This window comes from Nicotiana sylvestris, chromosome 12 (genome assembly GCF_000393655.2).
Source record: "Nicotiana sylvestris chromosome 12, ASM39365v2, whole genome shotgun sequence".
In the NCBI taxonomy this organism is placed as follows: Eukaryota; Viridiplantae; Streptophyta; class Magnoliopsida; order Solanales; family Solanaceae; genus Nicotiana; species Nicotiana sylvestris.
The window spans coordinates 160341246-160485424 of record NC_091068.1 but is presented as its reverse complement, the minus strand read 5'-3'; the positions used below and the strand labels follow the sequence as shown (position 1 = coordinate 160485424).

Here is a 144179-nt window from a genome sequence, read left to right as displayed (position 1 = left end):
TAGCAAATCATGACAGTAACAATATCATAATTTTTAATACATGGATAAGTATGTATAAAGACATAATTGCCCTTTCAAAACCTTTAATACATCAATCCAAATAGTCGATACCCAGCAAAACTAATCCTAGTATTACTAATACACCTTATTCAGTACTATTCTTATACATTCTACCAAACGACCCCTTATAGTCTATAAGCAATGTATATACATTATATGGTAGTATATGTAGTGTATACACATATGTTATACACTGTTATAATCATAAAACTATTATAATTGTTATACAGTATATATATATTTATTACACACGATTAAAATGTAAAGGGTAGTTTGGTCAGATGCATTAGATAAAATAATGCATGTATTAGCTTTGTGTACTACTAATACTTTATTTGCTACACTTTTTGAACCTATACATTAATTATGCAAGCATTAGTTATACACCATATTTGGTATTATCCTATGCATAACTAATGCATACGAAATCATGGTATTAACAATGCAATGGATTTTAATGCATGCATTAGCTTAGTTATACACAAAATTATCTTTTAAAAATTATGCTTGATTAAAATATACTACTATATTTATGCAAGTTTGAAATAATCCAAAAAAGTGGGGAAAAAATTATATCCCTAGTAAATTAATAAATATGTCAGCATAACTAATGCCAGTATAACTAATACCAGCATTACTAATACACCATATTCAACATTATTCTTGTACACTCTACCAAATGGCCCCTAAGCATCGTCAAGTCATTATACTATACTGAACCCTTCACTGATATTGCTGGGTGTATGTGAACAAAGTCCCACATGGAAAGTAGAAAGAAAAATGATTCTACTTATAAGGAGTTGAATACTCTTAATAGTGTGATGCCTTTTGGGGAAAACCGTGCGGGCTTAGCCTAAAGCGGACAATATCATACCATGTTAAGAGTGTTTTTGGACCGTTTTAGCCTTACAACTGGTATCAGAGTCAATGGTTTGGCAGAACTATGGAGATGGCGGAGTGTGGCGTGCGGGCCCAGCTTACTACCTTTGCCTGTCTACGGAGTTTACCATCTTTACTCGTAGCTTTGAAGACGCATACACAACCTTTAGGCTTCGGTGACCACAAATACTCAATATCATGCTTATTTCAAAGAGCATAACTTACAAATACCATTAGAACGTAAGACGAAGAAGAAGAAGAAGTCCGGAATTGTTTTTGGATAAAACGATACAGGCATAGTCCACAATCTTCTTTTTGTTTACTGAATAGTATATGTTTGATTTGGGATAAAAAGAAGAAGATAAAATGGAGTAATAAGAAAAGGTGATGTTCATCACTTTTGAAAGAAAAAAAAAAGAATAAAAATCGACTTGATTAGATATAACTTCATGTTCGCTTTTTACGCTTATGATAAAAATATTTTACTTCTCTGTTTTCTGTTTTAATGTATAGAAAAAAAAATGTAAATAACGTATAATCCGCCTTAAATGATATATGTGGGTGTACGAACTGTGCAAAACATAGTTGTACAACTACTATATATAAATGTGAAAGGGTGTACGAACTCTGCAAAACATAGTTGTACAAAAAGTAATATAGATTGTACTGTAAACGTGGACTACTCTTGTTAAGGTTAGAATCACGTGTATTATTTTTGAACACGTGTACTTTCAAATGTTGCTCTTTTTTCCGGGTCTCCTTCTTTCCCTTTCATTCTCAAGTGCTAGGTTGCTCAAATTTTCATCTCTATGGCTACTTCCTCTCTAGCTCTCTTCCATTTTTTTGCTTCTCAAATACCATGCATTTCTTTCAATTTCCTTTATTTCCTCGCATTTTAGCACCCAATGCTGAATGATTCTGTTGTATTTGCCATTTTGGAGGTTTGTTTTAGTGGTTCAACTCTTGCATAGTGTTTGCCATCTAAAATACTATTTTTTGGAGCAATTGTGTTCTTAGATCTTGACAATGATATCCATCTAGCAGGGTCTACAAAGAGATTGTAGATTTAAGATAAATTAGCTAAGGTAATATTTTTTTTATTTTTCTTTGTTTAATGCGCTGAGTTTATGGCTAATCTGTTACTTTTCTATTTTTCCGGTAGTTGTTCTTGGATTTTCTATATGCATGTTATAATTGTATTGATTACACATGGACGTTTGGGATTTATGTTTATATAATCTCTAACTTTTTGTGGATTACCTTACCGTTCTCTGTTTAAATCCGCTTGTAATATTAGTGATGCCCATAAAGTGTTTGATAATATCTCCACTAGAAAAAAGCTTATCTATTTCTAAATTTGCTTTATAATTTTTTTATTGGGACTGTTTGACACGGTGAAAATATTCCAATATTATCTTTATGTTTATAGGTAATGAAGAAAATATTTATATTTCTTTTTGTTATCTTTGTTCAATATTTTGATGAGTTTGTTAACAGTTAGTAGTTCATATGGATTAGTGCTTTCATGTGCTGGAATCAAGCTTTTGGGTTTATAGTTTAAAGATCGCGATTTTGAAATTTAGGTTCAAGCGTATGGTTTGCCTTTATGTGTTAGAGCTGATGATTTTTTTACCGCTAAAGATAATTTGCTATCTTTTTCTTTATATGCAATATATATTTCTCTGATATATTCACTATATGAAGTGCAACACTCAATTGTCAGCGGCATAATTAGTAAATATATTACGTATTTATTATACTTAAATTAGTAAATATATTATGTGTTATATATTATACTGAAGGATGTTTCGTGCCATGGCTTAAAACACTACTCTTTCTTGTGTTGTTTAGTTCTATTATTATGTATTGATCTATTAGTGCATACCCAGACCCCACTTGTGGGATTATACTGGGTCGTTGTTGTTGATCTATTAGTGCATACCCAGACCCCACTTGTGGGATTATACTGGGTCATTGTTGTTGATCTATTAGTGCATATCGCAAGATTAAAATCATTGTTCATCAAATTGGAACTAAAGAGAAGAAAAAGACCAAACTTTTTGTTTAATTGCAAGAAAAAGCCATTTAGATGTCGTTATGTTTTTAAATGGGAAGCTGGTTAAAGAAACCAACAGATGGAATACTTTCCACAACTTACAATGAAAGTTCTCATGAAAAAATTGGGAATTGAATGGATCAAAATGGATATCATGATACAATAGCAGCTTTCTCAATACTTTTTGTCTTTCTATTCATGTAAAAAGTTCGTAATATCGCAAAAGAGTTTCTTTCTCAGACTATTTATAGTTCAGCTTTATATCCTAAAGGTCTATCATCTGACTGCTTTGCTTCTAAAGTTGTATTCATCTTTATATCTTACGATTTTGTTTTTCCTTTATCTTCGTCTTTGCCGAACTTTTGTTGTCATTTCCAGTTTTTTCTTTTATACGGGTTTAGTAGGATTGTTATCATTTAAATTTCTCCACACATAATGAGAAACATATGTTTTGATCACAGGCTTTTTCTTGCATTTTCAGGTTACTGCTAGGCACTATATGCCTGAGACACACCGCCTGCTATTTGATGTTAACTATTCTACTCATTCTGGGGGATATTATTCGGTCAACCCAAAGCAAGGTAGCAATATTCTAATTCTCCAAAATTATATGGTGATTCATCAACTATATTATTTTGTTATGATGTCACTGATGTCGAGTTTATGGATATTGATTTGGATAATCTTGGATTCTATTTGATGCCAACTGATTATACATATGTAACAAAAGCTCTGAATATGGACAGTTTAAATACAAGGCTAGCCATAGGGATGTACAGTTGAGCCCCTATGCTGGTGCCTTGAACTATGTACAGTAATTTTTTTTCAAATTCGACCAAAATTTATAACACACTCATGCGAAGAATATTTCACAAAATTTGATTGAAGCAGGCTTTGGTTTAAGGTACATAAGCACATAGAAGAGAGAATAAACTATTTCGCCCTCATCACAATGCACATTGGTTCTGAGAAAATATGCACGTCATGGCCTTCGATTGATAAATTTGTCATCATTGTTGGAGTTGTTAACCAAATGCTCTAGGTGATAAGAGATCAAAATGGATATCATGATACAATTGCAGCTTTCTCAATACTTTTTGTCTTTCTATTCATGTAAAAAGTTCATAATATCGCAAAAGAGTTTCTTTCTCAGACTATTTAAAGTTCAGCTTTATATCCTAAAGGTCTATCATCTGACTGTTTTGCTTCTGAAGCTGTATTCATCTTTATATCTTACGATTTTGTTTTTCCTTTATCTTCGTCTTTGCCGAACTTTTGTTGTCATTTCCAGTTTTTTCTTTTATATGGGTTTAGTAGGATTGTTATCATTTAAATTTCTCCACACAGAATGAGAAACATATGTTTTGATCACAGGCTTTTTCTTGCATTTGCAGGTTACTGCTAGGCACTATATGCCTGAGACACACCGTCTGCTATTTGATGTTAACTATTCTACTCATTCTGGGGGATATTACTCGGTCAACCCAAAGCAAGGTAGCAATATTCTAATTCTCCAAAATTATATGGTGATTCATCAACTATATTATTTTGTTATGATGTCACTGATGTCGAGTTTATGGATATTGATTTGGATAATCTTGGATTCTATTTGATGCCAACTGATTATGCATATGTAACAAAAGCTCTGAATATGGACAGTTTGAATACAAGGCTAGCCATAGGGATGTACAGTTGAGTCCCTATACTGGTGCCTTGAACTATGTACAGTAATTTTTTTTCTCAAATTTGACCAAAATTTATAACACACATGCGAATAATATTTCACAAAATTTGATTGAAGCAGGGTTTGGTTTAAGGTACATAAGCACATAGAAGAGAGAATAAACTATTTCGCCCTCATCAGAATGCACATTGGTTCTGAGAAAATATGCATGCCATGGCCTTCGATTGATAAATTTGTCATCATTGTTGGAGTTGTTAACCAAATGCTCTAGGTGATAAACCTTGCATAATTATTTTTCTGTAAACTTATGACACATCTTACCTAGATCTTGCAATTATTATCTCATATGGTGTTCATTCTTCGGTTTGAATAAGCTCTAAGATATTAGGCATGGGGCAAGTAAGTCATATCTGTATGTGATGTAAACTAGATAAATGAATTATTAATAGTGAATGACTTGATTTACGAATGACTTGAATGGCAAAATGTTGAACTAGAATAGTATATGCATGGCACTCTTTTCTTAACTTTATTTTTGAGATATTTGATGTCCCCATGTGTTATATGCCTGAAACGACTAAATAATATTTTACTATTTTTCTTTTGACGGATGTTCTACAACGTACTTATATATATCAGTCATGAATTGGATACATTATTTACTTCTATTAGATAGTAGCGGTTAACAATATTTATGGGGTTGGCTCTATTATACTTTCGTTGTTTTTCTTTATTATCTTTGTTTAGTGCGGTGAAATATGGTCATTGGTAATAGTCGATGTGACTTAGACTCTAAAACACAGTTGGCGCTTTATACTGGTTCTAAAGAAACATATATCTGAGGTTAGCTCTTTCTACTCTTTTTTCTTTTTCAAAGTATAGAGGCCAAGTTCGCATATCCTACGCTTTGTAAGAAAGAAGGTTGTCCTTTCTTAGATATCAACCGATATAGCAACTATGACGCTAAAGTTTTCTATATAAGCTAGATAAAATTGTCATATTTTTGGATTAATAATGTAGGTTAACAAAGAGGAATGCGAAGGAGAAAGGATTTTCAGATTTGCTGTATCTTGATTCAGTCATTAAGTGATATATGGAAAAGGTCTCTCTTTAGTATATTCCTTACCAAGGGAAGTGTACTTTCAACTCTTACAGCCAGAAGAGGAACTATCGCTAGCACTCCATGCGTAACAGTCTTTGAAGCCTTATCGGTAATTATCTTTTTTTTAGAGATTTCCTTTTAAAGTGGAAGAAGATTCATGCTTCAAATGCGCGCTTTTTCATTGAACATATAAGATATTCGTGAGGTTTAAGCACACAGAGATAGTGATTGTAATTTTTGTTGACAATTTCAGTTTCTATCAGTTTGTTGTAGCAGCTATTGTGAATTTATAATGCTGCAATAAATAGAAGAAATATATGAGAACATATTATTTAACGTTTCTACAGGTACTTTATTCTGTTAGACATGCATATCTTAGGTACTTTTGAGGATTAATTTAATTTTGCGACACTCAGAATGCTTGTATATAAAAACAAATTATGTTACTTTAGCTACGTGAAATTTTATTTTAGTGTGTGTGTATATACACATAATTTTTGTGATCATTATAATTGTTTGGGCTCAGAAGCATTCTGTTTACATCTCTCATGTTTGGCCCGTGCATTGCACGGGCAGACCCTTCTAGTATATATATATACCAACCAATTTATTTATTTTTCTTTATTCTTTGTAAAACATAACGTATTATTTCCCCTCCCCTCTTATATTAATTGGTAAAAATAACTTAAATGTCTATACTATATGATTTTCATACGAATGCCGCTCATAAACTTCATTTAGCTTCCTAAATTTGAACTACTAGCTATATTTTATAGTGAATAAACAACTATACAAATTTTAGCAAACATTTAAAAGAAATTATTTGTTACAAATGGTTGCACTAAACAAAGTTTTTATAACTTTAAGATGCGCATTATATACAAATTGAGGTGAGTTAATTTTGCTATATATTATTTTTCCACTATCATGAATTCTTGAAACGGACTTTGCAGTGTTTTCTTTCTTGCTTTTGAAAATTGTATTTCTAGTGCAACGATTGATTCACGATATAATATTTATAAGAAGTATAAAAATAACCAAAATTCAATATATATTGTATTAGATTTTCACGATATTATGAATATATATATTAAGTACGCATTATTAATATACTATAACAAGAAACTCAGTGGGATTCCATAAGTGGGGTCTAAGGAGAGTAATGTGTACGCAGACCTTACCCCTACCCTAGGGAGGTAGATAGACTATTTCCGAAAGACCCTCGGCAAGAGATTAGAAACAAGCAAATATCAACAACAAGGCTAGAAAAATGATACCAACAATGTATGGATCGAATGTAACAAAGCAACAACAATAGCAACAAGCAGTAACAACGACAAGGTACTAGAAAACTGAAGCTGAAGATAGTACAAAAACAACCTAATACTACCAATCTAAGAACAACGATAAGGTACTAGCAGACTAGACCTAATAAATCTGGAACGGATCAGAAAAACGCACTACGATCTATTACCCTTCTGATCTAATCCTCGAACTCCATACCCTCCTATCAAAGGTCATGTCATCGGCAAGCTGAAGTCGGGCCATGCCCTGCCTGATCACATTTCCCCAATACTTCTTAGGCCGCCCTCAACCTCTTATCGTACCCGCTAGAGCCAACTGTTCATATCTCCTCACTGGGGCATCTATGCTTCTCCTTCTCACATGCCCGAACAATCTAAGTCTCGCTTCTCGCATCTTATCCTCCATGGGGGCCACGCCCACCTACTCCGGAATATCCTCATTCCTAATCTTATCCAACCTAGTGTGCCGACACATCCGTCGCAACATTCTCATTTCAGCTACATTCATCTTCTGGATATGGGAGTTCTTGACTTGCAATCATTCGGCCATACAATATAGTCGGTCTAACTACCACCTTGTAGAACTGATGTCACGACTCAAAATTTCCACCCTCGGGAACGTGACGGCGGCTAACATTTCGCCTACTATGCAAGCCAACATTAAAATAATCTTTAATCATTTTGAACAAATCAAACTTATCTGACGTCACAAGTGCACGAGCTACTAGAATAATACACATAAAGATCTGAATGAAAGTAAAGCGTTCTGGAAAAAAATACATAGCTAAGGTGAAGTAGAATGAGACTTCAGGGTTGCGAACCCCGGGCAGCTATACCTCAAGTCTCTGTACAATAGTCAACCCAAGCAATCTATCGACCGTCGCTGGGACCGGCTCCAAAGTCTGCACAAGAAGTGTAGAATGTAGTAAGAATACAACCGACCCCATGTACTCCGTAAGTGTCGAGCCTAACCTCGACAAAGTAGTAACGAGACTATGACAGAATACCTACGTAAACAACCTATGCAAGTAAATACATATACAAAGCAGTAACAAACACAATGATTAACAATGTAAAAATTGGGAGGGAACATGCGACTGGGAAAAGATATGATAATTACGGCAGTAGAGATATCACGTAACAACCAATTAAATCATCAACAATGAAGACATGTACAACAACAACAACATACCCAGTATTATCCCATATCGTGAAGTTTGGGGAGGGTAGTATGTACGTAGACCTTACCCTTACCTTGTGAGAACAAAATGAAGACAAGTAGCTGATAGAACAAAAATGTCACAGCACCACCCTTCGTGTTTTACTCTCATCCTTACCATGAAATGATGTAATAAGTAACATGAAATGACACGGTATCACCCTTCGTGCTTTAACTCTCTTCCTTGCCACAATATAATGAATAAATGATGTAAATGGTACAGCATCACCCTTCGTGCTTTAACTCTCCTCCTCACTATATAAATCAATTAATGATAATATGTAAATGGTACGACATCACCTTTCGTGTTTTAACTCTCCTCCTCACTATATAAATCAATAAATGTTAATATAAAAATGGCACGACATCACCCTTCGTGCTTTTACACTCTTTCTTACCGTGGATCAAGGATAATATAAATTCGAAAAAATAATTTAAATATGGGGATTAATATTTATCGTTCAATATAATACTAGGGTACAAATCTCAACTTCCAAATTATTCAACAATTATTAAATGAGAAATAAATACTGAAAGAATGAATAAATAAATAATAACCTAACTTAGGCATAGATATCCTAATTAAATAGGAAATAAATCACAAAGAAATAAGTTCCACTCGAATACTTTAACTCAACTATAACACATAAGTACGCGTCAACTCATATATACGTTGTACCCATACATTTAATCACGAAGCAAATAGACAAATAAGTCCTATTCCCTCAAGTCAAGGTTAACCACGACACTTACCTTGCTTCACAACTCAAGCAATCACTCGACCACATCCTTTCCTTTCTAACAAGCCTTCGAACCAACCAAATCTAGAAATTTATTGGCCAACAATTCAAATTAAACTTTAGAAACTCTTCACAATTCGAAAAAGGTTCAATTTAAATCATTTTCGAAAAAGCTAACCGAAAGTCAACGCTGGCCCACACCTCGGAGCCCTACAAAAATTTACGAAATTCAAACATCTGTTCCGATATAAGTCCAACCATATAAAAATTATCGAATTCCATTACCGAATCACCCTTCAAATCCTCATTTTTTCGTTTTTGGAAAATTTTACAAAAATCTCATTTTTTTCCCCCATTCAATTCCCTAATTAATGATGTAAATAAGAATGAAATAAATAAATATAACTAATTTTGGATAAAGAATACTTAACCGAATAAAACTCGTGAAGAATCCCTCTGAAATCGCCCAAAACTCGAGCTCCAAACTCAAAAATGAACAAAATGCCAAACCCTCGAACTTAAGGATTCTGCCCGAGTCCTTTCGCATTTATGCAAATTTAATTTGCACTTGCAGTCTCGTTTTTGCGAGAAAATTCTCGCATCTGCGAAGCAAGCTTGCCAGGTAGAGGTCCGCACCTGCGGAAGATGAGTCGCATTTGTGACTGCGCAGAAGTGCCAAACGGAGCCGCAGAAGCGAGCCTTCCACATGTGCGATCATTGTTCCGCAGAAGCGGCATCTCACTTGCATTCAAAGCTTTGCAGAAGCAAAGTTTCCTGCCTGGCCTCAATGTCACAGAAGCGACAAGCTTCAGTTGCGAAACACCAGAACCAGACCTGTCCAACGCATGAAATTTATTCGAAGCTTGTCTGAAACTCACCCGAGCACTCGGGACCTCGTCCGAATATAACAATAAGTCCCATAACATAACACAGACCTACTCGAGGTCACAAATCACACAAAATAATGTCGAAACTACAAATCACACCTCGATTCGATCTTAATGGATTTATGAAATTTTCAATTCTATAACTCGTGCCGAAACATATCAAATCAATCTGGAATGTCCCAGATAACATAACGGAGCTATTCCAACCCTCGGAATCGAAATCCGAAGACAATATCAACAAGGTCAAATTACGATCAAACTTTGGAATCTTAAACCTATAAATTTCTAGTTTTTCAACAATTGGCAATAATTCAAGCTAGGACTTCCGAATTTAATTCTGGGCGTACGCCCAAGTCCTAAATCACGATACGGACCCACCGGGACCATCAGAACACTGATCCAGATCTGTTTGCTCAAAATGTTGACCAAATTCAACTCAAATGAGTTTTAAAACATGATTTCATATTTTTATCAAATTTTCACATAAAACCTCCCGAATTAAAACACGGACTGCGCACACAAATTGAGGAAGGATGAATGGAGCTATTCGACGTCTCAAAACACAAAAATAAAGTTTAAAATTAAAGATGACCTATCGGGTCATCATATTCTTCACCACTAAAACAAACATTCATCCTCGAACGGAAATAGAAAAGTACTTGGACTGGTGAAAAGGTGTGAATATCTATTCCGTATGTCCGACTCGGACTACCACGCGGCTTCCTCAATTGGCTGACCCTTCCACTACACTCGAACTGAAGGATAACTCTTAGACCTCAACTGTGTGACCTGCAGGGTTGGAATAACTACCGACTCCTCTTCATAAGTCAAATCCTTGTCCAATTGGACTGAGCTGAAATCTAACACATAGTATGGATCATCGTGATTCTTCTGGAGTATAGATACATGGAACACCAGATAGACTGCAAATAAAATAGGTGACAATGCAAGCTTGTAGGCCACCTCACCCATTTTCTCAAGAATTTCAAATGGTCTAATATACCTAGGGCTCAACTTGCCCTTCTTTCCAAACCTCATCACACCCTTTATAGGTGAAACCCAGAACAATACTCTTTCTCCAACCACGCAACATCACAAACTTTATGGTCGGCATAACTCTTCTGCCTAGACTGAGCAGTACGAAGTCGATCCTGAATAATTTTGACCTTATCCAAGGCATCATGTACCAAATCTGTACCCAACAATCGAACCTTTCCCGATTCCCGTATAATGCTTTATAGGGAGCTATCTGAATTCTTGTCTAGTAGCTGTTGTTATAGGCAAACTCCGCAAGCGGCAAGAATTAATCCCAGGAACCTCCAAAGTCCATAACACAAGCGCGAAACATATCCTCTAATATCCGAATAGTGCGTTTGGACTGTCCGTTCGCTTAGGGATGAAATTCTGTGCTCAATTCAACATGTATACCCAACCCATGTTGTATGGCCCTTCAGAAGTGCGGGGTGAACTGCATACCTCGATCAGAAATGATAGACATGGGCACACCATGAATACGGACGATCTCGTGGATGTAGATCTCAGCTAACCGCTCTGAAGAATAGGTAATTGCCACGAGAATGAAATGTGCCAACTTGGTCAACCTATCTAAAATGACCCATGCTGCGTCGAACTTCCTCTGAGTCCGTGGAAGTCCAACAACAAAGTCTATAGTAATATACTCCCACTTCCACTCAGGGATCTCTAACTTCTGAAGCAAACCACCAGGTCTCTAATGCTCGTAGTTAACTTGCTGACAATCTAGACACCAAGCTACATATGCAACTATATCCTTCTTCATTCTCCGCCACCAATAATGCCGCCACAAGTCCTGATATATCTTCGCTGCAGCCGGATGAATAGAATATCGGGAACTATGGGCCTCCTCAAGGATCAACTCACAAAGTCCATTCACATTGGGTACAAAAATACGACCCTGCATCCTCAAAACCCCATCGTCTCCCACAGTAACCTCCTCGGCACCACCGTGTCCTTAAGGACAAGCAAATGAGGATCATCATACTGATGCTCCCTGATACTCTCATACAAGGAAGACCGAGCAACTGTGCAAGCCAAACCACAACTGGGCTCTGAAACATCTAATCTCATAAAGAGCCTAAATATCTGCTGCAAGTGGCCTCTCACCAACTGGAATATACGCAAGGCTGCCCATACTCACATCGTTTCTACTCACGGCATCGGCCACCACATTGGTCTTCCCGGGGTGATATAAATGGTGATATCATAGTCTTTCAATGGTTCCAACCACCTCCTCTACCTCAAATTGAGATCCTTTTGTTTGAATAGATACTGCAGACTCCAATGATCCGTGAACACTTCACATGACACGCCGTAAAGATAGTGCCTCCAAATCTTCAGTGCGTGAACAATGGTTGCCAACTCTAAGTCATGAACATGGTAATTCTTCTCATGAATCTTCAATTTTCGCGACGCTTATGAAATCACCCTGTCATCCTTCATCAATACCGCACCGAGCCCAATATGAGATGAATCATAATACACCGTGTAAGATCCTGAACTTGTGGGTAACACCAACACTGGAGTCGTAGTCAAAGCAATCTTGAGCTTCTAAAATTTCAACTTGCACTCGTCCGACCATCTAAATAGGGCACCCTTCTGGGTCAATCTGGTCAATAGGGTTGCTATGAATGAAAACTCCTCCATGAACCAGCGATAATAACTCGCCATACTCAGGAAACTCTGAATCTTTGTAGCTGAAGTAGGTCTAAGCCAGTTCTGAACCACCTCAATCTTCTTAGGATCTATCTTTATGCCCTCTGCCAATACAACATTTCCTAAAAATGTGACCGAGTCTAACTAAAACTCACACTTTGAAAACTTCTCATATAACTGGTTATCTCTCAGGGTATGGAGTACAATCCGGAGATGTTGCTCATGTTCCCCTCGACTGCAAGAGTAGATCAAGATATCATCAATGAATACAATCACGAAAGAATCCAATAAGGGCTTGAACACCCGATTCATCAAATCCATAAATGTTGCTGGGGCATTTGTCAACCCAGATGACATCACTAGGAACTCATAATGCCCATACAGAGTCTGAAAAGCTATCTTAGGGACATCAAATGCCCTAATCTTTAACTGATGGTAGCCAGACCTCAAATAAATCTTTGAAAACACCTTGGCACACTGAAGCTGATCCAATAAGTCATCAATCATCGGCAACAGATACTTGTTCTTGATAGTGACCTTGTTCAACTACTGATAGTCTATACACATCCTCATCGATCCATATTTCTTCTTCACGAACAACACAGGCGCACCCCAAGGTGAGACACTAGGTCTAATAAATCCCTAATCTATCAAATATTGCAACTGCTCCTTCAATTCCTTCAACTCCGCCGGGGGCCATACGGTATGGTAGAATAGAAAGGGGCCGAGTACGGAGCCAAATCAATACATAAGTCAATATCTTTGTAGGGTGGCATCCCCGACAGGTCTGCAAGAAATACCTCTAGAAACTCACGAACAACCAGTCCTGAATCTGTAGAAGGAACCTCCGTACTAGAATTGCGAATATAAGCCAAATAAGCTAGACAACCCTTCTCGACCATACGTCGAGCCCTCACATAAGAGATAACCCTACTGGTAGGATTGCTAGGAGTCCCTTTCCACTCTAATCGAAGCAACCCGGGCATGGCTAAGGTCACCGTCTTGGCATGACAATCCAATATAACATGATAAGGTGATAGCCAATCCATACCCAAGATAATATCAAAATCTACCATATCAAGAACTAGAAGATCTACGCAAATATTGAGACTCCCAATAGTAACTGTCACACCTCCTTTTTGCGCGCCCGCCCCCGAAGGATAAAAAATGCGCGAGGGAGTTTTTCCAATTTAAGTGACAATATTCGAAATGGGATTATTTATTTAATTCAGAGTCGCCACTTGGGAAAGGTTTGGCTTTTGGTGTCCCAAGTCACCGGTTTATCTTGAATCCCAAATCGAGGAAATTTTCGACTTTTCCAAATGAAGTCTGCGAACCAGAAATTCTAAGTAAGGAATTCTGTTGACCCGAGGGAAGGTGTTAGGCACCCTCGAATCCCGTGGTTCTAGCACGGTCGCTTAAATTGTTATAATGGCTAAATATCTGATTTAAATACATGTTATGACTTACGTGCTTTTATTAAGTTTAAACCGCTTTTATTATTATCATTTATTTTTATAGAATTGCAACGTCGTGAAAATGCATCTCGAACCACGTCACAATCAATGCACCCGTGGTCGTCGACACATTTTGACTCCGTTGAGATTTGGATTTGGGTCACATCAATGTGCACCCGTGTTTAAGAAGGTTAAATTATTAAAGGTACGCCTAAAGCAACTAGCGTATTGTTATTTTAGGAAGAGGCCGTGAAGGTTCATTAAACGGCCAAATCCAAAGTCTAGTCAATGGTTGTGTATTTTATTGAGGGCCCCGGCGGTTTGTGATTTATTTGGCGAGGCTCGTCTCATTTTTATTTTAAAGGATAAACCTATAGTGACTATATTTTCTATTAAGTTCGTCTCTAAAATAAAAGAAAATCTCTTAATTATTTACATGCTGAAAACGTAACTTATTAGTTATTAGTTTACGGCTAATGCGATTGGAAAATTGCGATCGAGTTTGTACAAAGAAAAACTGCTTTCATTTTTATATTCTATTATTTACTAATGCTGGAACATGAGAGGGATACACAATAATATCAAAGCCGATTAGCTATTCTTCAAGTAATTTAAACTAGCATTATTAGATGAAGAAATCATACATATGCAGCCTCATTACTCATTAATTAGTCGACTACATTTTTATACAAAGAGAGGAAAATTAATATTCAAACACAGATCCAAACAAAAGAATTCAACAGGAACAGGAGCCTGATTAATATTTCATTTTTCGCTTCAAGCCAAGAGTGTACAAATGTGTACCTGGAAACAGCAGTACAAGAACAAAAGAAGTAGGAGTCAGCAACAGTAATAACGCGGCAACAGCAGGTTCAGCAACACCGCAAAACCAGTAACAACCAGTAGAATAACCCAGTAACAGATTGAAAACTCAGCAGTGCAAAAGTACAATCGCAGTCAAAGCAGAAGAGAGAAAAGATACGAGATGCAGTAGTTTCTGACTTTTGAATAACACTCGAAGAAAAGCAAACAGAATTGTTCGAGTGAAAGTTCAAATTGTCTTTCTCTTTTACTATCACAAACTCTCTCAAGTATAAAAGTGTGTCAACTCTCAAGTGTAAAAAGAATCTGTCAACTCTCTCTTAAAAATCCTCTCAATAATATTCAACTCTTTTTCTCTCCCCCAAAAAATCCCTCTTAAAACTATCTAGTCCCCCCTCAATGTCAAGAAATGACTCTATATTTATAGCAAGACTTTGCCTTGAATTTCTAAACCCAAATTATTCCCCCAATGGCATGCTTTGTCCCACTATCAAATGTCTTCTTTATTTTAAAACTTTGTCCCCCATGCCTACATTAAATAAATGTCACATTACCAACCCATTACAATATGTCCCCCATGCCTACATTAAACAAGTGCAAGATTCCTCCCCATTATGTTTTGTCTTGTCCCCCATTATATTAAACAAGTACATCAAAAACCCCACCCCATTATATTTGTCCCCCATGCTTAACATAAAGAATCAAAATAATGTTCAATTACCAAACTACCCCTCCGACCTTATTGCAATTACAAATCTACCCCCGAATGCACTGCAATTTACCAAATTACCCCTCTGCTCTAAACAATCAATTAAATCATAACTTGACCAAAATATAGTCAAGATGACCAATTTCTCAACAAATCTTCAACAACAATTATATGAACACCATGAACAACACAACTCAAAATTAATGGAATGAATTAACCATATCGGGAACCAATCCTGGTTAATTTAGACCATGAATGTATGAGCAAGAACACAACAATACAAACAACAAAAATACTAGATTAACAAATCAAAGACAAACATAAACTCACATTAAATCACTGGATTTAATCATGAACTTCAAACAAAGATGAACATGAATTAAATCTATTTTTAGCAACAAACATGACGGATTCTAACGATTCAAACAACATTAATATTTTCTGGAAAATACATAACACATGAAACAAATTGAAGAAATAATTAATTAAATTTCAATTTGAATCTAACAAACATTAAACTAACAAATATTCACTTCAACAATAATACGAACATGAAATAAACATGAAAAACAAGTAATTAATCTTTCATTTGGAATCTGAAAAATTAATTTAACAAACAACACATGAACATGAACTAAAAATTAAATATCTAAACATAGACATGAACAAAACAAAAATTTGCCGATTTCAGATTCGAAAAATACGGACAAAATAAAACTCAAAAACTACTAACCGGATCGACACGAATATGCATGGACTGTTTTGATGAACCTCGACCAAAGCTCGACCAAACGTCGATGAACACGAACCTAAGAAACAAACGAAACCATATCGAGGCACTATCGGCAGTTGGGGGGGTTCGTTTGGTTACGTGTAAGAGCTGGGGTGCGGGCAGCAGTGATGGGCTTGACTGGTTCATCAATGGAGGGAAGGCAGTACCAACAGTAACGACGGTGAAGCTGCGGCGACATGGACGATGAGGACGAAGGAAGCTGAAGCAGCAGCGTGGAACGGAGGAGCTGGAGGATGAAGCACCAGCTGAAGAAGATGAAACAGTAGCTCGGAGGAAGATGAAGTGAGGTAGAACAGGAGCAGCCGGAGGTCGACGATGGGGAGCAGCCATGGCGGACAGCAGTAGCTCGGAGGTGACGCGTTCTTATTCGTTTTCTGGGTTTTTGCCGGAGAAGAAAGTGACGCAGCAGCAGCATCAACAGCTGCTACTCGACAGGGGGGTCCGATGGTTCGAGCATTGGGGGTGCAAGGGGTCGTCTGGGCAGTGGCGTTTGGTGGTTGTTTGGTCGTCGACTGGACAGTGACGACGAGGGGGAAGCTGGTGGTTGACGGGGACTGTTTGGTCGAAGGTGTTTGGACGTGAGAGAGGTGATGGGTAGTGGACGACGACGGGGAGGCAATCGACGCAGCAACAACGGTCGACGCAACAATGGCGGAGAAGAAGAAGAAGGTGAGGTCAAGGAAGAAGAAGGTGGAACGGGAAGCAGAGGAAGTAGTGACAATGGCGGATTACGGAGGGTACGCGAAGAAGATGATGGTGAGGCAGCCATGGGAGGTCTTCATTTGGGTGATGGAGAAGAAGACAACCAAGGGGGGGGAGGCGGATCATTTCCTTAGTTTTTTAGGGTTTTGTCTTGTTCTTTTTGTTTTGTTTTTGTGTTTAGACCAAAAAAATGAAGAAAGGGGTTGGGTATTGGATTAATGGGGCGGACCGGGTCGACCCGTGTGAAGTGGACTGGGTCGTGGACAATTGTTTGGGCCTGGGGTTGAAAATTGAAGAAGTGGCCCAATCCGATTTTTATTTGTATTTTTGTTATCTTTTCTTCTTTTATTTTCTAAAACTAAATTATAAAAATACTTAAATTATTATTAAGAACTAAATTAAGTTATAAAATCGCAAATTAACTCCCAATAACAATTAACGCACAATTAAGTAATAATTAAGCATAAAATTGTTCATTTGGACATTAAATGCTAAAAATGCAAAAGATGCCTATTTTTGTAATTTTAATTTTTGTAAAACTAATTTAATTACTAACAATTGTAGAATTAAATCCTACATGCAAAATGCGACATATTTTTATATTTTTTATTAATTTAACAAATAAGCAAACACAGACAAATACAAAAAATATCACAAAAATACTCAAAATTGCACACCAAGGAAAATCATTTTATTTTGAATTTTTGGGAGTAATTCTCATATAGGGCAAAAATCACGTGCTTACAGCTGCCCCTCTTTGCCCGAAGACACGAAGGGTTTTCGCGTAAAGATAAAGTGAGCGATTTTTGCCTATCCGAGTACTCCGTGTGAAGCATTTTTTTTTAAAAAGATTTAACCGAACCTCTGCTTCAAAGGTTTCCTACATATCCCTGGCTAAAGGGGAATCAGGTTAATGTAGTTCGGGAAGTTTTGATAGCTGGGACTACCATGGGATTGCAATGCTTGTTGTTACTGCTGTTACTGTTGTCACCGCTGCTTTACTGACCGCCTTATTACAACCAAAGAAAAATTGAAACTGAACTAAACACTTATATGCATGTCAACTGCTAGTTACAAGATTCCTATCTATGATTCTTTTGCGACTTGATCTTGGGTCTTAGCTGATTCTGCTTGTAGACTCCGATCTGAATCTTGATGCTTGCAAGTTGTAGGCGCCTATTTATTTCTGTGATACTGAATAGGACGGGGTTGGTAGAACTCGGGACCTTGATCAAATCTTGGAGCGATCCGCCTTCCATTTTCTCCGGTGTCTCGGGACATCTTTTTTCTTTTTCTTCTTAGATTCTGAGTTGAGACTCATCTTGTGGGTCGTTTCGATCCGTGTGGCTCGAGGTTAGACCTGCGGGAAAAACAAATGAACGAAATTTTCTGCCCCAGTTTAACTAGGAAAATTTCGTGAATTATTCGCCAGGAAGTTCATAAAATTGATGAAAGAGGATATGCATGCTCAGTTCAGGGTTGCAGCCCTAATATCGACTAGCTGGGGAAAGGTTCAGTTTAGGGTTTAAAACCCTAATGCTGACCAAAGGAAAAATTCAGTTTAGGGTTTAAAACCTTAATGCTGACTAAAGGAAAAATTCAGTTTAGGGTTTAAAACCCTAATGTTGATTAAAGGAAAATGTTCAGTCTAGGGTTTAAAACCCTAATGCTGACTGAAAGGAAAAGTTCAGTTTAGGGTTTAAATCCCTAATGCTGACTGGAAGGAAAAGCTCAGTTTAGGGTTTAAAACCCTAATGCTGGCTGAATGGAAAAAGTTCAGTTTAGGGTTTAAAAACCCTAAGGCTGATTAAAGGAAAAAGTTCAGTTTAGGGTTTAAAACCCTAATGCTGACTAAATGGAAAAAATTCAGTTTAGGGTTTAAAACCCTAAGGCTGATTAAAGGAAAAAGTTCAGTTCAGGGTTTAAAACCCTAATGCTGACTAAAGAAAAGAATTCAGTTTATGGTTTAAAACTCTAATGCTAACATGCATGGAAAAAGTTCAGTTTAGGGTTTAAAACCCTAAGGCTGATTAAAGGAAAAAGTTCAGTTCAGGGTTTAAAACCCTAATGCTGATTGCATGGAAAAGCTCAGTTTAGGGTTTAAAACCCTAATGCTGGCTGAATGGAAAAAAGTTCAGTTTAGGGTTTAAAACCCTAATGCTGACTAAAGGAAAATTCAGTTTAGGGTTTAAAACCCTAATGCTGATTGCATGGAAAAGCTCAGTTTTAGGGTTTAAAACCCTAATGCTGGCTGAATGGAAAAAAGTTCAGTTTAGGGTTTAAAACCCTAATGTTGACTAAAGGAAAAATTCAGTTTAGGGTTTAAAACCCTAATGCTGATTGCATGGAAAAGCTCAGTTTAGGGTTTAAAACCCTAATGCTGGCTGAATGGAAAAAAAGTTCAGTTTAGGGTTTAAAACCCTAATGCTGACTAAAGGAAAAATTCAATTTAGGGTTTAAAACCCTAATGCTGATTGCATGGAAAAGCTCAGTTTAGGGTTTAAAACCCTAATGCTGGCTGAATGGAAAAAAGTTCAGTTTAGGGTTTAAAACCCTAATGCTGACTAAAGGAAAAATTCAGTTTAGGGTTTAAAACCCTAATGCTGATTGCATGGAAAAGCTCAGTTTAGGGTTTAAAACCCTAATGCTGGCTGAATGGAAAAAATTTCAGTTTAGGGTTTAAAACCCTAATGCTGACTAAAGGAAAAATTCAGTTTAGGGTTTAAAACCCTAATGCTGATTGCATGGAAAAGCTCAGTTTAGGGTTTAAAACCCTAATGCTGGCTGAATGGAAAAAAGTTCAGTTTAGGGTTTAAAACCCTAATGCTGACTAAAGGAAAAATTCAATTTAGGGTTTAAAACCCTAATGCTGATTGCATGGAAAAGCTCAGTTTAGGGTTTAAAACCCTAATGCTGGCTGAATGGAAAAAAGTTCAGTTTAGGGTTTAAAACCCTAATGCTGACTAAAGGAAAAATTCAGTTTAGGGTTTAAAACCCTAATGCTGATTGCATGGAAAAGATCAGTTTAGGGTTTAAAACCCTAATACTGGCTGAATGAAAAAAAGTTCAGTTTAGGGTTTAAAACCCTAATGCTGACTAAAGGAAAAATTCAGTTTAGGGTTTAAAACCCTAATGCTGATTGCATGGAAAAGCTCAGTTTAGGGTTTAAAACCCTAATGCTGGTTGAATGGAAAAAAGTTCAGTTTAGGGTTTAAAACCCTAATGTTGACTAAAGGAAAAATTCAGTTTAGGGTTTAAAACCCTAATGCTGATTGCATGGAAAAGCTCAGTTTAGGGTTTAAAACCCTAATGCTGGCTGAATGGAAAAAAGTTCAGTTTAGGGTTTAAAACCCTAATGCTGACTAAAGGAAAAATTCAGTTTAGGGTTTAAAACCCTAATGCTGATTGCATGGAAAAGCTCAGTTTAGGGTTTAAAACCCTAATGCTGGCTGAATGGGAAAAAAGTTCAGTTTAGGGTTTAAAACCCTAATGCTGACTAAAGGAAAAATTCAGTTTAGGGTTTAAAACCCTAATGCTGATTGCATGGAAAAGCTCAGTTTAGGGTTTAAAACCCTAATGCTGGCTGAATGGGAAAAAAATTCAGTTTAGGGTTTAAAACCCTAATGCTGACTAAAGGAAAAATTCAGTTTAGGGTTTAAAACCCTAATGCTGATTGCATGGAAAAGCTCAGTTTAGGGTTTAAAACCCTAATGCTGGCTGAATGGAAAAAAGTTCAGTTTAGGGTTTAAAACCCTAATGCTGACTGAATGGAAAAAAATTCAGTTTAGGGTTTAAAACCCTAATGCTGATTGCATGGAAAAGCTCAGTTTAGGGTTTAAAACCCTAATGCTGGCTGAATGGAAAAAAGTTCAGTTTAGGGTTTAAAACCCTAATGCTGACTAAAGGAAAAATTCAGTTTAGGGGTTTAAAACCCTAATGCTGATTGCATGGAAAAGCTCAGTTTAGGGTTTAAAACCCTAATGCTGGCTGAATGGAAAAAAATTCAGTTTAGGGTTTAAAACCCTAATGCTGACTAAAGGAAAAATTCAGTTTAGGGTTTTAAACCCTAATGCTGATTGCATGGAAAAGCTCAGTTTAGGGTTTAAAACCCTAATGCTGGCTGAATGGAAAAAAGTTCAGTTTAGGGTTTAAAACCCTAATGCTGACTAAAGGAAAAATTCAGTTTAGGGTTTAAAACCCTAATGCTGATTGCATGGAAAAGCTCAGTTTAGGGTTTAAAACCCTAATGCTGGTTGAATGGAAAAAAGTTCAGTTTAGGGTTTAAAACCCTAATACTGACTAAAGGAAAAATTCAGTTTAGGGTTTAAAACCCTAATGCTGATTGCATGGAAAAGCTCAGTTTAGGGTTTAAAACCCTAATGCTGGCTGAATGGAAAAAAGTTCAGTTTAGGGTTTAAAACCCTAATGCTGACTAAAGGAAAAATTCAGTTTAGGGTTTAAAACCCTAATGCTGATTGCATGGAAAAGCTCAGTTTAGGGTTTAAAACCCTAATGCTGGCTGAATGGAAAAAAGTTCAGTTTAGGGTTTAAAACCCTAATGCTGACTAAAGGAAAAATTCAATTTAGGGTTTAAAACCCTAATGCTGATTGCATGGAAAAGCTCAGTTTAGGGTTTAAAACCCTAATGCTGGCTGAATAGAAAAAAGTTCAGTTTAGGATTTAAAACCCTAATGCTGACTAAAGGAAAAATTCAGTTTAGGGTTTAAAACCCTAATGCTGATTGCATGGAAAAGCTCAGTTTAGGGTTTTAAAACCCTAATGCTTGCTGAATGGGAAAAAAGTTCAGTTTAGGGTTTAAAACCCTAATGCTGACTAAAGGAAAATTCAGTTTAGGGTTTAAAACCCTAATGCTGATTGCATGGAAAAGCTCAGTTTAGGGTTTAAAACCCTAATGCTGGCTGGCTGGGGACAAAGTTCGAGAATACTAAGCGACCTCTTTTTTTGTTTGAATTTTCTTGTTTTAGTAGAAGATAAAAGGGGGTTTCGTGGAAACTTACCTTTCGAGTGAATTCATCATTGCCAAAGTATTTCTTGTACCCGTGTACCTTCCTCTTTGGGCGACACCTGCTTCTTGCACGGTTGTCTTGGATTATACCTGTTTCAACTTTTCAGACAAAGAACAATTGTTAGTTCGGAAATGACGGTCGGTTCGGTGACCTTGATTGTTCCCAGTTGCTTTGTTGCGTCTCTATTTCTGTTGCGAAGTCCCGCCATTGATTTGATTCGAATGGCGAAACCCTTTAGACTGCTCAGGCTTGTATTTCCAGATTCTGTGATGACTTGGTTCGTAAGGCTCTCCTTTTTTTTCTCTTTTTTTTTCTTTTTTTTTGTCCCGTTTTGCTTGGAGGTTCTCAACGGGGATTTTATTGGAGGTATTCTGTGGGGATTTGTACAAAAGGAAACTCTGTGGGGGAATATTTACAAAGTGGATTCTTTGTGTGGATTTTTGTACAATGGGGAATGCTGGGGATTTATTTCAAAGCGGGCTTTCTAGGATTTGTTGGGGTAAGCTTGTTGGGGAATTTTTACAAAGGGACTCGCTGGAGATGTGCTGGGGAAATTCCAACGGGGATTTATATATATATATATATATATATATATTTATATATATTGGGGAGACTCTGTGGGGGATTGTACAAGAGGAGACTCTGTGGGTATTTGTACAGAACGGACTTGCTGGGGATTTGTTGGGGCAAGTTTGCTGGGGAATTTTTACAAGGGGAGGCTTTGTGGGGATTTCTCTTTCTTTTCTTTTTTTTAACTTCGTGGAGGCGATTAACCATGTGAAACCCAAACCTTTCAACTTCAATTGCCTTTATAGGCTGCCATGACCAGTCGAGGTCGTCTTGATGCCCCCTGCTGAGGCTGGGTGCCCTTTGCACATTAGCGTGTATCCAACGAAAGCCCTGTAAATCAGTCTTGCCATCCTTTCTTTGTCTTGGTTTTGGAACAGTGTTAGACCAAAAGGGATTCAAAGAGAAACAAATAATTGAATGGAGAATGAGTTTAAAACTAGAAGTGTCCCTTTCGGGGAAAGGAGAGAAGGACTTATCCGGAGTACATGCGGACTTCAATGAACATGGCATGCCTTTTGGACTGGATGCCTGATCTGTGTAAACCGTCTGACTCCCAAAAATTTATCACAACTTTGCCTTGAATACCGAGAAACCTTGCTAGGACTCTGTTGATGACGGTGGTTGTGAAGATCTCATTTTCGGTCATGGGCGCCCTTTGAGGGTTTTCACGAGCTGGCATTTTCATTTCGTTTCTTACCATCTCCTTATAGTGCCCGGGTGGGTGTTCACTAAACAAGACTTCTCATTTTGATTTTCTCTGCTTGGCGTCGCCTTACGGTGCCCGTGTGGGTTTTCACCAGCAAGACTCTCTCATTTTATTTCCTCTTTTTGTTGTATCAGACCCAAATAAATCCATCCTCCCATTTTGAACCGCTTTGCCGATTGATCAGAAGGACTTGAACAAGGTTTGGGGTAAAAGGAATTTGGATTGAACTACAACTTTAGAACCTTTTGGGCGGGATCATTGCCGAACCATTATAACTTCTGCCCCAGTTTCACTTTTGGGGGATTCTTGTATTTTTGTTTTGGTGTGACTGAACCCCAAGGAGAGGTTGCCTACGTATCCTTTCGGAATCAAGTCAAACGTAGTTCAGGCCACTTTTGTTTTAGGATTTTTTTTTGTATATATATTTTCTTATTTTTCCAATTCTTTCTTCTTCTTTTTTCATTTTTCTTTTTCATTTTATTTTCAATAATATTTTCAGGTTCCAAAGAGGGTAATCAAAGAAGAGTAACCAGCTCAAATGGGTTTTGCAAAGGGTTGATAGTGTTTGGGTAGCGAGATTGAAAGCCTTCGTCATCTCAAACGGACAAGATTTTATTATATAAAGGATCCAACATAGTACCTTTTGACTGCATTTGCATTGACAGTTATTTCAAGGACATTTCCTTCGATGTGTCCAGAGTACAACACACTCTTTTTGGCAGTACTCTTGTTGTAATGTATGGACCTTTCCAATTTCGGGAGTCAATTTTCCTTGAGTTGTTCCAACTCTTTGTCTTGTTTCCTTAAGTTATTCTTCATTGCGACCCAATTCTTGATTCATTATTTCGAGGTCTGACAGAGTTTTAAGATCCGGGCATGAAGTCCGCAAGCATGTCATATTATTGAAATCTGCATTTAACAGAAACTAAAAAGAGAATGAGAAAATTGACAAGATTTAAGAAAAGAGACATTCCGGGAAATGAAATATCAATTTCATTTGATTTTCTTTTTTTTGTTTGTTTTTTTTTTAATTTTTGAAGATAGAAGGGTTTACATCGGAAAGTAAGACAATAAAGTAAAACATCTGGATCACACCCTGAGATAATCCAGATGCAGAAAGGATAGCAAGACAGGCTACCGAGACTCCCGTCTGATGGGGAACTTTCAGGCTTGACAATCATTTTTTGGCTTTTCTTCTGTCTCGGCAATGGCTGCAATAGCCTTCAGTGCCGGATCAAATTCCTCAGCTTCACAGATCATTCTGTCTATTGGCCCATTTGTAAGAGTAGGCAGGGGAATGTTCATCATATTAGGAACCTTTTCGTCCCGGTGAACGATTCTTTCAGCTTCAATTAGGTTCCATATTAGGTGAACGATTCTTTGTACCACGGTACTTTGTCATTCAACACTGCTCAACAGAGGTGAACGATTCTTTGTACCGTGCCCCACTGCTCACCGAGTCCAATGACCAACAGTCCTTTGTACCGTGCCCCACTGCTTCAGAGTGGCATTCACATCTAGTATCAGCTCGATGCGGGGAGGGGTGACTCGGTGTTTGGCCGATTTGGGGCCACTGGCTGCAGCAGACTTCGCCTGACTAGCTTTTGGAACAAGCCTGAGTATGATTCACCAGCAGAGGTGAACTGATTCCTTTTGAAAAGACTCTCTTGGGTGAGGATTGTACTGAGGAACATTTGATTGGGGACTATATGGAGCTTGGTAAGGATGGGCGTTTCTGGGAGGTGGAGCTCAGTTTTGTGTATAATGTTGTGGCCGCGTGCAGGGCTTCATGTTCAATACCGCATACCAACAAAACCAATCACCTGAACATAACCTGGCTAATTTACTCACACACACAACCTTGTTAGTTTTGAAGCATTTAACATATAGGAAATCGCAAGATGGGATGCAATGCACCTAAACAGTTAAACGCGTTTACCATGTGTTTGAACGGGTTGCATGTTTCATCCCGACCCTAAACTTGCCCTCTTCACTATGTACCTCTTTTCTTTTATTCTTGCCTCTCTTAGTCACTCTTGATCTTTTTTTTACCGCTCTTTTATTTTTTGCACTCTTTTTTTCTTTTTTTCCCCCTTTTTTTTTCTATTTTCTTTTTCACTCGATTTTCTTTTCCCTTTTCTTTCAGTTTGTTTTTCTTTTCTCAATTTATTTTATAGCTATGATCGAATCCGATGAAGATTGCCTACGTATCATGACCCCGCATGAATCAGATCTTGCGTAGTTCGGGCCGAATGAAAGATAAAAGCAATGAAACATTTTTTTTCTTGGTAATAAAGAATTGGGTTTCAACAGTCACAACATGCAACCAAACGGTTATTTTTTGCAAACGTGGCCCCTTCCAAATTTCACATTAATTTTGAGGCCGGGGAGGATCATTTTACAAACTTGTCCGTTCTTTTACGAAAATAACCTTTCGACAACTGAAAGATACTCTAAGGCTACTTTGGCAAGAACGGTTTAAGACTCGACCGAAGCTGGCTCGGCTTATTATGACAAAATTCAAACGGTATTCACCCGACCGCTGACTCTTTGTTTTTTTTTTGTTTGTTGTTTTTTTTTCAAATTACAGTAAAAACCTGGTGTTGCAAACACGGCCCTTCAGCGCCTCGGGGCGAAGGTTTTTAAGGCTGTGTGGGTCAACTGGATAAAAAATACTAAACAAGACCCAAAGGTGGCTGTTTATGCAAAGTCAGCCTTCCGGCGTCCCTTTCGGGAACATTCGGCTATTTATGACAAAACAGCATCACCTGACTTATTTATGACTCTTTTTATCGTTTTTTTTTCAAATTAGAAAACTCAATATTGCCAACACGACCTTTCAACGCCTCGGTGACGAAGATTTTAAGGTTGTGTGGGTCAACTGGACCAAACCTTAAAAAATGACCCAAAGGTGGCTGTTTATGCAAAGTCAGCCTTCCGGCGTCCCTTTCGGGAACATTCGGCTATTTATGACAAAACAGCATCACCTGACTTATTTATGACTCTTTTTATCGTTTTTCAAATTAGAAAACTCAATATTGCCAACACGGCCTTTCAACGCCTCGGTGACGAAGATTTTAAGGCTGTGTGAGTCAACTGGACCAAACCTTAAAAAATGACCCAAAGGTGGCTGTTTATGCAAAGTCAGCCTTCCGGCGTCCCTTTCGGGAACATTCGGCTATTTATGACAAAACAACATCACCTGACTTATTTATGACAGATTTAAAATTTGACATATATTTTTGGCTATTTTTAGCAAAAGGGAAGGTTGGACACCACCCAACTTATTTATGGCAAAATTTAAAATTTGACACGTTTTTATTTATTTATTGATTTTTGGCTATTTTAGCAAAAGGTGGGGTTGGACCCGATGAGGGTTGCCTACGTATCTCACATCCGGTGAGAATCAAACCCGCGTAGTTCGGGAATCGAAAATGGAGTAACTAGACTAACCCTTTTTTTTGGAATTTTTGAAAGAAATGCTTTAAAAGAAGAAAGAAAATTTTGTTTATTTTGATTTTTGTTTTATTTTTTAAAGAAAGACTTCTAAAAATTTATTTGCTTTTGACTTGAACTTTGGAAATGTTTTTTTTTAATTATTATTTTTTAAACAAAAAGAAAATGTGTTTGGTTGTTTTTTTTTTGTTTGTTTTACCTTTTCTACGGAAGAAAGAATGTATATGATGTTGCCTCTTAAATTTTGAAAGAGGGACTTTTAAGAAAATGATGTGGAATTCTGAGTTTTATTTATTTACAAAAGCACTTCTAAAGAAAAATCCTAATATTTTGGAATTCAATTTTTCAAATATTCTTTTTTTGGACATTTTACAAAAAAAGAGACTAAAAAGCAAAGAGTATTTTTTTTGTATTTTTGTTGCTGCTTTTTAATTCTTATTTCATTTTTTCATATGAAAGACTTCAGAAAGAAGGAGACTATTTATTTTTATTATTTTTTTATTTTATTTTTATTTGAGTTTAAAGAAAACTTCTATATTATTTTTTTTTTTGTATTTTCTAAAGAAACATTTTTTTTTGGATTTTTTAAAAATTGGGGCCGGAAACCGATGAGGTTTGCCTACGTATCTCACATCCGGTGAGAATCAGACCCGCGTAGTTCGGTCAAATTAACCGAATTATTTTAGAACAAAATTCTTTCCTTTTCAACAAACAACTTTCCAAAAATAAAAGACTATTTTTCTATCTTTTTGTTTTTCTTTTTCTTAGTAAAGCAAATTACTGAAAACAAAACATTTTCCCTTTTATTATCGTAAAATTTCGGCAGAGTTTTGACAGTAATTGGGCATTGCTATTTTTCAAAGTAGAAAATTAGCCCTATACACTGTTATTTTTTTTGTTTATTTTTCAAATACTCCAAAGTCAGGCAGCATGCATGTCCGAGACAAATAAATGCACGAAAACAAATAGGATGCAACAGGATGGTCTTTTCATTTCAGGTTGCTAATCCTAGACGGACCCAACCCCTGTGTTGAGTCCCCTAAGTCAAATGCAACATGATGCAAATAAGCGTTCCTACTAGGGATCCGACATGAAGTCAAGTTATTCTAGGTTCGTAACCTGGGTATTTGTTCTAGACTGTGTACCCGAGCGGACAACTCGAGTCGAGGAGGGGGCTACGTACCGGGGACCCGCGAGATCGTCCGGCTTTGTAACTTGTCCGACCTCTTTCTTATTTCAGGTATTGACACTAACAGAATAGGGAGTCTCGACCAGCGAGCTTCTCCCCGGAGGTAAGAAGAGAAGGGTTTCGGCACAGTTTATATACAGTTCAGATAATATCAAAGCGGTAAAAGACAACATTTAGCACGTTATGCAAAAACATGTAATAAAGATCAGATAATAAAGCCAAATATAACAATTATTCTAAGCTCGAATTCTAACCCAGAACCAGTGGTTCTGGGTTTAAATTCCCCAGCAGAGTCGCCAGAGCTGTCACACCTCCTTTTTGCGCGCCCGCCCCGAAGGGTTAAATGCGCGAGGGAGTTTTTCCAATTTAAGTGACAATATTCGAAATGGGATTATTTATTTAATTCAGAGTCGCCACTTGGGAAAGGTTTGGCTTTTGGTGTCCCAAGTCACCGGTTTATCTTGAATCCCAAATCGAGGAAATTTTCGACTTTTCCAAATGAAGTCTGCGAACCAGAAATTCTAAGTAAGGAATTCTGTTGACCCGAGGGAAGGTGTTAGGCACCCTCGAATCCCGTGGTTCTAGCACGATCGCTTAAATTGTTATAATGGCTAAATATCTGATTTAAATACATGTTATGACTTACGTGCTTTTATTAAGTTTAAACCGCTTTTATTATTATCATTTATTTTTATAGAATTGCAACGTCGTGAAAATGCATCTCGAACCACGTCACAATCAATGCACCCGTGGTTCGTCGACACATTTTGACTCCGTTGAGATTTGGATTTGGGTCACATCAATGTGCACCCGTGTTTAAGAAGGTTAAATTATTAAAGGTACGCCTAAAGCAACTAGCGTATTGTTATTTTAGGAAGAGGCCGTGAAGGTTCATTAAACGGCCAAATCCAAAGTCTAGTCAATGGTTGTGTATTTTATTGAGGGCCCCGGCGGTTTGTGATTTATTTGGCGAGGCTCGTCTCATTTTTATTTTAAAGGATAAACCTATAGTGACTATATTTTCTATTAAGTTCGTCTCTAAAATAAAAGAAAATCTCTTAATTATTTACATGCTGAAAACGTAACTTATTAGTTATTAGTTTACGGCTAATGCGATTGGAAAATTGCGATCGAGTTTGTACAAAGAAAAACTGCTTTCATTTTTATATTCTATTATTTACTAATGCTGGAACATGAGAGGGATACACAATAATATCAAAGCCGATTAGCTATTCTTCAAGTAATTTAAACTAGCATTATTAGATGAAGAAATCATACATATGCAGCCTCATTACTCATTAATTAGTCGACTACATTTTTATACAAAGAGGGGAAAATTAATATTCAAACACAAATCCAAACAAAAGAATTCAACAGGAACAGGAGCCTGATTAATATTTCATTTTTCGCTTCAAGCCAAGAGTGTACAAATGTGTACCTGGAAACAGCAGTACAAGAACAAAAGAAGTAGGAGTCAGCAACAGTAATAACGCGGCAACAGCAGGTTCAGCAACACCGCAAAACCAGTAACAACCAGTAGAATAACCCAGTAACAGATTGAAAACTCAGCAGTGCAAAAGTACAATCGCAGTCAAAGCAGAAGAGAGAAAAGATACGAGATGCAGTAGTTTCTGACTTTTGAATAACACTCGAAGAAAAGCAAACAGAATTGTTCGAGTGAAAGTTCAAATTGTCTTTCTCTTTTACTATCACAAACTCTCTCAAGTATAAAAGTGTGTCAACTCTCAAGTGTAAAAAGAATCTGTCAACTCTCTCTTAAAAATCCTCTCAATAATATTCAACTCTTTTTCTCTCCCCCAAAAAATCCCTCTTAAAACTATCTAGTCCCCCCTCAATGTCAAGAAATGACTCTATATTTATAGCAAGACTTTGCCTTGAATTTCTAAACCCAAATTATTCCCCCAATGACATGCTTTGTCCCACTATCAAATGTCTTCTTTATTTTAAAACTTTGTCCCCCATGCCTACATTAAATAAATGTCACATTACCAACCCATTACAATATGTCCCCCATGCCTACATTAAACAAGTGCAAGATTCCTCCCCATTATGTTTTGTCTTGTCCCCCATTATATTAAACAAGTACATCAAAAACCCCACCCCATTATATTTGTCCCCCATGCTTAACATAAAGAATCAAAATAATGTTCAATTACCAAACTACCCCTCCGACCTTATTGCAATTACAAATCTACCCCCGAATGCACTGCAATTTACCAAATTACCCCTCTGCTCTAAACAATCAATTAAATCATAACTTGACCAAAATATAGTCAAGATGACCAATTTCTCAACAAATCTTCAACAACAATTATATGAACACCATGAACAACACAACTCAAAATTAATGGAATGAATTAACCATATCGGGAACCAATCCTGGTTAATTTAGACCATGAATGTATGAGCAAGAACACAACAATACAAACAACAAAAATACTAGATTAACAAATCAAAGACAAACATAAACTCACATTAAATCACTGGATTTAATCATGAACTTCAAACAAAGATGAACATGAATTAAATCTATTTTTAGCAACAAACATGACGGATTCTAACGATTCAAACAACATTAATATTTTCTGGAAAATACATAACACATGAAACAAATTGAAGAAATAATTAATTAAATTTCAATTTGAATCTAACAAACATTAAACTAACAAATATTCACTTCAACAATAATACGAACATGAAATAAACATGAAAAACAAGTAATTAATCTTTCATTTGGAATCTGAAAAATTAATTTAACAAACAACACATGAACATGAACTAAAAATTAAATATCTAAACATAGACATGAACAAAACAAAAATTTGCCGATTTCAGATTCGAAAAATACGGACAAAATAAAACTCAAAAACTACTAACCGGATCGACACGAATATGCATGGACTGTTTTGATGAACCTCGACCAAAGCTCGACCAAAGCTCGACCAAACGTCGACGAACACAAACCTAAGAAACAAACGAAACCATATTGAGGCACTATCGGCAGTTGGGGGGGTTCGTTTGGTTACGTGAAAGAGCTGGGGTGCGGGCAGCAGTGATGGGCTTGACTGGTTCATCAATGGAGGGAAGGCAGTAGCAACAGTAACGACGGTGAAGCTGCGGCGACATGGACGATGAGGACAAAGGAAGCTGAAGCAGCAGCGCGGAACGGAGGAGCTGGAGGATGAAGCACCAGCTGAAGAAGATGAAACAGTAGCTCGGAGGAAGATGAAGTGAGGCAGAATAGGAGCAGCCGGAGGTCGACGATGGGGAGCAGCCATGGCGGACAGCAGTAGCTCGGAGGTGACGCGTTCTTATTCGTTTTCTGGGTTTTTGCCGGAGAAGAAAGTGACGCAGCAGCAGCATCAACAGCTGCTACTCGACAGGGGGGTCCGATGGTTCGAGCATTGGGGGTGCGAGGGGTCGTCTGGGCAGTGGCGTTTGGTGGTTGTTTGGTCGTCGACTGGACAGTGACGACGAGGGGGAAGCTGGTGGTTGACGGGGACTGTTTGGTCGAAGGTGTTTGGACATGAGGGAGGTGATGGGTGGTGGACAACGACGGGGAGGCAGTCGACGCAGCAACAACGGTCGACGCAACAATGGCGGAGAAGAAGAAGAAGGTGAGGTCAAGGAAGAAGAAGGTGGAACGGGAAGCAGAGGAAGTAGTGACAATGGCGGATTGCGGAGGGTACGCGAAGAAGATGATGGTGAGGCAGCCATGGGAGGTCTTCATTTGGGTGATGGAGAAGAAGACAACCAAGGGGGGGAGGCGGATCATTTCCTTAGTTTTTTAGGGTTTTGTCTTGTTCTTTTTGTTTTGTTTTTGTGTTTAGACCAAAAAAATGAAGAAAGGGGTTGGGTATTGGATTAATGGGGCGGACCGGGTCGACCCGTGTGAAGTGGACTGGGTCGTGGACAATTGTTTGGGCCTGGGGTTGAAAATTGAAGAAGTGGCCCAATCCGATTTTTATTTGTATTTTTGTTATCTTTTCTTCTTTTATTTTCTAAAACTAAATTATAAAAATACTTAAATTATTATTAAGAACTAAATTAAGTTATAAAATCGCAAATTAACTCCCAATAACAATTAACGCACAATTAAGTAATAATTAAGCATAAAATTGTTCATTTGGACATTAAATGCTAAAAATGCAAAAGATGCCTATTTTTGTAATTTTAATTTTTGTAAAACTAATTTAATTACTAACAATTGTAGAATTAAATCCTACATGCAAAATGCGACATATTTTTATATTTTTTATTAATTTAACAAATAAGCAAACACAGACAAATACAAAAAATATCACAAAAATACTCAAAATTGCACACCAAGGAAAATCATTTTATTTTGAATTTTTGGGAGTAATTCTCATATAGGGCAAAAATCACGTGCTTACAGTAACCACACACGAATGATAGACACGATCTATAATAATAGAATCTCCTACCGGTGTGGACACGTACACATGAGCACCCAAAGAATCATAAGACATAACCAAATGCAAAGCAAAATAGGATGACACGTAGGAATAAGTAGATCACGAATCAAATAGAACTGAAACATCTCTATGGCAAACTGGAACAATACCTATAATCACAGGGTTAGATGAATCAGCCTCAGGCCTAGATAGGAAAGCATAAAATCGGGGTTGGGCCCTACTACTCTGAACTATATCTCGGGGACGACCTCTAACTGGCTGGCCTCCACCTCTAACGGTCTGACTTCTACCTCTAATGTCCTAACCCCCACCTCTGGCTGCCTGAACCCTACCCCTAACTGGCTAGCCGGGTGGTGAAACAACTGGTGTCGGGATCATAACACGATAACTCCGCTGATGTATGCTACCCTGTGACCTGTGGCAAAATCTAGCAATGTACCTCGGGTCCCCACAAGTATAAAAAGCACTCGGCTATTATGACTGCTCACCCAAGGACTGGCCTTGTCGATTTGGGTAACCACCCTAATAACTCTATATCGGAGGTGCACTAATAGGATCTGGTGGTGTATTGTAGGATAGCTGGTCAAGATGAGACACAATAGGACCACGACTCTCTGAAGCACTATGAGATGCCTGAAACGGTCTGGGAGGGTGGACTCTACCAACAGTATCCCTGCATCTAGACGAGGCACTACTGAACCCACCAAAATGATGAGGCTTCTTATCAGACACCTGCCCCCTCTCCTAAGCAAGAACCATCTCTATCCGTCTAGCAATATCTACAGCCGTCTAGAAAGAAATATCACTTCCGATCTCCTTAGCCATCTGAAGCCTGATAGTATAAAACTATAAATGAGTCCATCTATAAATCTCCTCACTCTCTCATTCTTAGTAGGAAGCAAGATAGTAGCATGGCGAGCTAAGTCCACAAACCAAGTCTCGTACTGGGTTGCAGTCATACCATTCTACTGAATTCCCTCAAACTGCCTGCAGTACTCCTCTCTCAGGTTGACAGGGATGAATTTCTCTAGAAATAGCTGTGAGAACTGATCCCAGGTAAGTGCAGGCGATCCGGCTAGTCTAGCCAACATATAATCTCTCCACCATCTTCGGGAAAAACCAGTCATTTGAAATGCTGTAAAATCAACCCCATTGGTCTCAACTATACCCATTTTGCGCAACACCTCATGGAACGGTCCAAAAATCTGATGGGTCCTCAAAAAATACACCACTAAAATGAACAGGAAAGAGCTTGGAAAACTTATCCAACCTCAACATAGCCTCAGAAGACAAAGGGGGCCTATCACCGACCTATGCCGCAACAACCGGCTGGACTACCCCAGCTAGCAGGTTGCTGGAGTCTGATACTGGGGAGCCATCTGCTCCGTAGTGGGAGTAGTGGGAGTCTGTGCTCCTCCCCCAGCCCGAGAGACAGTTGGTGCCACCGAAAATACACCGGTCCTGGCCATACTTTTCATAAAGCCCACCAAACGGACTAGAGCATTCAACAACACTGGAGTGGCTATGAACCACTCCGGGACCTGAGCTGGTCCAATGGGTACAATCCAAACTGGAACCTCCTCCTCAAGATCTACCTGAGGCTCCACTGTGTGTACTATTGCTCGAGGTCTAGTCTGAGCTCTGCCTCTGGCGTGACCTCGGCCTCGGCCTCTACCCCTAGTCATAGCTGTCACAAGGGGCTCTAGCTCCTGTCCGGCGGTAGATATAGTGCACGTTCTCACCATCTGCGAGAGGACAAGAATAAAAGAGTTCAATCATCAATGATAGAATGAAAATCGCACAACAAAGTAACAAAGAAGTGATATTTTTCCTAAACTCCTAGCCACTGGAAGATAAGTACCAACGTCTCCGTACCGGTCCTTCATACCCTACTAAGCTTGCTTGTGACTCATGAGACCTACGCAACCTAGTGCTCGGATACCACCTTGTCATGACCCGAAATTCCCACCATCGGGATCGTAACAATGCGTAACATTTTACTTACTAGGAAAGCCAACGTTAAAATAATCTTAAATCATTTTTGAACAAATAAAACTTATCTGATGTCAATTTATGAAAATAGTTGTGACAAGACTGAATTAAGTGCGGAAAGTCATAATAACTGAATAACTAAATACAACCTCGAATATGGTGTCACAAGTGCACGAGCTACTAGAATAATACACACAAAGGTCTGAATGAAAATAAAGCTATCGGAAAGAAAATACACAGCTAAGATAAAGTAGAAGGGGACTTCAGGGATGCGAACGTCAGACAGCTATACCTCAATTTTCCATCCAGTGGTCAACCCAAGCAATCTATTGACCATCGTTGGGACCGACTCCAAAATCTGCACAAGAAGTGCAGAGTGTAGTATGAGTACAACCGACCCTATGTACTCCGTAAGTGTCGAGACTAACCTCGATAAAGTAGTAACGAGGTTGTAAGCACGTGATTTTTGCTCTATGAGAACCACTCCCAAAAATTCAAGATAAAATAATTTTCCTTTGTGTGCAATTTTTGAGGATTTGCATGGCATTTTTAGATAATTATTCGCATTTTTGTCTGTCAATGTTTATTCTATTTTAATTAATGAAAAATACAAAAATATGTGTTGCCTGTGCATTTAGGACTTAATGTTACAATTAGGAATTAATTAAATAATTTTGGCTTTGCGAGAACGAAAATCACAAAAATGATGTACTGCGCATTTTTAGCATTTGATGTCCGATTGTGCGATTTTGTTTTCCCATTTGTTAGTCAATTATGTGTGATAATTAATTAGCATTTTTATAAGTTAATTTGATTTATAAATCAATGTAGGATTTTGGTTTTTAATTTGGAAAATTAGTTTAAGAAGAAAAGGAAACAAATAAAACAAGAAAAAGAAAAAATCGGATTGGGCCTAGACCCACCCCGTTTTGCCCATTCAAACAGGCCCAAACGACCCCGGTCTAGTCCATCTCAAAGACACCCCAAACGGCATCGTTTTGGGGAAGCCCTGATCAGGGTCGTTGATCTCACTTGATCAACGGTCCAGATCACTCTGCCCTCACCCGTAACCCATACCCGACCCGTGGCCCCGGATCGACCCCGACCCCAACAATAAATCAAACGACATCGTATTTGATTAGTTCCTTGAACCTAGTCGTTGATCTTAATTGATCTAACGGCCGGGATTAAATCCCTCACGTCGTATATATTCCTAAATCCTACCCCGCCCCCTAAACCAAAACCCCCTACCTCTTCGTCTCTGAGCTTCAGAGACCAAACAGATCCCCCGCCTCTTGCCACCGTGCACCGCCCATCTGAAATCGCCAAACGGCGGTTCCGGTGGTCCAAACGACCCCATCTTTTCACCACTGATTCCCCACGCCCTCCTCTTTCCAAATCTACCCTTCATTGTCCTCGAATCATCACCGTCTGCTTCGAATATCAGATTGAAGAATCAGTCTAAAACCCTAGTTCGTCCAATGACCCCCAAATTAACACCCCTAAAACATCTAACCACCCCAATCCAAATCCAGTACCCGTTTGCTTCGAATCATCCTCAAACTTCTCGAATCTTTATTTGAAGATTCGAGCAAAACCTGGACCTACCCCAATCCTCCCTGAACTCACACCCTGGAACCCCCTGGCCTCCCTCATGCCCAAAACACACTTGGTTCCGTTCGAATCTTGCTAGAACCATCCGAACCCCAAATCGAACCCCAAAGAACCCTAGAAAACCAAAGGTTGAGGTTTGTCCGAAGAAAAGGAATTTGGGTGTCCAGTGGACCTTAGTCGAAGTGTTCTCAGTTGAGAACACTCGATTAAGGTTCGTTCGACCTCAAAAAAGGTCCGAGTCAGAGTCCAAGTCAGGATCATCTAGTCTCCGAGTTCCTGAGGTATTTTCTTTTTCCTGTTGGTTCCATTTTGTATGTGTTTATATCTGTTTATTTGTTTAGTTTAGTTTTATTGACTTTCCATTTCTTTTGTCGATTGATTATGTCCGTCTTCAATGACCCTTTATTTGGTCGAACTTTTTCTGGTCATGGTTAATGAATGTGATAAAACTATATAATCGATTTGAATGAGTGTCGTCGATTAGTTAAGTTTTTATGAATCCATGTTTCTATCAATACGATTTGAATCACCTGTGTGCCTGTTCGATTCTTATTTGCTATTGATTGTATGTGTTGAGATTCGTGTAGTCGATTGAATAAGTGTCATCGATTAGTTTTACATGCTTCAATTCTGATTAAATAACTTGATAATAATGTGATTCGTACTGCTTCAATTCTGATTGAATCATTGTTTGAATTTGATTGTGAATTGGTTATAGCTGTAGTATTTTAGTGATCAGTTAAAAAATCAGTTATTAGGTTAGTAACTTAGAAAACAGATCGACAAAGTTTAGGGCATGGCAGTAATACGCAGGGGTTAAGGGGGTATTTTGGGGTTTAAAAGGCTTGAAATGTTTAGTGTTAGTGGTCTGACAGTAGGGTACTTAGCTGACCATTAAACTAACATTTGTCTAGTAGTAGTGGCTTGGGAAACATAATAGCATGGGGGGATCGATTGAATATTATAAGTTGCCCATGCCTTTGGACACAAGACACTTGATAATGGGCTGTTAGGGAATATCATGGGTAGAAATACTTTCCTAAGTGCTCCTTAGAATTGAAAAATGGGCTGAGGTTTTGGGTTTAAATAGAGAGATTAGTAGAGACATTAGGGGGACTTTTTGAACAGGCAGGAAGGGTTTAGAGTCAAAAAGATATAGAAAAAGTCAAAAAAGATAGACAGACAGACAGAGAGAAAAACAGACATTGAGAGACAAATAAGGGAGAGGGCTGGAGAGGCACACACTTCCTGACCTTGACAAAGGTTGAGAAAACCTACTGTTGCATTAGTGCTCCTGAAGTCAAATTAGAATTCCAGTTGATGAGTTGCATGTTTCTAGCTTGATTTCTGATTGTGAGAGTCTCAGAGGTTCCCTGGTTGGTTCTCTAGTGATTTTGGGTTTATTCAGGCTAGTTTTGAGTCAGTTCTGGTGATTCTGTTGGGTTTTAAACACTTCTGGATCTCTGGTTTATCGCTTGGGTCTGCTGCATATGTCACTAGCTGTTGGTACCAGCTGTTTGGCATTCACAGTGTTTGTTTGTTGTTCTGTTGTGTTGTATTGCTACTGTTGTTGATCCTCTTCTTTCTCTTCTTGTATTGTCAATACCAGGTACATATTTCGAGCCTATGTCAAATGTAGCTCCATATGTTGGAAACATGAAATGAAACTGAAATTGAATATCTATCGTGGTTCTATTTTGATAATTTTGTTATGTTAGGTAGTTCCCTGTATAGAGATTGAAATTCCTATTGTAATAAAATAGGGGATGTCCTGAATGGTGAATCTAGGATTGTTACTTTAAGGATTGTTAAACTAGTTAGAGAAGTGTGTTGAATCCAGAGTTAGCAGTTTATTTTGGTCTAGCTATTGTTACCAATGTAGTGCACTTTGGATCTGTATGAGGGATAGTTTTGCAATTGGACATTGAGTTAATAATCAACAGACGCCAGGGCAACAAGCAGGTTTAATAGTCTTCAGTAATCCATTTCTAAATTCATGATTCCTTAAGTATTGAGTGTTGGTTTAATATTGTTAGTTTGAGCTAGTAATTACTGTTGCTTAAATCCAACCATGCTTCCCGTAAGATTTTCCCTTTATAGTGATAATTAGGAACTCATTAATAGATAAGCAAGTAAGGTAATCTTCATGATCATCGAGTGCATGTTGAATAACTTGTAGCATCTCAGAGTATGTGTGTTTAACTCAAGTTAAAACGGGGTCTGCTTTAACAATTAAAGGCTTAACAGTCCACTAAGCGGACAGTTGGGGCTTCAGTGTCCTTCTCCGACTGCCCAGATTTCATACCCGTAGCAATTTGTCGAGGCGGGTTGGCCATTTCGTTCCTGGGCTGACCCTGAGGCCCCAAAACCGTGGAGAGTTTGACTTAGTTGGAAGTCATAGGTGCAAAAGCAATAGCTCCTAAATAATGCTAATTAATTAGGGACTTTTCTTGTTACTAGAGACAAAAATATGATAGAAAAATGTAGTCACTTTAGGATCGTCCTGTTAAAAATAAATGAGATGAGCCTCGCCGAATAAAATGCACGGACTGCGGGGCCCTCACAAAATGTATGTATTAGATACTTAGAACTCAGGATCGGCCGCTTAGCGAACTTCATGGCCTTTTCCCAAAATGACCACGCGTTAGTCTCTTTAGGCGCGGACTTTAGATAACATTACCTTCCTAAACCCGGGTGCACATTTATGTGACCCAAATCCAAGACTCGACGAAGTCGAAATGTGTCGCTAATCACGGGTACATTGATTGTGACGTGGTTCGAGATGCATTTCCACGACGTTGAAAATTCCTTTTTAAAAAAAAACAACGAATGAGATGAGCCTCGACAAACAAAACACATAAGTTGTGGGGCCCTCTATAAGAGTTTGTAAAATTCCTTAGACTTCGGGATGGGCCGTTTAGCAAAAGTTCACGGCCTTCCCTAGAATGATAATACGATCGTCGCTTTAGGCGCGCCTTTAATAATTTACTTTCTTAAACTCGGGTGCATATTTATGTGACCCGAATCAAAATCTCAACGGAATCGAAATGTGTCGATAACCACGGGTACATTGATGTGATGTGGTTTGAGATACGTTTTCACAACGTTGCAATTCTCTGTTAAAATAACGATGATAATAATAAAAGCGATTAAAAATTAAAATTTGCACATAGGTTCATAATTGTATAAAAATCAGATAATCAAGCCGAATATGACAGTTGAGCGACCGTGCTAGAACCACAGAACTCGGGAATGCCTAACACCTTCTCCCGGGTTAACAGAATTCCTTACTCGGATTTCTGGTGCGCGGACTGTTGACAGAGTCAATATTTTCCTCGATTCGGGATTCAACTGGTGACTTGGGACACCATAAATCTCCCAAGTGGCGACTCTTATCCTTTAATAATAAATCTCATTTCGATTGTCCTTTAATTGGAAAAACTCCATCTGCGCCCATTTGCGGTGGCGCAGGTGAAAAGGAGGTGTGACAGCTCTGGCGACTCTGCTGGGGAAACCCAGAATCTCTGGTTCAGGGTTCAGAATTCGAGCTTAGATAAATTGTTATATTTGGCTTTATCTGATTTTGTTACATGTTTGGGCCTAATGTGCTAAATGCTGCTTTTACGGCTTTGATATTATATGAACTGTGTATCAACTGTACCGAAACCCTTCTCTTCTTACCTCCGGGGATGAGCTTATTGGTCGAGACTCCCTATTCTGTTAAGTGTCAATACCTGAAATAAGAAAGAGGCCGGACAAGTTACTAAGCCGGATGGCCTTTCGGTTCCTAGTACGTAGCCCCCTCCTCGACTCGAGTTGTCCACTCGGGTACACAATCTAGAACAAATACCCAGGTTATTAACCTAGAATAACTCAGCTTCATGTCGGATCCCTAGTAGGAACGTTTGTTTGCATCACGTGCATTTGACTTTGGAGGCTCAACACAGGGGTTGGGTCTGTCTAGGACAGGTGTACCAAAAAATGAAAATGACCATCCTGATGCATCTTACTTGCTTCTACTTGTGCATTTATTTGCTTCGGACTTGCATGCTGACCGACTTTTTGAGGAAAGCGAAATAGCAGTATGAGGGTTACGGAGAGTTAATCGCCTGTTTTTAAAAAAACCAATGTCCAAATAGTGTTGAAAATCTGCCGAATTTTTTTGAGAAAGTGAAAAAAGAGAGAGAAAATATATATAGTTTTATTTGCCAATGAAAAGAGTCTGGTTTTCAAAAAAAGAGTTTGTTTTATCGACCCTAACTACTCCGGTTTGATTCTCACAGGGTGCGAGATACGTAGGCAACCCTCATCGGGTCCAACCTCCCCTTTTACAAAAATAGACAAACATGTCAAATTTTAATTGTCAACATAAATAAGTCGGGTGATGCCATTTTTGGCAAGAATAGCCGAATGTTCCCGAAAGGGACGCCGGAAGGCTGACTTTGCATAAACGGCCATTTTTAGTCATTTTTGGATTTTTGGACCGGTTGACTCACCCAGCTTTAAAATCTTCGTTCCCGAAGTGCTGAAAAGCTGTGTACGGAGCCGGATCTTCCTTTTAATCTGTGAAAAATTAAAAATAGTCAATTTGTTGAGTCAAATAAATTTTATTTCTTAATCACCTTAAAAAATGTGCAGGATGAGCACGATGCAAAATGAACCTTTTTCGATAATGACTAAAATCCCTTTCAAGTTGCGGCTATGGTGGGATGACTTAGGTGGTGAAGGGCAAGATGAGGTCAAGAAATATCTAAAAGGTTTTACAGGTTTATTGGAAATCCAGCCTCGGGGGGATATCATAAGAGCTTTGGTCACCTGCTGGGACCCGACACACAATGTCTTCCACTTCTCCGATTTCGAACTCACTCCGACTTTGGAGGAAATAGCTGCATACATCGAAAATGCTGAAGTTCTGTTGAGGCAAAAATACCTGGTTGCTCCAAGAGTTGTCATTGTGCATCGGTTTTTAGATTCGTTAAAGATACCCAGGACGGTCCATAACCCAGATTTGGCCGCAGGTTTTTGTAATCTGCGCTTCATATACAACAGATACGGTCATGTCGGAGGATTCAACAATCCAGGTAACAAGTTATACAGCAAAAGTAACCATCAGAAATGGGACGAGCATAGACGAGCGACTTTTATGATAACCTTTTTGGGACTTTTGGTATTTCCAAGAAAAGATGGAAACATTGATCTGAAAATAGCCGGGGTTGTCAGTACCTTGCTCACTCAAGATAAAAGCACTCTTGAGCCTATGATAGTATCTGATATCTTCCGAGCTCTCACAGCCTGCAAAGCCAGAGGGAACTTTTTCGAGGGGTGTAACTTGTTGCTACAAATATGGATGACTGAGCATCCCTGCCACCGTTCCCAGCTCTTGAGTTATGGTTCCTCAAAGAAAACTTGCATAGAAGAGTTCTACACAAGAATCAAGGGGGTCAGTCTACCCGAGGGAGTTGCGGCGTGGACATCATTCTTTAGGACTCTCACCGCCAGCCAAATACAGTGGACACTAGGATGGTTGCCTGTGGATGAAATCATATATATGCCAGCCACTGGACCCCATTTCCTTTTGATGGGACTCCGGAGTATTCAGCCCTATGCCCCGTATCGAGTCTTGAGACAGTTGGGGAGATGCCAAATAGTTCCGAGAGATAAAGATCTTAGTGGCCAAGTAGTCGAGATCGGGCCCAACGGACAATTTCCTGAAGCAGCAGTCCGACAAATTTTGAGCGAGTGTCAATACTTAACATCCAATACATGTGTACGCGATCGGTCTAAGGGTGAAGTTTCGCCGGGATACCTTGCTTAGTTTAGGAAAGAAATCGAGTTTGGGAGACCGGCCAAAAGGCCCCATCTCCAGGAGTTCGTCCAGGCATCGCAAAAACAGTGGGATTGGTTGGCTGAAGAAGAGAGTTACAGGGCAGAAATAGGCAAGCTGAGGCAACAGATTAGAGACCTGAAATTTGAAAATAGTTTGCAAGTTGATGCCGACCGGGGAGAAAAGAGCAAATTGGCCCAAGAAAACGAGGCGCTGAAAGCCCAAATCCGACAAATGAGGAGAGATGCTGACAAACAACAAAGGAGTCATTCGGATGAGCGATTAATAAAAGGGTTAAAAAAGGAAATCGGTGAGCACCGGGATGATTTGAAGAAATCTGAGGATACCATAGCACAACTCCAGGCACAATGGGCAAAGAGAACGAAAGAGCGCACACAGCAGGAAAGGAAAGATCGTGAAAAGACCATTGTCAGTCTAAAAAGGAAGGTGACCACCCTAGAGAGCGAGACAGCTAAACAAGCCAAGACTTTTGAAACCGAGAGTAAACACTGCTATAATCTGATGGCCTCGATGGAAGATGAAATACAGCAGTTACGGAAACAACATCTGCATGATTCTCGGGTTTTGAAGGCCAGAGGGGATTAGATAGAACGCCTACTCCTTGGGAAAGACCGAACCAGGAACAAGATTCTGACTATTGCTCGTGTTATTACCAGGAAATGTCGGGAGTGTGAAAACATAACCCGTACTAACTTCTTCTCGGCGGTGATGATATTTGTAAAGCACATCATGTATGAATTGGAACAGCTGGAAAGGAACCTTACACCCAAACCCACGGCGAGGCCGAATGACGCCCCGCGGGCACCCAAATTTAAAATCTTAATGTGTTCATAGTTTGAATCTGCATTTTCTTTATCTTAGAGTCTGTTGTCTGTTAGAGTCTGTCTTTATTTCGCATCAGAGTATGTCAGTAGTTATTGAGTTCGCACTTGGTTTGGTTTCGAGTCTGTTATGTTCTTTTCCAAGAAGCGTCTGGTTTGCAATAGAATGTTTATTAATGAAAAATCGAAAATTTCCAAAAATTATCTTTTTGCTTTTCGCACTTACAGGGAAGAACTATGCCTGGTCTGATTTATGCGGGGACATGATATGTAGGCAATCCACATAAGATTCGACCACCACTAAAAAGAAGAAGATAAAAGACAAAGTGAGTAAAAGAAAGGAAAAGAGGGAAATAAAAAGAGAGATAAAGAAAGTTTCAGAAACACTTAAACGAGGCACAAATAAAGTAAGCCGGAATGACGCATGTGGTCTAAGCAAAGACATATTAGAAATGGTTAAACTGCCTAGGAGCATTGCATCCCCCAACGTGAAATTGCAATATGTGTTAAACTCTAACGCTAACAAGTTTGTTGTCTTTCCAGAGATTTCGAACCAGTTAGTTTGTTAGAACGTTCTGGCAGATTACCATTACCAAACAAGATCCAAAGGGCCTGTACTAAAAAGCATGACTAGTTCAGACCAAAGTGTCGAGGATGAAAGGATGGAGAATCAAATGCCGAAGGAGGAAATGGATAAGATGAGATGGGAGATGAAAGAAATGCAGCTGACCTTAGCTAGGGTACAAAAGGTGCCTAACCCTCCCGTTATTCCCACTCTCCCACCAGGACACACGCCGGAATACCCTCCCCCTGGCCCTTCAACAAGCTTCCCCAGTCACCAATACTATCAGGGAAGAAATGCCTATAATCCCCAAGCTTCACAACCCAATCAGAACCCTCCTCCACCAAATGTTCCTGTTTTCATGGCACCCCCACCAGTCACGCTGCAAAGATCATCCAGCGAGCCATTGTTTCAGGTTCACGATAACCAATATTACCCCCTAAACCAACCTTCAAAGCACCCGAGCCTCATACTTATAATACTCACTTCGAGATACCGGTAGAGACTGAAAAGCCGGCTAAAAGCCCAGAGCAAGACGAAGTGCTTCGAAAGTTTAAAAGCCTGGAGCAGTCCTTCAGGAATATCCATGGGTTAGGCAACCAAGTCAGTGTGGCCTACAAAGATCTGTGCCCATTCCCAGACATTCAATTGCCGGCAGGGTTCAAGATCCCAAAGTTTGATCTATACAAGGGGCACGGTGATCCAATGGCACATCTGCGAGGGTTTTGCAGTAAGATGAGAGGGGTCGGCGGAAAAGACGAGCTGCTGATAGCTTACTTTGGTCAGAGTCTGAGCGGTTCTGCATTGGAATGGTACACAAGACAGGATCCGAGCAGGTGGTACACCTGGGACGATTTAGCACAAGCATTTGCAGGGCACTTTCAGTACAACCTTGAGATCGTCCCTGACCGTCTCACATTGCTGAAACTTGAGAAGAAGCCTGGGGAAAGCTTCTGAGAATTTGGGTTCCGCTGGAGAGAGCAGGCAGCAAGAGTTGATCCTACGATGAGAGAGGGAGAAATGGTGGACTACTTTCTACAAACTTTAGAGCCAACTTACTTTGGTCACTTGGTGACGTCAGTTGGCAAATCTTTCAACGAAGTAGTAAAAATGGGCGGTATGATTGAAGAGGGACTTAAGTCCAACAAAATCTTGAGCTATTCGGCGATTAAAGCAACCACTCAGGCCATCCAGAATGACATGGGAGGTGCGCTTGGAAAGAAGAAAAGGGAAGATGTCACAACAGTCAAGGCAGGTACTTGGTCCAGATCCAGAGGTCCCCCCCCTCACTACCAACCTAGACCCCATCACTCAAATTACCCACACATTCCATACGGCCCTCCACAGCCCTACTACCCACCACAAGAGCCACATTTCTCTGTCCATCATGCCCAAACTTACACCCAGCCTCCGGCTCGCCCGTAATGGCGTGCGCTGGCTCCCCAAAATACATATCCACCTCCACAAAATACATATCCACCTCCACAAAACACATATCCACCACCAAGGGCCTACAGGAATCCTTCGGGACCAGGTTTCCGTGGGAATCAGACTTTCAGGAATGAAAGGGTGCAGAGGCACAGAACATTCACTCCGCTGGGAGAAACCTATACTACTTTGTTCCACAAATTGAGGCAGTTAGGCCTATTGAGTCCTGCGGAGCCCAAATTGCCAAATCCCCTTCCCAAAAATCTGGACCACTCGGTAAGCTGTGAATATTGTTTGGGGGCTCCCGGGCATGATACTGAGAAGTGTTGGAAGTTGAAGACTGTCGTACAAGATCTTATTGACACAAATAGGATCAAGGTCCAGGATCCAGAGGCACCTAACATCAATCAGAACCCGTTGTCGGCACACCATGAAGCCCACATGATCGAACTAGTGCACGAAGGAGGGAAGCTCAAGAAGCCCTCACAAACGGTAATGATGATCCGTGCCAATCCGAAAGAAAAGTCAGTCAGTGGAGAGGCGGTAGTACAGTCAGAGAGGGAAGAAGGCAAGCCAGTGGTGATGATGGGGAATAGTTCGTCTGATGTTGCCAAGAATCCAGAGCCGGTCAAAGTAACGGTGCAAGGGATATCAAGCAAGCTAGTAGCTAGAAAGGGGGCATACATAGGACCAGTTGTTATCAGGCCAGTAATGCAGTTGTCGATAATCAGCGAGAAAGCTGTGCTATGGAGCTACAGTCAAGTAATGGTAATGCATAAGGGGAAGGAGATTGTGGAAGAAATATGTGAGGCACAGGGGTTAACTCGTTTGGGAAGGTATTTTGCACCCGCAGAGTTAAGAAGGGCCAATCCAGTAGCGACAAAGAATCCAGTTACCGAGGAAGAGGCGGAAGAATTTTTAAAGAAAATGAAGGCGCAAGATTACTCCATTATGGAGCAGTTGAGGAAGACCCCGGCACAGATCTCATTGTTATCATTGTTGATCCATTCAGACGAGCACCGCCAGGTATTGATGAAAATTCTGAATGAAGCCCATGTTCCGGATAAGATCTCTGTGAACCATCTGGAGAAAATAGCAAACAAGATTTTCGAGGTCAACAGGGTCACTTTTTCAGACGACGAGTTGCCCGTAGAGGGTACAGAACATAATAGAGTGCTTTATTTGATCGTGAAGTGCGAAGACTCGGTAGTCACTCAAGTACTGATTGATAATGGGTCCAGTGCCAATATCTGTCCTTTGGCCACATTGAACAAACTGAAGGTCGATGGTGATAGGATTCACAAGAATAGCATCTATGTTTGAGGGTTTGACGGTGGTGGTACAGACACGGTGGGTGATATCATACTGGGATTGACTATTGGTCCAGTCAAGTTCACCATGGAGTTTCAAGTGTTAGACGTGGCAGTGTCATATAATCTTCTATTGGGGCGACCCTGGATCCATGCCGCCAAAGCAGTACCTTCTACACTACATCAGATGGTCAAATTCGAGTGGGATAGGCAAGAGATCGTAGTACATAGGGAAGACAATGCAAGCGCCGTAAGTAATGCCATCGTACCCTTCATAGAGACTGATGATGATAAGGGGCCGTGGGTGTACCAAATTTTCGATACGGTTTCAGTGGACAAAGTTCCCGAAGGTGAAAGCATCCCACTTCCCAAAATAGCGGCTGCAACTGTCATGGTAGCTTCGGAGATGTTGAATAACGGGTTTGTGTCAGGCAAAGGTTTAGGGGCTGATCTTCAGGGTATTGTTCAGCCGATTTCTTTGCCCAAAAATCTGGATACCTTTGGGTTAGGGTTCAAGCCTACAGCGGCAGATGTGAGATGGGCCCGCAAGTTGAAGAAAAGAGTCTGGGTCCTTCCCAAGCCAATCCCGCGCCTATCCAGATCATTTGTCAGAGCAGGTATCAGAAAGTTGTCGGTCCCGAAAGTTCTCGGACCACTGATTGGGCCAGATGGAGATTTGAATGAGGGCTTTGAAAGGCTGTTCGCCGATGTCAACATGATAGAAGCTGGAGAAGGGTCCAGTAGGTTAGATGTACAGTTTGTGGGGCCTAGGGCAAATATCAACAATTGGATGGCTACTCCCCTTCCTACCCGAAGGGAGTCTTGGTAGTGGGCTCTGATTTTTCTTTCTTATCCTTTTGGATTATTCCAGGGTTGTAATCCAGTTTTGTTTTGTATTCGATAAAGTGTGAAACTTTGTTATCCCGTATTTTAATAAAGTGAAAGCTTTTGTTCTTCTTATTTTGTTTTAACTTTGATTTCTTCTTTTCTCTTTCTGAACAGTTCTCTTTATATTGGTTCTAATGACATGGCATGCACAACGGATCGTCAACCCAGTCTAAGAAATCAATCTGATTCCAGACTAATTGTACAAGACGTCGATTATGATGATGAATCCGAATACGAAGAGGATGAAGCCTTCGAAGAGATAAACAGAGAGTTAAGCCAGTTTGAGGAGAAATCCAAACCCAACTTAAATGACACATAAGCCATCAATTTAGGGGATGCAGATGATATCAGGGAAACTAAAATAAGCATCCACATTGCACCGAATATCAGGGAAGAACTAATCAAAGCACTTATTGAGTTCAAAGACGTTTTTGCATGGTCGTATGATGACATGCCAGGGTTAAACATGGATTTAGTGGTTCACAAATTGCCCATTAACCCGGCATTCCCTCCCGTCAAGCAGAAATTGAGAAAGTTCAAAACAGACATGAGTGTGAAGATTAAAGAGGAAGTAACCAAGCAGCTGCAAGCAAATGTTATTCGGGTCACTCGATATCCTGATTGGTTGGCTAATGTGGTGCTAGTGCCGAAGAAAGATGGGAAGATCAGGGTGTGTGTCGATTACCGCAATTTGAACAGGGCAAGCCCCAAGGACAACTTTCCATTACCCAACATCCATATCTTGATCGATAATTGTGCCGGACGTGAGATCAAGTCTTTTGTGGATTGCTATGCTGGGTATCATCAGATTCTGATGGATGAAGAAGATGCGGAAAAGACGGCCTTCATTACGCCGTGGGGGACTTATTGCTACAGGGTAATGCCATTTGGTTTGAAGAATGTTGGGGCAACGTACATGAGAGCAATGACTACTGTGTTTCATGACATGATACACAAAGAGATTGAGGTATACGTGGACGATGTGATCATAAAATCCAAGCATCAGGGAGACCACGTAGCAGACCTAAGGAAGTTTTTCCAGAGACTTCGAAGGTACGATATTAAGCTCAACCCGACCAAATGTGTGTTTGGTGTTCCGTATAGAAAGCTATTGGGATTCATTGTCAGTCGGCGAGGTATTAAGTTGGACCCGTCAAAGATCAAATCCATCCAAGATTTGCCACCGCCGAAGAACAAGACAAAAGTAATGAGTCTGTTGGGAAGGTTGAATTATATCAGTAGGTTTATTGCTCAACTCACAGCAACTTGTGAACCCATTTTTCAACTACTGAAGAAAGATGTTGCAGTAGAATGGACGGCAGAATGTCAGGAAGCATTTGACCAAATCAAAGGATATTTATCAAATCCACCTGTGTTGGTTCCACCTGAGCCGGGAAGACCGTTAATTCTTTATCTAACGGTCCTGGAGAATTTGTTTGGCTGCGTACTGGGGCAGCACGACATTACGGGAAGGAAGGAGCAAGCCATCTATTATCTCAGCAAGAAGTTTACAGGCTATGAGGTTAAGTACACTCAACTCGAGAAGATATGTTGCGCCCTAACTTGGGTGGCCCAGAAATTGAAGCATTATCTGTCATCATATACTACTTATCTCATTTCATGCTTGGATCTACTGAAGTATATTTTTCAGAAGCTTATGCCCACAGGGAGATTGGCGAAATGGCAGATATTACTCACAGAATTCGACATCGTCTATGTGATGAGGACGGCCATGAAGGCCCAAGCGTTGGTTGATCACTTGGCTGAGAATCCTGTTGATGAAGAATACGAGCCATTGAGGATGTATTTTCCTGATGAAGAAGTGATGCATATAGATGAGTTGGAATTACCTGAGGAACCAGGTTGGAAGCTCTTATTTGATGGAGCCGCAAATGCGAAAGGAGTTGGAATAGGAGCGATACTTATTTCTCGAATGGGACATCATTATCCTGTTACGGCTCAGCTGTGTTTCTATTGTACCAACAACATGGCTGAATATGAGGCATGCATTTTGGGCTTACAGTTAGCTGCAAACATGGATGTCCAGGACGTCTTGGTCTTGGGAGACTCGGACCTCCTGGTGCATCAGACTCAGGGTGAATGGGAAAGCGGGACTTGAAACTCATACCATATCGACAATGCTTGCTTGATCTGAGTAAACGATTTCGATCAGTGGAGTTCAGACACATCCCAAGAGCTCATAATGAGATTGTCGATGCTTTGTCCACCTTAGCATCAATGTTGCACCACCCAGACAAAATTCATGTTGACCCGTTGCATATCCAGGTTCGTGATCAACATGCTTATTGCAACATGATAGAGGAAGAAATGGATGGCGAGCCATGGTTTTATGATGTCAAGAAATACCTCAGGATGGGGGTATACCCGGAGCAGGCCACCGGAGATCAAAAGAGATCCATTCGGCGACTGACAAATGGGTTCTTCCTCAGTGGAGGAGTGTTGTACAAAAGAACACCAGATTTGGGATTGCTGAGATGTATAGATGCTAGTCAAGCCACGACAGTTATGATAGAGGTACATGCTGAAGTTTGTGGGCCACATATGAGCGGATATGTATTGGCAAAGAAGATTTTTCGAGTAGGGTACTATTGGCTCACTATGGAGCGTGATTGTATCAGTTTCGTGCGGAAGTGCCATCAGTGTCAGATACACAGAGATTTGATTTATTCTCCGTAAACAGAATTGCATACAATGTCAGCACCATGGCCGTCTGTTGCATGGGGCATGGACGTCATTGGACCGATTGAGCCGACAGCTACCAACAGTTATAGGTTCATTCTGGTGACCAACGATTATTTTACTAAGTGGGTTGAAGCTAAAACTTTCAAGTCGGTGACCAAGAAGGCAGTGGTAGATTTTGTTCATTCCCATATCATCTGTAGATTTGGGATCCCCAAAGTGATCATCACGAACAATGGCGCTAATCTTAACAGCAGTTTGATGAAAGAAGTATGTCAACAATTCAAGATTACACACTGTAATTCCACCCCGTATCATCCCAAGGCGAATGGCGCGGTTAAGGCAGCCAACAAGAACATAAAGAAGATATTGAGGAAGATGGTAGAAGGGTCCAGGCAATGGCACGAAAAGTTGACATTTGCATTGTTGGGATATCGCACTACTGTCCGCATTTCAGTAGGTGCAACTCCTTATTTGTTGGTATACAGAACTGAAGCAGTGGTACCGGCAGAAGCTGAAATTCCGTCTCTCCGGATTGTCGCCGAAGCTGGGATTGATGATGATGAATGGGTCAAAGCCCGATTGGAGCAGTTGAGCTTGATTGATGAAAAAAAATTGGTAGCAGTATGTCATGGCCAGTTGTATGAAAAGAGGATGGCAAGAGCATATAATAAGAAGGTACGTCCCAAGAAGTTTGAAGTGGGTCAGCAAGTGCTGAAACGCATCCTCCCACATCAGGCCAAAACAAAAGGCAAGTTCACCTCGAATTGGCAAGGGTCATTCATTGTAACTAGAGTGCTATCCAATGGCGCTTTATGTTTAACAGATATCGAAGGGAAATGCGTCGACATGGCTATCAATTCGGATGCAGTCAAGAGATATTATGTATGATTTCTTTTGATTGTAATTGTTGTTTGTTTGTACTTGGCATTTATCGGAGAATGAAATGACGAAGGCAATTCTTTCTTCTATCCAAACACTTTAACCTTTGCTTCCCCCTTTGAGCCTTATTTATTCTTTCATACCCCTCTTTTGGAATCAGTAATGAAAATGAAAGAAAAATAGAAGAGAAAAATAATGATAATAAAGAAAAAAGAAAGTCACAAGAAAAATAAAGGAATTGGGAATTACGTTTGACCTGATTCCTCAAAAGGGATACGTAGGCGTCTCACGACTCGGTCATAGTGTAACAAAAAAAATCCCCAAGCAAGAAAAACTGGGGCAGAAGTTGTGTTTATAATTTTGGGAAGGAAAGTTGATTCCAAGAGTTGTAATGTTTTACCCATCAAAATTATTTTGAACTTTTTATCCTTTTTCTTTTAGCCATACACAAAACCCCATATTGATGTCCAAAAAAGACCTCCCGATCAGTATCCGAGAAGTGCCAAGTCATGCAAATGGAAGTCGGGAATAACACTCTGATCCCCAGCAGAGAAGAGGACCATAAGCTGGAAATGAATTGGTAGCCGAAAGAATCCCCAGCAGAGAGAGTCATATCAGTAACACTCCGATCCCTAACTGAAAAAAATAAAATAAAATGAGAGAGTCTTATCGGTGAAAACCTCCACAGGCACCATAAGGCGACGTAAGTTGAGAGAAATAAAATGAGAGAGTCTTATCGGTGAAAACTTTCACAAGCACCATAAGACGACGAGAGTTGAGAGAAATGAGAGAGTCTTATTAGTGAAAACTCCTCGAAGGGCACTATGAGGCAACAAGACCAGATTGGCGGAAAAGATCCGCATTTGGCAAAGAGTTGAGTGCCTGTTTATCCCCAGCAAGATGAAGTCGTCCGAAAGATTGATGGATACAAATAGACTGGGTTGATTAATCCGGAATGCATGACATGATCGTTGAGATCAGTTACATCATTCAGATAAGTTCTTTTCTTTCTTTTTTCCCCGGCATTTGTTCAGAAAGACTTCTTCTTTTTCTATCTTTTGAAATCATCATTTTTTCATTTTTGGTCTAAAGACTTTATCTCCCCAGCAATTTGTTTTTGAAAAGGATTTTCAGAGCTTATTACCAGTTGCCAAGATGGTGCAAAAGCACAATGTGGATAGGACGGACCAAAGATAATGCAATGGAACGAGAAAGACGTTTGTTGCAAGACCAAATGATGGATTGGTCTAGGATTCCAGGGGAAGTTAGAGAAAAACAAAAAGAAACAGTGGAAAAGTTGTGGATCAAACTCCAAGAGGATCCCCAGCAGATTTGCGAGATGCAGGAACAACTCCGATAGATTATCGACCAAGTTCCGCGATGGTCGGACAACACAGAGCGGGGAAGGAAGAGAAAAGAAAAACCATCCTCGACAGGAATATCATCCCTAGCAAATAATATCATCTTCAGCAAGTTTTGTAATAAAACGCAAAGCAGGGAAAGGAAAAAGGGGAAAAAAACCATCCCCAGCAGGAGTGGCACGACCACTCACCACATTTTAAACTAACAAATTTTTCTTTGATTTGAAGCAGGGAAAAGAAATGTTATTGACATCGGGAAGACATGGCCACAAAGAAGATTATCAAACTGGGGCAGAAAATTTTCTCTCATTGCAAATATTTTCTTGAAATCAGATACCCACTTGGGGAAGATGGAAGATAACACAAGTTTTGAAGGAAGTGGAATCCCCAGCAGTTTACGGGAAAAGGCAATACAAGTTTTAAAGAAAGCAATCTTGGAAGAAGCAAGATAACCCAAGTTTTAAGGGTAGTGGTCTTTGAATCAGTATCATCCCCACCAATGTTAAAAGGAGGAAAGTAACTAGTCTTAAAGAAGGAAGATAATTCCCCAGCAGTGTTATCTCCGGCAGGTTTCAGAGAAGTGAAAGCACCAGCTTTAAAGGAAGTAGTCTTTGAAGAAGGAAAATAACATATTTGTGAATAAAATATCGGTGTTATCCCCAACAGTTTTCAGAGGAATAAAACACAAGTTTTGAGGGAAGCAGTTCTAAAAGAGGATGATTCAAGTTAGAAGGAAAATGGTCCGGGAGACAGGAAGGAACAACATCAATAAAACGCATTGTTTAAGAAGAAGTTGAAGTCAGGAACCCGCCTGGAGAATGGAGGTATTACATTTTACGAAATAGTTGAAGTCAGAAGCCCGCCTGAAGAACGGAGGTGTTACATTTTAAAGTTTATAGAAGTCAGGAGCCCGCCTGAGAAATGGAGGTGTTATGTCTTTAAGAAATTGTTGAAATCAGGAGCCCGCCTGAAAAATAGAGGAGTTATATTTTTAAGAAGCTGTCGAAGTCAGGAGCCCGCCTGAAAAATAGAGGTACTATATTTTTTAAGAAGCTGTTGAAGTCAGGAACCCGCCTGGAGAATGGAGGTATTACATTTTACGAAATAGTTGAAGTCAGGAGCCCGCCTGAAGAACAGAGGTGTTACATTTTAAAGTTTATAGAAGTCAGGAGCCCGCCTGAAAAATGGAGGTGTTATGTCTTTAAGAAATTGTTTAAATCAGGAGCCCGCCTGAAAAATAGAGGAGTTATATTTTTAAGAAGCTGTTGAAGTCAGGAGCCCGCCTGGAGAACGGAGGTTGTTACAATTTCAAGATGAAGTCAGGAGCCCGCCTGGAGAATGGAGGCTGATTTACTTTCAAAGTTGTTGTTGGAGTCAGGAGCCCGCCTGGAGAATGAAAGCTGAATTATTTTTAAATTGTAGATGAAGTCAGGAGCCCGCCTGAAAAATAGAGGAGTTATATTTTTAAGAAATTGTTGAAATCAGTAGCCCGCCTGAAAAATAGAGGTACTATATTTTTAAGAAGCTGTTGAAGTCAGGAGCCCGCCTGGAGAATAGAGGTGTTATATTTAAGAAGTAATTGTTGTTGAAGTCAGTAAAGCAGAGGAATACAAAAAAAATCCCCAGCGGAAAACAACAAAAATCCCGAGCAGAGGAAGACAGTTCAAGATTCGAAGGAAAAATAATGCGAAGCTCACAAGAAGGAAATAAACAGTTCGAGATCGGCAATCAAGGGTGAATACAAGTCAAATCAGAAGTAAAGAAATACCATAGGAAACACAAGGCAACAAGGCAGCAACAGTCACATGACCAAGTTTGAGAATAAATCTTTTTAATTCATGGATCATAGCTTACTATAACTTCTTTATCTTTCATCAAAGTGTAATAAGGAGGTCAGTAAGCGGTAACATCAGCAGCAACAGCAGTAACAACAAAATAACAGCTCCATGGTAGTCTCAGCTACCGAAACTTCCCGAACTATATTAACCTGATTCCCTTCTAGCCAGGGATATGTAGGAAACCTTTGAGCAAAGGTTCGGTTAAATCTTTTCAAAAATACTTCACACGGAGTATTCTAACGGGCAAAAATCGCTCGTATCCGCTCACTTTATCTTTGCACGAAAACTCTTTGTGTTTTCGGACAAAGAGGGGCAGCCGTGAGCACGTGATTTTTGCTCTATGAGAACCACTCCCAAAAATTCAAGATAAAATAATTTTCCTTTGTGTGCAATTTTTGAGGATTTGCGTAGCATTTTTAGATAATTATTCGCATTTTTGTCTGTCAATGTTTATTCTATTTTAATTAATGAAAAATACAAAAATATGTGTTGCCTGTGCATTTAGGACTTAATGTTACAATTAGGAATTAATTAAAACAATTTTGGCTTTGCGAGAACAAAAATCACAAAAATGATGTACTGCGCATTTTTAGCATTTGATGTTCGATTGTGCGATTTTGTTTTCCCATTTGTTAGTCAATTATGTGTGATAATTAATTAGCATTTTTATAAGTTAATTTGATTTATAAATCAATGTAGGATTTTGGTTTTTAATTTGGAAAATTAGTTTAAGAAGAAAAAGAAACAAATAAAACAAGAAAAAATCGGATTGGGCCTAGACCCACCCCGTTTTGCCCGTTCAAACAGGCCCAAACGACCCCGGTCCAGTCCATCTCAAAGACACCCTAAACGGCATCGTTTTGGGGAAGCCCTAATCAGGGCCGTTGATCTCACTTGATCAACGGTCCAGATCACTCCGCCCTCACCCGTAACCCCATACCCGACCCGTGGCCCCGGATCGACCCCGACCCCAACACTAAACCAAACGACACCATATTTGATTAGTTCCTTGAACCTAGCCATTGAACTTAATTGATCTAACGGCCGGGATTAAATCTCTCACATCGTATATATTCCTAAATCCTACCCCGCCCCCTAAACCAAACCCCCCCTACCTCTTCGTCTCTGAGCTTCAGAGACCAAACAGATCCCCCGCCTCTTGGCACCATGCACCGTCCACCGGAAATCGCCTCACGGCGGTTTCGGTGGTCCAAACGACCCCATCTTTTCACCACTGATTCCTCACGCCCTCCTCTTTCCAAATCTACCCTCCATTGTCCTCGAATCATCATCGTCTACTTCGAATATCAGATCGAAGAATCAGTCTAAAACCCTAGTTCATCCAATGACCCCCAAATTAACACCCCTAGAACATCTAACCACCCTCAATCCAAATCCAGTACCCGTTTGCTTCGAATCATCCTCAAACTTCTCGAATCTTCATTTGAAGATTCGTGCAAAACCTGGACCTACCCCAATCTGCCCTGAACTCACACCCTGGCACCCCCTGGCCTCCCTCATGCCCAAAACACACTTGGTTCCGTTCGAATCTTGCTAGAACCATCCGAACCCCAAATCGAACCCCCAAGAACCCTAGAAAACAAAAGGTTGAGATTTGTCCGAAGAAAAGGAATTTGGGTGTCCAATGGACCTTAGTCGAAGTGTTCTCAGTTGAGAACACTCGATTAAGGTCCGTTCGACCTCAAAAAAGGTCCGAGTCAGAGTCCAAGTCAGGATCGTCTAGTCTCCGAGTTCCTGAGGTATTTTCTTTTTCCTGTTGGTTCCATTTTGTATGTGTTTAAATCTGTTTATTTGTTTATTTTAGTTTTATTGACTTTCCATTTCTTTTGTCGATTGATTGTGTCCGTCTTCAATGACCCTTTATTTGGTCGAATATTTTCTGGTCATGGTTAATGAATGTGGTAAAACTATATAATCGATTTGAATGAGTGTCGTTGATTAGTTAAGTTTTTATGAATCCCTGTTTCTATCAATACGATTCGAATCACCTGTGTGCTTGTTCGATTCTTATTTGTTATTGATTGTATGTGTTGAGATTCGTGTAGTCGATTGAATAAGTGTCGTCGATTAGTTTTACATGCTTTAATTCTGATTAAATAACCTGATAATAATGTGATTCGTACTACTTCAATTCTGATTGAATCATTGTTTGATTTTGATTGTGAATTGGTTATAGCTGTAGTATTTTAGTGATCAGTTAAAAATTCAGTTATTAGGTTAGTAACTTAGAAAACAGATCGACGAAGTTTAGGGCATGGCAGTAATACACAGGGGTTAAGGGGGTATTTTGGGGTTTAAACGGCTTGAAATGTTTAGTGTTAGTGGTCTGACAGTAGGGTACTTAGCTGACCATTAAACTAACACTTTGTCTAGTAGTAGTGGTTTGGAAACATAATAGCATGGGGGGATTGATTGAATATTATAAGTTGTCCATGCCTTTGGACACAAGACACTTGATAATGGGCTGTCAGGGAATATCATGGGCAGAAATACTTTCCTAAGTGCTCCTTAGAATTGAAAAATGGGCTGAGGTTTTGGGTTTAAATAGAGAGATTAGTAGAGACATTAGGGGGACTTTTTGAACGGGCAGGAAGGGTTTAGAGTCAAAAAGATATAGAAAAAGTCAAAAAAGATAGACAGACGGACAGAGAGAAAAACAGACATTGAGAGACAAATAAGGGAGAGGGCTGGAGAGACACACACTTCCTAACCTTGACAAAGGTTGAGAAAACCTACTGTTGCATTAGTGCTCCTGAAGTCAAATTAGAATTCTAGTTGATGAGTTGCATGTTTCTAGCTTGATTTCTGATTGTGAGAGTCTCAGAGGTTCCCTGGTTGGTTCTCTAGTGATTTTGGGTTTATTCAGACTGGTTTTGAGTCAGTTCTGGTGATTCTGTTGGGTTTTAAACACTTCTGGATCTCTGGTTTATCGCTTGGGTGTGCTGCATATGTCACTAGCTGTTGGTACCAGCTGTTTGGTATTCGCAGTGTTTGTTTGTTGTTCTGCTGTGTTGTATTGCTACTGCTGTTGATCCTCTTCTTATATTGTCAATACCAGGTACATATTTCGAGCCTATGTCGAATGTAGCTCCATCTGTTGGAAACATGAAATGGAACTGAAATTGAATATCTATCGTGGTTCTATTTTGATAATTTTGTTATGTTAGGTAGTTCCCTGTATAGAGATTGAAATGCCTATTGTAATAAAATAGGGGCTGTCATGAATGGTGAATCTAGGATTGTTAGTTTAAGGATTATTAAACTAGTTAGAAAAGTGTGTTGAATCCGGAGTTAGCAGTTTATTTTGGTCTAGCTATTGTTACCAATGTAGTGCAATTTGGATCTGTATGACAGATAGTTTTGCAATTGGACATTGGGTTAATAATCAACAGATGTCAGGGCAACAAACAGGTTTAATAGTCTTCAGTAATCCATTTCTAAATTCATGATTCCTTAAGTATTGAGTGTTGGTTTAATATTGTTAGTTTGAGCTAGTAATTACTGTTGCTTAAATCCAATCATGCTTCCCGTCGAATTTTCCCTTTATAGTGATAATTAGGAACTCATTAATAGATAAGCAAGTAAGGTAATCTTCATGATCATCGAGTGCATGTTGAATAACTTGTAGCATCTCAGAGTATGTGTGTTTAACTCAAGTTAAAACGGGGTCTGATTTAACAATTAAAGGCTTAACAGTCCACTAAGCGGACAGTTGGGGCTTCAGTGTCCTTCTCCGACTGCCCAGATTTCATACCCGTAGCAATTTGTCGAGGCGGGTTGGCCATTTCGTTCCTGGGCTGACCTTGAGGCACCAAAACCGCGGAGAGTTTGACTTAGTTGGAAGTCATAGGTGCAAAAGCAATAGCTCCTAAATAATGCTAATTAATTAGGGACTTTTCTTGTTACTAGAGACAAAAATATGATAGAAAAATGTAGTCACTTTAGGATCATCCTATTAAAAATAAACGAGATGAGCCTCGCCGAATAAAACGCACGGACTGTGAGGCCCTCACAAAATGTATGTATTAATTACTTAGAACTCGGGATCGGCCGCTTAGCGAACTTCATGGCCTTTTCCCAAAATGACCACGCGTTAGTCTCTTTAGGCGCGGACTTTAGATAACATTACCTTCCTAAACCCGGGTGCACATTTATGTGACCCAAATAAAAGTCTCGACGAAGTCGAAATGTGTCGCTAATCATGGGTACATTGATTGTGACGTGGTTAGAGATGCATTTCCATGACGTTGCAAATTCCCTTTAAAAAAAACAATGAATGAGACGAGCCTCGACAAACAAAACACATAAGCTGTGAGGCCCTCTATAAGAGTTTGTAAAATTCCTTAGACTTCGGGATGGGCCGTTTAGCAAAAGTTCACGGCCTTCCCCATAATGATAATACGATCGTCGCTTTAGGCGCGCCTTTAATAATTTACTTTCTTAAACTTGGGTGCACATTTATGTGACCTGAATCCAAATCTCAACGGAGTCGAAATGTGTCGATAACTACGGGTACATTGATGTGACGTGGTTCGAGATACGTTTTCACAACGTTGCAATTCTCTGTTAAAATAACGGTGATAATAATAAAAGCGGTTAAAAGTTAAAATTTGCACATAGGTTCATAATTGTATAAAAATCAGATAATCAAGCCGAATATGGCAGTTGAGCGACCGTGCTAGAACCACGGAACTCGGGAATGCCTAACACCTTCTATCAGGTTAACAGAATTCCTTACTCGGATTTCTGGTGCGCGGACTGTTGAATAGAGTCAATATTTTCCTCGATTCGGGATTCAACCGGTGACGTGGGACACCATAAATCTCCCAAGTGGAGACTCTGATCCTTTAATAATAAATCCTGTTTCAATTGTTCTTTAATTGGAAAAACTCCTTCTGCGCCCCTTTGCGGTGGCGCGAGCGAAAAGGAGGTGTGACAGAGACAATCTGTGCAAGTATATACATGTATGAAGCAGTAACAAAAACAGTGATTAACAATGTACAAATTGGGAGGGAACATGGAACAGGGAAAAGATACGATAATTACGGCAGGAGAACTATCACGTAACAACAATTAAACCATCAACAATGAAGACAGATACAACAACAACAACAATAACATACCCAGTATTATCTCACACCATGAGATTTGGGGAGGGTAATGTGTACGCAGACCTTACCTCTACCTTGTGAGAACAATATGAATAAAGATAGCTGATAGAATACAAATGGCATGGCACCACACTTCATGCTTTTACTCTCATCTCTACCATGAAATGATGTAATAAGTAACATGAAATAGCACGGTAGTAGCCTTCGTTCTTTAAATCTCTTCCTTGCCACAATATAATGAATAAATGATGTAAATGGCACGGCATCACCCTTCGTGCTTTAACTCTCCTCCTCACTATATAAATCAATAAATCTTAATATAACAATGGCACGACATCACCCTTCGTACTTTTACACTCTTCCTTACCATGGATCAAGGACAATATAAATTCGAAAAAATAATTTAAATGCGGAGATTTATATTTATCGTTCAATATAATACCATGGTACAAATCTTAACTTCCAAATTATTCAACAATTATTAAATGAGAAATAATAATAGAAAGAATGATCAAATAAATAATAACCTAACTTAGGCATAGATATCCTAATTAAATAGGAAATAAATCACAAAGAAACAAGTTCCACTCGAATACTTTAACTCAACTACAACGCATAAGTACTTGTCACCTCACATATACGTTATACCCATATATTTAATCACGTAGCAAATAGACACACAAGTACTATTCTCTCAAGTTAAGGTTAACCACGACACTTATTTTGCTTCGCAACTCAAGCAATCACTCGACCACGGCCTTTACTTTCTAACAAGCCTAAGAACCAACCAAATCAAAAAATTTATTAGCCAACAATTCAAATTAAACTTTAAAAACTCTTCACAATTCGAAAGAGGTTCAATTTAAATTATTTTCGAAAAAGTCAACTGAAAGTCAATGCGGGGACCGCACCATGAAGCCCAACAAAAATTTACGAAATCTAAACACTCGTTCTGATACGAGTCTAACAATACAAAAATTATCGAATTTCGATACCGAATCGCCCTTCAAATCCTCATTTTTCTTTTGAAACATTTCGCAAAAATCTCATTTTCTTCCATTTAATTCACTAATTAATGATGTAAATAAGTATGAAATCAAGATATATAACTAATTTTGGATAAAGGATACTTACCCAACTAAAAATCATGAAGAATCCCTCTGAAATCGCCCAAAACTCGAGCTCCAAACTAAAAAATGAACAAAAATTCCAACCCCTCGAATTTAATTCTGCCCACGTCCTTTCGCATTTGCGGAAATTTATTTCGCACTTGCGGTCTCACTTTTGCGAAGCAAGCTTTCCAGGCAGAGGTCCTCACCTGCGGAAGATGAGTCGCATTTGCGACTGCGCAGAAGCACCAAATAGAGCCGCAGAGGCGAGCCTTCCGCATTTGCAATCGTTGGGCCGCAGAAGCGACACCGCACGTGCGTTCAAAGCTTCGCAGAAGCAAAGTTTCCTCCATGGACTCAACGTCATAGAAGCGATAAGTTTCGCATAGAAGCAAGGTGGAACCTGCGCTCCAAAATGTCGCAAGTGCGAAACACCAGAACCAGACCTGTTCAAGGCATGAAGTTTATCTGAAGCTTGCCCGAAACTCACTCAAGCCACTCGGGACATCGTCTGAATATACCAATAATTCCCATAACGTAACAAAGACCTACTCAAGGTCTCAAATCACACCCAACAACGTCGAAACTACAAATCGTACCTCGATTCGAACTTAATGAATTTATGAAATTTTTAATTCTATAACTTGCGCTGAAACGTACCAAATCAATCTGGAATAACCTCAAATTTTGCATGTAAATCCCAAATCACATAACGGAGCTATTCCAACTCTCGGAATTGAAATTCGAGCCCAATATCAATAAGGTCAAATTACGGTCAAACTTTGGAATCTTTAAACCTTTAAATTTCTAGTTTTTCAACAATTGGTGATAATTCAAGATAGTGACTTCCGAATTCAATTTCGGGCGTACGCCTAAGTCCCAATTCAAGATACAGACCCACCGGGACTGTCAGAATACTAATTCGGGTCTGTTTGCTCAAAACGTTGACCGAAGTCAACTCAAATGAGTTTTTAAAGCATGATTTCACATTTTTATCAATTTTTCACATAAAAACCTCCCAGATTAAGACACGGACTGCGCACACAAATCGAGGAAAGATAAATGGAGCTATTCAAGGTTTCGGGACATAGAAATAAAGGTTAAAATTGAAAATGACCTATCGGGTCATCACAATTGACTTTAAGTTTTTGTGGCACATTCTTATCACATAGGACGACAGGTGCTAACATTTATTTCATCCACTCCTATACGTTGTGTGACATCCTCATCTCCCCGTTCCCTTGGATAAGTGACTCGAGATACTTGATATTTCCTCTCTTTAGGATGACTTGCGAGTCAACCCTCACGTCTAAATTTGCTTCCCCCGTCTCGCCGTTGAACTTGCACTATAAGTACTCTATCTTATCATGCTCAACTTGAAACCTTTAGACTCTAAGGTCTGTCTTCAAACCTCCAACTTCTCATTGACATCACCTCGCGTTGCATCAAAATAATTCCAACTTTTTGTGCTGACAATTTATAAATTTCTTACAATTTGTTCACTTAAATGGCATAATAATAACATAAAAATTCTTATATCAATACATTATGAATCTAATCTATTAAAAAAAACTACGCAATTATCACTGCTTGCAACTTGTTTGGATGGTTGTTACATATCGTTTCATAATGTATCGTATTATATTATATTATATTATTTTAATAAATACAATATTTGAATAGATTATATTGTTTCCCGTCGTGTCATGATTGTCACCCATTTGCAATATGAAGAACTAATTTATGATATTATAAAGAAAAAAATAAGTATAGGATAAAATTATATAAAAAATAAGATAAAAATAAAATAAAATAATTTAATAGTAATAAAAAAGAACGAGATGAAAATTTTTATGATTACATAATAACTAATTTGGCGATACGATAGAATAATAAAATTAATTAATAACTAAATTAAATATATTTAAAGCAATGAAAACATACCACAGGTAACAACCATCCAAACAAGGTGTTAATCTTTCTGTTTCGCCCTCTGTTCCCCACGCCCTCTTTGTCTGAAAGCCACACCTATGCACAGGCACCAAAACACACACACACACACACACTATCTATCTCTCACAGCTCCTCTGTCCATATTCTCGAGCGGTCTGTTCTTGTCTATTTCCTTGCACCATCACAAAACCGTCTTCAGTAATCTAAGCAAACCCGAGTTTCGGTCCAGAATACTTGGTCACTTAACCGATCATCTTCTCCATTTGATTCTCAGGTTTTCTTATATGTCCATTAATTTTTTTGCTCATAAATATATATATATATATATATATATATATATATATATATATATATATATGCAATCTAAATTCCAGCTTCCGATCACTATCTAAGTTCATTTTTCCTCAATACGTTTTTTCCCCTTAGAATGTACTGGTGATTTTCTTAGTTTTTTGCTCTTGTAGATAAAGATAATTTTTTTTCTTTTAATTAGGATCTGTAATTCTACTGAGTTCAGATATTTCTATTACTAGTGGTTTTAATTAATTTTGTTCTTTTGTGTTTTGATTGAACGATTTTGTGGCGGAGTTTTTGAGTTTTCAATTACTACTCCATTCGGTGATACCGAGGATTTGACTTTATTGGTCAAAGTGTTGGATTTTGGTGATAGTCCCGAAGCTAATATATTTATTGCACCACAATTTTTGACTTGTATGTTATTAGTGTGAAATGAATAGAATCCTTATTTTGTGCTTAAAAAGTACTCCTATCTTATATTTGAGTGAAAATGGACTTGAATAGAGTGGTAATAAGGCATATAAAGAATACCTATAGTCGACTCCAACTAATTTGGGATTGAGGTAGTTGATTGTTACATATTTTATTGTCTGACAATTTTTTTTATATTAATCTTTAACTGTATATTGATATACTTCTCCATCCTTAACAGAAGGCATGTACATTCTACTTTTTTGTTATTTTTTGATTGAATACTGAAAATTGTTGATGATTGCTATCTCAGGCAAGAGTAATCAACTTTGTACTTATCGTTTAAGCGTTTTAGTTTCTACTAAATATCGGAAAATAGATTCTGTTATAACCTTTTTCCTCTCTGAACTTCTGTAAATGTAGATCTTTCAGGGAACTCCTTCACTAGTGCTCTTAAGGACCTTGCGTTTCTCAAAATTGGCTCACATGCAAAGGGACAGAAGTATCTTGGATTCCTTTCCAGAGACTATTGATCTTAATCAGGGATTGATTTCTAATAATGCTTCCATGGATCAGACAGCTCCTTGGGATAGCTTTCTGAATCCAGTAGAGAATCGGTTGTCAAATTCCATGCTTCCTTCCGCTGGAGGAAATCCTAGTTATGCTAATGGTGTTAACTATAATGCTCAAAGGTTTAGTAATTGGGATCAAGGTGAGTCCAGCTCCACTGCTAATTTGCATGACCGCATATGTGGCAGTGACTTGAAAAGAGGACAAGGTTGGCCTTCTTCATCTAATGATTATGCTATGACAAATTCAAGGTCCGAATGGCAATTTGAACCTTCAAACGTCTTTCCTGCAAGTGGTTATGGTGGCAATCGTCTTATTGGCAGGCCTCCTAGTATATCAACAAGCCTTGCCTCGGATCATAGTCCGGTAAATGCTAATTTAAGTGGTAGATACAATAATGATGATGGTCGGCTGGTCATGCGAACAAGTGTACCTCCACTTGTTTACAAATTTGACAGGTCAGAAGTGGAGCGTCCTCCGGCTTTTGGTGCATCTGATGATAATGGTACCTCTTCAGGTAGTTCTGGTTATTTGGCAGGGACCAGTAATATATCAGGTTCATCTGTGGATAATTGGGGTTTATCCTGCAAGAGCAAGTCCCTTGAAGGAACTTCTGGACAGTCTTTTCTAGGTGGAAGTTCAAGCTCCAATGCAGGACATGAGAACATTGTACAGGATAACCATCCTAGTCGTTATAATGCTTCTAGCAGCTTAAACATTTCATCCCCTGCTGCAAATATGCAGAATGCTGGTTATCTGGAAAATCTTAATCCAAGAAATGGGGTTGGTACAAGTATATCTGCTTCTGATATATTTCCTCCTTTAAGTGCTGGTGGAGTTGCAGAAAGCTCTGCCAGAAATTTTTGTGTTAGAGCAAATCCTGCGAATCAGGGTCACACTACATTTGGTTTACCACCTATTGGGACTCCACCAATTGGGACTACTGCAGGGCAATCTAGTGTCAGCCCCGCCCATGTGCGACCTGGACCTACCTCAGTAACTAGCTCTTCGGAATCGAGACAGCCATTTTCACTGCCAATGAATTCAGGTAACCTTGGAAGCCAGTCTCACATGATGCATGTTCCTGGTCCTTCAAGAGGCTTGCACTCACTTCCGTGGGATGTATCTCCTAGTTCACGAGGTGGTAGTTTATCAATGATTTCTGGAGATAGATGTGCTGCATCTGGAGATGAAGCTAACTTCAGTACTATCAGAAATAATGGGGAGTCCCATCCATTTGTTCCTGTTCCTGAGACAAGAAATATGGTACTTGACCCCACAAATTGGAGCTTAGCTACTGCAAATGCAAGCTCTTCTAGAAACAGTCCTAGTTCTGCAGTTGGTCCTGGTTCAAGCGGACACAATTCTCCTACTGCATGGACTAATCCAAACTCAGCAACTACTAGCCATCATAGATTACCAGAATTTGCTCCTTGGATTCTCTTCCCACCAGTTGAGCCCGAGTCTGGAAGTCAGAGAGGTCATTTTTCTCTGCTGCCTTCGGCTCCTTCTTCCTCAGAGGATCCAGTGATGTCTTCCCGATCTAGTAGCCGTGGTATCCGTCAGCCACGTTTTAGATCAAGTTTGATGGTTGATCCAGGTGATGATGTGGATGGTTGGCGTGCTTTAGCTGCTGATGTTGAGGGTCGACACAGACTGGTACGGAGTTTACTTTTCACATAATATCTAATGATGTTGTATTTTGACTGTCAGTGCAGGTATCTGAACTTTGCTGTCTTGTATCTGGCATGGTGAATGTATAGACATTTGCTCTCATTCACTATTTTGTCCTCCTCAAGAGAACTCTTTTTTATTGCTCTGGTTAATAGCTTTATTTCCAGTTGGATATTCGGTTATTTTTCTCCGATCTGGTTTACTCATATTATTTAGGATTGGGGGATTTTATGCTGGCCCCAACATGCATGTACATGTACATAATTCAGAGAATACATGCAAAGAGTAAGTTTTCTCGACAATCTGCATCATGGGATCTTATAATGGGGTCGTAGAAGGATGTTGCTGTTTGCTTTCTTGATCACTTATGCAGCTGTTTTTTGTTGTCGTTTATGCATGTCTTGATTATGAGATACTTTACACCTGCCAATAATTTCCTCACTGGATTGGAAACTTTGTCAATGCCTGATTAATCTTGCCTACTTATGTCCAACAGATTCGTCAAGTCCTGAATGCCATGCGGAGGGTCGAAAACTTGCGATCGGAGGTTTTATTTCAATCCTTATAATAATCCAATGAATGTGTATTAGCAGAAAAGAGTTGCAGCCTGTTATCTGGATATTATAATACATATACGTTTAATCCTTATGTATTGGCCTGTAAACTTGAAAATATTTGCATTATTCTGATAATTGTAAGCTGCGCTATGTTAGTTTAGCAAGAAAGGCAGGGAAATTATATTGCCTGCATGGTAAACATGATTGCTTGGAGAGGGGGAAAGGATTAGTTACCTGATTTTTCTTTTTCTTTTTTTCTTATTAAATTTTTGATAGGGTGAGTTTTAGTTATCGGATGCAATTTGAATGGATAATATTGTGGGCATTTTCATCTTGTAGTATTAACTTTATTTTCCGATTGTCAGTTATTTTGTTCTTCTTCATGACAAGATCAACTTGCGTCTGATTTTTTATCATGAAGGTTCTAACTTGGGTCCTTGTTATAAGAGTTCCAATTTTCACTGGACAGTCTTATTCCAACCACACATTCTTCATAAATGTGCTTATTACTTGGACCCAACTAATGACATGTTAATGAGTGCCACTAGAACAGCTCAATTTTGCTTGGCCACTTTATGTGTTGATTTCTTATTTAGTGAATGTAACTTTTAGTGACTTTTGTGGACACTTCTGATGTAAATTTTTTCGCATTTCTTTCATTTCTCAGGATTATATGTTGGGTGATCCTTTTATCAATGGAGTTGCTGAGTTCCATGATAGGCATAGAGACATGAGGCTCGATGTTGATAACATGTCCTATGAGGTAATGTAGTTCATTTTTGCTGTCAGTAAATTTCGAAATGCAGATCTCACGGATTGCTTCGTCTATTAGGAACTATTGGCATTGGAAGAACGTATAGGAAATGTAAACACAGGCTTGACTGAAGAAACCATTTGGGTCAATATGAAACAGCGGAAGCACGAGTCTGTATATGGACGATCCTCATCAAACTTGGAGCCATGCTGTATATGTCAGGTAAGAATCTTATCTGATGTTTTTACATAACTTGATAGATGGACGGATTTAGGGGTGCGGAAGGGGGTTCGCCGGAAAATTACACTGTACATATGAGGCAAAATCTATTTGTACATGTATATATTATACAGTCAGACCTCTCTATAATAGCATTCCTATATAACAACACTTCATTATAAAAGCCAAGCTTGTTCAGAACCAAATTTCATGTTATGTTATAATATATGTTCTCTATAACATCATTTCGCTAAGACATCCAAAAATATTTGGAACAAACGAGGCTGTTATAGAGAGGTTTGACTGTATTTTGAATCCCCTTGATATTGCACAAAAGCATATTTCAGTGGTTAAGGGGATTCAAAACCTTTGTTAGGTTGCTGGTTCAATTCCCACTAGCCACAGTTTCTTTTAATTTTTTTTGTTTTTTTTTGTTTTGTATCTTTAGCGGAAATCCTGCCTCCGCTATGGATAGAGTATTACTTTTTGGCAGATTTGTTAGCTAAAGTTTGTTCTATCTTGTACTATAATCAGGAGGAATACAAAGCTGGAGATATCATGGGCATGTTGGATTGTGGGCATGAATTCCACACTAACTGCATTAAGCAGTGGTTAGTGCTGAAGAATATCTGTCCCATATGTAAGACGACTGCGTTGAAAACTTGAAAGAATAACCTCACACAACTAGTTTTTTCATCTTTCATCTATACCCTCTCCTGCCCAAGTAAAGACGACGACGATACGAAAAATGAAAATAAGGGAGGTTCTTGTCAACTATACTTTTTCACCTTGTTGGAGCCCTGCTCGTGAGGGATCTGAAGGTGTTGTAAGTACAAAGACTTGTCTGTGTTGAGGAATTATTTGAACACCATCCTTTATTCGTGTTACGGACATTTTCTTGGATTAATACATCACTTAGACCAAAGATTGGCTTCGGTGGTATTACCGTTTCTTCGTATGTTGTGGCCTTGCGGGATTGTAACGCGATAGATTTAGGGGTCTCGAGTCCAAAGGAGCTATCTCATCACGCGTAAAAGCGTGTAACTGTGGAAAAACAACAAACATATATCACACATTCGTAAATAAACCGATGTATGATAAATTATACTAGAAGGATAAAAACCAACTCAATCAGTTTTAATGGTGAATCCAACATCTTAAATTAAGACTCTTTCTGTAATTCAGTTTCCCAGTTAACTCTAAAATCTCAACCAACAATTGTTAGCAAAATTAAGAAATGGATTTGCTTGGCAACATTAAACCAAAAAATAACTAGGATTAAAAAGCAGCCCTACACACGCCCGGTGGGACTCGAACCCACAATCGCCTGATTAGAAGTCAGACGCCTTATCCATTAGGCCACGGGCGCTTGTGTGTGACACACAATCATTTAGATATATATCTTTTGTTTCCTTTTCAGTAAAAATCCTCCCTAATAGTTCAGTGATGTCAAACACATTCGACACGGATTTAGTACTTCCTCCATTTCAATTTATGTTAACTTATTTTTTTTTTAATCCGTATAAAAAAGAATAACCTCTTTTCGTACTTGAAAACAATTTATCTTTATGCAATGATTTATAATCACACAAAATATATGAGCCTCATTTTACACCACAAGTTTAAAAATCTTCTCTCTTTTCTTAAACTCCGTGTTCAGTCAAATGGGTTCACATAAATTAAAACAGAGAGTATATATTTTTTCTTATTTATATTGTGCAATTCTCAAAAGCATTTGACAAGGATAACTTAGTAAATTATATATTGTATTTATTTTTTTCTTAAGGGGTGGAAAAAAAAAGCTAAAATGACAGTTAAAATGGGACGGATAGAGTACAAAATAAGAACCATAAACCAAAAGAAGAAAAACCACGTTGGTTCTTGTTCTCCCCTACAACAAAAAAAAGCCTCACCCCTTAATGATACCTTTCCTAGAGTTTGATCTAAAGGAAGTAAACAATTAGAAGAAATGGAATTGCTTTTTCCTTAAATCTCAGCAAGAACCTCTTTCAACACCATTCTCTCTTTTTCCTTTTCCTTTTCCTTTTTCACAAGTCATTCAATACCATTATCTTAGTATAATTAAGCTTTTGATATAATGTTGAGAGTACCTTCAGATTTCAACAACCCCACCAATTCAAGATGGAGAACAACAACAATATGTACCAACATTTGGTTGAAATTGATGAACCTGAGAATGACTTCTACCTCCCAGAATATGATGAAGAAGAAAAGGATTCCAACTTCATTTTCATCATCAACACAATCCTAAGTGGCACGGCTCGCCTCAACGTCCTCTTACCAACTGCCACAATCCTAGCATTCACCATTTTTGCACCCATACTAACCAATGATGGCCAATGCAACAAGTTTGAGCAGTATATGACCGCGATTTTCTTGATCCTATCGGCTGTTTCTTGCGTGTTTTTCTCGTTCACTGACAGCTTCAAATCAGCTAGAGGGAGACTACATTATGGGGTGGCAACATTCAGTGGCATTTGGACTTTCAATGGAAAAAGGATTAAGCCTTGTGTGCCAAGAGATTATAGACTTAGATGGTCTGATATTTTTCATGCATCACTTTCATTGATTGCTTTCCTTACCTTTGCAGCATCACACAATGATGTGCTTCACTGTTATCATTTTGTTGTTCCAAGAAAAGTCATCAATACCGTTCCACTGGTGATTGGATTTGTGATTAGTCTTCTCTTTGTGATTTTTCCTTCTAGGAGAAGAGGGATTGGGTATCCCTTCTTGCTACAAAGTGATATATAATGCAGAAAAACTGAGTTGATGTTACAAGTTTTACGTTAGTCAGACCTCTCCATATCAGTCATCCTAATAATAACAAGTCATCCTAATAATAACAACCACCAAAAAATATCGGAACAAACAAGATTGTTATAGAGATGTTTGATTGTACATGGAAAACAAGAAAATGTAATGTTCCAGAAAGACTTTTATCCTTGTGTTATGGAGTATATTTACTTCATGTGATAATCTAACTACATTCTCTTTTGCCCTGCAACTAATGTAATTCAAACAAAAAGCAGACAAAGCACAAACTTTATGCCAGAAGCTCATTTACATAATAATACATACAGTAGGACAAGCCACACTCACTTATATACATATAGCTATCAACAATATGATGAAAAAAGATCTGAATCAGATCATAATATCACATATTACAACTCCTTCGACGAATCTAACTGTTCTCTAAGGTTGTATATGCTGGGATTTGGCACCGCTAGAGTCTACCAAGGTCCTGTTAGTGTCCTTCTCAAGCATCTTAACTTATTTCCCCACGGCATATTCATCTTTTCCATTAACTGTGATTTGATAGAACAGAATAGTTAACAAGATGACCAGGGGCATTTAAACAAGCAATCAAGTTTAACTGAACACATGCATCGGTCTCACTCAGTCACATAGAACACACATTCACTTTTAAAATTGTGACGTCTTTACAGGTGATGCCATTTTCACAAGAATCAGGTAACATGATGACACCCATAGCTAGTTTCCTTGAAACTTTAATATATCTTCTGATTGTTAAGTTATGCGCTATAGGATTTAGTTTAACCTATGGTTCATATTCGTTTAACTTACGATCGCTGCATCTAGCCCATAATAAAGCAGGAAACTTAGGTAGTTATCCAATCCAGCTAGTTGTAAAAGAGGTTAGTACCTGATTTTTCTGCATCTCGATAAATTCAGCCTGCACGAAACATTGAAAAACAGCAGTTATTACAGTAACTTTAGTGTAGGTGCTGTAAATTTCAACAATTGTCAATACCTGTTTCTTGTGCAACTCTTTGTTGATTTCTTTAAGCTTCTCCACCTCAGCTTCCAACTCTAGAGTGTAAGCCTGTCATCTCGAAGTGTCATTAACAGAGTAATTCATGCAAAACCTAAATGTATAAACGTGTCTAACAATATCTCCCTTTCAGTCCCAAAATTTGCACCAGTTATATTTATGATTAAAGATTCTAAAGCTTTAGTGAAGAACATATGCACTTCCCTCAAGTCAACCTGCAAACTCAAATTTATTTGCTTCATAAAGTTATAGATAATGAATCCCTTTGTCAAGTTTTTTATTATAAACATATGAGTTCACCTGCTTCCGAGCCCTTGATCTTGCTGCGGATTCTCTGTTCTTAATCATTCTCTTACGTCTTCTTTCCACAACTTTTTCCAAAGAGTTGCATGGTCTCCTCCCTTTTCCGCCTTCAATAAATGCATAAGGTGAAGGTGAAAGAGATGATCTGTCCAGCACCTTCTTAGACATCATGTCCGGTGACAGTTGATTTCCAGGCGATCCTCGTTTTGCTGGTGTAACTCCATTACGCAATCCGGCCAAGCCTTTAGTTCCACCCTGCATGACACTTCCTTGAACAATAGTACTAGTATTTACAGAAGGACTCGACATGCTGACAGCGGGTTCCCTAGCACCCGCGTTAGCCAGTTGGACATTGGTCCCTAATTGCATAGGAGATGTGAAGGCCACATTCAGTATTTGTTGTGAAGATGTGGCACTAACCACATTCAACATGTTATTATCTTCAAATTGATTACTCAACAATCCAGGAGTTTGAGTAGGTTGCTGAAATGCTATGTTCAGACCATTGTTGTTAGTACTAGGTTGACTTAAACCACCGGTAAACCTAACATCAGTCGAGCTTCCAGTTGGTTGCATATCTTCTCGAACCACTCCTGCTCTAACTAAAAACTCCTCCAATGTCATTTCACCCAATGTAGATTGCCTCTGACCAAGATTTGGCCATTCTGTACCACTTCCATCTTTAGAACTAATTGTTGTTTCTTTCTGGAAATCTCTCCATACTTCATCCACAGTTTTCTGACTAAGCGTCCGAGGCAATGTCAAAGAACCTTGTCTTTGCAAATTCCCTCCAGTCGTATTCGCATTTCCAACGCCAGCAGCAGATGCTACAACATTAGATTCTTCAGCTGTCCAAATGTTCTTCAATAAGTCCTCCAAATTCATTGACCCAAGATCTTTTCCAAGTCCACAAGTACTCTGGAGCTCATCAAAAGTTAACGAGTATACGGAAGATTGTCTTGCCAAAGGAAAATTACCACTTCCCATTGACATCCCACCATTGCTCTCTGTCAGCGGCGTGTCAGCAAAGTTCTTGAAGTTCATGTAAGATCCCATTATTCCAGAACTCAAGAGAGATTGAAATCTGATCAAAAGTTCAATAATAACAACATTATCTCTCAATTATTAGATTTAAATGGCGCAAATCTCCCAAAATTTCAAGACTTGCAACAACAACAACAACAACAAACACATTATAATCCCACACGTGGGGTCTGGAGAGGGTAGTGTGTATGCAGAGGTTGTTTCCGATATACCCCGACTCAAGGAAAGATGAAAAGAAAGCAGTAGCAAGAAACAGTAACAACAACAAGATAACAAGAAACTATGGGTGTCTAACGGGTGGGCCGGGCCAGGCAGGGTAGAAAATTTAGTACCCATACGGGTTATGGTCCGGGCCGATTACGGGTTAGGACATACCGGGTTTAACGGGTTCGGGTTCATCCGGGTAAAAATTGGACCGTAAGGGTTACGGGTTCAAGGGGCCGGGACGGGTTAGTGTTATTTTTAATTATTTTTTTTATTTTGTATAACTATTGTAAGTTATATTAATATAAAGTAAAAATATAAAGAATACAATGAAGATGGAAAAAATTGCACTTACAAATTGTAAGTGCTACATTTATTTCAAAATTACAAAATTGAAGTTTGCATTTAACAAGTAAATTAACAAAAAAATAGTAAAACTAAATTTTCATGCATAATAAATTAATAATACTTCAAATTAATCTAACAAACTAAAACATTAAACATAAATACGTCTAATAATTTTAAAATAACACAAATTGTCTCAAATCAACTTAAATATGAATTTCCAGAGGACGCTCAAGACAACTCTTCATATGCCTCCTTAAACTGCTTAACCACAGTTCTTGCGCTTTACTTTCTGAACTTCTTCATTGTCTTCTACCACCTCAAAGCGTTTCCAAATATATGAGCGCACTCTAGAAGTACAAGGCATGATTTAACTAGAATTGAGAATTTGAGATTGAGAAATGAGAGATGAGTGAAAAACGAAGAAGAAAGTGTGCTTCTACAGCTTTATTAGGACTAGTCATGTAATGTTGGTTTATTTTTTTTAAGCATTATTAAGGGGACCAAACAATCAAACATTTTCAAGCAAGCATTTTCTGGTGTCTCTCCCCCTCGACGCCGCATCATTGTAATCATCATTTTCAGTTATCAATAAAATCATCATCATTCAAAACCCAATTCTCTCTCAGCTTCCGCAATTGCTCATGACATTGGTTTTCCCGCACGGCACTGACAATCTAGTCTAGCGTGCGGAGGAGACCTCATTGGCGGACAACAATCGCACTGACATCGGTTGCTTAGCCTTACGTGCCCTTCCAAAGAACATCAGGAAGGCGTTGCGGGGTGTATTTATAGTTTTTCAAAAGGGTGTTAATTTAAAAAAAAAAATGGGCTATTTGTGCAATTCAGCCGTTGGGCAACGGCCATAACGGGAAATGGACCGTTGCCAACTGTCAGATTTAGGCCCACAAGTAAAAAAAAAAATAAAAAAAAAATTAGTTACCGCTATACCGGTCTGGGCCGGTCCGGGCCGGTTAACCGGATGAATTGCGTTGACCGAGTTTTACCGGTCCGATTAACCGGTTGTCAAAACATGAACAGACCAAATCCCCTACCCCTTTAACCCAGCCCCACCCGGCCCCTTGTACTGGTCAGGGCCGGTTCCAGTTTCAACCGGACACAAAATATCGAGACTTATGTTTCATTATAAATGATTTATATGGAGGATTAGAAATCCAAACTCACACAGAAAATTCATTGACAAATTGAAGTACAACAAAGAAAGATGCAACCTTTATATTCTTACTTCACTATAGCTTTGAAAAAATTGAAAAGTAGCAGTAAAGAAAATAGAGCTATATGTACAGATCATGGTTCAAGATCAAAAGTCGATTAAAGAATCAACTTCAATCTCAAACTCATTCACCCAATATCAGCTACAAATGAAAAACACTCCATAATTAAAACAAACAGCATTTATATGATCACAGCCAATTATCTCGATTTATTAGTCTTCTTCAAACTAATTTTGAATCCAGAAAGAAAAACTCAATCAGTTAAATAAATAATACTAACACATTATTCTAAACTTCAAAAAGAAATCAAAACCAAAGGATAATTGAGAAAAAGTTTTGATCTTTATTGTTACTTGTCTCAAAAGTAAAAAAGGCTTGATCTTTATTAGGATTGCTGTTAGCAGTATCAGATAAAAGAATATTAGCATAGAAAGACAAAAGAAGATGTAAAAAATCCAAAAATGAGCTAAAACAATTTTCAAGAAATGTCCAAAAAGGAATACCCATTACTACAACACAGCTATAATCTGAAAAACAAATCAAAATCAAAACAAGATCAAGAAAAAAGGTTTGATCTTTATTAGGTAATTCTTAGGAAAACAAACAATAGAATATGTGAAAAAGTAAGTTCATTTAAATCCAATGAGCTAGTTTTTTCTCAAGAAAATTCCTAAAAGGAATACCCAATTACTACAAGAACATTCTAGTTTAAAAAGTTAATCAAAATCAGAAAATAATCTAGAAAAAGTTTATGAACTTTATTAATATGTGAAAAAGCAAGCTCATTTAAAACCCAAAACAAAAAAAAATAAAAAGAAATAAAAAAAGGAACTTCAAGAGATGCCCAGTAAAAGAGATAAGAATACCCAATTACTACAAAAATATTTTAGTTTAAGAAATTAATCAAAATCAGAAATAATGAAGAAAAAGCTTTTAATCTTTATTAAGTTTGTTCTTAGCAGAAGCAGACAAAAGAAGATAGTGAGGAAAATTGAAGAGAAAGTAACAGTACAAACAGAATTTTTACCTTTTTGACAGAAGGAAAGATATAGAAAGAGAGCAAGCGTGTCGATCCCTTCTTCTTTCGCTAGCTTTAAGGCTTGGTGGAATCGACAAGTGTCTCTCTTCTTTTAAACTGCATTTTCTCACCTTTTTATTTTTTTTTAAAAAAGAGATGTAGTGGATGATCAACACGTGGACCAATTAGAGACGGTATCTTTCCCAGCGAGTTCAAGTTTTAAGGTTTACGTATTGAACCCGTTATATTTTAAAGTTATGAGTTCATATCTATTATTTTTATATTTAAATTTTTCACTTAGCTTCGAAAGTTATGAGTTCAATTGAACCCGTCATCAACACTCTACATCTGCCTCTGATTGTGCCAATAGAAAGGTAACCTTGAAGCAATGGTAAAATTGTTTCGTGTGACCTATAGGTCATGAATTCGAGCGTAATAATATTTGCGTCAGGATATATTATTTACATCATCCCTTCAAGAGTGCCGGTTTTTTCAGACCTTATGCCAATGCGGGATGTTTTAGCTACCAGATTGCTTTTTTTATTTATTTAATTGTGTAGCCAATGAAATTGTGGAAAGTGGAAGGATCTGGACCATTTGTAAATGGTTTCCGACATTGAAGTAGATGGCGTTTGTTGATTTGTTGTTTTTTTGTTTTGTGCTTTTGTCTTAAAGAAAAGAGAGAGAGAGAGCACGCAAGCGGTAAGCGGAGAGTGCGGCGACAGAATGAAATGGGGCTTGAGCGTGCGCTCATCTAAACTGTGGGGACTCGAGTGGGGGTGGGTTAGGTCAGATCTGGTTTCTTAATCCTCCTCGTTTAAAAGGTGGCCATATTATATAGTAATCTACACAGTTTTCCGATAGATAATTAAAAAATAGCCAACGCTTATAAATTTATTAAAAAATAGTCATTATTTTCCTGAAATACGGAAAGTTCAAACATAATATGCTGGATTATGGAGTTTATGCGTATAAACTTTAAGCCTATTATGTTGGAACTCCGGCACACAGAAAGTTCCAGCATAATATGCTGGATTATAGAGCTCCTACATATAAACTTCCTTCATATTATGTTGGAACTCCGGCACATTATGAAATTCCAGCATATTATGCTGGAATCTTATATGTAAAAAATTCAAACTCCGGTATATTATGTTGGAATTTTCTGAATTTTTTTGGATTTTTTGTTCAGATTTTATCTTTACATGAAAAAATGGCTAAATTTCAATTGTTGTTGAAACTATGGCTATTTTATTAATTACCAGTTATAAATCTGGCTATTTCTGAATTTTTTCCTATTATATAGTATATGTTAAATTCCTATTTAAGAGTTTCAATTTTCAAATGATATATATTTGAAAACAAAATATTTATTTTCTTTTCTAATTAAAGGCGTAAATAAATGGCAGAGACTTTTGGAGTTTGAGTACAAGATAGACCATGACTTGTTGTTCCAAAGTCCTTAACATTCATATTATCTGGAAAAGATCCATAAACCCATTACTATGTCACACGTCACACGTCTTAATGGTGTCAATCATCATGATTATATATAATCATAATATTATATTATAGCACATAGTTTTTAAATAGAGACAAATCTAAAATTTAAAGTTTACGAATTTCTAAATCGACATCAAGATAATATACAATAGTAATTAATTTATAATTAAATATTTATAAAAAATTTAATAAAATTTGAAATATATATAGCACTGGACAAAATCTATTGCGCTTTTGTAAACCAATAAATTTTGCTCTGAATCCGTCGCTGCTTTCAATTAAGAGGTAGTAATTCATACCATACCAACCAAAAAATGTGGAGCCAATAAAGTATATACTCCCTCCGGTCCACTTTAATAAATTTTTTGGCTGATTTCACACATATCAAGGAATTCACTTTTTAATATTAATTAACAATAAAATTAACCATATTAACTTTACTTTGTTTATTGAAAATATAAATAATAATCTTAGGCTTTTTACTCTAATGTCAACTTTGAAAAAAAGAAGTTAATTCCTTTTTGGTATCTGAAAAAATTCAAATATTATGGACTACAAAAAAATTAAAAATTAATTAAAGTGAATCGGACGGAGCAAGAGGGAGAAAAAATGGAAGAGGAGGAAACACTGGGGCTATTGCAACATAGACTAGGCAGGAGCTCGAATGCACCACAAGGAAGAACCTTAGGAAATACTGCTACTGCTACTCATTTGTTTTACTTCTTCGACACTCAATAGACTTTTGTTTTGTAGCATTTGAATCATTGAATGGTTAACTTGACAAGAAATTCTTTTTAAGAATTGAAACCGTAGAAACATTTTGGTCCCTTAGTGATGTGCTTATAAAATAGTTTTCGAGTAAATTAAAGTAGAGAATATCTCGCGGAATCAACTCTTAAATGGTAGACTTCAGCATTAATAAAAAAAACATTTAGGAAAACTAATTATGATAATAAACATCATTCTTTCTTAGTTTAAGCTTACTTTTCTGACCCAATTTCGTTCTGCTAGTTGACTCGAGTCTATCCCTGATGTCAACTTGAACTAATAATACGTAAATATAACTTGGAAGAAATTTAGTGGTGAATATTACAATAAAACAAAAGTTGATCTAACCTTATCTTGTTGATAGTAGATAATAGTATTATGTCACAAACTATCAAACTAAAATCTTGAATTCGTTCTGTGATGATCATATATAGGTGCAGCCAGATTTTGATCGTCTTTGGTGTTTAATACGACAACAACAACAACCCAGTATAATCCCACTTAGTGGGGTCTGGGAAGGGTAGTGTGTACGCAAATCTTACCCTTACCCTAGGGTAGAGAGACTGTTTCCAAATAGACCCCCGACATCCTTCCCTCCAAAAACTTCTCACCTTGCTCTTGGGGAGACTCGAACTCACAACCTCTCGGTTGGAAGTGGGGTTGCTTACCATCAGAGCAACCCTCCAAGAATTTCCCGTCTTTGGTGTTTAATGTGGTTGAGAAACAGGTACAAGTATAGGTAGACATAGCAAACCTCTCCATCCCCTCTTATAAAAAAAACTACATTATTAAATTGTTGACGTGCAAATATCTATCACTCTATTCAAAGATATATTAAAAAATCTTATCAACTCCCAAAGAGAGAACATGCCAATATCCCTTCTGCGGCTCCTTTTTTTTAATATTATTTTTCATTATTTTTTTGTTTGTTTGTGCTAAAGGAAAAGAGGAGTGATTGGTTTCAATGTATTTGGGTTAGAAAACTTGACTTTGTTGGCCAATGCCTTTAAATTAAAGTTCACTAGTAGTCGTCTCTCCCTGCCGACTCATTACTCTCTCTTTTTCACGTCCAATTAATTAATTCCACTCTCCCTTCATCCAAATTATTTTAAAAAGAAAAGAAGAAAATAAGGAATCATTCACTTCACTGTTTTCAAAATTGACAGTTATATAATGAAGTTATAGAAAATCCAATAAGTAAAATATTTAAGTGATTATGCGCCTACAATTTGATACTAGCAGAACTATTTTTTATAGTATCATTGACACATATAAGGCAAAATGATAGTAACCAGTTAATGATGATGGATTCTTGCTAAGAGATCCTCATTTAAGCAATTAGATTATGACTTATTATGTGTATTACAATTTACAGGTATAAATTTTTGTTCTGTTTAAGGTACCCCTCACTTTGATTCAAATAAAAACAACTGTCATTTATTTGGTGAGAGATTTCAAATTATATTGCATGGCATGTTACTTGTTAGAAGTTAGAACAATATCATTCTGTCCTCCCTTTTCTGTAGTTTCATTTTTCGTCACATAAACCAATTTTTTAAGTACCAGTGGGATTCACATCCTAAATTCCAGCTGGTCCAATTCTTTTTGAATTTATGAGACGAGATCTAGCCTCTTTGCTAAAACAATTAGGCTGATAGCCTGTTTGGCCAAAAGTGCTTTTTTTTTTTTTTGCCAAAAGCACTTTTGGTAAAAAATTGAGGTGTTTGGCCAAGCTTTTAGAAGGAAAAAAAAAGTGTTTTTGAGGAGATTTGAAAAAGCATAAAAAAATAGCTTCTCTCCAAAAACACTTTTTTGAGGAGCACTTTTGAGAAAAATGTTGGAATTTGGACTTACGTTAATTGGTTATAGCCTAAAAGGATAGTGACATGGTCTAAGTGGTGGATAAATAAAAGGCCTAATATTAAATATGTGTGTGTGAATAAGTACGACCCAATAACTATTGGTCTGTGATGGGTAGACACTTCTTTATAAATAGAGGTCAACCCCCCTTTCCCTAGCTATTAGAAAACCCTAGCGTATTCTGCCTCTTGAATACGTGGTAATAGTAGACATCCCATCAATCAAGTTCTCCGGGTTGTGAGTGCGCATAGCTAGTGGATTGTGGAAGTTGGTCTCAGGCTTAATCGTTGTTTGTTGTCGCTGCTGAATACATGGAGTTTAACGGTACGCTTGCTTAGACTCTAACTCTAGATTGATTGCTTAGACTCTACACTTAGAAGCAGTTTTTTAAAGTTTGGCCAAACACTAATTGCTGCTTAGAAGTGCTTTTCAAACTAATTAGCCAAACACAAAACGCTTCTCACCAAAAGTACTTTTGAGAAAAGTACTTTTGAAAAAAAAAAAACTTCTCAAAATAAGTTGATATTTACAGCTCGGCGAAACGGCCTATTACTCTCAGAGGCATTTGGGTTATTATCCTTGAGTGATCCAAAGAACCACGTTTGGACTGGCGTTTCAATGTGTGGTGCATAGGTTCCACCATAGATAATTTATACCACAATCGCAAATTAGTTGAGTTAATTACTTTATATGAACTATTTACATTTCCATTATCTTGCTTTATTTAAGTCCAAGTATTCAAAAACTTCGTACTAAATGTACTATTTGTCTACTTCGATCATCTAGCTGCTCTTTCTAGGAGACAACTTAGATCAAGTGACTCTTGTGAACAGAGACGAATCCAAAATTTTAAACTTATGAGTTCCTACAACAATCTCAAGTTAATTTACATGATAACTGGACCAACGAACTGGGTTCCAAGCTAAATATTCTTATACTTTTAATAATTTTTTTAGTACAAATATAGTGTCTGTCACACCTCCTTTTTGCGCGCCCGTCCCCGATGGGTTAGATGCGCGGGTGGAGTTTTTCCAATTTAAGTGACAATATTCGAAAATGGGATTATTTATTTAATTCAGAGTCGCCACTTGGGAAAGGTTTGGCTTTTGGTGTCCCAAGTCACCGGTTTATCTTGAATCCCAAATCGAGGAGATTTTCGACTTTTCCAAATGAAGTCTGCGAACCAGAAATTCTAAGTAAGGAATTCTGTTGACCCGAGGGAAGGTGTTAGGCACCCTCGAATCCCGTGGTTCTAGCACGGTCGCTTAAATTGTTATAATGGCTAAATATCTGATTTAAATACATGTTGTGACTTATGTGCTTTTATTAAGTTTAAACCGCTTTTATTATTATCATTTATTTTTATAGAATTGCAACGTCGTGAAAATGCATCTCGAACCACGTCACAATCAATGCACCCGTGGTCGTCGACACATTTTGACTCCGTTGAGATTCGGATTTGGGTCACATCAATGTGCACCCGAATTTAAGAATATGATTTAATTAAGCCGCGCCTACGGAATCTAACGCGTTATTATTTTGTAGAAGGCCATGAAATTTATTAAATGGCATATCCTGAATTCTAAATAATTATCATGGTTATTTATTGAGGGCCCCGCAATTTTGCATCTTTATTTGGCGAGGCTCATCTCTATTTTAGAAAGGATATCCTAAAGAGACTACATTTTTAATGTGTTTGTCTCTAAAATAGAAGAAAAGATGCATGCTAATACAATTGTATGCTTTGGCCGAATTAAGATTTTAGTTAATCGTCTGATTAATTATTTACAGAATGAAGAGACGTTGTACCTCATGAAACATGCTTTTAACTTGATAGAAGAATTATATACGAGATTGATGAAATGCTACGACTGCTGCAAGAGCTCCCTAACCCTAACTTATTTAGGCAAGATTAATTAAAACTACTTATTAGAAAAATGCGACTAATGATATTTGAAACTCATCCTATAAACTGCCTAATGAAACTGAAAACTCAAGAATCTGAAACTGCATTATCTTTAGCTAGACTTAAAACAGCCATTTGCCCTTACATATTTAAAGCATGCTGAAAGAGCGAGTTTAAGTTAACAACTGTATTGAATAGTTGCACGTTTCATGAATTGTATTTACATCTTGTATGCTTCTAAACGAATAAAATGTCGCAGTTTCAGATGGGCATAGACTTTAATTAATTACAACCTTACTAATGTATCTCTATTAGGCTAACGGACTAGAAAACTTACATATCTTAACAACATTTATATAAAAATTTGTAAGCAATGCAACAGATGATTATAACATCCTTCAGATCTTTCGATTCAAACTTTTATTGCAACATCAGACAGATTCGAAATGTGTACCTGAGGAAATGCTTACAATGAAGAAAGTAGGGCAGTCAGTTGAGCAATAGAAGTGATACCAAACAGCAGCAGTAACAGTAGGTACCGATAGAACAAAATCCCAGTGCAAAAGACCAGTAAAGCCAATGGAGGAAGGGTAGAATGAAACAAATTCCCAGTAGTATGGAATAAGAGATCCAGGCAATCCAATTCCAGAAGAAACAAACAATACAAATCCAAACAATAGACTTAGCCGACACTTGAAAGAAGACAGAACTGATTTGGACAGTTTGAACAAAACTGAGAATCGAACAAATAGTAGGAAGGAGACAATTTCTGATCTTTGCGATATCCCTTTCCCTATCTTTCTTTTCAAGTTCGAATGTCAATCCTCAGTTTTGAAATCTATTTGGGTTATCAAAAAGAATTCTTTTCCAGTTTCTGTTTTCGGAATTTGAACTCTCAGGTGTTCCCTCTCAGTGTCTCTCTCTATCTCTGTAGACTCTCTCTGTATGTATTTCAACTCTCTTTCTCTAATCTCTCCACTGTGTGTGTCTATTTTCTATCAGCTTTCAAAGTCTAGAGTGTGTATTTTCTTTCCCCTCTCTTCTCTTCTCTCTTCCAGCCTATCAGATGCCCTCTATGTCTGTCTGTCCCCCTCTATCTCTTAATGTGCCTCCCTTTTATAAGCCTCAACATCAAACCTTTTACAGCCTGTTAAATTAATCAGATACCCCTCCCATGTGCCCATCTCTTTTCAGTTTCCACTCAGCTATTTAAGTATTAATCCCATGACATTCCCTTGGCAGGCTTTAACTTTTAGCAATGTTTTATTATTTCTGAAACTTACAACAGAATATGGGCAGCAGGATGTAGTCTGACAGCACATGCTGTCAAACTATTTTTAAATCAAACAAAAGCCTTTATGCACATGTTGTGCACAAATGCACATGTTGTGCACAAGTGCACATGCCCTCCAATTCTGACTGCAACTAAACAAAACCAAACCTTTTATACTTCTGATTCAGATTAACAAACTATAAGTAGCTGAATTCAATTCCTAACTGATTCAACAATGCTAAACAGAAGCAGATCAATTTGTATGTTGTTCAAACATCTGAAACTAATTGACGACATATGTCGACTCGACTATACTAGTTATAACTCATACAATCGTAACCTAAAATCAGACATTTAACAGTATCGAACACATGATTCGGATTGCACTGACTAAGCAAAATTACATGGGAGGAATCAGTTGGTCAGTTCACCTTTGAAATTCAATTAATTGCACAGCAAATACATACAAATTATCAGAACAATTAGAAGAAAGACTCAATCAAACAACAAAGGTTCAGGCGAGGTGGACAGGGCACAGTTGATAAAATTCAAAGACACAAAATCAAAACAAACATGAACAAACTTTTAGCCAATCACATGGACTAAACAGAAATAAGAAAAGAAAAAGCAAGACTCACCTCATATCTTTGAAAAATCAAAAGATTCCAACTCGGATTCGGACAGACCTTTCTTAAGGCTGAACGGGCTTTAATCGAAGTGTTTCTCAGATGAGAAACACTTCGATTAAGGTCCATTAGACCTTAATCCTTTGGTTTGAACGGATATGGACCAGTGACGAGGACCTTTAAAGTTCCAAAAAATTAGATCCAGGATTCGGGCTTCCCTGGTCAGATTCGGACCAAACCAAGTATGGTTTGGTCACGAGGGGGTCTGGGGAGTGTCTGGTATGAATTTGAAGCAGATCGGTGTAGATCAGGTTCCGACTCGAATCTTCAAATGAAGATTCGAGAAGGTGGGATAAGATTCGAAGCATGGGGTTGATAGATTTGGGTTCAGGATGGCATGGGGGTTCTATGGTGTTCAGGGGAAGGTCACCGGCGTTCATGCCGCCGGCTTCCATGGTGAAGGATACAGGGGCGGCTCTAGGGTTTGATGGGGGATGAGGTTGAAGACGGAGGCCGGGGTATTGGATAGGGGGGTAGGGTATGTTAAGGGCTTATATATGGAATGAGTAGGCGGATCTCGACCGTTAGATCAATTTAAATCTACGGTCTGGATCTGATGGCTTAAGTGGAACGGTGTCGTTTCGAGGGTAAGGGGTTTGGGTTGGTCCGGGTGGAAACGGGTCGGGTTTGTTGGTGGGTTACGGGGAATGTGATCTTGGCCGTTGATCAATTTGAGATCAACGGCCCAGATCAGACTGCAGTAAAACGGTGTCGTTTGGAAGGCCCCCTGAGGCCAGCTGGTCTGGACCGGGTTTGGGCTGATTTTGTTTTGGGCCAATTTATTTAATAAATTGGCCCAATCCGGAAGAAGAAAGGGCCCTTTTCTCTTTTTTTTTTATTTATTATTTTTATTTCTTTTCTTATTTATTTTAAAAACAAAACAAAGCCAAAAAATCAAATTAAAATTAAATACACACTCAATACAATTATTTGCACACACACTAAAGATATTTCAAACAGGTAAAATCAAACAAAACAAAATTACGGACAAAGGGGCATGTTTATGCCTTTCTATGTTGCGGTTCAGATTATGCATGACACGTACACATTTATTTTTTTGAATTTTGTTTTAATAAAGTAAATAAATAAAAATGGGCCAAAGTCGCAAATAAATCAACAAAGTGCCGTACAGAAATCCAAAATTGTACAGCAGGACCAATTTTTATTCTCTTGGAGCGACTGTCGCGCAAAAACAAAAATCACGTGCTCACAGCTGCCCCTCTTTGTTCGGAAACACGAAGAGTTTTCGTGCAAAGATAAAGTGAGCGTGTATGAGCGATTTTTGCCTATGGACCACTCCGTATGAAGCATGTTTTTTTTTTGAAAGATCTGACCGAATCTTGCTTCAAAGATTTCCTACATATCCTGGGCTAAACAGGAATCAGGTCAATGTAGTTCGAAAAGTTTTGGTAGCTGGGACTACCATGAGACTGTAATGCTTGCTGCTACTGCTGCTGCTGTTGTCACTGCTACGTTACTGACCGCCTTATTACAACCAAATGGAAATTGGAAACTGAGCTAACTACTTGTGTGTATGTCAACTGCTAGTTACAAGATTCTTATCTATGATTATTTTACGACTTGATCTTGGGTCTTAGCTGATTCTGCTTGTAGACTCCGATCTGAATCTTGATGCTTACGAGTTGTGGTGACCTGTTTAATCTCTGGGATACTGAGTGAGGCGCGATTGGCAGGGTTCAAGACCTCAATTAAATGCTGGAGTCAATCCGCCTTCCATTTACTCCGAATCTTGGGACATCTCTTTTTCTTCTTTGATTCTGAGTTGAGACTCATTTCGTGGGTCATTTCGATCCGTGTGGCTCGAGGTTAGACCTGCGGGGAAAAAAAACAAACAAACGAACGAAATTTTCTGCCCCAGTTTCACTAGGAAAATTTCGTTAATTATTCACCAGGAAGTTCATAAAATTGATGAAAGAGGATATGCATGCTCAGTTCAGGGCTGGAGCCCTAACACCGGCTAGCTGGGGAGAGGTTCGGTTTGGGGTTTAAAACCCTAACGCCGATCAAAGGAAAATTCAGTTTAGGGTTTAAAACCCTAATGCTGATTGCATGGAAAAGCTCAGTTTAGGGTTTAAAACCCTAATGCTGGCTGAAAGGAAAAAGTTCAGTTTAGGGTTTAAAACCCTAATGCTGACTAAAAGGAAAATTCAGTTTAGGGTTTTAAAACCCTAATGCTGACTAAAAGGAAAATTCAGTTTAGGGTTTTAAAACCCTAATGCTGATTGCATGGAAAAGCTCAGTTTAGAGTTTAAAACTCTAATGCTGGCTGAAAGGACAAAGTTCAGTTTAGGGTTTAAAACCCTAATGCTGATTACATGAAAAAGAGTTCTCGGGTTATGCCGAAAAGATTCATCGAGTCATGCTGGGAGGATTCATCAGGTTATGCCGGGAGATTCATCGGGTTATGCCGGGAAGATTTATCGGATTATGCCGAAAAGATTCATCGGGTTATGCCGGGAGGATTTATCGGGTTATGCCAAGGGGATTCATCGGATTATGCCGAGAAGATTCATCGGGTTATGCCGGGAAGATTCATCGGGTTATGCCGGGAGGATTCATCGGGTTATGCCGGGAGGATTCATCGGGTTATGCCGGGAGGATTCATCGGGTTATGCCGAGGGGATTCATCGGGTTATGCCGGGAAGGTTTATCGGGTTATGCCGAAAAGATTCATCGGGTTATGCCGGGAAGATTTATCGGGTTATGCCAAGGGGATTCATCGGATTATGCCGAGAAGATTCATCGGGTTATGCCGGGAGGATTCATCGGGTTATGCCGGGAGGATTCATCGGGTTATGCCGGGAGGATTCATCGGGTTATGCCGGGAGGATTCATCGGGTTATGCCGGGAAGGTTTATCGGGTTACGCCGAGGGGATTCATCGGGTTATGCCGGGAAGGTTTATCGGGTTATGCCGAAAAGATTCATCGGGTTATGCCGGGAAGATTCATCGGGTTATGCCGGGAGATTCATCGGGTTATGCCCGGGGGATTTATCGGGTTATGCCGGGAAGATTCATCGGGTTATGCCGGGAGGATTCATCGAGTTATGCCGGGAAGATTCATCGGGTTATGCCGGGAGATTCATCGGGTTATGCCCGGGGGATTTATCGGGTTATGCCGGGAAGATTCATCGGGTTATGCCGGGAGGATTCATCGGGTTATGCCGGGAGGATTCATCGGGTTATGCCGGGAGGATTCATCGGGTTATGCCGGGAGGATTCATCGGATTATGCCGGGAAGATTCATCGGGTTATGCCGGGAAGATTCATCGGGTTATGCCGGGAAGATTCATCGGGTTATGCCGGGAAGATTCATCGGGTTATGCCGGGGGGATTTATCGGATTATGCCGAAAAGATTCATCGGGTTATGCCGGGAAGATTTGGGTAGATAAAGCCCCTTGGGTTATGCCAGGGAGATCCATGGTTTTCAATCAAAATGCATGAAAAAAAATATTACCTTTGGCCGTTTTCTGCTGCAAGGTTGTTTCAATGCTTGCGCGCTTTATCTCTTTTGGGCTACACCTGCTTCTTGCACAGCTGCTTTGTGTCGCACCTGTCTCAATTTTCCTAAACAAAGAAAGATTATTAGTTTGAAAACGGCGGTTGGTTTGGGGGCCTTGACTGTTCCAATTGCTTTGTCTTGGCCCAATTCTTGTTGAGAAACTCTGCTATTGATTGGATTTCACATGTGAAAACTCTTGGACTACTCAGACTTGCGTTTCCAGATTTTATGATGATTTGCCTTATAAGGCTTTGGCTTTTCTGTCCCTTTCTGCTTGGGGATTTTGGTGGGGATTTTATCAGGGAGACTCTGTGGGGATTTTTTTTTTTGTAGCAAACTTGTTGGGGATGTGCTGGGGTGGACTTCTTTGGGGAATTGTACAAGGGATAGCTTATGGGGATTTGTCGGTTTTGGAAGCAAATTAACTATCATGGCCAGTCGGGATGGGACTGACACGCCACCGAGGTTGTACATTTTATTCGACTCTCGCCAAACGGGGCCCTGTAAAACCGGTCCTGCCACCTTTATTTGCGATTACTACGGAATTAAGAGTTAGTTGAAAAAGAACTCAAAGAAAACCATGTAAAGGAGAACATATGAGTTTAAAGAGAAACGCCCCTTTCGGGGAGAAAAGAGGGACTTATCTGGAGTGTATGCCAGTTTCAAACTGACATGACATGCCTTTTGGACTGGATGCCCGACCTCCGAGAACTTGCATTTCCTCATGAATCAAAACAGATCTATATATTTTTTCAAAAACCCGGGAACCTTGCCATGACTTTCTGAGGTGGAATCATCTTTTTGGCCGACAACGCCCTTTGCGGGTTTTCGCTAGTCGACCTCTCTCATTTCTCTTCTTACTGTCGCCTGCTAGTACTCCTTGCGAGTTTTTACTAAACAAGCTCTCTCATTTCAATTTCTCTTCTCTCGTCGCCTCACGGTGCCCAAAGGTTTTCACCGACAAGACTCTCTCATCTTTATTCTCCTCATTTTGTTGTATCGGACCCAAATAATTCCATCTTCCTATTTTGAAATGCTTTGCTGATTGATCAGAAGGACTTAAAAAAAGGTTTGGGGTGAAAAGAATTTGGATTGAACTACAACTTTGGAACTTTTGGGTGGGATCATTGCTGAATCGTTATAACTTCCGCCTCAGTTTTATTTTCGGGGGAATTCCTGGATTTTATTGTTGGTGTGACTGAACCCCAAGGAGAGGTTGCCTACGTATCCCTTCGGAATCAAGTCAAACGTAGTTCAGGCACACTTTTGTTTTTTTTTGGATTTATGTTTTTTTTTTGTTTTTTTTTTGTTTTTTTTTTGGTTTTTGTTTTTGTTTTTTTTTTCTTTTTCATTTTATTTTCAATAATATTTTCAGGTTCCAAAGAGGGTAATCAAAGAAGAGTAACCAGCTCAAATGGGTTTTGCAAAGGGTTGATAGTGTTTGGGTAGCGAGAATGAAAGCCTTCGTCATCTCAAACTGTGCAAAGATACCGCCAGAGTGATTTAGACATATCACCGCACCTGCTTTCCAAGCAAGGCTGACGTCGTTTCTTTCGACGTCGCCCAGATACAAATGCTCCATTTGGTAACGTTCTTCAATGACGTATGGACCATTCTTTCTGGGTATAATTGCCCGTGACAAACCGCAGTTATTAAGGTTATCATTCTGTACGGGTCTAAACCCATTTACTACTCTCAAATTCTGCTTTAGTGACGGACATTTTCCAAACCATGAACCAATTTTCTTTAGTTGTTCCTACTTTCAAATTCTTTATATCTCAAATTTTGACTCATTATTTGAAGTCTGATCGGAGTTCTCGTGATCCGGGCATGAAGTCCGCAAACATGTCATGTTATTTAAAGCTGCATTTATCAGAATTGAAGAGAACACAAAAGAAAACATAGAAGAAGAAAGTGAGTAATCAAGCATGATTTCATTTCTTGGCATTTTGGGGAAGATAAGGAAAAAGGTCGACATTCAGGAAATTAAAAACATGAAACTGAAGAAAAACATCTGAGTCACCCTCGGGGGTTACTCGTGATGCAGAGAAAGTGGCAAGACAGGTTCATTAGGACTTCCGTTTGATCAAGAATGGTGTAGCCTTCTAGTTTTGAAGCTTGGTGCTTGGCCCCATGTACGATACTTCAACGGTGCTAGTGCCCTCTCCTGGCTGGACCATGTGCATTTCGCATAGCTTTTCCCTTGTTGCCTCACATATTTCCTCACTTTCGTCGAGCGGGGACACCTTATCATCTTCCTCTTTGTTGTATTTTGGCTCCTGTGGTATGCGTCCGACAAACACTGGCTCGTTCGGCCGAGGTGTTTTGACCGTCCCCCATACCATGGAGGCCTGCTTGAATACATCACTTATTCCTTTTTCTTGTTCCGGAGTTACCCTGGGTCCCTTTTCTGTATCAGCAATAGCAATTATGGCTTTCAGTGCCAGATCGACTTCCTCGTCTTCACAAATCATCCCAACTATCGGCCCGTTGTCGTGGGCGGGCAACGGATTATTGGTCACATTTGGGATATCCTCGTCTCTCAACACAATCTTCCCTTGGTCTAACAGATTCTCCACAGCTTGTTTCAATGTCCAACAGTCGTTGGTGTCGTGCCCTTCTACCCCTGAATGGTATGCACATCTGACACCCCGCTGATATGATGGTGATCCCGGGTTCTGCCCGTTCGGTGGTATGGGCTGCAACAAATTCATTTGGACAAGTTTAGGGAATAGGGTGGAATAGGGTTCACCGATTGGTGTGTAGTTGGGTCTCCTGGGTGGTTCCCGAGGAAATTATTTGGAGGAGGTCGAGGATTGTAGTGGTTTTGGTGAGGAGGCTGATTCCTAGGATGTGGGGCCTGCCCCCGATTGACTGGTTGTGACTGCTGGATATAAGGCTGGGTGCTCATGACCATGTAGGGTTGAGGAGCGTAGGTCGCATTTTGGTGGGGGAAATAATGTTGCGAGGTTCTTTCCGAAGAACAAAACCCGGGATTATGATATTCTCCCACCTCTGCCACTGTCATGGACGTTTCCTCTTTTTTCTTCCCTCTTGCCATTCCTCCAGACCCGCTTTGGACGGCTTGGGAGGTTGCCCTTATGGCTGCCTGACTCAAAATTCTTCCCGTTTTCAAACCGTTCTCCACCATCTCTCCAATCTTAATCGCTTCTGCGAAAGGCTTTCCCATGGCCGACATCATGTTTTGGAAATAGTCGGACTCTTGAGCCTGGAGAAAAGTAGTGACCATCTCTATCTCGTCCATGGAAGGTTTTACCCTTGACGCTTGCTCACGCCATTTGATGGCGTATTCTCTGAAACTTTCCGAGGGTTTCTTCTTTAAGTTTGACAAAGCATTTCTGTCTGGTGCGATGTCAATATTATATTGAAACTGCCCTACGAAGTCTCTAGCAAGATCATCCCATATATGCCAGCGAGATATGTCCTGGTCCATATACCATTCCGAAGCGACTCCCACCAAACTTTCTCCAAAATATGCCATTAGCAGTTCTTGTTTTCCGCCGGCTCCCCGCAATTGGTTGCAGTATTTCTTAAGATGTGCAATGGGGTCGCCGTGCCCATCGTATTTCTCGAACTTCGGGGTCTTGAAACCCGCTGGCAGGTGCACGTGAGGGAACATGCATAGGTCGGCGTAAGAGACGCTCTTCTGTCCGCTCAATCCTTGCATATTTTTCAAACTTTGTTCAAGGCTTCTCATTCTTTTGGCAATCTCATTTTGTTCTGCAATCCTGGGGCTCTGATCCTGCCTGGGCGCAAGCTCGCACTGAGGCGGTAGAGGATTAGTGCTGGTAGCGAATCTAGTTGGTTCCATTGAGAACGATGGTGCTTGGAATGTAAAAGAGGATGAGTCAAAGCTTGGCTTGTACGTGGCAGGCTGTGCCGTAATCGGGCAAGGCGATGCAGTAAAGATGTTCATGCTTGCATCGGTGGCTGACATTCGGGGATGAGGGTCAGAAGGCGATCCAGCAGAGAAGGCTGAGGTGGCTGGGTACCCGAATGGGGTAGCAGGATAATTTATGGGAACATTTGAAGTCCCACTTGACCTTGAGAATAATTCAGGGAATCCGGGGATGACACTTGGCGGCTCTTTCCCATTATTCCAATCGTCCAGCATTTCCAGCATGCGGAGCCGTAGGATTCTATTTTCCTCCGCAGTTGCGGATTCAGGTGTGAGGACGGCTGAGATCGAACTCTCCTCAGAAACAGGGATTGTTTGCAATGGAATTTCTGAAGACATTCCCACACTTCCTTTTGACCTGGTGAAGTAAGTGTGAGTACCGCTTCTGGCCCTAGGCAGCTGAACACTTCCCCTTGACCTTGTGAAGTATGGGTGCGAGGCCAGACTTTCACCAAACCAACCGTCTTTTCAAAAACCCTGGATATACTCAACGACAAGCGCACGGTTAATTTGTAGCAAATAACAGATAGTTAATCTCACGTTAGGCATGATGCACCTATACAGTTAAGTGGACTACTATATGTTTGCTACGAGAGTATGCGTCGTTCCGGTATTTCCCTCTTATTAGTTTTTTCTTTCCTTTTCTTTTCTTTTTGTTTTATTATTTTGCAGTAAAAGAAGTGCGACCGGATCCGATGAGGATTGCCTACGTATCACGATGCCTACGTGAATCAGATCATTACGTAGTTCGAAGCTAAAAAAAATAAAGAAGCAAGTGCTCATAGGACTCAAAAGATTTGTCTATTCTTTGTTTATTTACTTATTCAATTTTTATATATATATATATATATATTAAACGAAAAAAGAAAATTTGTTTGGTTGATTTTCTTTTCATTTGTTTCACCTTTTCTACGGAAGAAAGAACGTATGTGATGTTGCCTCTTAAATTTTGAAAGAGGGACTTTTAAGAAAATGATGCGGAATTATGAGTTTTATTTATTTACAAAAGCACTTCTAAAGAAAAATCCTAATATTTTGAAATTCAATTTTTCAAATATATATATTTTTGGACATTTTACAAAAAGAGACTAGAAAGCAAAGAGTATTATTTTTTTTTTGTTGATTTTTGTTGCTGCTTATTTCATTTTTTCATATGAAAGACTTCAGAAAGAAGAAGACTATTTTTTTTTATTTGTATTTTATTTGATTTTAAAGAAAACTTCTATATTTTTTATTTCTTTTTTTTTTCTAAAGAAAAATATTTTTTTTTTTTTGGATTTTAAAAATTGGGGCCGGAACCGATGAGGTTTGCCTACGTATCTCACATCCGGTGAGAATCAGACCCGCGTAGTTCGGGCATAGAGAAAATTAAATAAACCTAGTAATCAAGAATAAGCATTTTTATTATTTTTGGAGAAAGATAAATACTAAAAAATTTTTTTTTTTTTTTGCACTATTTGGACTATTAGTCCGAATTTATAAAAGGGTATTACAAAAGAAACAACACATTTTTGAATTATGAGTTTTCCATTTTTTTTTATTTTTTTTTTTGAAATAAATACCCTTTTTTTTCTTAAAAGAAAAGAAATAATTTTTATATGTTTTTTTTTTAATGAATCAAACTAAAAGACAACTTTTGGTTTTATATATTTTTTTTAGAAAAATTCCGACGAGGTTTCGACACTACTGGGATATTGGTTTTATTTTTCCAAAATAAGTAATTATCTTCCTACGCTGCTATTTTTCCTTTTTTTTTTAGAAACCGGTCAGCATGCGGAACCGAAGCAAATAAATGCGCAAAACAAATAGGATGCAGCAAGTTGGTCTTTTCATTTCAGGTTGCTTGTCCTAGACGGACCCAACCCCTGTGTTGAGCCCCCTAAGTCAAATGCAACATGATGCAAATAAGCGTTCCTACTAGGGATCCGGCATGAAGTCGAGTTATACTAGGTTCAAACCTTGGTATTTGTTCTAGACTGTGTACCCGAGCGGACAACTCGAGTCGAGGGGAGGGGCAACTTACCGGGAACCAAAAGGCCGTCCGGCTTCGTAACTTATCCGTCCTCTTTCTTATTTCGGGCATTGACACTAACAGAATAGGGAGTCTCGACCAGCGAGCTTCTCCCCGGAGGTAAGAAGAGAAGGGTTTCGGCACAGTTTATATACAGTTCAGATAATATCAAAGTGGTAAAAGACAACATTTAGCACGTTACGCAAAAACATGTAATAAAGATCAGATAATAAAGCAAAATATAACAATTATTCTAAGCTCGAATTCTTGAACCCTGAACCAGTGGTTCTGGGTTAAATCCCCAGCAGAGTCGCCAGAGCTGTCACACCTCCTTTTTGCGCGCCCGTCCCCGATGGGTTAGATGCGCGGGTGGAGTTTTTCCAATTTAAGTGACAATATTCGAAAATGGGATTATTTATTTAATTCAGAGTCGCCACTTGGGAAAGGTTTGGCTTTTGGTGTCCCAAGTCACCGGTTTATCTTGAATCCCAAATCGAGGAGATTTTCGACTTTTCCAAATGAAGTCTGCGAACCAGAAATTCTAAGTAAGGAATTCTGTTGACCCGAGGGAAGGTGTTAGGCACCCTCGAATCCCGTGGTTCTAGCACGGTCGCTTAAATTGTTATAATGGCTAAATAACTGATTTAAATACATGTTGTGATTTATATGCTTCTTATTAGATTTATACCGCTTTTATTCATTTATTTTTATAGAATTGCAACATCGTGAAAATGCATGTTGAACCACGTTACAATCAATGCACCCGTGATCGTCGACACATTCGGACTTCGTTGAGATTCGGATTTGGGTCACATCAATGTGCACCCGAATTTAAGAATATGATTTAATTAAGCCGCGCCTACGGAATCTAACGCGTTATTATTTTGTAGAAGGCCATGAAATTTATTAAATGGCCTATCCTGAATTCTAAATAATTATCATGGTTATTTATTGAGGGCCCCGCAATTTTGCATCTTTATTTGGCGAGGCACATCTCTATTTTAGAAAGGATATCCTAAAGAGACTACATTTTTAATGTGTTTCTCTCTAAAATAGAAGAAAAGATGCATGCTAATACAATTGTATGCTTTGGCCGAATTAAGATTTTAGTTAATCGTCTGATTAATTATTTACAGAATGAAGAGACGTTGTACCTCATGAAACATGCTTTTAACTTGATAGAAGAATTATATACGAGATTGATGAAATGCTACGACTGCTGCAAGAGCTCCCTAACCCTAACTTATTTAGGCAAGATTAATTAAAACTACTTATTAGAAAAATGCGACTAATGATATTTGAAACTCATCCTATAAACTGCCTAATGAAACTGAAAACTCAAGAATCTGAAACTGCATTATCTTTAGCTAGACTTAAAACAGCCATTTGCCCTTACATATTTAAAGCATGCTGAAAGAGCGAGTTTAAGTTAACAACCGTATTGAATAGCTGCACGTTTCATGAATTGTATTTACATCTTGTATGCTACTAAACGAATAAAATGTCGCAGTTTCAGATGGGCATAGACTTTAATTAATTACAACCTTACTAATGTATCTCTATTAGGCTAACGGACTAGAAAACTTACATATCTTAACAACATTTATATAAAAATTTGTAAGCAATGCAACAGATGATTATAACATCCTTCAGATCTTTCGATTCAAACTTTTATTGCAACATCAGACAGATTCGAAATGTGTACCTGAGGAAATGCTTACAATGAAGAAAGTAGGGCAGTCAGTTGAGCAATAGAAGTGATACCAAACAGCAGCAGTAACAGTAGGTACCGATAGAACAAAATCCCAGTGCAAAAGACCAGTAAAGCCAATGGAGGAAGGGTAGAATGAAACAAATTCCCAGTAGTATGGAATAAGAGATCCAGGCAATCCAATTCCAGAAGAAACAAACAATACAAATCCAAACAATAGACTTAGCCGACACTTGAAAGAAGACAGAACTGATTTGGACAGTTTGAACAAAACTGAGAATCGAACAAATAGTAGGAAGGAGACAATTTCTGATATTTGCGATATCCCTTTCCCTATCTTTCTTTTCAAGTTCGAATGTCAATCCTCAGTTTTGAAATCTATTTGGGTTATCAAAAAGAATTCTTTTCCAGTTTCTGTTTTCGGAATTTGAACTCTCAGGTGTTCCCTCTCAGTGTCTCTCTCTATCTCTGTAGACTCTCTCTGTATGTATTTCAACTCTCTTTCTCTAATCTCTCCACTGTGTGTGTCTATTTTCTATCAGCTCTCAAAGTCTAGAGTGTGTATTTTCTTTCCCCTCTCTTCTCTTCTCTCTTCCAGCCTATCAGATGCCCTCTATGTCTGTCTGTCCCCCTCTATCTCTTAATGTGCCTCCCTTTTATAAGCCTCAACATCAAACCTTTTACAGCCTGTTAAATTAATCAGATACCCCTCCCATGTGCCCATCTCTTTTCAGTTTCCACTCAGCTATTTAAGTATTAATCCCATGACATTCCCTTGGCAGGCTTTAACTTTTAGCAATGTTTTATTATTTCTGAAACTTACAACAGAATATGGGCAGCAGGATGTAGTCTGACAGCACATGCTGTCAAACTATTTTTAAATCAAACAAAAGCCTTTATGCACATGTTGTGCACAAATGCACATGTTGTGCACAAGTGCACATGCCCTCCAATTCTGACTGCAACTAAACAAAACCAAACCTTTTATACTTCTGATTCAGATTAACAAACTATAAGTAGCTGAATTCAATTCCTAACTGATTCAACAATGCTAAACAGAAGCAGATCAATTTGTATGTTGTTCAAACATCTGAAACTAATTGACGACATATGTCGACTCGACTATACTAGTTATAACTCATACAATCGTAACCTAAAATCAGACATTTAACAGTATCGAACACATGATTCGGATTGCACTGACTAAGCAAAATTACATGGGAGGAATCAGTTGGTCAGTTCACCTTTGAAATTCAATTAATTGCACAGCAAATACATACAAATTATCAGAACAATTAGAAGAAAGACTCAATCAAACAACAAAGGTTCAGGAGAGGTGGACAAGGCACAGTTGATAAAATTCAAAGACACAAAATCAAAACAAACATGAACAAACTTTTAGCCAATCACATGGACTAAACAGAAATAAGAAAAGAAAAAGCAAGACTCACCTCATATCTTTGAAAAATCAAAAGATTCCAACTCGGATTCGGACAGACCTTTCTTAAGGCTGAACGGGCTTTAATCGAAGTGTTTCTCAGATGAGAAACACTTCGATTAAGGTCCATTAGACCTTAATCCTTTGGTTTGAACGGATATGGACCAGTGACGAGGACCTTTAAAGTTCCAAAAAATTAGATCCAGGATTCGGGCTTCCCTGGTCAGATTCGGACCAAACCAAGTATGGTTTGGTCACGGGGGGTCTGGGGAGTGTCTGGTATGAATTTGAAGCAGATCGGTGTAGATCAGGTTCCGACTCGAATCTTCAAATGAAGATTCGAGAAGGTGGGATAAGATTCGAAGCATGGGGTTGATAGATTTGGGTTCAGGATGGCATGGGGGTTCTATGGTGTTCAGGGGAAGGTCACCGGCGTTCATGCCGCCGGCTTCCATGGTGAAGGATACAGGGGCGGCTCTAGGGTTTGATGGGGGATGAGGTTGAAGACGGAGGCCGGGGTATTGGATAGGGGGGTAGGGTATGTTAAGGGCTTATATATGGAATGAGTAGGCGGATCTCGACCGTTAGATCAATTTAAATCTACGGTCTGGATCTGATGGCTTAAGTGGAACAGTGTCGTTTCGAGGGTAAGGGGTTTGGGTTGGTCCGGGTGGAAACGGGTCGGGTTTGTTGGTGGGTTACGGGGAATGTGATCTTGGCCGTTGATCAATTTGAGATCAACGGCCCAGATCAGACTGCAGTAAAACGGTGTCGTTTGGAAGGCCCCCTGAGGCCAGCTGGTCTGGACCGGGTTTGGGCTGATTTTGTTTTGGGCCAATTTATTTAATAAATTGGCCCAATCCGGAAGAAGAAAGGGCCCTTTTCTCTTTTTTTTTATTATTTTTATTTCTTTTCTTATTTATTTTAAAAACAAAACTAAGCCAAAAAATCAAATTAAAATTAAATACACACTCAATACAATTATTTGCACACACACTAAAGATATTTCAAACAGGTAAAATCAAACAAAACAAAATTACGGACAAAGGGGCCTGTTTATGCCTTTCTATGTTGCGGTTCAGATTATGCATGACACGTACACATTTATTTTTTTGAATTTTGTTTTAATAAAGTAAATAAATAAAAATGGGCCAAAGTCGCAAATAAATCAACAAAGTGCCGTACAGAAATCCAAAATTGTACAGCAGGACCAATTTTTATTCTCTTGGAGCGACTGTCGCGCAAAAACAAAAATCACGTGCTCACAATGTCTATGCAAAAGTTACTGGGTTCACGAAACCCATATCCTTTTCTCTAGATCTGCCCCTGCATGTGAATGGTAATATTGTTCTATATCATTGAACTACAGCCGAGGAAGACATCGTATACGTAGAAAAATAGTCCTGAGATGAAAGTCCATTTATGTCATCTTAATTTAGGACCGATCATATTTTTCTCTTCACTTTTCTTATTCGGTATAAATATATTATATACTAATTATACATATATTATATATTCACCGATTGTTCTCAGTTTGATAATTGAATGAACGATTATTTATGTTAACTATTCAAAACAAAAATCTTTTGCAACGACACTATGAATAATGATAGAAAAAGTTGACCTTTGATGACGTGGACCATAATAAAAAGCGTACCAAAACATGGGCCCAATAAAGCGCTCTCCAGGCCAACCCAATATGATTCAAATAGGTACCAAATCCTCGTAAGATCTAACAAATATCCAACTCAGTCCAGCCCAGTAGTATCCCACTCCCGCCGACTAATGAAATTCCATAGTTAAACGCTCTTATATAAAATCTCAATCAAGCTTTTCATTCCAACGCGGCGGCGCGTGTAATTTTTTGCAGACGTCATGTCGGAACGGGAAGCTCTACCGCCGCTATTCAAGCAGAAATCATGGTCTCCCGATATGCTTCGAGAAGAAGCCTGGCTCAAGCGAAAAGGAAATTACTGCACGAAGCTCGCCGATCGTCGCCGATCGAAGAGCGTCACCGACGACGACCTCGAAGAGCTTCGTGCTTGCTTTGACTTAGGTTTCGGGTTCGATTCGCCCGATTTGGATCCGAAACTTACCGAAACTTTTCCTGCTTTGGAGCTATATCAAGCTGTGAATAAGCAGTACGGTTATACATTATCTAGATCTTCTTCCTCGTCTACTGTAGCTTCAGATTTTGATACGACGTCGTTTGTTGGAAGCTCAAGCTCTATTGTTGATCCAGGCAAATAGAAGCTTCTAGAATTTTCTTGTTTCTTCACAAGCCGAAAATTGCTTTTTTTTTTTTTTTTTTGTAAAAAAATAATAATTTAAATTCGTGTTTTTTTTTAATGAATTACAGGTGAGGATCCGGAGATGGTGAAGACGAGATTGAGACAGTGGGCACAAGTGGTGGCTTGTTCAGTACGGCAATCATCATCATCTTCTTAAAAGGCGTCTGCTTCAAAAATTCAAAGAAAAGTTTCAGCAGATTTTTTTTTTTATTTTTTCCGCAAAAATTATTTTTTGAAAACAAAATTTTCTAAATTTGAAACGCCACCTAATTGTTCCTTTCTCTTACTTACGGAAAAAGCAATCTCTTTTACTTCCAAAAATCAACAACGTAATATATTGTAAGCATTTATTTTCTGCACTTTAGAGGTTTAAGTGTAACTATTTAATTTTTTGCACTTTTTGCAAGTGTGGGATATTACTATTATTCTTGGTATATAATAACATTGACATGTTTGTTCTAAGTTCTACTTAATATTCAATACTATGATTCAATCTATCGCAATGGCATATGCTAGCATTTTATTTTGCTTTCTCGTTTTCTTTTATATTTAATTTCTAGCGTTTTTATGATTGTAAGGGATCGTTTGGTTTGAATACGGATGTGATTAGTTACGAAGATATTATTTTTTATCCATTTTTCGGTATGTTATATTAAAATGTCATGTGCATAATTTCTAAGGAGAAGGTACAAGTTATTCCGGCATTAATTACCCTAACCCTATATGGTATAAGTTATCGCGGTACTAATTTTAATCCCGGAATAATTAATACCAGGTTTGCTAACCAAACAAAATATTAAGATGGTATTAAATTTTTATACCAACATTATATCTACTTATACCTCGTACCAAACGACCCCTAAATATTTTTATGTTTCAATTAGTTATGTTTGTCCATTTTAGAATCAGATCTAAAATAGTCAATGTCTTTTCAAGATAAATATTTAAATTTATTTGTCTCAAAATGTGTCACTTTCCCTTTCGGGTATCCAAAATAAATGGACTTTAAAGAAAATTTTAAGATATATTCACAATCAATTTTTATACAAGGAAAAATGCACTTTCTAGTGCTTTAGGTAAATTTTGAATGTATAAATTATAATTTAACATTAAATTAATCTAGTCTGATTTGACTCCAACTAAATTAACTTTCGTTAAGCCAAACTGTCACTCGAATTTGGATGAAGGAATACATGTTATAATACATACAATATGATAAAAAGCACTATAAAATATTATCAGTTTTGATTTTTTATTGCTTACTCTGAGTCTCTGACAAGGATAAAAATAATATCTTCCCTACTTACCAAAACCTAGTTCATGCGATTCTGTGATAATCTATAGTATTATCCACGACAATGTAACTGAATCATTTTTTTAATCTTTGACGATGACAACAGGATATTTCTGTAAGCACTATTATTGAAATTGCTCATTTTTCACTTTGGTCACTTTATTATATTCTACTACTGCTATTATTTTATAGTTTACTTCCATAATACAACTGGCACTAAAAGTATCTTACTGGTAGATGTAGCCAGGGGCGGCTCCAAGGTTATTACAAGTAAGGCTCATGCCTTATGCCCGCAAATTTAGAGGGCTCCATTTTTCAGAAATAATAGATTTATAGGTATTTAAAAAAATATTTAATACTTTTAGTATAGAAGTAGAATTTTTTATAACAATTGCCTAAAATAAATTCAAAATTATAATTGATAAAATCTTTCTAAGATCAACAATGACTCAAGAAAAATTAAATAAATTTGTTATACTCTCATTTGAAATGGAATTATTAGAGGAATCGATTATATAAAATTTATTAACAATTTTACATCTCAAAAAGCTAAAAAAAATTGACTTAAAAAAATTATCATTCTTTTAAAAATTTAGGCCTCATGATTCTCTTTATTTCCAGGGAGAAATTCAAAAATAGCCAGATTTACAAGTGGTCATTGAAAAATAGCCACAGTTCCAAAAGTAATCGAAATTTAGCCACTTTTCATGTAAAAATAAATCTGAACAAAAACATTGTTCAAAATTACGCAAATATTCCAGCATAATATACTGGAATATATTTATACTGGACTTCCAGCATAATATACTGGAGTTCCAGTATAATATACCGATCCAGCATAATATGTTGGAGGTTCATACACAGGTGCACCAATCTCCAGTATATTATGATGGACTTTCCGTGTTGTAGCAAAATAGTGGCTATGTTTCAACGACTTTGCAAATGCTGACTATTTTTTAATGATCAATCCAAAAACTAGGTAGCCCGTGCTATTTTTACTTATTTTCATGATTCACTTGGGTCTTGGGCTACCGATTATATTATTGCACCATTAGACATGACAAGAGACAACTAAAATATCTCACTAGATATTTGTTCATCTTAATCTTTCTTATGTGAATTTGATTTTTTGTTCTCCATTTGGAAGTTTTAAAAGGTATTCCTCAATTTTATTTCCAATCTTTTGACTCCGATAGATACTTTACAAATTTACTTGAAGGATACATACTCCCTCACTTCAACTCATATGATGCTTTTAATTAGGAGACATTTCAAAATATTTCTACCATAGCGACTAATAACAACCATTTTCTATATGACTCTTACAAAATACAACATAAAATTGTCTTTTTTAATTTTCGAATATTATCATCATACTTATCAAATTAATAACAACAATAACAAATTAATATCACTTTGAATTTTTACATAAGATAGGAGTACTTATTTGTAATTGATATTTACATGAAATCAAACAATTATTATATTTAAAAAATATAAAAAAGACAGTTCAGTGCACTAAGCTTCCATTATGCGCGAGATCCGGGAAAAAAAGGACCACAAGAATTTATATATTTAAAAATATAAATTTTAAAATAAATAAATATTACTTTACCGTAATTAAGTGCTAAATATATATTTAGCATTCATTCGTTTGGGACCAACATAGTGTGCAAATAAATATTTTTCCGCTATAATATTAGATGAAGTGAATAAAAAGTGTAAAATTTGAAAAAAGAAATAAAAAGTGTAAAAGTGCAAAGGGACCCACCCCTACATTGCAAGAACAGCAAAAATATCTGGCTGATATTGGCCGAAGATATTATCATTCCCGCTGACGTGGCGACGGGCCATGTTACTACACGAGGAAAAGCGTCGCCACGTAGGAATATCGTGGGCCCCGCCACCGTACATACCCCGCTTTATCAGACGCCTCCTAAGTCCCTAACCCCTTCACCCCAAACTTCAGACTCAGATATTTTTTATTTCCTCTTATTTTTTGAGATCTTACATTCTTCAGAGACCAGAAATGGAGGAAATTTACCGGAGGGATTCGCCGTTTTTGTCGGAAAATCTGTCGGAGAGTTGCACCGCTGAGTTGACTCGGTCGAATTCCGGCGAGTCTTCTTCTCCGACTGTTGAGAATTCCAACGATCATTTGCTTCAGAGTAGAAATGCAACCACGGTAATTATATTATTTCCACTTTTTCTCCTTGTAATTTTCGTTGTATCTTTGATATATTCAGAAAGGATTTGCTTAGTTTTTATTTTAGTTTTTTTCGTAAGATTTTGGTGAACAGCTGTAACACAATCTGCTAAAAGATCACCTAGCTGATTATCTTTTCGTGTTTATTTTTGTACCTCAGAAAGGTATTTTTGCTTAGATTTTGAGAATTTTCCAAAGATGATTTGCTTCAGAGAAGAAATGCAACCACGGTTAAATCATATTTTCACTTCTTCCAGATAAATTTTTCTGTATTTAGCTATTTGACTAAATTTTTCTGTCTGAATTGCGATCAGCTATAACACAAATTGCTGAAAAAGTTACGTAGTTGATTAGATGTTTCTGTATCTTTGTGTACTCAGGTAGATATTTGTTTATGTTCTTTTTAATTAGTTAATTCAATTTTCGTGAATCTTTGATTATTTATGTACGCCTATCGGTAACTTTTTCTTCCAGTTTTTGAGATTTTTTGATGTGTCTGTATCACAATTTGCTGAAAATGAAGTGGTTGACATTCATTGAACTCAAGTACCCTACTTGATTTAATTATTTGTTAGTTCCATAGTTTTAGTATAAGAGAAAATTTATACTGGTGACCGTCTGCATCATTGTAGTCCACGTGCTATTATAGCCAGAGCAAAACCTAGAGAAGATATAAGAAGGATATTCGTTGCATACTGGATACCTTCACGAGTTAGGGGTAAGGTCTGCGCACACACTACCCTCCCCAAACTTCACTTTGTGAGATTACACTGGTTTTGTTATTGTTCTTGTTGTTGTACTTAGTAGAACTGATGAAGAAATTTCAAACAAGTTCATTGTTAACTTCAGAGATCCCAGCTGAGAGAAACGCAGAGAGGGTGATAGAAGGTGAGATATGAGTGAATTGGAGAAGTAGAAAATATCTTCATTGAATGTTAGTCTGAAAATACACCACATGTGGTCCTTTTTAAACATTCATTACAACCTCCAGTTAACCAAAATAACTAGCTAACTTAACTATTAAATGACCACTGACTTTAGCTAATCAGCTAACTGCACTGTAAAGACTATTTTACTCTTAACCATTCACTTTTTTAGAGATCATATTGACAGTTCTATATGTGGTGTTTGTTATGCCTAATTAAGCTCTGGTTCTTATAGTGTTAATAAAACATCTTGCATTGGAGTAATTGTGATTTATTGTACGATGAAATGACCTCGGCTATCCCAAATAAGGTGTAAAGTGTTCTATAATTGGAAAAGAAGAGTGCTTCTCATTAGTTTGGTTAAAAAATAGACTTCTTGCTCTGTAAATATATGTCACCTTTCAGGCTTTCAAATACCACAGAGGCACAGACTGCAATTTTTGCTCACACAACTTCTATAGCTGTGAAGTCGCAGTGGAGTTGTAACAAACATCAATCATCCTGTTGTAACAGGGTGCCTGTGTGTGTGATTCTTCTCCTTTTTGATCGCTCTCTTTCTTTGGTGTTGAGACTGTGGTGGTGGTGGTGGTGGTGATGGGTGGGGTGGGGGTGGGGGGGTTAATCATATGACCAGGAACTTTTGTTGAATGCTTGTCATGAGATGCTCTGTAAAACGAGCAAATTGAAACTGAACTAGGAGGAAGTAGAGGATTAATGATGAATTTAATCTTACTCTCATGATTAGCCATTTGCTACCTCTCAAGAAAAGATTTTCCATTGTTCATTACTTGACACACGAGAGACTTCCACATTTTTTTTAATTAGGTTTTCAGGTATTCAAATTAATCAATAGAAGGCTGGCTGTTGATTACTTCATATTAAATTTAAAATGGTTTTGTGGTGTTTTTGTTGTATCTTTGGTATAGAATTTGGCATACCTGGCAAAATTGTCTTTTCTAATTAGCACCGATATGTGTTGAATCATTCATTTGAAGTAGTAGATAATCATTTTTACTAGTCAAAGCTGCAGAATATCATTTATTACATTGTCACTTTTAGAAAACGCTCTTCCATATAGCCAAGTATTCTGATAACTAAAGTGAGAGTTTATATCTATTATGGCACCAGAAGGTGCCTCAAAAAAGTTACAAAAAACACTGGACCCGAATTCTTCAGGAATTGCAGGGGATGCTGGAAGTCCAGCATTTGATCAAATTCACGTACTACCTGATTTATGCACCAAAAAATGCAGATTCTGAAGACTTAGGGAAAATTCTAATGCAAAATTTGCTTGTGGACGCCTCAAAGTACAAGCTACCCTTTTACCCTGTGCATTTTTTTGTTTGTTGTCCTCTTAATTCATTTCTATGTGCTTGATTCTCTCATATCCACCTGAATTGACTTGTCAAAGCTTCTCCATTTGCCACTCCCCTTTGACATTCGTATCATGGATTATTCCAATTATTTTATTTACACCTACACTTTTTCCGTGAAACAGATCATGTGTATAAGGTTCTATATAGTTTAGCCATGGTAGGCATGATATCCTAGAATTTTCCTTAACTGGTGTTGTCGTTCTTGGTGGATCCCGTTGAGGATAAGATGCTGGAAGTGAGACTGAGATGGTTCGGGCATGTAAAGAGGAGATGCTCCGATGCCCCTGTGAGGAGGTGTGAGAGGTTGGACATAGTGGGCCTGAGAAGAGGGAGAGGAAGGCCAAAGAAGAATTGGGGAGAGGTGATTAGGCAGGACATGGCGCATCTTAGCTGACTGAGGAAATGACCCTTGATAGGAGGGTGTGGAGGTCGAGGATTAGGGTAGAAGGCTAGTAGTAGTAGAGCGTACTTTCCTTCCATTCCGGTAGCTGTAGTATTTCTCTTGTTTGTCTCTTTATTAGATTTCTAATAGTATATGATGTTGCTTCTGCTTCGGTCTAATTACTAGCTAGTTGTGCTACTATCTCTTCTCCTATGACTTTGCTATATTTCAATTTGCTTTACTGTTCTAACTGCGCTTGTCTGAGCTGAGGCCGAGGGTCTCTAGAAACAACCTCTCTACATGTATAAGGTAGGGGTAAGGTCTGTGTACACGCTACCCTCCCCATACCCCACATGTGAGAATATACTGGGCATGTTGTTGTTGTTGTGGTGGTGCTGTCGTTCTTGGATTAATTTAGCAGATAACTGGAGATATTTGAAAATTTGATCTTCAGGAAGGTTAAGGACACATTCTCTAATCACGGGCAGCCCCGATGTTATTATGATCATGAGCTATGGCAACTAAGCTGATAGAAAAATGCGGTTGAAATTGACATGTTTCTCTTTCACCAACCTGTTAAAAAGGTAGAAAATTCACAGATTTGCATGTTTCACGTTTTGACTTCAGGATGATTGCATGGGATGGACCAATGAGAAGCATAATACATTTCTTGATTGTCTTGAAGCATCATTTGTTGAGCAATTGCGCAGATCAATAGTCTTGCGTGCTGGTCGTGTGGAGCTGAACAGGAGTTGCAGAAATTTGTCTCAAAAGCTGTCTGCTCCCAGTGATATAGCTTCTAAGCAGGTCAGAAAATCACCAATAATTACAATTCTCTGTTTCTGGAGCTATAAGATATACTATCATTTAGCTGCTATGCTTGAAGAACTTGAACCCTGCTCCACCTTCTACCCACTCCCAACTCCCCCAAAAGAAAATCTTGCTTGAGAGTTTCCTTTTCTCTTCCAGTTTACTGCTCGGCGAGATGGGTGTTCGAAGATCAATATTGAGAGTGACCAATCCGAGCTGTTCGTCAGGAAGGGTGATGAGTATCATCACGTTACAGACCTCCAATTATGTGCTAGACTCCGTACTGAGGAAAATCAAAGAAGAGATAAGAGGACCTTATCTCATGTATTTGAAGAAAGATCAGACCTGCTCTTTCCCTTCGCTGCAGAACTTCAGAAACCAGTTAGCAGAATTGCTGGTAAGCACTTTATAACATCTATGTGCAGATTCTTCTTACTTCAGGAGTTAAAGGTTTTAGTTATTTTAGCATATCATTTATGCCAAACTGGTGTAATATTTTTCTTCTGTTGTACTTCTCTCTCAGTTTCGCTTGTTCCGTACCACGGGTATTTTACTCGAATTAAAGCATAAACGAGCATTCATGCAGGCATTATTTAGGGTGGTTTTGCATTCATTTTTGATAATTAACATCTAACCTGGTTCCTTGTATGCTCATAAGGTAATTGCATTGGTCATGTGATATACAGTTCCTTTGATAAGTATATATTTTGTCTGGCTGTGGTCAAGATTGGTGGAGTTAGAACATGCATTGACCTGCTACTTAAATTCTTGAATCATCTTCGACAATGTTTGGTTTTACAAGTTATTTAATCAGTGTGATAATCAGTTTGTTAGATGACTATGGCAGGGGACATTTTCCTTTAGAATTACAACTAACTAGTTCTGTTTACGTTTAAGTTAAGCTTTCCAATTGGTATTTCTTACTTAGAGGATGGATGAATATATCACAGATGCTTTGGCTGCCTTAGTATCGTTTCTCCATGTTTCAGTGGATGTTAGTGTTGTTTTTTCTTGGAAGCTTTAGAGCATTTTTTGCTTGAACTTGGTCAAGACTTGAAATGTGGAGGTTCCACAACTGCAAAAACCTTCTAAGTTGTTCTTTGCCTCATTTGGTTAAGGACTAACCAAGGACCTATTTAAGTTTCCACAACTGCAAAAACCTTCTAAGTTGTCCTTTGCCTCATCTGGTTAAGGACTACCAAAGGACCTATTTAAGTTTGACATTTGCATATTGTTGATGTAATTTGAACCTTGTAGTAATGCCCCGTCTTTCTTTCAACCTCGTGAAAGGTTAGGATGAGTAAATTTATTTGAAAATATGGATTAATGAAAGAAAAAAGATTGGTGCATAAACACTTTGAAAAGAAAAGGGCTACTAACTCAGAGCTGAGTCCTCATAACTGCATGGAATAAATGTTTAAAAGTATATCTGTTCAGGTTCTGCAGTTACTGTCCATATTCTGCTGTAGCCCTTTTGCAGACACCAGTTCTATTACCATTTCGATTAGGATAGAACTTGGAAAATATCAGTTGTTTTGGAGCCAGTGTTAATTGTTTGTATTGTTTCCTTTTCTTTTATCTTCCTTCTTTGGGTAATATAAGGCATGTTTGGAGAAATAACCAGCAAATGGCTCAAATATGGAATTTATAGCTGTCGGTCTCAGTTATATTACTTGTTTAAATACTTCTCTTAAGTTTTTCTTTTCTGGGTGCAGCATTGCTCGTATATCACACACACACACACATATATTGGTGGTTGGTGGTGGTGAATGTGCTTCTTTCTTGGGGGAGGGTAGTAGAGTTCTAAAAACTTGTTTAATGCTTGATTCCCTGGGTTCAGGAAATCCAGGGTAATGATATGTCTCATAGCTATGTGAATTATACTTCTGTTAGTTTCTTTGACACTGAAATTTTAAAAAAATTTGCAGAAGGTTCAGGTCAGAATTTTGTGGATGAAGATTTCGAAGAAAACTCAAGGAGCAAAAAACTGAAGACAGCTATGATGGATACTGCAGATGATGAGCAAGTAATGTGCATCAACTTCTTCTTATTACGTCCATAACTTAAGTAGTGGTTTTTAAGGTCTAATTTCTAATCAATGAACATTTACTTTTAGATTGTTCCAAAGGAACAGCCAACTCCGTGTTCCAGCGAAAGAAAGAAGTAAATCTTGAATGTTAGTAAAAGAACCACGACTTCATCTGTCCCCAAGGTGATGTGAAGTCCCCTTTTTGCATGACAGCTGGCAGCTAAGGTGCAGAGTAATATCCGAGAACACTGCTTTACAAGCACAAGCTCTTGCCATCAAGCTGGTCCGTGTTTGAAGAATGACATTTGACAAGTTTGGAGGTACTAACTACTAAAGATGAGTTTTGTTTTGCTGTAGAAAAAGGGGCCATTTTTTTAGCTAGTAGTTACTAGTAAAAGAATTATCTGGCTCATCTCGATAGAGTTTCTTCATTCCATTAAATTTGTAAATGAGATATGTTTAGAGAAGTGGTTAGAGGGTGAAATGAAGTTTGAGATCACTGTTGTTGTGTTTTACGTTATACAAAGTTCTTTTATTTTCGACAATAGAATCGTCAATTAAGTAGTTGCATTGTTTCTTTTAGGGATGTGGGAAAGGGGTGGGTGGAATCACTGCCATTTCTGTACCTACTTAAAAAAAACTAATCTTTTGCTGGTGGTTGTAGTCTTATAGAATATTGTCAAAGGATATCTTTAGTAGGAGTACCAACTTCCATATGACTTGATAATCACAAGGAAATGGCTAATTGTTTGACTTTCTTTATTCCTTTTCCCTTTTTATTTCTAATGTATAGTCCGCAGGGAATAGGCATCCATCATTAACAGATTCATTTTAAGTTGCCAACAGTTGCTCCTACTTAACCAACTTTTCCAGATCAGATGTCATGAGTTGCTGTTGAGTTCATATTTAAGTTGGATTAGGGTTTAGTTAGATTTGGTGAAATAGCGAGTGATCCAGCTAGACAACAGGGATATTAATACAATATCTTGACCATTGATTGTCTATCCAACCTTTTTTTATGACAATGATGTTCGAGCCAACTTGCACGCACAAGTATAGGAAATTCTGCCCACAAAGTCTATCATTTCTACTCTTTTGCTTCATGCACTGTCTTATCTTTTGAATTACTTCTTCCTTAGGGGGTGTTGGCTTTAAATTGGGTTGAAAAAAGATCTTAATTAAATTAATTTGAAAGAAAATTAAATAAATTTCAATCTAAGTAGATATTGGCAGACGCAACATAACGAGAAAACTGCTTAGTGATATTTCATAAATGAGATTGAGGAAAAGAGTTAGGGGAAATATTTCTTATTATTACTAGTTTACCGTTGAGTTAGGTTAATGGAAAACAGTCTCTATACCTTCACAACGTAGGGATAAGGCTCTTTATGCTAGATTTGTTATTATTGTACTAGTATTACTGGATTACCGTTACATTTTTTTAAAAAACTTTTGTATCTTAACTATTGTACTAAATGTCGTTTTAGCTAAAAAAAAATTGGTTAAAAATAAATAACATTTCAGAAAATCATGAATAAATATAGGATAATTTAATCAAAAAATTTTTATCTAAAAAAATTATAAAGTATTTAATCATTTACTAATGATTCTAAAAATAAATAAAGGATAATTAATTAAAAAATTATTAAGATAAAAAATGGGGGCAGTCCGGTGCATGAAGTATCCCGTATTTACGCAAGGTACATGGAAGGGCTGCAACCTAAGAGCGTGTGGCCTACCCTATGCAAACATAGTCGTATGTTACATACAGACAACTTTATCGTTGCTTTAAGGCCCCTTTACAGAGACTACTTTTGCATTTTTATGATTAATGCTGTATAATATTTTTTTTCATAATTAGTGTAATTAAATAATTTTCTTTATTTACTTGTCAAAGCTACGTCATAATTCCTCCGTAATTTATTTGTGACCCAAACTACCCGGCAGTGCATAAATAACACTTGGAAAAACGAAACGGAAACGACTAATGTCAACTGAGACAACAACGTACGGCAAAAACAAAAAACAAAAAAATACAAAAAATAAAGAAAAAGAAAAAAAGAACTAAGACACCAATGGTGGCGTAGACCTACAGTGTTTTTAGATTGACCAACAAACTTCCCTTCCCATTCATATATCTCTTTGCTTGACTTTCACTCCTACCTCCCCCCCTCCACCCCACCCCCAACTGTCCCACCAAATGAAGAATTACCAAACCCTCTGAAGAAGAAGAAAAAAAGATCACATCTTTAGCTATATTACTTCCACAAAAAGAACAAATTTTTGATACAAAATTTTGAGTTATTAATGGCAACAGTTGTGCCAATTCAAAGATTACCAAGATTTGAAGGTGTTGGGTCATCATCACCTACAAATGTTCCCCAAAAGAAATGGTCCAATTGGCTACCTCTAGTAGTTGCACTTGTGGTTATAGTTGAAATTGCATTTCTGGGTCGACTAGACATGGCTGAAAAAGCCAACCTAGTCAACTCTTGGACTGACTCATTTTACCAGTTTACGACGTCGTCTTGGTCAACCTCCAAAGTGGAAATTAATGAGGCTGGGTTGGCTGTGTTAAGGAGTGGTGAGATTGATCGGAATTTGGAAACTGGGAGCTGTGAGGAGTGGTTGGAAAGGGAGGATTCTGTGGAGTATTCTAGAGATTTTGACAAAGATCCAATTTTTGTTCATGGCGGCGAAAAGGTGAGATTGTTTCTTGTATATGTTTATTCTTTTTACTAATAAATGGGGTGAATAGAGCAGAATGGATATAGAGGATTCATATAGTTGAACACGAATAGTTTGGGAAGTTCTATGCACTTAAGGATGTAATAGTTTTTTTTTTTAGTGATGAGTGAAGGGCAGCCTTGACGTAACCGGTAAAGTTGTTGCCATGTGAGTCACGGTTTTGAGCCGTGGAAACAACCTTTTGCAGACATGCAGGGTAAGGCGGCGTAAAATAGACCCTTGTGGTCCGGCTCTTCTCGGAACCCTACATAGCCGGAGCTTAGCGCATCGACCTGCCATTTTGATGATGAGTATTTTGATGATGAGTATAAGTTCTATGCACTAACGATGTAAAATAGATTTACACCATTAGGTCACTTAAAAGGTAGTAGCAGCTAATTCTCCATGGAAACATTAATTGGTAATCGAGCATCTCTTTTAGACTATTATATGGATTTTGTTGCAATTTATGTCTTGTTATTTATTACATCAGTTAGCTGCCAGAGCTCCAGACATATGGCTTTGGTAGATGGAATGATAAAAATTTGTTGTTTCAAATGATGCTTGGGTTTTCTTCTCGTTTTTTTTTTGTTCTTATATCATGTTTACAGTGGAATATCTTATAAAGTACAGACTATTGACAATATTCCAAAACCTCTTCTATATGGGTAAAAATACTCATGAATTTTATATACTAGTAGGGAATAAGGGGAGGAGCCTTGAGTATCTTCTTTTTTTCTTACCTTTTTTTCCTTCATTACATTGAATTCTTCATAGAGCACTTAAGTGGAATGAGCAGAAATCAATCAGTAAAACTGCCATTTATTGCTTGAGTTTATCATGACTAGTTCTTGTTCCCATGTTATCCACTGGTATATAGGTGAGAGCAGGTAACAGTTACTCGGTTACCATCTTTCTTCTTGATTTTTTTCCCTTACCATATGCAAAAACTGATGTTCCTTCGATCGTTATCTAGGATTGGAAGTCTTGTGCCGTAGGATGTAACTTTGGTGTGGATTCTGATAAGAAGCCTGATGCGGCATTTGGGACACCACAACAGGCTGGCACGGCTAGCGTGCTTCGGTCAATGGAGTCTGCTCAATACTATCCTGAGAACAACATCATTACCGCACGACGGTGGGTAAGCACATCTAGAAAAAGACTTAAAACATTCTCACCACATTTGGCAGCATTTGTCGACAATTGAATTTTCATCTTGTGATCATTTTTTAATGAAACATATCTCACTTGGAAGTTTTTGCTTGCAATTAGTTTCTGACTAGACCTTTTTTCTTTGGATAAGTAAGGTAGCATATTATTAGTAAGCAGTACCAAGAAAGTACAAAAATTGATACTTCCAAAGTCTACTCAAAACCTGAATCCAGCGACTCCAAGAACTCATTTGTACTAACTACAAGATCCGTTTTATGCCAGCAAAAGAGATATTGTAAACATCTATACTTCATAACTATAATCTCCTCATTTTCCCCCTCAAAATATCTCATATTTCTTTCTTGCCAAACCGTCAAAACAATACACAAAGAAATAAGCTTCCAGATATTCTTCCCTCTTTTCTCCACTGTGCTTGCCAGCTGATGAGTGCACCTTTGAAATTTTGTGGCATTACCCAGTATTACACCCAAAATATATTTTTTATCAGGATACCCTCTAAATATTAAGGAATAAAGACCAGATACTCCAAGAAAGATTACGATGCATCGGGAGATGACTAACAGATTCACATAGACAATCCTGATTTGAAACCACAACTGATCACAGTTGGGAATAAATCTGTAAGTAAACCTTCATTACACCATCTATCAGTCCAAAGCTTGACTTTCCTACCATTTTCAACTTTTTGTTTTATGTTGTCTTTGAACTGTCCCTAGAAATTAGCTATTGGTCTCCCCAAAGCAACCTCATAAGGATTACTTACTGGTTTTGGATCCTAATATCTCTCCATGCCATAAATTGACTTAATAACAGCCTTCCATACTGCATATTTTCCATCGTTACAAAAAAAAGCAGTTGCATTTGCTCAAATAGCCTTTGGAAAGGGCATCTACAAACATGCAATCATAAAGCCCTCAACAACAATAACTACAACAACAACCTAGTAAAATCCCACAAGTGGGGTCTGGGGAGGGTAGTGTGTACCCAAACCTTACCCCTACCCTGAGGGAGTAGAGAGGTTGTTTCCGATAGACCCTCGGCTCAAGAAGATGAAAAGAGACAATATATCAGTACTATCAACAGATCATAGAGATAATAACAGCAATCATAAAGGCCTCATAGACACAATAACCTTAGGATCATGTTGTGGTTATAATTTAATTTTTAGATCTCCTATAGTTCTTCTCTCAATCTTTATATCTTTCTCTAGGGAAATCTCTAACCAACTTTATTATTCTTTCTCATGTTTCAGAAGGGGATATGATATTGTAATGACAACAAGCCTCTCTTCGGATGTTCCTGTTGGGTACTTCTCTTGGGCGGAGTACGATATAATGGCTCCAGTGCAACCTAAAACTGAGAATGCATTAGCAGCTGCTTTTATTTCTAATTGTGGTGCTCGCAACTTCCGGTTGCAGGCTCTTGAAGTCCTTGAAAGGGCAAATATCAAGATTGATTCTTTTGGCAGTTGTCATCGTAACCGGGATGGAAATGGTCAGTGTATCTCCATTATATATGATAATATATTGATGGTTCTTTTCTTGAAGTAGTTACCATTAAGGAGCTAATTGTCTAAAATATTTCAATATAATGTGTTTTTGAAAAGCCATGTTTACTGGTAATGGAAACCTTATATTTGTTTCCTTGGTAAATGTACACATACACATGTAAGTTTTCTAAATAGTCAGATTTTCTGCTAGTTTGAAGAGTTCATTTTGTGGATTGGTTATTTTGCTGTTATGCTTGTTATTTTTTGAATACCTTCTTAGTATTTTGCAACCCATTAAATTGAGTTGAAAAGCCGACAGTTTTTGCAAATTCATTGCAATGAAATTAGACCCTAATTTGTTATAAAAGAAAAATTTAGAGAAAATTTAGTTTTAGTTTATTTTTCTGATGTAGAATATGCATGCATGTGGTTAAACTTTACATTATATGTAAATTTATTAGAATAGAGTTGAAAAGCAGACATCTTTTTGTAAATTTATTGTGAAGAAGCTAGACCAGGGTTTGTTGGAAAGGGAAATTAAGAGAAAAGGCAGTCTTAATAAATGTCATATTAGAATGCAGAATATGTTTATTCATGCCTCTAGTTTAATTGTACATTATATCCTGTGAATGCTCACTTGTCATCTTGTTCTCAATTTCATGGCAGTGGACAAAGTGGAAACTCTCAAGCGCTACAAATTTAGCTTCGCTTTTGAGAATTCTAATGAGGAGGATTATGTCACTGAAAAATTCTTCCAGTCCTTAGTAGCTGGTAATAATTTTTGCCTGTTAATTTTGGTTCTGATTTGAACACTTAGTTTCCGATGTATCTATTATTTTCTATTAGCCCCCACCCCTCTGCAATGATGCATTTTGTTTTACTTTTTCTGCAATTCATAATTACACAAAAGACATAGGAGATATTAGCTATAGAGCGCCATGAAGAACAAAGCAAAAAGCACAAACTTCTGAGCACTTTATGTTACTTCAACTGCGTTTTGTACCCGAATTTGCATTTTCTGGTACGGCACACAAATATGCTCTGCTTTATATTCATGTAAAAGGCTTTAGGAAAATTTTAAATGATTTTACGTTAATTATCATTGTTAATCATATTCTTTGTGCTCCTAGTCGATATACTTTAGGCTAGAGTTATGCACAGAATCCTGTTTTTATGATTTTTCACAAGTTACTACTTCAAAATTATGATTTATGGTAGTCAACGCTATTGTGCTGATAAAAGGAAGTTCATGTAAACTTGCAGGATCAGTCCCCGTGGTGATTGGTGCTCCAAACATCCTAGATTTTGCTCCTTCTCCTAATTCACTTTTACACATTAAAGAGCTGAAAGACGCTGCATCAGTTGCCAAGACTATGAAGTACCTTGCAGAAAATCCTAATGCATATAATGAGTCATTAAGGTATGCATCAATTAGTCATGCTTTTCTTACGTGCTCTTCTTGATTATTTGAATTTTCCTGTCCTAAATTAACTTTTTTTTGTTTGTCCTGAAGATTTATCCACTCTCTCTAAAAAAAAACCCCTTTTCCAACATCTTTCTGTACTTTTCTGTTATCATGTTATTGAGAAAGTAGCACTGGCCTGTCTCTATAGTTACAAAAGTTTATTACCTTATCCTATTTTGACACACTGATATATAGTTTTGGTCTAACTAAAACTCCTAAATTGGGAAGATTATTCCGTGTGTGTGAGTGTGTGTCCCCTTCTGCATGTGCGGACTTGCATTTGACCTTTTCCTTTCAAAATTTATTAAAGATTCTTAAACTTCCTGGGTCTTGCTAACAAATGGTTTCTTTTCATTGTTTAGGTGGAAATTTGAGGGTCCATCTGACTCTTTCAAAGCCCTGGTTGACATGGCAGCAGTTCACTCTTCTTGTCGTTTGTGTATCTTCTTAGCAACTAGTATTAGGGAGAAAGAAGAGAAGAGTCCAAAATTTACGAAACGTCCCTGCAAATGTACCAGAGGTTCAGAAACTGTCTATCATGTATATGTACGTGAAAGAGGGAGGTTTGACATGGAGTCTGTTTTCCTAAGGTATTCTCGATCTGCCATGACTAAATATCATGCATATACAAGTGCCTTTTCTGTTTATGTTCCTGTGCCGCTGTTCTTATGTTTAATATGTACCATGATGATCAAATTGTTTACCAATATTGGAATGAAAAGGATCCGAAAAGAGTGGAATGTATATAGAGGATTCGTAGAGCTGACCGCAAATAGGGGTGAGACATATTGATCAAATTATTTGAGTAACTACTCACTGTGTCTTACTCTCGATGTATGAGAATTGAGAAGTATATGCTTGGTAGCCATGGTCTATGGGCTTATAAAGTAGTTTACATGTTTGTGGTTGGATATTCCACAAAATCAATGTCAATCTATCTAAAGTAGTTCTTGATCGATTTGATAGACTTAACTAGGGAAGTTCCGGAAAATATTTGGCAAGTGGTGTTTGGTTCACTAGTAAAGCTAGAAGATAGGGCTGGGGGGTTAAAGTTGGGGGGATCCGGCCACGAAAAAGAAATATGGACAACCAATGTCATAATGTGAATTCTCTCCTGCACTTCTCCTTTTACTTTCTGAGCATATACAAACTGTTTCATGTCTCATTGGCAAGTCTTATGTTATCTTTGAATCACTGTTATTGCTGGAGCCTTTGCAGGTCATCTAATTTGTCACTGGAGGCTTTTGAATCTGCAGTACTGTCAAAGTTGAAATCTCTAAAGCATGTTCCTATTTGGAAAGAAGAAAGACCTCAAATACTTCGTGGAGGGGATGAACTAAAGCTCTACAGAGTATATCCTCTTGGCATGACACAACGACAGGCATTGTACACCTTTAGATTCAAAGGAGACGCTGATTTTAAGAATCACATCGAAAGCCACCCATGCGCAAACTTTGAAGCCATATTTGTATAGATCAAGTCCAAACCTGAGTCTCGACAGCAGCTTGTTGTAGTCCATAGCGTAATGCTCATTCTTACCAAGTTACCATCCGCCCCACTGCCTAACATCATTCTGGTTATGATTTTTGCAGTACAAAATGTTGTCCTGGAAAGTTCTGATCTTTTACATTTTCAAGTAAAAAGGAACAAACTCTGAACCTTGAATGGACATGCCTAACCTCCCAAAGTAGTGCAGTTGCGAAATTGCGGGTGATATACAGAGACTTGGACTTGGTTTTGCTAGCGGGAAATTCTAGCTGATCAATTTGTAATCTAGTTCAGAGAACATGTCCATTGTGTTACAAGTAATGACAAGTGCAGAAACTAATTAAAGGTTCTTTTTTATACTAGTTTTGTTTATTATTTGCCATTTATTTTGAAAGGTTTTGTTTTGATGCTTCTAGACAATAGTTTTAGTAGTTTTTCTGCATTGGCGGATGCTACAATATTATCTTGTGTTCATTCTACTACTACAGAAAAATATCTTAATTTATCCTCCGTTATACTTTTGGGCAATTCATGTTAGTACATTATCTTGTATTTGGCCTTGACTTTAATGAAACCTGGAATAGCGGAAATGGGTTCGTGTTCCGCTTCCAAAGTCAGCCGTCTTTGCCCAAGTGTGAACTGCAGACGACTCTCCAGTGGTTCGATTCGTTCTTACTTCTAATGAGGACTTTGAGTAATGAAGGGTAAAATTAAGATATTTCATATAATAGTGAGATGCTATTGATGAGTTTTCCATTGTCCAACAAATACATATGATTACAGCAAAGTACAAGAAGTTAAGTTATTTTTACAAAACATGAAAAATAAAAAAAGATGCAAATATGTACATGATCAAGAGATCAATTTTCTTCAAGAGAACCTCAAAATTCTCCAAAAACACCCCAACAACAAGAAAATTAAATTTCTTCCAACTTGGTTATATCGAACGATATTATTGCTTCCTTCATCTTCAAATCCTATCAGTTAACTCCTGAAAACGAATAAAATAAGTAAGGAAGTTAATAAGTAATAATATAAAATAACTCACACTCACTCCAAATCCACTAACTGTAAATCTTGAATCCGTCTCTGATTACCTGTGATATTAGCAAACATGTCATTGCAGAAATCAGGTGTCTTTGTCTCATCTATTCTATCTAAATCTCCACCATTTTTATCACCTTTCTGTGGCAAAATTTGTGATCTCTTCAACCCCAAACGTTGCTTCCAACTTCTCATCCCTTTTCCCATTCTTGGAAAAATATCATCATAATCATCGTCATCATCAATAAGAAGCTCATCTTTAAGAGTTGTAGCTCTACAATTCTCCCTCAATGGCAACAATTTACCTTTGGAGAAAAGCTCATCTGCAGAAATCATGTTGTAGCCAGGGACAGAGAACTCGAAATCCGAGGACACAGGAGCTTCTTTGTAGCCATTTTCATTCCTCAAATGGGGTTGTTGTGTATCAAGAAAATCATTAGAAAAGGAAATTCTTGGACCCATTGTTGAGTAGAGTCCTTGTTGATCATTGTTGAACATATTTAAGCATGCCATATTGGGGCAATCAAAGTAAAATTTTTCACTAAATTTCAATCTTTCTCATCCAATATGTGAACTCACATGTTCCTCTGCTGGTCTTTATATAGATGGTAACTAGCTCCACATGGTCAGAGTTATTTGGTACTACTACTGGCAGAAGCAAATAATTGAGCTACCCGTAAGTCAAGAGGCAGACCCAGGATTTGACGGTCGCAGGGTACCATGACATTCAATAGAAATTTATCACTGCTCATTAAAGATTGATATTGGGGCATATACTAATATCCTACTATTTTTTGAAGATATTTGCAAGTATATATGAAGTTTTTGCCGAAGTTTCAGGATGTCGGTGGCACCTCAACCCATAGTGTGCGTCTGCCTCTGGCGTAAGCTGATCAGGACACTACTATTACTGATACGGGCCATATGCTAACATCTAACTATTTTTTAAAGAAATTTGCAAGTATACATGTAATTTTTGCCGAAGTTTCAGAGTGCCGGTGACCTCTCAACCCATAATGTGTGTCCGCCTCTGGCGTAAGTTGATCCGGACACTATTATTATTAAAAAAGAAAAAAGAAACATATGAACTGTTATAAGACAATGACCACATTAATAAGATCATTACATTACGCCAATCAGATCTGTCGAACCGTCACAGACCGGATAACAAAATAATACCATTATTTTTTTCTCTTTTTGCTTTACATGTTCAAACAACAATTTTAACTTGATCTAACACATCAGACATGTGAGTCCATTAAAATAAAACACATTGCATGTGTTTTCTCTCTTTCTTAATGGTATTGTCCGGGCTAGTTTAGACACATAGTTCAGTGGATATTTACTAAGTTTCCAATTACGTGCACCTCAATTATTTTATGAAATATATGTTATCTCCTACCAACACAGGTACGAGACATAGTTTTCGCCTATTTTAATGATATATAGGATACACCCTTGAGTACTAGTCTATTAGTATAAGACAGTCTGAGGAGAAATAAATATGTATCAGCATTATTCTTTCCTTGAGATTAATGACAGATGCATTGAATAAGGCAGCTAGTTCTATAACTTATTATTTACTATTTTTGCTCCTTTTGTTGACTATTTACCACCCAAAGATGAAGGGGGCAGAAACAAGGAAATAGTATAATATGGGATTGTGAATAGTCCCATATTCACATCTTAAATGTACCTGCTGTTGCAAATAGTCCATAGTAATTCTCAATGATAAATTCAAAGTTTGAAAGGCCTTATGCCTCCAACAACCTTAATTTATGTAGCAGAACATGTCTCATGTAGTTGGACAACTGCATAATTTATCGCATTTAGTTCACTAGACTCTGTCTAGTGCTATTGGATTTAAGTGTATACTGATAGTGTAAAGATTTTTATATTTTAATTTATCAGTGTAATTTAACTTAATAAAACAAAATACATTGCGTGTGTTATCTCTTCTGCTCTTTTAGGATAGTGTCCGATAAAGGCGGACCCAAGATTTGAGTATCACGAGGGCACCACTCTAAATTTTTTTTAAAAAAAGATTATGCAATGTATGAGCCCGGATTCAAACCCGAGTCATCAAGAGAGCGAAGGTACTTAAGCACTTCTACAAACCAGCTCCTTGGTCCAGATTTTGGGAATTTAGGGAGCCGCATAAGATATTTAAGGGGTCACTCACTTTATATATAATTATATATAAAATATATCTACAGTTTTTTTGTCGGAGCTAACGGGTTTCGGTGACCCCTTCCTACCCCCCAACGTAGGTCCGCACTGGTGTCCGGGCTATTTTGGACAGACATAAGCTATATATTCACAATGTATTTACTAATTTCCAGTGTATGCACACCTCGATTATTTTTGCCGAATTTCCGTTACCGCCTACCAAAATTTACCAGACAACTTTGTACATTAAAGTTTAGACTAATGAAAAAAATACCTAATGTATTTGTTTCTGTTGGGATTTGAATCCTTATCTCTTATCGTTTCCAACCATTTAATGACTGATCACCTTGATTACTTATCTTTTTTTTTTTTGTTATAAGATAGTCCTCTGTCTGCCACCATCCATCCATCCATCCTAATAGGAAATTAGGTTTTTAATGATGTCCTTCCTAGGCGACTTTTATAGTCGCCACTAAAGATAGGAGCTGAGTGAAGCCACCTATCGAAATGGCGACCTATAGTTTAAATATATTTGCGGTGCATATACTTTTTTGTGGCAATCATAGCAAAGGCGGCTCAATAAATTTTGTGGTCTAAAGCCCATCTTTGATAAGAGGACTAAAAACATTATTAATTATTTTTTAATCAAATTTCTTCCCAATTGACGATCTACAATCCATTTAGTATATCTTCGGTAAAATATTATTGATATTAGAAAAGATTTTGTTCATTTTAATTTTAAAAAATTATTTCAATTGAGTTCACATTAGAGAAATTGTAGAATATATATATATATATATATATATATATATATATATATATATATTATGTAACAGTATTTTGTTCCAAATTTGTGTCGATCAACGTATGGCCAAAAATAATTAAATTCAAACTCAAGAAATCAATATTGAATTTCATTATTTTATTACTACTTTGTGTAATTTTTTTTAAAATTTTGGGGCCTTTAAAGTCTTGAGGCCTAAAGCCACCGGTTCATTGGCCTTACCCTCAAGCCGACACTGGGTCATAGTCGCAGACTCGCTGCAAAAGCTAATAATAGAACAATTTAGCTTTGGTGGCGACCACTGTCGCCACAAAAAGTAAACAAATTCGTCACAAATTAGAGTTAATGTAGACGCGATTGAAACAAGCGACATATAATTCGGCTCTTACGTTTGGTGTCGACTATTTGTGTCGCCACAGAAGGTCGTCCCTCTAGAGAAATACATTTTTTCACCTTTATCTTTGAGAGTAGTGATAGATGCATTGGATAAAGCAGCTAGAATCAACATCCTGTTACTATTTACTATTCTAGCTCCTTTGTTGATGTAACAATCCAATCAGTTGTTTTGAGTATTTGTACTTCACTTTCTAGTTCTCGGGCATGACTAGCCCCGTATGATGTACTATAACTTATGTAAATCGTCGGTTTTGATTTTCACATTAATCGGAACAGATATGAAAGAATGATTCTCATCTTGAAGCTTTAAAATTGAAAGGTTTCACCAAGTTTTGACCTTTTAGTATTCGATCTTGGATTTGAACTTTTATGATTTGATTAGCTCCGTTAGGTGATTTTGGACTTGGGAGCGCGCCCGGAATGTGATTTGGAGGTCCGTGGTGGAATTAGGCTTGAATTGGCAAAATTGGAAATTTGGCAATTTTCGGTCGGCGGTGAAAATTTTGATATCGGGGTCGCAATTGAATTTTGGAAGTTGGGGTAGGTTCGTGGTATCATTTGTGACGTGTGTGAAAAATTTGAGGTCATTCGGATGAGGTTTGATAGGTTTCAGCATCATTTGTGGAATTTGAAAGTTTAGAAGTTCTTAGTCTTGAATCCGAGGGTGTTTTAATATTTTGATGTTGTTTTGAGCGTTCTGAAAGTTCGACTAAGTTTGAATATTGATATGTCACTTGTTGGTATTTTTGGTTGAGGTCCCGAGGGCCTCGGGATGATTTCGGATGGTTATCGGAGAGTTTGGAAATTTGGTAATGCAGCTGAAGCTGCTGATTTTGTCTTAACCGTACCTGCGGAGTGGGAACCGCAGGTGCGAGGTTCGAAGAAGCGGGTATGCGGCACAGGTGCGCAGATGGGATCGCAGGTGCAGCCTTGTCCCCGCATCTGCGATGACCACAGATGCGGTCAGGATATCGCAGAAGCGGAAGTGGGCTTTTGATGAAATTCCGCAGAAGCAGAAAGGTTTTCGCAGGAGCGGTCCTACCAATGGGGGCATGGGACCGCAGATGCGGTTTTGCTGGGCAGAACCTATAAATTGGAGACTTCGCGAAATTTGGGTTATTTCCACCATTCATGTTCGAACTTGGAGCTTTTTGAAGGGTTTTGAAGAGTGAATCAAGAGGGTTTTCGTGGAGGTAAGCTACTTGAACTTAATACTCGTGATTATGGTGATTTTCAGTTGTTTTAGCATGTAATTAAAAGAAATTAAGGATGAAATTGAAGGATTAGAGCTTGAAAATTGGAGAGTTTGAATTGAGGATTTGAGGGACCATTTGAGGTCGGATTTTGATGAATTTGGTATGTATAGACTCGTAAGTGAAAGAGCTTTCTAGTTTTGTAATTTTTGTCGGCTTCCGAGATGTGGGCCCAGGGCCGGATTTGAGAGGATTTTGAGATTTGTACCTAATTTGATAATTTTCATTGTGGAATTCATTCCATTAGCATATATTGATGGTATTGTTATGGTTGTGAATAGATTCAGAGCGATTGGAGGCCGAGTCGAGGGGAAAGAGCATTGCGGAGTAGGGATTTGACCGGTTTGAAGTAAGTAATGATTGTAAATCTAGTCCTGAGGGTATGAAACCTCGAATTTCGCATTTGTTCTATTTTGAGGTGATGCACATGCTACGTGACGGGCGTGTGGGCGTGCACCGTTGGAAATTGTAACTTGGTCCATCCCGTAGCAATTATAAAGTTGCGTATTTGACTGAAACTATATGATACTTATGTGATTTAGAAAGAAATTCTATAAATGGGGCTGAATGCCATATTTGGGCCTTGTGCCAAAGCTGTTTGGAACCTTAGGGGTATTTTTCTTACTATCTTCTCACTGTTTTGATTTAAAAATCTATATTCAGTCATGCTATGTTTACTGATTTCATAACTCGATCTTTATTACTCCATTTTGATGCATAAAAAATGTTATTTTGGGTTGAGCATCCTGTTTTACTGATAGCCCGAGTGGCTTGAGAGGTTTATGACTGAGTGAGGCCGAGAGCCTGTTTTTGTGAGGATATTTATGTGATCTAGTTGCACGCCACAACATATTGTTACTAATTCATGATTTTGTGAAGCTGAGGGCCTGATTGATTTATGCCACGAGGTGGCTTGTTATGAGGCCGAGGGCCTGATTGATTAATGCAACGAGGTGGCTTGTTATAGCGTTTGTGCTGTAAGAGCCCCTCCGGAGTTTGCACACCCCCAATGAGCGCGGGTACTCTGAGTGAGTGATATGATATTTTGCCCGAAGGGCTGTTCTTGATTCATGTTGTGCCCGAGGGACTGTTTATGAGTGATTGTGAGGTATGCCGGAGGGGCTGTGTATGAGTGACAGTGAAGTTTTCCAAAGGGGCTGTTTATGATTCATGTTGGCCCGGAGGGCTGTATACGAGCGATGTTTGCCCAAGGGGCTGTTTGTGATTTTTGTTGCCCGAGGGGCTGATTATGCTTTCATCATTTGTACTCACTATTTCATCACTTTGTTTGAAGACTGTTGAAAGATGTTTTAAACGATTTTACTGAAACTGGATTTGAATGAGCTGAGTTGATTCAAAATCTTGATTTTAAAAGCCTGTTGTATTCTACTGAGACTTCATGATATGGACTGTATATGTTTTATTACTCGTCACTACTGCTCAGTCTTTATTTACTTTTATTACTTACTAAGTTGGCGTACTCACATTACTCTCTCCACCTTGTGTGCAGATCCAGTGGGGTTGCTGGACGTGATTGTATGTGTTGATTTCATCCGTCGGGGATGTGTTGAAGTTAGTAAGGTAGCTGCACGACGACCGCAACCCTGCTCTTCTCCCTCCTATCTTCCTATAGATGTTATTAGTTAGTTTCCAGACTGTATTGGTCTTAGTATTATCAGATAGTTCTTAGTAGATACTCATGACTAGTGACACTCCGATGTCAGGATTTCTTTCCACACTGTTGTTTTGATTTAACACTTTATGAAGGTTTATTTTTAAATAGCTTTGATTTTACCTTAAAAATGAAAATATTGATTTGATTTTGGTAATGTGTCGTCTTTTCTAGTACCACAATAGACGCCATCATGACATGGTGGATTTGGGTCGTGACAAGTTGGTATCAGAGCCTAGGTTACATAGGTCTCACGAGTCATGAGTAGGTTTAGTAGAGTCTCGCGGATCGGTACGGAGACGCCTGTACTTATCTTCGAGAGGCTGCAAAACCTTTAGGAAATCCCACATTCTTGAATTCTTATCATGCGACATTGATTCAGCTTGAAATGTAACTCTTTGAATTCCTTCCACGCATTCGTATGCGTGCATGAGCGCTCGGTATCAGCTGTGCATCGATGCCTTATGATTCCCTGGATAAGGTGCGAGATGTAATTTTTGTGTGTTGATGTTGGGCCAGTCTGGAGGGTTAAGGCTGGGTTTTGACTGTAGCTTGAGCATTGAGATTCCGATTATGTGAGCACGTGCATTTAGGACTTATATCCCCATTTGTGCCCTTATTGGTTGGAATTGTGACTGGATGACTATGGGGTGAGTATGATTTGACTGCGAGATGTGTTCATATGATTTGAATGTGATGAGAAGGGTCTGTTTAAGGGTAGAAAGAACTATTTGGTGCTTTATTTCCACATCTTGATTTGATGTATAGTCCGAGTTATGGGTGTGTTGAAGGATCTTTTCATGTTGTTTAGTTGGGGAGTGAAGTATATTTCATGTCATGATATGATTTTAGGCTCAGGAAGAGTAAGTGACTGTGTGATGTTTATGACGATGGAAGGGTATGGAGAGATGCTAGTTTGAGGCGAAGCAGGTGGGTTATCTCTTGTAGGGTGTCCTGAGGGTTCATGATCCCTATGTTGTTTGTTGGAAGTCCTCTTTTACCAGTGAAATATGTGTGTTGCAATTTGAGTATGGATCGCTTATGAGAGTGGGTTTGACTATTATGAGGGTGAATGCGAGATTTGTAGATGATTTGAAGTACTAGATGGTTTGTATTGCACGAGCTTATGAAGGATTTAGTTTAATCTCACTATGGTATTATGGCAGGAATAGAGTATGGGCATTGTGAGTTTTTGTGTTTTTTGACCTATGGCTTTGAGCCAAGTGGGGGAGTCTGCTATTGATGAGTTGATTGTGCGACTAAGTGTCGTATTAGTTTCAGTTTGAGGTATACCGGCGAATCAGTTGTGGCTTACAAAGGTTGAGATCGAGGATGACTCAAGTAAAAGAAATTTTGGATAAGGGTTGTGTTATGCTTTATGGGTATATGAGAACGTTGGATGAATTAGTTATTGTTGTAAGGGATGTAACCGGATGGAGTAGGATATCACTCGGCTGCTTAGAAGGATGGGTTACTTCCTTAGGTGTTGCTATAATAATGGGGCACATGTCGTTCGGCTCGTTTGATCAGTTTAATTGAAACCTGAGTAGAGTGGATGACTCCCGAGAATGGTTTTAAAGGATTCAAGATTTACATGTAGCAATTGGAGATCTTCAGGATGTGTATTTGGCTAAAAACCGAGGTTTACATTGGAAGGTGTCAAAACTTGTAGCATTTCTATATCATTATAGATTCTACATATCAGTATCAGGAAGGTGAATGTAATGGCTTTACATTCGCAGAAAGTCTCTTCAGGGTAAGTATTTTGAATATGGTGCTTTTGGGGATATTTAAGAGAGTATTCAGCGGCTTATGAGCCTTAGACGATGTGGTTTTATGCTTGGGTCTCGTGTGGGGAGTCTGGGTTGAGGATTGGGGTATTATGGCAAGGAGAAGTATCAATTTGAATGTAATTCAGAAGGAACTTGGATAAATAGGACAGCTTGGTAGTAGGTCAGATCGGCATGGTAAGGGATATGATTAGTTCTTTGGGTGCTTATGAGGTAATGAGTTTTTGCAGGCGTTTCGTGGCAATGCTCTTAGATTTTTGGTGACCTGCGTAGCTTGGTTGAGTTAGAAGGATTCAATCCTGATGGTTTGATTTTGTGCAAATGGGAGTCGGAGAGTTCTTGATGGTTTCTACCACGGTTAAAGATGTATATTTTCTACTAGCGTGAGAAGCATGTGATGTATAGTGATTTTATTCTAGATGGGATCAAATGGAAAGTTCTTGGCTAGTTGAGTACGTAGTTGCTTGTGGCTCGGAATGGATTATGAAGTTCTTATGTTTATCATAAGATGGCATGGAATATGCAATATGTTGTGTAGGGTTGAGATTTGCATGTGTAAGGTCACGATTCAGTTTTGAAAGGAAGGTCATAAATTCTTAGGAAGCATGGACAGTTTAGATGACTAGGTAAATGATATTACTAATTGGTGTGGCTTGATGAGAATATACATTTCAGAAAGGGCAATGTGTTTGACTTAAGGATACTTCATTAGTATTGCGGCATTCTCTTGTTTGATCGACTGCTGATATTCGAGTTTGCTTGGTGGCACAAAAGAATTATAGGAGTATCCCTCGTGGAATGATCAAGTAGCGGATGTGCGTTAGATGTACGGGCAGTGGAGTTGGGAATGCATATGGTGATTCGTGTGCTTTATGGATTTGGAGATTGAGAGTTCTCATAAACAGGTTATGTCGTGGTTGTGGACTATGAAGATGTTGGCAAAGCTAGTTAGATGATAGTATGTGCCATGATTCAGTTATTGTGAACTTTCATAGAGTTATTTATCTATTGTGGGTGACCAGAGCTGATTTGGGTTCATTGGTAGGCCCAACATGGAAGTATGTTCTGTACCGGGTCGAATTTGTTGACTCCGAACTACTATTGTTGAGGGATGTGACATTCGATTGTTGTTGAGCTTATTTGTATTCTGGAGTGATCTATGAGCTACTCTTCTATGTTACGAGGAGTTATGATTTGTTGGTTATATGCATATATGGTGCGGCTCTATTGGGGTCTCATAGCGGAAATTGAGCGGGAAGAGTATTGGGTATTGCTTGGTGGATGACGTATTGCTTATGTTCTTTCGGGTTTTACGTGGTGTTATATCATTTGCTTCTCCGTGGTTATGGTAATGCACCTTGGGACCTTGATGTTGAATTCCGAATAGTTATGGATTTAGAGTAGGGTGGCTCGAGGTAGATAATGCAGACCAACATTTGGATGGGGTCACGTGTTGTAACGAAGTTATGTGGAGGTATGATCCTTCGGGTTAGATTCATGTGTTCTGGTTCTACGGTATGTGATGGGTTTTTAACATTATGTTGTGGTGGTACTGGTGAGCTTGTGGTACAGCTCTCTCATTTGAGTTAGTTTCCATGATTTGAGTATATTTGGACTATTGCGTGTTGGTGCACAGGTTGCACGGGTTGTGGCTTTAGATTGTATCGATGTATCATGTCACTAGAGTACTCGTATTGGATGAGAGGAGGTCATTGGGATCTAGAATGAATACTATCGTCTTTGATTTCAGCATGTTGGAGAGATAATATCGAAATTCGGCTTAGAAATTTAGTATAGTCCTTGCCGAAAGAGAGAGAACTCCATGACTGGTTGATCAGAGGAATGGTTATGATTTTTGCGCATTTCTTTCATCATTGGCAGTATACGAAAGTGTTGGAACGAGGCTTTGTTTGATGAGAGGTTATTACCAGCATTTGGTTGTGTTGGGCAGCTACTGTGACTGGAAATTATCGTTGTGAGTGTTTGAGTTATGTGGTATATCATGTGATTTCATCTCGGGTCATGGTTATGACTAGATACAGCTTGTTCAGACCTATACAATATGTGGATATGAGATTCTGATCTTATAAAAAAATTCCGAATGATGGAAATTTGGTTATAAGGTTTATGGGCTAGGTTGGATTGCGAAATTTCAGTTATGTTGTGCTATCAGACCTATATGGGATAGGGTGACATGGGATCACCCCGAGTATGTGCATAGTGTGGATGCATGGAGATTTGATGGCTTTTGGAATAACTTTGGACACTTTCGCGGATGAACGTATGTTTAAGTAGGGGAGGATGTAACGACCCGACTGGTCGTTTTGAGCATTTGCACTTTGCTCGCCAGTTCTCGGGTATGGCTAGCCCTCTATGATGTACTATGACTTAAGTAAATCATCGATTTTGGTTTTTAGGTTAATCGGAACAGATATGGAAGAATGATTCTCAACTTGAAGCTTTAAAATTGAAAGATTTGACCAAGTTTTGACCATTTAGTATTCGATCTTGGATTTGGATTTTTATGATTTGATTAGCCCGTTAGGTGATTTTGGACTTGGGAGCGCGTTCAGAATGTGATTTGGAGGTCCGTTGTGGAATTTGGCTTGAATTGGCAAAATTGGAAATTTGGCGATTTTCGGTCGGCGGTAAAAATTTTGATATCGGGGTCAGAATGGAATTTTGAAAGTTGGGGTAGGTTTGTGGTATCATTTGTGACGTGTGTGCAAATTTTTGGTCATTCAAATGAGGTTTGATAAGTTTCTACATCGTTTGTGGAATTTGGAAGTTTAGAAGTTCTTAGACTTGAATTCAAGGGTGTTTTGGTGTTTTGATGTTGTTTTGAGCGTTCTGAAGGTTCGACTAAGTTTGAATGTTAATATGTGACTTGTTGGTATTTTTGGTTGAGGTCCCAAGGGCCTCAGGATGATTTCGAATAGTTATCGAAGAGTTTGGAAATTTGGTAAAGCAGCTGAAGCTGCTGATTCTGTCTTAACCGCACCTGCGGAGTGGGAACCGCAGGTGCGAGGTCCGTAGAAGCGGGCATGAGGCACATGTGTGCAGATGGGATCGCAGGTGCGGCTTGGTCCCCGCATCTGCTATGACCGCAGATGCGGTCATGATATCGTAGAAGCGGAAGTAGGCTTTTAATAAAATTCCACAGAAGCTGAAAGGTTTTTGCAGGAGCGGTCCCGTAGATGTGGGCATGAGACCGCAAATGCGGTTTTGCTGGGCAGAACCTATAAATTGCAGACTTCGCGAAATTTGGGTTATTTCCACCATTCATGTTCGGACTTGGAGCTTTTTGAAGGGTTTTGAAGAGTGAATCAAAGGGGTTTTCGTGGAGGTAAGCTACTTGAACTTAATACTCGTGATTATGGTGATTTTCAGTTGTTTTAGCATGTAATTAAAAGAAATTAAGGATGAAATTGAGGGATTAGAGCTTGAAAATTGGAGAGTTTGAATTGAGGATTTGAGGGACCATTTGAGGTTGGATTTTGATGAATTTGGTATGTATAGACTCGTGAGTGAAAGAGCTTTCTAGTTTTGTAATTTTTGTCGGCTTCCGAGATGTGGGCTCGGGGCCGGATTTGAGAGGATTTCAGAATTTGTGCCTAATTTGATAGTTTTCCTTGTGGAATTCATTCCATTAGCGTATATTGATGGTATTGTTATGGCTGTGAATAGATTCGGAGAGATTGAAGGCCGAGTCGAGGGGCAAGAGCATCGTGGAATAGGGATTTGACCGGTTTGAGGTAAGTAATGATTGTAAATCTAGTCCTGAGGGTATGAAACCTCGGATTTCACATTTGTTTTACTACTTTGAGGTGACGCACATGCTAAGTGACGGGCTTGTGGGCGTGCACCATTGGGGATTGTGACTTGGTCCGTCCTGTAGCAATTATAAAGTTGCGTATTTGACTGAAACTATATGATATTTGTGTGATTTAGAAAGAATTTCTATAAATTGGGCTGAATGCCATATTTGGGCATTGTGCCAAAGCTGTTTGAAACCTTAGGAGCCTTTTTCTTATTATCCTCTCACTATTTTGATTTAAAAATCTATATTCAGTCATGCTATATTTACTGATTTCATAACTCAGTCTTTATTACTCTATTTTGATACATAAAAAATGTTATTTTGGGTTGAGCACCCTGTTTTACTGATAGCTCAAGTGGCTTGAGAGGTTTATGACTTAGTGAGGCTGAGAGCCTATTTTTGTGAGGATATTTATGGGATTGGGCTGCACGCCGCAACATGTTGTTACTGATTCATGATTTTGTGAGGTCGAGGGCGTGATTGATTTATGCCACGAGGTGGCTTGTTATAGCGCTTGGGCTGTAGGAGCCCCTCTGGAGTTTGCACACCCCAAGCGAGCGCGGGTACCCTGAGTGAGTGATATGATGTTTGCCCGAGGGGCTGTTCTTGATTCATGTTGTGCCCGAGGGGCTGTTTACGAGTGATTGTGAGGTGTGCCCGAGGGGCTGTATATGAGTGACAGTGTTGTTTGCCCGAGGGGCTGTTTATGATTCATGTTGGCCCGAGGGGCTGTATACGAGCGATGTTTGCTCGAGGGGCTGTTTATGATTTATGTTGCCCGAGGGGTTGTATACGAGTGAGTTTTGCCCGAGGGGCTGATTATGCTTTCATCATTTTTACTCACTGTTTCATCATTTTGTTTGAAGACTGTTGAAAGATGTTTTAAATGGTTTTATTGAAACTAGATTTAGATGAGTTGATTTGATTCAAAACCCTGATTTAAAAGCCTGTTGTGTTCTACTGAGACTTCGTGATATGAACTGTATATGTTTTATTGCTCGTCACTACTGCTCAGTCCTTATTTACTTTTATTACTTACTGAGTTGGCGTACTCACATTACTCCATGCACCTTATGTATAGATCTAGGGGGGTTGCTGGACGTGATTGTGAGTGTTGATTTCATCCGTCGCAGATCTGTTGGAGTTAGTATGGTAGTTGCATGGCGATCGCAACCCTGTTCTTCTCCCTTCTATCTTCCTATAGATGTTATTAGTTGGTTTCCAGACTGTATTGGTCTTAGTATTATCGGACAATTCTTCGTAGATGCTCATGACTGGTGATACTCCGATGTCGGGCTTTTTTTCCGCACTGTTGTTTTGATTTAAACACTTACAATAGTTAGGTTTAAACCAATCGGAGTATCACTATTTTGATTTAAACACTTACCATCAGAGAATGGTTTGTATGTAATTTAGTTTGGTTTTGGTTTAAAAATTTTAAAAACTGATTAAATTGGTTTGGTTTTGGTTTTAATCAAAAACCGGCCAAACCGAACCGTGAACACCCCTAGCGAAGAGATGCCAAAAAATTATACAGTGTAAATAGGTCAAATTTTTAATGTATACGGTATATACTATATGTTGAAAGTAGAAAAACTCCGAATTTGATGTTGAATAACTGTTTTTCTTAGCTCATCAAGGATGGATTAATGTATGACTGCTTAGGGATTTGAATCCCGATTTTGTATGAGTTTCGCCAACTTCATTAACCACTAGATCACCTCCCGAGATTTTATGTTACATTGAGCTACAAAATGCATCAAATCTCTAGCCACCCATTTGTGCAAATTTAGCCAACTACTTCATGAGCAAATTAAAGCTCAATCGTTGTGGGAAAAAGCGGTCATTACTAAAATGCAGAACATGGGAAGCACAACGCAACACTGCTTTTAACAAAAAAAAAATTGCAAGCTTAAGGACTAAGGGCCCTTTGGCCATAATATTTTTTTTACTTTTTTCGAAATCAGTGTTTGACCATCAAAATTTCAATTTTCACTTGAAAATAAATTTTAAGATAGCTAGTGACAATGTCGTGTTTTGCTATTTTCGCTTTCGAGTGCATGGTCTATTTACTAGCCATCGCTTTCGCTTTTACTTTGCATATTTCTTCTGGATTTCATGTTGTTCCTACTTTTCCTATGATTTCTATAGTGATACTAATATTGTCTACTTTTGTCCTTTGTTTTTTTTCTTGAGCCGAGAGTCTTTTGGAAACAACCCTACTCCTGCGGGATAGAGGTAAGGTCTGTGTACACACTACCCTCCTCAGACCCCATTAGTGGGAATTTATTGGGTTGTTGTTGTTGAAAAACTCCAAAAAACTGTTTCTCAAATTTTTCACTTAAGATTACTCACAAAAATTCAAAAAACAGTCCAAAATTGTATTCATGTCTAAACACAATTCTAATTTTCAAATATCATTTTCACTTGAATTTTTTTTTTAATTTTCTTTTTTTGGAATTTTAAAATTCTCATGTCCATACGCCCACTAAGTTTTGACAAACTTTTCCTTTCTAAGGCACAAGTCACAACCAATGCTCTCCAAACTTATGTGCTCGGACTTTTCAAAAATTGTCTTGCAACGTTCCAAAATGCATTATTGTTGAAGGATCTAATTTATGTTTGACAATATTTTGAAAAGTCCGAGCAACATAGCTTCAGATCTGTCAACATTTCTGCTTAGATTCTGAATTCCCTACAGTTAACGCTACTTTTAAAGCTGGATTTATATCTAGGCTTAACTGGCTACTTCCAAAGCACATGTCGTCTTGGCTCTTTCTTACTTTGCATTAAAGAGTAAGCCTGGTCAAAGTATTTGATTGACTAATAATATGATAAATGTTGAAAAAGATTCCACTTTTCATGGATTGGCATGTTTGACCAGCACATGGCCAATGTTCTTCCAAAATTGGGAATCTCTGGGTGCTCGACAGGTGATGATTTTTTAGATAAATAAATTAATGTGAGAAAGCTTTTGGAGACTACTCAAGAGGATAATGGACAAAATTCATCATACATTAATTTACTAAGAGGGCCCTAAAATATAGGTAGATTTAGAATTTAAATTTATCGATTCAATTGTTAAAGTTTTTAGTATTGAACACAATATATATTTAAAATTTTGGGTTTGTATATATTATTTCTTGTAATTTTAGTAAATATTTACACATAATTTATGTTACACATTGTAAGTATTGAGTTCATATAAACTTGATACCGATATAGTGATCCGCCCCTGCCTACAAATACGGGCAAGGTGTCTCTTATAGTCTCCCATATGGTGAACAAACTTTTATCTTTTATTCTCCTAATTAAAGAAAGCTCAACCTTGTTAGGAGTATATGTTAAACTGTTATCTAGCACGTTAGGCAAAGTCAGATCAAGTAAGCAATATCTAAGGCAGCTCAAAAATATGCCACGTATATAGAGAAAAGCAAACAATTGATAGGTGATAGTAAATATGAATGCAATTCCAGCTACACCATTTTATTACTGTTCAATGGGGGCTCTTTTGTTTCAATACCCCAAATCAACCCCTTAAACAACTACTTGCTATGTTTGGACTCTTCAGGATATACTTTCGCCAAAATGAGTCCTTTCTGTAATGACTTTAATTGTACTACAACAACAATAACATACCCATTATTATTCTACATCGTGGGGTCTAGGAAGGGTAGTGTGTACGCAAACTTTACTCCTATCTTGTGAGGATAGAGAGGTTTCCTGACTCTCTGCTCAGGAAAGCATAAGCACCACATTAATGAAAATATAGACAGAGGGACAACACCAAAAAGCCATATAAAAGCAGAATAAAAACAACAAGATAATAAGATGATCAAAAATGAAAGAAAACAATGATTAGTCATAAAAACCTACAACCAACAGAAAGCGAGACTGCGTGCCAATACTACTGTTATGAACAATCTAGACTACCTACTCTACTACCCTAATCCTCGACCTCCATATCTTCCTATCAAGGGTCACGTCCTCGGTCAGCTGAAGCTGCGCCATGTCTTGCCTAATCACCTCTCCCCCACCTCTTTTTTGGCCTACCTCTACCTCTCCGTAGGCCCTCCAATGTCAACCTCTCACACCTCCTCACCGGGGGCGTCTGTGCTCCTCCTCCTCCTCACATGACCAAACCACCTAAGCCGCGCTTCCCGCATCTTGTCCTCAATAGGGGCCACGCCCACCTTGTCACGAATAACCTCATTCCTAATCCTATCTAGCCCGGTGTGACCGCACATCCATCTCAACATCCTCATCTCTACTACTTTCATCTTCCGGACATAAGCGATCTTGACTGGCCAACACTCAGCCCCATACAACATCATCGGTCTGACCACCAATCTGTAGAACTTACCTTTAAGTTTCGGTGTCACCTTCTTGTCACATAAAACACCGGAAGCGAGTCTCCATTTCATCCATCCCGCCCCAATACGGTGTGTGAGCTCAACTTGAAACCTTTTGACTCCAGGGTCAGCCTCCATACCTCTAACTGCGCATTCACACCGCCTCGCATCCGTCAATCAATACAATATCATCTGCAAATAGCATGCACCACAGTACCTCCGCTTGGATGTGGCGCGTTAGTATGTCCATCGCCAGGGCAAACAAAAAAGGTTGAATGCCGACCCCTGATGCAACCCCATCATAACTGGAAAAATGGTCCGAGTTCCCACCCATTGTCCCCACTCGGGTCTTTGCTTCATCATATATGTCCTTAATCACCCTAACATAGGCAACAAGTACACCTCTAGCCTCCAAACATCTCCACAAAATTTTCCTCGGAACTTTATCGTACGTCTTTTCTAAGTCGATGAACATTATATGCAAGTCCTTCTTCCTCTCCCTATACTGCCACATCAATCTCCTAACAAAGTGGATGACTTCTGTAGTCGAACGCCTCGATGTGAACCCGAACTGGTTATCCCATATTTGATTGTGATAAAATCGTGATATAACTAATCCCGGGATTAGTTATGCTGGGACTGCAGTATTTTTTTATCCCCATGGAAAGGTGGGATAACTAATCCCGGGATAACTAATCTCAGGATAAGTAATCATGGAATAACTTATTTCCCAATCAAACGACCCTTTATATAACAACCATTCACTATAAATGTCAAGTTTTGCCCGGAAACGATTCATATGTTATGTTATAATATATTTCATCTATAACAACACTTCATTATAGCAACTAAAAAATATCGGAACAAATGAGGCTATTGTAGAGAGTTTTAACTCTACGTCTATTTTAAGAAAGAAAAAACATGCACACGACCCCCCCCCCCAAACCCCCAAAACACCACCACATAATTCATATAACTCATCTGATCAAATTTTAGACAGCAACTTTTTTGTTATGCAATAACAAATATACAGGTATTGGGATGATATGAACTTGGATGAAGCAGAGAGGAATTCATATAACTCAATAACACTCAACAACAACAACAACAACTCAGTAAAATCCCACAAGTGGGATATGTGGAGGGTAGAGTATACACGGACCTTACCCCTACCCTGAGGGATAAGAGGCTGTTTCCGAAAGACTTTCGGCTCAAGAAGACGAAAATTAACAATAGATCAGTGACAACAACAAAAGCTAGAAAAATAATATCATCATCGTAAGAGACAGAAAATGAATTCATATACTCATCCGAACTAATTTGGGTTTGAGACTTAGTTGATCTGTTAAAGATTATACACATTTACAGGGTCGAGACTTTTTCAGAAGATATTCTTTTACTATATAAACAACCAACTGGAAAGAAGACTGATACATAGAATACAGTCAAAAGGTCAGGCCATGAATAAAAGGGGCATGACATTAACAGAGACCTCTTCTCATTCACCAATGATTTATTAACCATCTAGAGTTAGGAGTCAATGTCTAAAGATTATATGAAATGATCATGGAAAGAAGTAAAATAATAACATTTACTTATAGAACCAAGAATATAATCATCATTCTTCGCAAAACGCCCGCCTTGATCTTCAAGAACTTCTTGCACTATGAATGTAGTATGGTATCTCCTTTTTATTTGACTCGAAAATTATGTTGTCAGGCAACTGTCTTTACATCTTAAAGAATACTACGATTCTCTAATAAATAAGCCTCTTCAAAGTTATCGTCAATGTCTGCTAAGGTTAGACAAAAATGTGTATTAGATGATCATTTACTTCTGCCAAGGTGGTTTTCCATTATCCAAGTCCTCCATCACATCGATATCCTTTCGTGCTGTTATCTTCTGCACATAACCTGCAGTCGCAAAGATTTTGTATTAAAAAGCAGATTGCTCCACAATCTCAAAGTGAAATTTCTTTGCTGATCACCAATTCTCATTATGAGAATCTGTAGTTTCCCTATTACTCCTGTTGCAAATTATGGAAGTCATCGGCCACTTCAGCCTTGCTCTTTCCTCATGTAAGCTTGTACTAAAGCAAATGAGGCAAAGAAAGGAAAAAGAAAGTAGAAACTTCTTTGTTTAATTTTTCTACTTGTATCAAAGAAAATGCCCTTCTTGTTCATAAAAATTTATCTGTACAAAAAGACAAGTTTTGGCCATGACTTATGTAAACCTCCATATCAAAATGTAGGTAAACACTATAATGACTAAGGTGCTAAATGGGGACAAGATAAACCTAAAACCACATGAAGGTATGTTGTCTCAGAAACTGTAAAATTTATATCAATGTGTACTGAGCTAACATAATGAATAGAAGAAAGGATTCAAAAAATGAAAAGGTCTACAGTCCCTAAATTCGCTTTCATTATTGGAAATGTGCACATATAGGATAGCAGAGTAATGCAATTCCTAGAAAACATAGCTAAAAAATATTTTAATCTTTGTTAACAGCATCTTTGCTCCTCATCCTTGGTGCTCCGCTTCTTAATTGTTTATACATAATCTATCCTAAAAATACTACGAAAGATGAGTGGTGCCCAAATCACAGTATCATCTACAATAACTCAGTCCAACACTATGAGTATAGCATAGTCAACCAGAATAGCATATTATGCCAAAGGAGATTATGAAATGATTCCCATCAATGGCCTTCCTACTCCTTCATAATCACTTAGTCCATAAGCTCCTTTTAGAACTTCCTCTCACATCTCCATTCACCATGCCTATTTCATGAACTTCCTACATAAATCACTGAAGTCCCTCTTGCTGAAGTTTGGTGATTAATCACCAGTGGAAACCCTAGCTACGAGGGAGAAGAGGAATAGAAGAGGAAGAAGAAGTTATCTGAGAAAGAGAAATGAATGAAATAATGAAAATTGTATTCCCACTTACTGTGCATCTCTAACACTTACACACACACACACACACACACACACATATACATATATATATATATATATACACACGTGCGACTAATCACTATTGTAACAAACTAACTAACTAACTAATATATATATATATATATATATATATATATATATATATATATATATATATATATATATACACACGTGCGACTAATCACTATTGTAACAAACTAACTAACTAACTAAGTACCTCATTAACCTCACTATTCCCATAAGCTAAACTACTCTCATAATCAAGTCACTCCTTTCTCCTCAACACTCCCCCTCAAGCTAGGTGGTATGAAGACATCAAGTACCCCTAGCTTGGACAGCAAATAGTCATGTTGAACTTTGGTTAAGCCCTTGGTTAGAATATCTGCTAGCTATACCTTAATTGCTACATATTCAGTCTTCACCAACCCATTCTGTATCTTCTCTCTTATAAAATGATGTCAATCTCAATGTGTTTGGTGCGTTCATGGAACACTGGATTGGCAACTATTTGAATTACTGCTTTACTGTCTGTGAACATGTTCACAGGGAGTTCAACAACTACCCTAATATCCTTGAATAAGCCAAGTATCCAAACCAACTCTGCCACAGTTGATGCAATGCTCCTGTGCTCTGATTCTGCAGAACTCCTGGAGATAGTGCTTTGCTTCTTTGACTTCTAGGACACTAATGACTCACCATACTTGATAAAGAATCCAGTGTACTGATTTCCTAGTGAAAGGGCAGGCTGCCCAGTCAGCATCACAGTATGCTGTAATAGTGTTCTCCTTTCTGCTAGACATTAGTATGCCTTGTCCAGGCTGCCCTTTCACATACCTGACCACTCTTTGTGCAGCATCTATATGAGACCTCAACCTGACCACTCTTTGTGCAGTTTCCATATGAGATCTCTTTGGCTTCTGCATAAATTGACTTAGTGTCTGGACACTGAATGCTATGTATGGTCGTGTGACTGTCAAGTAGAGCAGCTTTCCTAGTAGCCTCTGGTACATGCTGGGGTCTGTCAAGGTTTCATCTGCTGTGCCATCAAGGGTGCCAGTGTGTTCATCATATTCCTTAGTAGTAAGCTTGACATTGGCTTCAATAGGTGTAACTGCAGGCTTTGCAGCTCCCAGTCCAAGTTCAGAGATGAGCTCTAGTGTGTATTTCCTTTAATGCATCAGGATGCCTTGCTGTGACCTGGCAAATTCAATGCCAAGAAAGTATTTCAACTCTCCTAAGTCCTTCATCTTAAAAGTCAGTCGTAGCTTAGCTTTGACTTCATCTATTAGTGTCAAGTCAGGTCCAGTTAGAAGCATGTCATCCACATAGACCAAGATGATGACAGTGTGTCAGCCTATCCCTCTTACGAACAAGGAGTGATCATGTTAACTCTGCATGAAGCCTAAGTGCACCCGTGCTTCAGATAGCTTAGCATTCCACTGTTTTGGTGCCTGGTTAAGACCATATAAGGATTTCAAGAGTCTGCATGTTGGTCTACTCTCCCCATGACTCTGAAAGCCTTGTGGCAGAGTCATATATATCTCATCATGCAAGTCACCCTGGAGAAAATCATTGTACACATCCATCTGATAAATGTGCCAATGCTCAGATGCAGCAACAGCAAGAACTGTTTTGACTGTAACCATTTTAACCACTGGACTAAATGTTTCCTGATAATCAACACCCTCTTGTTGACTATACCCCTTGGCCACAAGCCTAGCCTTGAACCTCTCTACCTCTCCTGAGGCCTTGTACTTTACTTTGTATATCCACTTGCACCCAATAGGAATTCTGCCATCAGGCAAGGGTACCACATCCCAAGTATGGTTAGATTCTAAGGCAGCAATCTCAGCCCGCATAGCATCCACCCACCTAGGATCTTTAATAGCTTCCTCAAAGGAGGTAGGTTCCACTATAGTGGAGAAGGCAGCTAGATAGGCCTGATATTTAAGAGTGAGTCCATCATATGACACATAGTTGGTAATAGAGTAAGGCACAGACTTGCGTCCTGGCAAAGACACACAGTCTTTCATCCAAATAGGAGCTTGTTTGGTCCTTAATGATCCCCTCGGACCATTGAAGTTGTGATTCTAAGAAGGCAAGGAAGTTGGCACCACTTCTGATAGTGAGTGGTACTGTAGAGATAAATCCTGTCCTGATCTGCTAGCTGCATGGTCAGAAATGATAGAAGAATGAGGTGAGGTAAATTCTGCATCAAAAATAGATGATACAGGGGGCAAGAACACAGGTGGTGCTGGAGAGTCCGTGAAAGGGAAAACATCTTCCCTGAAAGAAACATCTCTGTTAATGAGAAAGCAATGAGTGTCCAAATCTAACAGGATATATCCCTTTTGAGTATCAAAAAACCCCATAAGGACAGTAGGCTTAGCTCTGGGAAGAAATTTGTCTGTTTCCTGAACCTGTTTGGCATAACACAGACAACCACGAACTCTCAAATGTTCCAAAGTGGGTGCTCTACCATACAACAATTCAAAGGGAGACAGGCCATTGAGTACATAAGATGGCATTCTATTAATAACATATATTGCTGCAAGAACACAATGACCCCAGTACTTTATAGGAATATTGGCCTGAAACATTAAGGCTCAAGTCACCTCCAGGATATGCCTGTGTTTCCTCTCAGCAACTCCATTCTGTTGAGGAATATAAGCACATGTCTTCTGATGGACAATGCCATATTTCTAGAACAAGGTATTGCATACAGAATTGACAAATACAGACCCATTGTTAGATCTGACTGCCTTCAAGGTTTTGTTAAATTGAGTTTGAACAAACACAATAAACTGTGCAAGTATAACACATACATCAGATTTTAATTTCAGAAGAAACAACCAAGTCATTCCGGTGAAATCATCAACAACAGTCAAGAAATATCTATTTCCATCAAAAGTTGCATATTTGTAAGGACCCCAAACATCCACATGAATCAGATCAAATGCATCAGTGCTCTTAATACAACTAGTAGGGAATGTCAACCTAGTTTGTTTAGCACAAGGGCATACAGTGCATTTATTTATAGCGTTTGTAATACTTGCTAGTTTAGCAGGAAACAGTCTTCTGAGTACCATGCTAACGATATGACCTAATCTTTTATGCCACAAAGTAATATCATATTTCTTGACTTTATTCCAGCTGTAACTAAGGCGACTGCAGTAAGCTTCTTGGCCCCATGTTTCTGCAGGAAATATAGGCCATCTCAGCCCTACCAATCTCCCTCACCTTGCCACTGAAGAGATCCTGAAATATACAGAAATCAGGATAAAAGGAAGCAAAGCATCTTAGATCTCTTGTCACCTTGGAGACTGACAATAAGTTGAATTTGAATTGAGGTACATAGAGCACTTCTTTAATAGTGCTTCTATCTGAAATATGACTATCTCCAATCTAAGTAACTTGAGTGCCATCTCCATTAGGTAGTAGAACTCTTCTAGACTTAAAAAGTGTGATTAGGGAGGTTTTGGTCAGTACATTAACATCTGACATCATATGATTTGTGGCACCTGTTTCAATGATCCATTCTTGTGAGTTAGTGGATGCTAAAAAGGCAGTATCAATACCTGCTGCATTTGCTTGAGTAGGAGGACGGGGTATTATTCAAAATCTGCATTATTTGATCATATTGTTCCTTGGTGGAGAGAAAGTCACCTCCTTGTGAAGCAGTACTTGCTGATCCCTGAGGCTGTGAGGAGGAAGAACCTACTTGAGTCTGAGTGCCAGAGTTTCCTTGACCTTGTAATCCTTCAGTAGCTTGGCTCACATACTGATGGCCATGATACATGGACATGGATTGCATTGGCATAGGTGTCATTGACATGTTCTGAGAGACATGATTTGTGTACAAAGGCACAACATGACTAGGTTCTATCATAGCATTACAGCATGAATGAAACAGTGAAAATTGTGCACTTACTGTGCATCTCTTACACTTACACATATATATATACACATGTGTGACTAATCACTATTGTAACAAACTAACTAAGTACCTCATTAACCTCACTAACTTCCTAACTAACTAACCACACATAAATAAGTTAAACTACTCTCATAATCAAGTCACTCCTTTCTCCTTTAACACCTCTCGCCACACTGTCGATTTTACTCTCCAGCTATCATTTTATTTTTACTTTTCAAGGTACTGGCATTTAAAGCAATTATTCTGCAGTCCTACAAAAAGCGCACACAAAGAGGGTTTTGCCCAAGGAAAAATCGCCAAGGAATCTGGAAAAGATCCATACAGTTGAAAAGGGGTCTTTCCTTCAACGATCCAATGTGAAGTCAAAATGATTCTGTCGAAAATCTCATCAAATAAGCACCATATCAAAAGAAGTGATATTTGAGCGACTTAATAATCATTGAAGAACCCCGTCTTTTGGCAGGAAACACTTATTAGATAAAAGGTTGAAGTGGGTTCTGTCCATTGTTGCGATGATTCAGGACAACTTGACAGATCACATGGCCCTCGTGTTGGTGACACATCATTCAAAAATAATCATAGAAAACTCCAGGCAAAGAACAAAAAAAAAAAAGTAATTCTAACACAAAAAGGACAATGAGAAAGTGAATATATCCAAGAGAATCTCACCAGAAGACTGAGTTCTTCGAAGTTAATTTAGCATTGTGGCATGCTTCTGCAGAGTTTTTCACCGTTTTTTTCACAGAAAACATCTCCAGTGAAAAAGCAAAGATTAATACGTTTGCACATTAAGGAATTGAAGAATTCCTCTCTGCTTTATTTGCACTTTTGGTGCAAAGAAATAATAGCTGATTATATAGATAATTTGGGTAGGGTTAGTGAGCTCACACTTACGAACCTTAAGTCAGCATCCTTTTAATGCATCCCTTTCTTATTGACATGCAACTAATCTTTAGGGGCTTATTCACAATTAGTCCTACACAAGAATAAATGACCTACTGCATGCTACTATATACATCGAAGCCTTGAATGCATCAGTACTCAGTCCATACTCGCAAAGTAGAGCAGAACAGCAAAAGAAACTACTGTTCATTAAAAATATAATTCACAGAAGAAATAAAAGTTAAGTACTTGTACCAATTCCTTGGCAAGGTATGCATTTACAGATGGTCTCCTTCCCTCGCTTACTATAGTAACTGACAAATCCTGTTCCTTGGCAACTCCGACATTTTCCAGTCCACTCATAGACGACTTCCTTGCAATCCTATGGTAACAAGAATGACCAAAAGAGTTTCATCAAAACATAAGCATGATCAAAGGAAAAACAACAAACCTCGACCAAAAGAATAACTTTAACACTCTTGTAAACATCTTTTATGCAGAACAAAGATATTACACTGTGGTGATCAATACCATTCTGGTTCCTACCAATATCATTGGTAATCTAGTGGTGGAAGAGATTTTCATTTGACAGGATATTGACCAATCTTGGTCCATACTTTTTACCAATAACTTTGTGCCACAAGATGCTAGACAAAATGCTGACACAGTGCTGCCATATAAGCTTAAAAAAAGAGTTTTTTTTAAAGAAGATGTTTTCTTTTAGTCACTGCACAAGCATTAATGTTCCAAAAGGTCCTTTTATACATACATACAACAACAATTGTGCCTAAACTCATCCCAAGTGGGGTCGACTATATGAATCTTCACTGACAATATTACTCCATTTAAACTCATCTCATGCCAATATTATACAAATAAAAGGTATTAGAAGTTCAATATATTTTCTATATGTATAGATCGCTGAAAGGCTAACCCGCTCTTAGAAATTATAGGACCTGGAATAAATAACAACGCTTGTTCTTTATTCCATGCACTGGATTACAGGAAAAAGGAAATTGGATTTTCTTATTAAATCTTTTTTTCTTAGATTAAGATATCATCAAACCGGTAAGTTTAAGAAGGAATGCGTTGATTTTGTGATTCCTTTGTCTAAAACATATTCTCAACTAATATATATATCGCCTAGTATGAATTCCTAGAAATTGTACTTTGTTCGAGACAACTTCCTTTAAAATGATTTTCGGTCTACCTCATCCTCTTTTAACACCTTCACTCACCATGGAAGCACACCCCATGCAATGTTGAAATGCCATGGATGTGCGTAGAGCTCCAATGAAATTGACGACATTTGAAGAAGGAAAATTAATCTACCAATCAATTTCGCCTTAATCTCAAACTAGCTCGGGTCTATATATCATAGTTTGCTATTGATCCGTCACATCCAAAGGTGCGGGTTAGTGGCCAACGAAACCAGAATGGATCATGTGAGACCAGGTTCAAATCCCCGTAGTGGCAAATAAAGCTATTTCATTTCTTCTCAGTAGTCTAATATGAGAATAATATAATAAAGATATAAAGAAATAATAGAGCAAAGCCAAATGAAGACCTCAATTTGGGGATCACAGCGAAGGCGACGGTCAATTTCCTCCGCGGAAACAGGACAAGTGTTAGGATAAGTCATGGGAAGAGGAAGAGCTTCACCATCATCCGTCAAGTAGCTCTCTCTATTACGCGACCAAGGCCTTCCCCAGCCATTGATTTTCATGTTTTTGCTCGAACTTCGCTTCTCCACCGGAGCCGTGCCGTCGGAGTTCTGGGAAATTCTGCCGGCGCCGAGGGAGGAAGCGGCATCAGCGGCGGCGTGGCAACGAATGGAGATGGTGGTCTTAGGATGAAATGGGAATGCGGAACAGGTAAACCTTGTCGGAGTGAAAATGGAACTAGGGTTTATTGGCAACATTCGAAATCAAAGAAATGAGATGTGTTTTCATATAAGATTTAGGAGGCGAATTGCTGAGGTGTTGTCGGTTTCAAAACGTGTGTGCGGAAACAACAAACAACGTTGTAAATACCGGTCTTTCAAATGTACTTAGTTGAAACTGTGCATTCACAGTAATATAAGTAGTAACGAAAAAATGGAACTCTCCCTCTCACAACCAAGATCGAGGATTTCGAGGTTCTGGTGCCATACCGCTTCAAATATAAATGTATTAATATTTACACAGTCCAAATATAGTGAATGTTACTAATAGACTTTAGATTTCAATTCGAATTATTCATTTTTTTTAGTTTATAGGTGATCAGACAGGACATGTCGCGACTTAGGATTACTGAGGACATGGCCCTTGACATAGAATTATGGAGGTCGAGCATTAAGGTTGTAGGTTAGGGGAAACTAGTGAATATTTCTACATCACAATAGAGTGAGACTAGTCGGTTAGGAGTTAGACTAAGAATGTCATTGGTCGTCTATTGATGCAGGGCTTTAACTGCTAGTTTTACTATACCAGCCATCTATTTCATATTTCGTATGTTGTATTTCATATCTCTTATATTGCTGTTATTTTATTATGCATTTTTATGGTACTAATATATCGGCTCCTGTTGCTTTTATGAGCCGAGGGTCTCCTGGAAACAGCCTCTCTACCCTTCGGGGTAGGGGAAAGGTCTGCGTACATATTACCCTCCCCAGACCCCGCTTGTAGGATTATACTGGATCGTTGTTGTTGTTGTTGTTGTTGTTGTTGTTAGTAGTTTAAAGGAACAAGAGTATTAGACACTGTCAATTTCCAACTGTACCATCACAAAATCTGGTGATGTGCACAAAGAGGGTTAACATAACACAACTCAGTTAGAGGAAATTGGTTCCTTTGTGTTTAAGGGTCTAAAATACTCCCTTAAATATACCATGAGCATTTTTTATCCTTTTAATTTTATCAAAAGTGTGCATTTTTTTATTTCCGACAAATACTTAACAAATTATAGTGTTAGATTTAACAGAAACTTTCAGCAAAATTAACGGGAACTCACATTTAGAGGTACAAATTTTGTAGTTTTAGCTATTTTTGGTATATTTATCGTGTCTAGAGTGGTCTAATTCTGGTGTCGAGTGCAATTTTAATATTGTAACATTTTGCATTTAACGGGAGTTTTCTGGTGTTTTTAGTTAAATCTTTTTTATTTCATAATTCTCCTTAAATCTAGTAGACAAAGTTTGTTGAATATTTAATAGAAATAAAAATGCTTATTTTTTACAAACTAAAGTTAAAATTATTCGTACATAATGTAAAAAGGTATTATATAGAAGAAAAATTGAAAGGAAGTTTGATATTTAAAGCAAACTTGAGGGATATAAATAATTTTATGAGATAGAGCTTATAGTTTCAACAACAACAACAACAACAACCCAGTGTAATCCCACAAGTGGGGTCTGGGCTTATAATATGCAGTTGTTAAATACAACTTATATGGTTTTAGAATTAAAGTGCTAGTTCTTCTTCATTTAAGTTGGCCCTTCTCTAAAAAAAACCAGTGGTTCTTGGTAGTCTTCAGGATGGGCTCTATATTCTCAATTCTGCCACTTTTACTGGTTCTTCTACTTCTGCTTTAAGTGCATCCTTTGTAAATACTATTACTGCCAAACATTTACATGAAATGAATAAGAGCAGTAGTTCTATAACAAATGTTGCATCTTCTGTTTCTATGCATGATGTTGCATCTGGTGTTTCTGCGAATAATGTTGTTGTTTCTACATCCAGTCCGCTGCATGCATTGTCATTTGACCATTCTAGGCATTTAAGACTTGGACACATGCCTTTAGTAAAACGAAGACTATTTTTTTGTTCCTATACACTATTTGAAATCTTATTACGAAAAATGTCTAAGTTTTTGTATTTACCCGACCTAAATACGTTTTAGCTACAAAATATATACAATCCACCTTAAAGGCTCCCAATCCATTATTAGTGCATTCAATCAAGGGATTTAGTTATACCCTTTTCCTTTTTTCTCTCCTCTCTCCTCTCTCCTCTCTTCTCTTCGGATCGAACTTATATTTAGGGATTTCTATTTGCTAATTGTTTTGGTCTTTTTTTTAATCCTTAAAAAATTGTATTACAATCGACATATCTCAAAATTTTCCTTATGTTTTCTGTAACAAACTCATCAGATAATATGTCTTTGTATATATTTTGTATTTGATTTGTATATATTTTGTCTGTGGTGTGTGCTTCTTTCTCTCTAAAATCCCAATCAAGACTTACTCTCTTAATACAATTTTGATACACATCAATAACTTTATGTAAAAAGATTGTATTGATAACTTAAATACAAATTTTATACAACGATTCATACATTATACAACTATTGTTCAACTTTCATACAACATTCAAATTAAAAAATATATAGCTACAACAAAATACAATTTACATATAATTATACTACAACTTTACTATAATTTCGTAAGTATATTGTACTTCGTTATATTGTACTTCTAATCTTGAAATTCA

General features: G+C 38.3%; 7 protein-coding genes, 1 long non-coding RNA gene and 1 other non-coding gene across 16 annotated transcripts in view; 5 read left to right on the top strand and 4 right to left on the bottom strand.

The window, feature by feature from the left end:
* Window positions 1-1685: 1685 nt before the first annotated feature.
* LOC104226585 (uncharacterized) lies at window positions 1686-6254 on the top strand. Of its 3 annotated transcripts, none has more exons than XR_710876.2 (4): window positions 1686-2024; window positions 3477-3576; window positions 4390-4489; window positions 5700-6254. It is a non-coding gene; the product is annotated as an uncharacterized lncRNA (long non-coding RNA). The 3 variants fall into 3 exon arrangements; XR_710877.2 differs by lacking the exon at window positions 5700-6254 and adding an exon at window positions 4800-5178; XR_011404342.1 differs by lacking the exon at window positions 5700-6254 and adding an exon at window positions 4639-4793.
* Window positions 6255-61957: 55703 nt separating this feature from the next.
* On the top strand, window positions 61958-67369 carry LOC104212854 (E3 ubiquitin-protein ligase MBR2-like). Its single transcript, XM_009762212.2, has 6 exons — window positions 61958-62219; window positions 63077-64882; window positions 65394-65444; window positions 66122-66217; window positions 66287-66430; window positions 66962-67369. The coding sequence occupies exons 2-6, from the start codon at window positions 63140-63142 to the stop codon at window positions 67091-67093; spliced, it is 2166 nt and encodes a 721-aa protein (XP_009760514.1). The 5' UTR covers window positions 61958-62219; window positions 63077-63139; the 3' UTR covers window positions 67094-67369.
* A 354-nt stretch (window positions 67370-67723) lies between these two features.
* On the bottom strand, window positions 67724-67796 carry TRNAR-UCU (transfer RNA arginine (anticodon UCU)). The gene has a single exon. It is a non-coding gene; the product is annotated as a tRNA-Arg (tRNA).
* Window positions 67797-68222: 426 nt separating this feature from the next.
* LOC104212853 (ABSCISIC ACID-INSENSITIVE 5-like protein 6) lies at window positions 68223-74493 on the bottom strand. 2 transcript variants are annotated; one of them, XM_070165492.1, is made up of 5 exons: window positions 74406-74493; window positions 70548-71634; window positions 70227-70298; window positions 70119-70148; window positions 68223-69184 (listed from the first exon to the last, which is right to left on the bottom strand). In XM_070165492.1, exons 2-5 carry the CDS (start codon window positions 71604-71606, stop codon window positions 69041-69043), a joined length of 1305 nt encoding a protein of 434 aa, XP_070021593.1. In that variant the 5' UTR covers window positions 71607-71634; window positions 74406-74493; the 3' UTR covers window positions 68223-69040. The 2 variants fall into 2 exon arrangements, with proteins under 2 accessions (XP_070021593.1, XP_009760513.1); XM_009762211.2 differs by lacking the exon at window positions 68223-69184 and adding an exon at window positions 69484-69759.
* A 22255-nt stretch (window positions 74494-96748) lies between these two features.
* Window positions 96749-97607, top strand: LOC104213971 (uncharacterized). The gene is made up of 2 exons (XM_009763551.2): window positions 96749-97237; window positions 97355-97607. The coding sequence occupies exons 1-2, from the start codon at window positions 96871-96873 to the stop codon at window positions 97441-97443; spliced, it is 456 nt and encodes a 151-aa protein (XP_009761853.1). The 5' UTR covers window positions 96749-96870; the 3' UTR covers window positions 97444-97607.
* A 2931-nt stretch (window positions 97608-100538) lies between these two features.
* LOC104213970 (cold-regulated protein 28-like) lies at window positions 100539-106854 on the top strand. The gene is made up of 5 exons (XM_009763550.2): window positions 100539-100765; window positions 104098-104277; window positions 104440-104677; window positions 106209-106306; window positions 106397-106854. Exons 1-5 carry the CDS (start codon window positions 100610-100612, stop codon window positions 106445-106447), a joined length of 723 nt encoding a protein of 240 aa, XP_009761852.1. The 5' UTR covers window positions 100539-100609; the 3' UTR covers window positions 106448-106854.
* A 1562-nt stretch (window positions 106855-108416) lies between these two features.
* Window positions 108417-115013, top strand: LOC104213968 (glycoprotein 3-alpha-L-fucosyltransferase A-like). Its single transcript, XM_009763549.1, has 7 exons — window positions 108417-109012; window positions 110013-110173; window positions 111462-111703; window positions 112365-112469; window positions 112962-113118; window positions 113526-113753; window positions 114382-115013. Exons 1-7 carry the CDS (start codon window positions 108617-108619, stop codon window positions 114635-114637), a joined length of 1545 nt encoding a protein of 514 aa, XP_009761851.1. The 5' UTR covers window positions 108417-108616; the 3' UTR covers window positions 114638-115013.
* A 356-nt stretch (window positions 115014-115369) lies between these two features.
* LOC104213967 (uncharacterized) lies at window positions 115370-116247 on the bottom strand. The gene is made up of 2 exons (XM_009763548.2): window positions 115749-116247; window positions 115370-115642 (listed from the first exon to the last, which is right to left on the bottom strand). The coding sequence occupies exons 1-2, from the start codon at window positions 116206-116208 to the stop codon at window positions 115632-115634; spliced, it is 471 nt and encodes a 156-aa protein (XP_009761850.1). The 5' UTR covers window positions 116209-116247; the 3' UTR covers window positions 115370-115631.
* Window positions 116248-133407: 17160 nt separating this feature from the next.
* Window positions 133408-144179, bottom strand: part of LOC104213966 (protein disulfide-isomerase SCO2-like) — an 11448-nt gene continuing 676 nt past the window's right edge. The window contains exons 1-4 of one of the 5 annotated variants that reach the window (XR_707787.2): window positions 141278-142162; window positions 139966-140092; window positions 138470-138729; window positions 137758-138149 (exon numbers count right to left, since the gene is read on the bottom strand). Coding sequence is in view for 4 of the 5 variants with exons in the window: in XM_009763544.2 (XP_009761846.1) it covers window positions 133762-133844; window positions 139966-140092; window positions 141278-141631 (564 nt within the window). In the remaining variant the exon portion in view is untranslated. Of the gene's footprint in view, window positions 133845-137757; window positions 138150-138469; window positions 138730-139965; window positions 140093-140948; window positions 141215-141277; window positions 142163-144179 lie in introns of those variants that run through there. The other 4 variants (XM_009763545.2, XM_009763546.2, XM_009763544.2 and 1 more) reach the window with 4 other exon arrangements.

Bases quoted from the DNA above. Each gene is read 5' to 3' on its own strand.
- LOC104213967 (XM_009763548.2), bottom strand. From the start codon at position 116,208: ATGGCATGCTTAAATATGTTCAACAATGATCAACAAGGACTCTACTCA.
- LOC104213970 (XM_009763550.2), top strand. From the start codon at position 100,610: ATGGAGGAAATTTACCGGAGGGATTCGCCGTTTTTGTCGGAAAATCTG. The intron at 104,678-106,208 runs GTAAGCACTTTA...AAAAATTTGCAG, and splicing joins ACCAGTTAGCAGAATTGCTG to AAGGTTCAGGTCAGAATTTT. The intron at 106,307-106,396 runs GTAATGTGCATC...ATTTACTTTTAG, and splicing joins ATACTGCAGATGATGAGCAA to ATTGTTCCAAAGGAACAGCC.
- LOC104213971 (XM_009763551.2), top strand. From the start codon at position 96,871: ATGTCGGAACGGGAAGCTCTACCGCCGCTATTCAAGCAGAAATCATGG. The intron at 97,238-97,354 runs GCAAATAGAAGC...AATGAATTACAG, and splicing joins AAGCTCTATTGTTGATCCAG to GTGAGGATCCGGAGATGGTG.
- LOC104213968 (XM_009763549.1), top strand. From the start codon at position 108,617: ATGGCAACAGTTGTGCCAATTCAAAGATTACCAAGATTTGAAGGTGTT. The intron at 111,704-112,364 runs GTCAGTGTATCT...ATTTCATGGCAG, and splicing joins TCGTAACCGGGATGGAAATG to TGGACAAAGTGGAAACTCTC. The intron at 112,470-112,961 runs GTAATAATTTTT...GTAAACTTGCAG, and splicing joins CTTCCAGTCCTTAGTAGCTG to GATCAGTCCCCGTGGTGATT.
- LOC104212853 (XM_070165492.1), bottom strand. From the start codon at position 71,606: ATGGGATCTTACATGAACTTCAAGAACTTTGCTGACACGCCGCTGACA. The intron at 70,299-70,547 runs GTGAACTCATAT...TCGAGATGACAG, and splicing joins GATCAAGGGCTCGGAAGCAG to GCTTACACTCTAGAGTTGGA. The intron at 69,185-70,118 runs GTACTAACCTCT...ATCACTTTGTAG, and splicing joins TCGAGATGCAGAAAAATCAG to CAAGAAGGGATACCCAATCC.
- LOC104212854 (XM_009762212.2), top strand. From the start codon at position 63,140: ATGCAAAGGGACAGAAGTATCTTGGATTCCTTTCCAGAGACTATTGAT. The intron at 66,218-66,286 runs GTAATGTAGTTC...TTCGTCTATTAG, and splicing joins TTGATAACATGTCCTATGAG to GAACTATTGGCATTGGAAGA. The intron at 66,431-66,961 runs GTAAGAATCTTA...TACTATAATCAG, and splicing joins AGCCATGCTGTATATGTCAG to GAGGAATACAAAGCTGGAGA.